Below are 144,179 nucleotides of genomic sequence, written 5' to 3'. Positions count from 1 at the left end.
TGCATTATTTTTATTTCTGGATTGTTCTCATATCTCCAACTACCAGTCTTGTCCTATTATTTCTATTCACTTAAAATCAACAAGAATCCACTGAACAACTATTATGTATCCAGAAGATGCTTAATACAAGAAGCGTAATTCATGGTCCCTACCCCCAAGAAGTTGACTTTTCAAAAGTTGTTTCCTTTCTTTGCAGCATTCTGAAATGCAATTTATGTATGTTTGAAGGATCAATATAACAGAGAAGGTAATGGAGAGAGGTGAACCAATAATTTTTTGTCAGTATGACTATCATGTAGGTGAGGATTGAAATTTGGGATTGGTGAATGATTCATTGATGAATGATTCACTACTTTTAGATCACATGAAAGAAGCAGCGCTTTCATGTAAACTTTGTCTATAAACTCATGATCTAAAATCGTAACAGATTTCACTTAATTTTGAGTTACTGTTTAATAGGAGTCTGCATACTGTGTAAGTCTTTGGGAACACTGAGATGAATTATATGTAAGGGAAAATCAGAAACTACCTGCATCAGAAAGCACCAGCAACAATAATTGGTAAAAGCCACAGGAGAGTCTAAAAACCATACAAATTACAATCCAAGGAAAACATGAAAAGTCTACTGGGTAAGAGATTCACAAAAAAAAGCAAACAATATAAGGTAAATCTGCTTCCAACACTTGTTAGGTATGAGGTATAAAACAACTATGCAGCTCTTATTGAGTATGGGTATTCGAGATTTTCACCTCTACAAGTAAGAGAATTTGAAATAAAGAATAATATCTCTTTCCATATCTGAAGTACTTTAAAAAAAAGCTTCTCATGACATTTTCCATGACATCTTTACAAGAATTTTAACAGGAAGTCTTATGTCCTAATGTCCATCTTATAAAATATAAAAAGAAAAATGAAATAGAAAATGATTTGAAGGAAAATAGAAACAAACTTCTCTAACCTCACAGTTGTAAACAGAGGTTGCCTATTTGTAACATATTTATAGGGAGGTCTTTGGTAGGAGTCGGCTAAGAAGCAAGTGAAATGCTAGTATAGATCACAGGACACTTTGAACTAGGTGAACTTATGCATGGACCTTATAAACTCTTAGACATAATGAATGCCTAATATTTACTTAACTAGTTTAATATAAACTCCCCTAATTTACAGAGTGCTTTTATGCACAGATATATTTGATCCTCTCAATAGGTCTGCAGGGAAGGTAATACTTGCTACTTTTTAAGGGAGAACAGAATCTTAGAAAGGCTGGGAACCTTGTCTGAATCCACCTGATACTGAGGAGTAGGTAGTAGAAGGAGGAAAATCTGGGAACCTGGATTTTAAAGTCAAATGTTTTGCTACTTTGCCAGGGACTGGTAAGAAACATCTTCTGTGTTTATGGCCCTGTGAACATGGCCCTGTGAACATGTAATTTATTGAATTGTTTCTTAAGTCAAATAGTCGTGAGATTAATTTTCTTAGTGTCACAGTAATGGAATTAGTTAAGCCTATATTTTGAACTCTTTTTCTAGTGATTAAACTGTTTTGTTATTTAAGCAACAATGCAAGCAGCAAAGCTAAATATCTTTTGAATTGACTATAAATGTCCACTTAATTTGCTAATGATTCTCTTTCACTTTGGGTTCTCTTCATTATTTGATTATATTTTGTCTTTGCATGTTTTAAAATATAGCCTTACAGTTCTCTTCTAGATAATTTAGCAATTTTTTGCTCCAAAATAGAATAATGAGGGAACTATGTAAATAATCTCTGTCTTGGTCTGTCATCTCCTTTGTAAACCTTCACTAAGCTAAGTAACCCTCATTCCTCCTTACCAGAACCACTCAGTAGTCATTCGAAACACCTGTTTGGCTTTTGGTTTTAATCCCCTTCCTCCTTTTCTTGATAGCCAGTGAGAAAACCTTAGCTTTTAGTCCCAGCTGTACTATTAACTAGATGTCTGACCTTGAACAGAAGATTTTACTTTTACATTCATTATCTGATGAGGGAAATGAGGGAAACGAACTGAAAGATTTGTCAAGGACTCTTTTTAGATCTAATATTATATTATTACACTAGAACATAATCTCCACAAATACAAGGACTTTGTTGATTTTGTTCATTGCTGTATTCTCAGTGCTGAGAAGAGCATTTGCTAAAAGATACTTAACAAATGAATAAATAAATAGCAACTCACTTCAGGTTTAGAGAGGGCGCATTTAGTAAGCAAAAGAAATCAGATGGTTTATTACTAAAGAAAGGCCTCTCCAAGGGGTAGTGAACTCCGAGAAAGAACCCACCACTTTGAAAGTTCAGAAACTTGACTTAATCCATTCCTTTAAGGTGAGATACCACCTCACATCCATTAGCGAGAATGTGGAGGGAACCCTCATACAGTGATGGTGGAAATGTAAATTGGTACAGCCACTATAAAAAAAACAGTATGAATGTTTCTAAAAAATTAAGAATAGAATTATCATATGACTCAGCAATCCCTCTTCTGGGTAGCTACCCAAAAAATTTGAAAACACTTATTTATATATGTTTATTATAGCATTATTTACAATAGCCTAGACATGAAAACAACCCAGGTCTCTTTCAACTGGATGACTGAATAAAGATGCAGTACATATATATAATGTAATACTACTCAGCCATAATAAAAACATAAAATGTTGCCATTTGCAAAAACATGGATGGACCTTGGATTTCTTATGCTAAGTAAAATAAGCCAGACAGAAAAGGACAAGAACTGTATTGTTTCACTCATGTGGTATAGAACATAAAGGACAATGACAAAACAAACAAAAAGCTGATAAATATAAACAACAACATAGTGGTTACCAGAGGGGAAGAGTTATGGGGAAAATAAAGAGGGTAAAGGGGGTCAAACACATGGCAACGGAAGAAGACTAGATGTAGGATGGTGAGCGCACAATAGAGGATGCGTATGTCTTATTATAAAGTTGTACACTTGAATTTTAAACAATGTTATTAACCAATGTTATCCCAATAATTTAATGAAAAATAAATAAATGAAAATAAAGGTGATCAGGATTAGAAGAACAAACCAAATTTCACAAGTGACTGTTTGATAAACTATCATTATAAATTTGTAACTTCCTATAAAGGACTTTAACTATGTGTGCATCGGAATTTCTGTTCTTTCTGATAAATGAATCCCAAGAATAAGTCTTGATCAATGCAATTACCTCAAAAATTGCAATGACTAACCTGCTTAGGCTAGATAAGGAATTAAGTATTTGGGGGTATTTTTCAAAGTCAGTCTTTTACAGTTTAAGAATCTATCTCCAGTATTGCTCATTCAGTTATTCAATTAGTTCAAGTACATCAGCCAAATTTGTCATTAAAAAGAAAACTTTACTCTTACTCGAGAATGCTCACAGACAACTATTTCTTTTATTCGAAAGTGTGGATTGTTTCTTTTTAAATTTTTCTTTTTTATTATTTATTTATTATAGTGAAATTGATTAATGAAATTCTATTATATATATAGAAATTATATATATAATTGAATATATACATATTCAATTGCATTTCCCTAATAGCTAGTAAAGGTGAGCATATTTTCATATATCTGTTGGCCATTTGTATGTCTTTTTGTGAGAAGTATCTCTTCATCTTCTCCGCCTATTTTTTAACTAGAGTATTTGTTTTTTGGTGGTCATTGAGTTGTATGAGTTCTTTATATATTTTGGATATTAGGCCCTTATCAGGGGCATGATTTGCAAATATCTTCTCCCATTCAGATAGTTGTCTCTTGCTTGTTGACAGTTTCTTTTGCTGTGCAGAAGCTTTTCATTTATTTTTGCTTTTACTTCCCTTGCTTTGAGGTCAAATTCATAAAATCCTCTTTAAGTTCAAGGTCCATGAGTTCTTCCTATGTTTTCTTCTACACAATTTATTGTTTTAGTTCTTACATTTCAGGTCCTTAATCTATTTTGAGTTAATTTTGAGGTGTGGTGATAGACAACAGTCTAGTTTCATTCTTTTGCAGGTGGCTTTCAGTTTTCACAGCACTATTTATTGAAGAGGTTTTCCTCTCTCCACTGTATGTTTTTGGCAACTTTATCAAAAATTATTTGCTCATATAAATGGGGCTTTACTCTGGACTCTCGATTCTGTTCCACTGGTCTGTTTTTCTGTCGATATCATGCCATTTTGATTATTGTCGCTTTGTAGTATAATTTGCAGTTGGGCAGAGGGATGCCTCCAGCCTCATTCTTTTTTCTCAGAATGGCTTTGGCAGTTTGGGGTCTTTTGTGCTTCTATATAAAACTGACGATTTTTTGTTCTATTTCTTTCAAAAATGCCGGAGGGATTTTGATGGTGATTGCATTAAATCTGTATAAAGATTTGGGTAATATGGTCATTTTACCTATGTCAATTCTTCCAACCCAAGAACATGGAATATCTTTCCATTTCTTTGTATCTTCTTTGATTTCTTTTAATAGGGTCTTATAGTTTTCATTGTATAGGTTCTTCACATGTTTCATTAGGTTTACTCTTAGGTATTCTTTTTGTTGCAACTGCAAAAGAGATTGTTTTTTCATTGTTTTTTTCTGACAACTCATTATTAGAGCATAGGAACACTATGGATTATCGAACATTGATTTTATATCCCGAAACCTTACTGTTTTATTATTTCTAGTGGTGTTGCTGTGGAGTCCTTAGGGTTTTATATAGAGAGAATCATGTCATTTGTAAACAGTGACAGTTTGCTGTTTTTATTCCTATTTGAATGCCTTTTATGTCTTTCAGTTGCCTGATTGCATTTGCTAGGACCTCCAAAGTTATACTGAATAACAGAGGTGATAGTGGACAGCCTTGTCTTGTTCCCAATATTAGAGGAAAGGTTTTAGATTTTCACCATTATGCATGTTAGCTGAGGGTTTGTCATATATGGCCTGTATTATGTCGAGGTACTTTCCTTGCATACCCACTTTATTAAGTGTTTTGATCATAAGTGGATGCTGTATCTTGTCAAAGACTTCTTGTTTTGCATCTATTGATACGATCATATGATTCTTATTCTTTATTTTGTTCATGTGATGTATCACATTAATCGATCTGCATATGTTAAACCATCCTTGTACCCCTTGGATCAAGCCCACTTGATGATGGTGTATAATCTTTTTAATGTGTTGCTGTATTCGATTTGGTAGTGTCTTATTTAGGATTTTTGCATCTGTGTTCATGAGAAAGATCGGTCTGTCATTTTATTTTTGTGTGTTATCTTTACCAGGTTTTGGGATCAGGGTAACATTGGGCTCAGAAAATGAGTTAGGAAGTATTGCCTCCTCTTTGAATATTTTGGAAGAGTTTGAGGAGAACAGGTATTAAATCTTATTTGAATGTTTGGTAGAATTCACTGGTGAAGCCATCGGGTTCTGGAACTTCTACTTTTTGGTAGGTTTTTGATGATTGTTTCGATTTCCATACTGCTGATCGATATATTTAGCATTTCCATTTCTTCTTAATTCGGTCTAGGAAGGTTGTATATTTCTGAGAACTTGTCCATTTCTTCTAGGTTATTAAATTTGGTGTCATATAATTTTCGTAGTATTCTTGTACTATCCTTTGTATTTATGCAGTACTTGTCATAACTTCACCTTTCATCCCTGATATTGTTTGTGTCCTTTGTCTTTTTTCTTTAGTGAGTCTAGCTCTTTGTTGCATTTATTTTTTCTATTGTCTTTTATTCTTAATTTCATTTAATTCTGTTCTAATTTTGAGTATTTCCTTCCTTCTGCTTACTTTGGGTTTCATTTGTTCTTCTTTTTATAGCTTTTTAAAGATGAAGTGTTAGGTTGTTTATTTGGGCTTTTTAAAAATTTTTTAAGTTAAGCCCATAACGATACAAACTTTCCTCTTATTACCACTTTTGTAGGTGTCCCAAAAGTTTGACATGTTGTATTATCACTGCCATTCGTTTCTATGGGTCCCTTGATCTCTGTTTTTACTTCTTCTCTGACCCAGTCATTCTTCAGTAGCATGGTGTTTAATCTCCATGTATTTGTGGTTCTTCTCACTTTCTTTTTACAGTAGTTCTCCAGCTTAAATGCATTATGATAAGAGAATATGCTTGGTATGACTTAAATACTCTTATATTTGTTGATTTTAGTTTTGTATTCTAGTACGTGGTCAATCCTTGAAAAGGATTTTTGGTGGGTAAGTGAATACCATAACACGTGAACTCAAACATTTGAGTGACTGCGGTCCTGAAGAAAGCCTTTACACTCTATTTTGAACTTATTCCTACAGATACTTAGTCCAATTTAGAAGTAACCATTGGTTCAGTGATTACAGCAAGCACAATCAATGTGTATGAGCTATCTCCTAATGGATTAAATTATTAAGCGGTTAAAGAGATGATAATATTTCTAACAAGTGGGTCACTAAGGTACATAATTCCAATAATAAATGTATAATAAATAATACATTTATAAATAATAAATAAAAGATATTTATACATATTTTAAAAATGCTCTTCATAGTAGTGTTACAAGTTATTTAGGCCATTGTTAAAATCTTTTAAAATAATTTTTTTATTTTTCGATTACAGTTGACATACAATATTATACCAGTTTCAGGTGTACAATATAATGATTAGATATTTATACCACTTACAAATAAGTGAACACCCCAATAATTCCAGCATCCATCTGACATAATACCTAGTTATTACAATATTATTGACTATATTCCTTATGCAATACTCGATATCTGAATGATGATATTGTAACTAGTAATTTGTACATCTTAATCCCTTCCCTTTTTTCACTCACCCCCAACTTCCCTCCCATCTGGTAACCATCAAAATGTTCTCTTTACCTATGACTTCAATCCTCTTTTGTTTGTTTATTTTGCACTTTAAATTCCACACATAAGTAAAATCATATGATACTTGTTTGTGTCTGATTTATTTCAATTAGCATAATATACTCTAAGTCCATCAATTCGTATTGTTGCAGATGGCAAGAGTACGTTCCAATATATATACATACATACATATTTATATATATATGTATATATGTGTGTGTGTGTGTGTGTGTGTGTGTGTACCAATACTTCATCTCTTCATTTAGTAATGACCACTTAGGTTGCTTCCATATCTTGGCTCTTGAAAACAATGCTGCAGTGAACATATGGATTCATATATCTTTTCGAATTAGTGTTTTGGGTTTCATCGGATAAATATCCAGAAGTAGGATTACTGGGTCTTTCTTTGTTTCTTGTTACAGTCTTTTCTTTTTTTAAGCCTATTTTGTCTGGTATAAGTATTCCTATCCAATCTTCCCCCCTCATTTTTATTAAATATCTTTTTTTATCCCTTTACTTTCAGTCTCTGTGTGTCTTTCAATTTGAAGTGAGTACTTATAGAAAGTATATGTGTAACAATCTTATTTTCTTATCTATTTAGCCTCCTTAAGTCTGTTGATTGGAGCATTTAACCCATTTACATTTGAAGTCATTGTGGATAAAGATATAGTTCTTGTTATTCTATTATTCATATTTTTAACTTTTTTTCTTCTTAAATAAGTCTTTTCAACATTTTTTGTAATACTGATTTGGTGGTAATGAACTCCTTCAGCTTTTTTTGTCTGTGAAATTCATTATCTGTCCTTCAATTCTAAATGATAGCTTTACTGGGTAGTCTTACTTATAGGTCTTTGCTTTTCATCACGTCAAGTATTTTGTGCAATCTCTTCTGGACTAAAAAGTTTCTGTTGAGAAATCAGCTGCCAGTCTTATGGAAGCTTCCTTGTAGGTAACTAACTGCTTTTCTCTTGCTGCTGTTAAGATTCTCTTTTTGTCTTTAACCCTTGGCATTTTAATTATGATGTGTCTTGGTGTGGGCATTTTGGGGGTTCATCTTGTTTGGTTGGGACTCTCTGCACTTCTTAGGGTTTTATGTCTATTTTCTTCTCCAGGTTAGGAAAATTTCCTGTCATTATTTCTTCAAATAGGTTTTCAATTCTTTGCTCTCCCTCTTCTCCTTCTGCTATCCCTATGATGCAAATGTAGGTATGCTTGAGGTTGGCCCAGAGGTTCCTTAAACTATCCTCATTTTTTTGAATTCCTATTCCTTTTCCTTTTTACTGTTCCAACTGGGTGTTTTCTGCTACATTATCTTCCAAATGACTATTCAGCCCTTTACTTCTCTAATCTGTTGATTTCCTCTAATGTATTCTCCATTTTAGTTATTATGTTCTTCATTTCCAACTGGATCTTTTTTGTCTTTTCTATCTCCATTTTTATGTTTCCTATCTCGTACTGTTGAAGTTCTCACTGAGATCATTAAGCATCCTTATAACCAGTGTTTTGAACTCTGTATCTGGTAGATTGCTTGCTTCCATTTTTGTTTAGTTGTTTTTCTGGACCTTTATTCTGTTCTTTCATTTGGGAGATGTTTCTTTGTCTCCTCATTTTTGCTACCTCCCTGTGTTTGTTTCTACTGATTGGTAGGGCTGCTATGTTTCCTGGTCTTGGTCGAGTAACTTCACATTGTAGCTGTCTTGTGGGGCCCAGTGGCATATCAGTCTCCCTGGTCATCTGAGCTGGGTGCTCCAGGTGTGTCCCTTGTGTGAGTTGTGTGTGCCTTCCTATTACAGTTGAGCCTTGATTGCTGTTAGCACATTAATGAGAAGGGCTGACCCTCAGGCTTATTGGTTATGAGGACTACGGTGGGGGACCAATTATGCAAGGTTGACCCTATAGAGCAGGATTCACTTTAGCAGGGCTCTGGTGCCTACCGAGTCTGCCCTTTGGGTGTGTTGTTGTGGAAGTGGCCAGTAGTGCTCTGGTGCAGACTGGAACTGGCCACTGTTTGTGTTGGTTCAGAAACTTCTTGGGAGGGTCTCTTGTGCAGATCAAGCTCAGCTACTTCCTGTGGCCTGCCTGGGCCACATGGTATGAGCTACAAAGCAATCTGCAGATGGTTGCCAGTTGTGCTGGACTTGAAGGTGCCTATGAGAGGCTAAGCTGAGAATCAAGGTTGGCTGTCACTAGTGCCAGGCTTAGGGCTGCTCAGAAAGATTTATGGATCATGCCAAGGCCAGATGCTGCTTGTTTGTGGTTTGTGAATCTTTAAGAGGCTTTAGGAAAATCCACAGCATGCTCCAAGATGGACCATTTGTATGGAAAAGCCACTGGCAGCAGTTTTGATGGGCCTGCAATTGGGGTGGTGTGAGGTCTCAAGGGATCATCAGGGCAGAGTGAACGGTCTTAGCTAGGTTCAGGGAGACTCAGATATGGTAGCCGCCTGCACCTGATGCTGGGTGAAGAAAGAAATAATAATAATTAAAAAAAAAAAAAGGCTTCTGTCAGTACTTTTTGTCTGGGAGAAAGCTGCCCCTCTAGCCCTCATCATGAAGCCAGACAATTTAGTTCTTCCCTGTATGTCCCTCATGCTTTTTGAGTTGCTGCCCCAGTGCTACAGCTTAAGGTAAGTGAGTCATCAGCAAGTAGGTATGTGAGCCTTTTAAGAGGATTGCCTGGGACTCCATTCAACCATAATCTCTGCTGGTTTTAATAGCCAGAAGTTATGGAGACTTCTCTCTCTGGCACTGGAGTCCTGAGTTGAGAGCCTGATGTGGAGCTGAGACTTCTTGCTCTACAGCAGGGACCTCCACAGCTGAGATATCCCTCCTGATTTTTAATCACCACATGTGAATGTGGGACCAGGCCATTCAACATCTCTACTCCTCCTTTCGGTCTCAAGGTGTCTTCTGTATATCCTTAGTTATAGGACTTCTGTTCGACTAGACTTCAGGCGATTCTCAATTATGGTTGTTCTGTAGTTTAGCTGTAATTTTGATGTAGTGGTGGCAGGAAGCCAGCACAGTTTTTGCCTACTCTGCCATCTTGACAGGAACTCTCTGCTGAAGTTTTATTATAAGTCTGCTCTATCAGATAAGGAAGATCAAAGGATTTCTCAGACTGATTATTGTTTAGAAGATGAGATTATTTATTTACTATTTCCTTCTGCGCTAGACTCCAGTTATTGAATAATATACTTGAATCCCCAATAAATTTAATGTTTCAAGTCGAACAATATTTTCCCTCTTATAATTAAACTCTAATTTCTTGGAAAGTATTTGATGAGCCATTAATTTTGCCAGATAAGGAAAAGTATTTGCAACTAGGATCGAGAAGAAATATTCCTCTTTAATCAGTATTTGAAATGATACGCAATTAAGAATTTTAAATGTTTCAATAATATCTAGTAGCAATGCTAAACACTATGGTGTTAAAAAATGATTTAAATTGCAGTAGTGTATTTCAACCTAAGCAAATAAAAAATAAGATTTTACATGCCCCCCTGCTCCCAACCATTAGGTAAGATCAATTTAAGGTATAAACATATTTTTTAATGGTTTGATTTTCAAAAAGTAATTTTTGTTACTAGGAACTGAATTTGAATTAAAAGTCTGTCTATTTTTAAATATCCAAAAATAGCTAGATGACATCGTACAGAATACGACAGTGAGAGCCAAGCGGGACCAAAGGAAAAGTTCTTAATCTATTCATACATATTCACATTCAGACTTTTCAGTGTTGAAAATGCTTTTCTCTATGAGGCCTGGTCCATAATTAAGAATCAATAATCTAAAGAATTTAGCAAAAGACAGAAAAAGCAAGACTGCTTTTCTTTTTGGCCCCAAACCCCAGGCCGAAAGGGCCCTGGCTTCCCTCGGCTCTCTAGTAGACCACGCTTGGGCGCCTATGCATATTCTGACTTCTACTACCTATAATATCTGATGAACTATAGTGACCAATGACATATTTAATTATAGTCACAGTTTCTCATGGTGACAATGTCAAATATATTAAATTTACTCCTTTAGCACAAACATTCAGAAAGATAGGGAACATAAAGGCAAAACAGTTCCATGATAAATAAGAGAAAAAGTTCATAAGAATGCAAGAGAGGAAGTGTTATTGTGCATTCATTAGTTCATTTAAGCAATAAATTATTCTAATGTGCTTTTTAGAAACACTTAAAAGTGTATTGTTTTTATTCTGACCTAGACCCAAATGACTTTAAAAAGTGATTATGTTTAATAAAAAATAAAATTAAAATTACTTTTTACCCAGTAATGAGAAATGACTTCATATCCTAACACTATAATGGTCCGTGGGATTATTTCATTTCAGCCTCACCTTCCTTAGGTTTATTTCCCTTTCTGTCACATTCAAGACTTATTTTTTCACAATATACTTTGTAACTCTTTTAATAGAAAGCAAAAGTTTTAAAATATTTTAATTTGGATTATTTTATGTATTGTGTTCTCTTGTTTTGTTGATATTTAATTTTAAAATCATCAAAATTTTGAAAGTAATGCTCATGGAATATATTTTTCTCAGTTAGTTAACATTGCAAAATTAAAGATGCATAACAATGATCAAAAAGAAGAACCGCAGCTTCTTTAAACTCTTAACCATAAGAGCTACTGGAGGTTCCAGCCCACTACATCTTCCTGTAAATACGGCTATTTATAAATGTAGTAATCAGAGGGCTATGATAAATTCTCCCCTAGGAAGGGATTAGTAAAATGGGTTTACTTCAATCACAAAATTTCTAAGATAGAAAGCTAGAAAGGAGAAAAAAATATTAAGAAGCCAATTTATTTTATCAACTACATTACCTTTTTCATCTGCCAAAGGCAATTCAGAGTTTAAAGAAAAAAATTCAATAAATGTCAATTTAACTCCTACTCTATGCCAGGATCCTTTCTGGGAAACATGGTATTTAGTTTGCTGATATTAAAATGCAAATTGCAGGCACTGTAAAGTTAGAAGTATGAATTAAAACATTATGATAGTGATGCGGGAAAAGACAGATGGATTACTGTAACAAAAAAGGGTCCAGAAATTAACCCATGTATGGATAAATATTCAATAATTGATAATGGAACAGCAGTAAAACAACTCAATGAGGAAAGGATAAATATGTACTAAATTTTTTTCCTAGTAATTGGTAGAAAAAAATTAAGTTGAACCTCTATTTTATGTAATTTGCAAAAAATAAGTTCCACATCGATTAAAGCTATAAAGGTGAAAAACAAACACACTATAGAAAATAGGAAACTATGCTTATAACTTTGAAATAGGAGAAGATTTTAAAACATTATATAGAATGATGTCAGAAGCATGGCAGAGTGAGGCATCTCCCTGGATCTCTCCTCTTGAAATAATAATAACCTGAAAATCTAAAACTCAACAAATAATACACAACCAATATACAAACATGTCTGAGAGATCTGTGCATCAGAATTTTAAAAGGTCAGAATCACATGACTCTGGTGCATAGACTGGGAGAAACAAAGGAGCTGCCTTTCACAGCTGAAGCTCCCTGAAGAAGGAGGGGAGGGGAGAATTTGTGGCCACTCCCCAAATAGCCCTGCCTGAGGAATCAGCGTTTCCACAAATGGAGCCCAGGGATCAGGGCAGAAAATGGAGCAGGAACAAAGTGTAAAGGGGTAACATCTGTGTCTTAGCAGCCACCAACCCAGAGTATGCTCACCCCCCACCCCATATCCTCTCAGACCTAGCACCGCGGAGCTTCAGGGAAATTTGCACAACCAGTACTGAAACCTAAACCACAGCCAGTACCGCAGACAGGTACTGGAACCGAGGGAACTTGGTTGCAGATCAAATAAACAGTACATTGGCGAGAAAAAGCATTTTTAGCCGCAAAACAGAGATTCAAGGGGTTTGAATGCCACCTACTGGAAATCAAAAGAAAAATTCTTTCTTATCAACCGACTAAAAAGAGACTTCTATATAACGAATCTTCTTTTTGACAAAAAAGCACAGTGCAGTCTCAGTAATGCCCAGGCAGAGAAATAGTCCATCAAACACCATGAACAACAAAGGTGACAAGGCATCTCTGAAAGAAAGAGAAAAATCTCCAGAAAATAAGCTTAAAGAAATAGAAATAGACAATTTAAATGTCAGAGAATTCAGCATTGCATTTCTGAGAAAACTCTATGAGATGCAAGAAAAATCTGATTGACAATTCCAAGAACTTAGAATCAAATAGACCAACAAAATGAGTTTTTTTAGCAAGAAGATTGAAAACCTAAAAAATAACCAAATAGAACTTCTGGAGATAAAGAACACATTAAAAGAGATGAAGAATGAAATAGCAAGCTTAGGAAATAGAGCTGACTGGATGGAAGAAAGTGATATCAGAGATACAGAAAACATAAATCTGGAAATGACTCAGAAGGAAGAAGACAGACCTGAGAATTAAACAAAAGGAAAGAACTATACAAGAACTAACTGACACTGTGAGGAAAAGCAGCATTAGAATTATGGGTATACCAGACAGAGAAGAGAAGGAGAAGGGAATAGAGAGCATATTCAAACAAATAGATGACAAGAATTTCCCAAAGCTAAGGAATGAGCTGGATTTGAAAATCCAAGATGCAAACAGAACACTCAATTATCTCAACCCCAAAGCCTTCTCCAAGACACATTATATTAAAATTGTCAAAAATTGATGACACAGAAAGAATTCTTAAGGCAGCTAGGGAAAAGAAGATAGTAACCTATAAAGGAAAACCCATTAGACTATCTTCGGACTTCTCAGCACACCACCTTACCAGCAAAAAAAAGGAGTGAAACTGAATATTCAAACTATTAAATGAAAGGAATTACCAGCCAAGAATAGTATGTTCAGCAAAGCTCTCCTTTATATTTGAAAGAGTAAGAAAGACTTTTACAGACATAAAAAGTCAAGAGAATTCTCTACTACAACCTGTATTACACGTAATACTTAAGGGGAGGGGGGTGTCATTCAACCTGAAACAAAAAAGGTGAAAAATACATAACTATGAATATGACATTGAACAGACAGATAGAATCAGGAAATGCAATTCTTATTAAGAATAGGATATCGTAAGCTAAAACATTAAGAAAATAATTGCTACTGCAAGTTAGAAATGAACATTCAGCATACATAGGGACAACATGAGACAACAAAAAAAAGAAAAGAAGAGGAATCAAAGTCCAAATTCACAAAGGGGCATTGTGGATAAGGACACAGAAGGAAATGGACCAGAGTGTGTGTGTGTGTGTGTGTGTGTGTGTGTGTGCGCGCGCGCGCGCACGCGTGCGCGCACATGTGTGTGTGTGTGTGTAACTATCTTTTACATAAGCTTAATGGTAAGCACACATCAAATATCAAGACCTGAGAAACCTAACATAAAACCATAGGGACAAGAGGAAAAAACTTACCAAAGTAAAATAACAAACAGAAACAAAAGGACAAAGAAACAATGGGAACACTGAACTACCAGAAAACAAAAGATAAAATGGCTATAGGAAAACCCCATATATCAATAATCACCCTAAATGTAAATGGACTGAACTTACCTATAAAATGTCAACAGAGTTGTAGAATGGATCATAAAACAAAACAAAAGTACATGCTGCCTTTAAGAGACACAACTCATTTGCAAGGACAGGTACAGACCCAATGTGAAAATGTGCAAAACAATATTCCAAACAAATGACATGCAGAGAAAAGGGGGTATAGCTGTGCTTATATCTGATGAAACAGACTTCAAGAGAAAAAAGGTAGAGATACTGATGAACACTTAAATAGATAAAGGGAACCATAAATCAAGTAGACAGAACATTTATTAATATCTATGCCCCCAATCAAGGAGCCCCAAAATATATAAAGCAATCACTAACAGAACTAAATGGAGAAACTGACCAAAGCACTATCATAGTAGAAGACCTAAATATCCCACTATTGGATATGAACAGATCATCCAAACAGAAAATTAAAAAGGAATAACATCTTTAAATGATACGTTAGACCAATTGGACATATCGGCATTACAGAATATTTCATCCCAAAAAAGTTGCTTATACATTCTTCTTGAGTGCAATGGAATATTCTCAAGGATTGAATACATCCTGAGGACAAAATTAGCATCGATAAATATAAAAGAACTGAAATCATACCAAGCATATTCTCTGATCATAAAGCGTTTAAGCTGGAGAACTACTGTAAAAAGAAAGTGAGAAGAACCACAAATACATGGAGATTAAACACCATGCTACTGAAGAATGACTGGGTCAGAGAAGAAGTAAAAACAGAGATCAAGGGACACATGGAAATGAATGGCAGTGATAATACAACATGTCAAACTTTTGGGACACCTACAAAAATGGTAATAAGAGGAAAGTTTGTATCGTTACGAGCTTAACTTAAAAAAAAAAAAAAAAAGCCCACATAAACAACCTAACACTTCATCTTTAAAAAGCTATAAAAAGAAGAACAAATGAAGCCCAAAGTAAGCAGAAGGAAGGAAATACTCAAAATTAGAACAGAATTAAATGAAATTAAGAATAAAAGACAATAGAAAAAATAAATGCAACAAAGAGCTAGACTCACTAAAGAAAAAAGACAAAGGACACAAACAATATCAGGGATGAAAGGTGAAGTTATGACAAGTACTGCATAAATACAAAGGATAGTACAAGAATACTACTTATATGACACAATTATATGACACCAAATTTAATAACCTAGAAGAAATGGACAAGTTCTCAGAAATATACAACCTTCCTAGACCGAATTAAGAAGAAATGGAAATGCTAAATATATCGATCAGCAGTATGGAAATCGAAACAATCATCAAAAACCTACCAAAAAGTAGAAGTTCCAGAACCCGATGGCTTCACCAGTGAATTCTACCAAACATTCAAATAAGATTTAATACCTGTTCTCCTCAAACTCTTCCAAAATATTCAAAGAGGAGGCAATACTTCCTAACTCATTTTCTGAGCCCAATGTTACCCTGATCCCAAAACCTGGTAAAGATAACACACAAAAATAAAACGACAGACCGATCTTTCTCATGAACATAGATGCAAAAATCCTAAATAAGACACTACCAAATCGAATACAGCAACACATTAAAAAGATTATACACCATCATCAAGTGGGCTTGATCCAAGGGGCACAAGGATGGTTTAACATATGGAGATCGATTAATGTGATACATCACATGAGCAAAAGAAAGAATAAGAATCATAAGATCGTATCAATAGATGCAAAGCAAGAAGTCTTTGACAAGATACAGCATCCATTTATGATCAAAACACTTAATAAAGTGGGTATACAAAGAAAGTACCTCAACATAATACAGGCCATATATGACAAACCCTCAGCTAACATGCATAATGGTGAAAATCTAAAACCTTTCCTCTAATATTGGGAACAAGACAAGGCTGTCCACTATCACCTCTGTTATTCAGTATAACTTTGGAGGTCCTAGCAAATGCAATCAGGCAACTGAAAGACATAAAAGGCATTCAAATAGGAAATAAAAACAGCAAACTGTCACTATTTATAAATGACATGATTCTCTCTATATAAAACCCTAAGGACTCCACAGCAACACCACTAGAAATAATAAAACAGTAAGGTTTCGGGATATAAAATCAATGTTCGATAATCCATAGTGTTCCTATGCTCTTAAGATTCTTTGTGTTTAACCTTAGGCATTTTAATTATGATGTATCTTGGTGTGGGCCTCTTTGGGTTCATCTTGTTTGGGACTCTCTGAGCTTCCTGGGGTTGTACTACTATTTTCTTTACCAGGTTAGGAAAGTTTCCATCATTATTTTTTCAAATAGGTTTTCAATTCTTTGCTCTCTCTCTTCTCCTTTTTGTACTCCTATGATATGAATGCTGTTACACTTGATGTTGTCCCAGAGGCCCCTTAAATTATCCTACTTTTTTTGGATTCTTTTTTCCTTTTTTTTTGTTCCAATTGGGTGTTTTCTGCTACCTTGTCTACTAAACCACTGATTCAATCTTCTGCTTCATCCAACCTACTGTTATTTCTTCTACTGTATTCTCCATTTCAGTTATTCTATTCTTTATTTCTGACTGGTTCTTTTTTATGGCTTCTATGTCATTTTTATGCTTACTATCTCTTTCAGGAAATTCTCACTGAGCTCATCTATTCTTCCCCTAAGTTCACTGAGCATCTTTATAACCAGTGTTTTGAACTGTGTATCTGGTAGGTTGCTTATCTCCATTTCATTTTATTCTTTTTCTGGAGTTTTCTCCTGTTCTTTCAATTGGGACATGTTTCTCCCCCCACCCCCTCTCATTTTGGCTGCCTATTTGTGTTCATTTCTATGTATTAGGTAGATCTGCTACGTCTCCCAGTCTTAGCTGAGTGGCCTTCTGTAATAGGCGTCCTGTGTGACCCACTAGCACAATTTCCCTGATCACTCGTGCTGGATACTCCAGGAGTGACCTTTGTGTGGTTGTATCACACTACCTGATATTAAACTATTCTATAAGGCTATAGTAATCAAATAGCATGGTACTGGCATACAAACAGACACATAGATCAATGGAACAGAATAGAGAGCACAGAAATAAATCCATGCCTATATAGTCATTTCATCTCTGAAAAAGGAGGCAAGAATATACAATGGGGTAAAGATAGTTTATTCAACAAATGGTGTTGGGAAAACTGAACAGGTACATGCAAAATAAATGAAATTATACCACCTTTTTATGCTACATGCAATAATAAACCAATATGGATTAGAGATTTAAATGTAAAACCTGAAACCATAAAAATCCTAGAAAAAAACATAAGCAATAAACTCTCTGACATTGCTCTTAGTAATGTATCTCCTCAGGCAAGAGAAACAAAAGAAAAAGAAAACAAATGGGACTACAGCAATCTAAAAAGTTTTTTCACAGTAAAGGAAACATTAACAAAAGAAAAAGACAACCTAGTGAATGGGAAAATATATTCACCAATAATACATCTAATAAGGGGTTAATACCCAAAATTTATAAAGAACTCATATAATTCAACACCAAAAAGAAAAACAATCCAATTAAAAAATAGCTAGAGGATCGAAATAGGCATTTCTCCAAAGAAGACAATCAGATGGCCAATAGACATACTAAAACATGCTCAAGTTCACTAATTATCAGAGGAATGCAAATTAGAACCACACATTTGTTAGAATGGTTATTATCAATAAATCAAAAAACAAGTGTTGGCAAGGGTGTAGAGAAAAGGGAACCCTCACTCACTGTTGGGATTGGAAATTGCAGCCACTATAGAAAACAGTATGGAGGTTCCTCAAAAAATTAAAAATAAAACTACGTTATGACTCATCAATTCCACCTCTGGGTATGTATCTGAAGAAAGCCCAAACACTAATTCAAAAAGATATATGCACCCCTATGTTCACTGCAGTGCTATTTATAATAGCCAAGGTATGGAGTTGACCTAAGTGCCCAGCAACAGACGACTGGATAAAGAAGGGGGCAGTACGAATGTACAATGGAATATTACATAAAAAAATAAAACCTTACTATTTGCAATGACATGGATGGACCTAGAGGGTATTTATACCAAGTGAAATAAGTCAATGTAGAAAGACAAGTACCATATGATTTCTTATTTGTGGAATCAAAGGAAAAGAAATGAACAAAGAAAACAAAAACACTTAAAGATCCAAAGAACAAAGTGGCGAACATGAAAACAGGGTTTGGGGACTGAGTGAAAAAGTGAAGGAATTAAGAAGTACAAATTGGTAGTTACAAAATAGTCACAGGGATGTAAATTACAGCATCGGCAATATAGTCAATAATATTGTAATAATAAATATGTACAGGGCCAGGTGGGTACTAATCAGGGGATCACTCAAGGATATTATGTAGGCAATTTTATAACAAGAGTGGGGAAAAATTTTTGCAAAAATTTTACTGACAATTCAAAGTATAATAATAATTGAACACAATTTTCTCATAATACAAGTATACTAATAAAAAGGAAGTAATTTGGGGTGGGTAAAATTTTCTTAATTGGTATTCAAGTTAAAATTCTCTGTCATTAACATGGATTGCAAATGTTCCTTTGTTAAGGCTCATCTGAAATGGAATTTTATGTTTCACCTTTGTAAATGTCTTCACAAAAACTGATACTGAAATTACTACCCAATGAATATACATGTATTGAGGCTAAAAGGTTATTTAAAGGACCCACAGATTTTTCTTCTTTTAATATTCAGTCATTATACTGAATAGACAGACCAGAGAAAAGGTCACAGCAAAGAGGATTATTTCTGCACTTATCAGTGCCTCAAGGTGAATCTGTGACAGTACCCACAGTGAGCTGATTACAGCTCCTGTGCACTCAAGATGTTAAACATAAAGCCAAAGAAGTGTTTAGATGTTTCCAAATTTTTTTTCTATACATTTTACAACAATCTAGCCATTGAAGATTTGGGGTAACATATCAGATAGCAAGTTAAAAATGTTAAAGTAAGCATTACACACACTTGTTACTATAAAGAAAAATAAACAATGTTATTTTCAAAGTATTTTCAGTAAAGCATCATAGATAATAAGACCAAAAGAGGCTGTAGAAACTGTCAAAACATCAGGTCCAGAATCAACTGGTTTTAGAAATTTCCTTTTGACGCTGGAAAGTTGAATCAAATAGGACAATTTCTTAATCGAAATATATTAGGAATATTGTCGTAACATGAAGGAAGAATGTTTAAATATATTAATAATGTGTATTATTAGACTAAATTTTATAATTTTATAACTATTATATATGTCCAGTTACTTAATAAAGCAAAGATCAATTAGGAAGCAATCTTCAACATTATATATCATTTACCTAATTGTTGAGAAATGTTAACCCAATCTTCAAAGAAATTTAAATAGCTTATATAGAAAGTATAAATATTTACACAGAGAAATGCACTGAAAACATAACTGACCTAATTCTCTTCAAAAAAGATTATCTCTTAATACCTCAATATCATGCTGGTGTTTAAGGGGGAAAGGCCACTGTTAATAAATAGACAATGCTTGCAAAAAAAATAATGTGCTTCAGTATAATTTGTATAGGAGTACTCATAATTCTATTTTAACACACAGGTTGCAAGTAAAAAAAAATGTTTTTCTTCTACCTCATTAAACATTAGAATCTGGTCTTGAAAGATAATCTTGTAAGAACACAGTGTTTCATGCTTCTGAGCAAATATGTGGTATTTTGCCATAATAAGTATGACAAAATCACTGAGGCCAAAGAGAAAAACACAAAATACCTGGGCGGTTCTTAGCAATTTGATGCTATTCATTTCAGAGAGATTATTTCACACTTAGAGATATAGAGTGAGAGTCATTTTGATGAGAACTTTATTGAAGTAATAATATAGAAGTAGCAGTGTGTCACAATCTATAGGCATTAAAATAGATAAAATGTAAAATTCGCACTAGAGTCATAAACATAGCTACGTTTTTCTACACTAAGGGCTTTTCCAATAGTAAAATATTATCTTAGATCCTTATTTATGAGTGACAAAAGGACCACGATGAAAGAATAAGCTAGCAGGGAAGATGACTAGAAAAGATAGTTATTAATCATAATAGTCACAACTAATAAGCATACTGTGTATCCTCTATCTACCAGTATTTGATGGGCAGTAGTTTTCTTCCTATAATAATCCAGTGAAGTAGGTACTATTTTAGCCCCCTCCCCATAATAGAGAAGGGGAAACAAGAGAAAAGTAACTTGCTCAAGGTCATTCAGCTATAAGCTCTGATACCTGTATTTGATTCCAGGCCTTCTGCCACACTACCTTTCCACTACACTAGCTATTAGATCAGAAACTGCGCATACCAAAACAAAATAAAAGCCCCTGGACAATACTTTAAAAGTCAATCAGTTTTCACCTATTACACATTGGAAGATAATAATAATAATGTTAATAATAGCTAATACTTGCATCGTATTTTCTACATATTTGGCACTATTCTAATCATTATTAAAATATACAGGTATAATTATTTTACACATGAGGAAACTGTAGCATGGGAAGGTTAAGTAACTGGCCCAAGATCATTCGGTGAGTAACCAACAGAACAATGATATGAACTCTGAAATGCAATCAAGTCTAAATAATGATAACGGAAAAAGCTTTCACTTCAACTCCTGTATCAACTAAACCCGAGTATCCTTCCACTGACTTCCTATCTCTTCTCTATGTAGCAGATAAAGTGATATTTGTAAAATATAAGTCTGAAAATATGATCCTTTTGGTTACACTCTCCCAATGGCTTCCCATAGCTCCGCATGTAAATACAACAGAATACGAGAAAGTCCTGCAAAATCTGATTCCTACCTACCTTCCCAATCTTATTTCTCACTGGGCTCCCATCATTCTTTACTTCAGACATTCTGGCCTTTCTTTAGTCTCTCTACATCCCATGTTCCTTCCTGCCACAGGCACTTTGCATGTTATTTTTTTGTGCAAATCCTTTTTTGATCCCTCTTCAGCTGATTTCACTTCTCAGATCAAACATTTCTTCCTCAGTAGACTTTTCCTGACTCCAGTACACATGCATACATACATACATACACACACAAACTCTATCTCTATCTCTCAAATCACCTTAATGTGACTTCTTTGTAGTACTGTCACAACTGCAATTTTATAATTGTTACATAATTATTTGACTAAGTCCTCCTCTACTAGACTGTAAGTAGTAGGTCAGAATGCTGACTCATTTTGCCATTTGTCTTAGGTAGTGTTTCTTGAGGCAAAGATTTTTATGCAAGCAATTTACTAAAGCAATGATTACAAGAAACACTAATAAGGGAGTAAGGGAGTAAGACAGAGAGGGGAACAAAGCGAATATAGGTACATTCATGAACAGTTTACTATTGTAAGGAATTGGGGCTCACTATTTTAAGGTCTTCTGGGAGACTGTGTAGAACACCTCTCAGAGTTGTCCTACTGATGGGTGAGGAAACTGTAGCGTTTATCTGACAACTGCCATTTCTAATTGGTTGAGGGTTACTCCCAGGTGTGTTAAATCCCAGTCATTTGCTGCCTGTCCCACACACAAGCCAAGCACATTCCTATAACCAGTGAAAATACTAAGGCAGAGAGCTGTCAGATGTTTGCAATAAGAAGCCATCAATGTGATAGGTAGGTAGTGCCAGAGAAAGGTGAGTGGTCAACTGACATCTTTGGCTGCAGTCCACCTCTTGTAACACTCATGATCCACATTAAATGCAATCGATCTCTTCCTCCTTCACCCCATGAATAAATGATTTGCATCTCCATATGTCCAAAGCCAAACTGCAGCAATGGACAAGTTTTATGTTCTTTCTCAGCAGTCTGAGAGATTCTATGCAAAAAACAGGTTGTAACCAGGCCTGGGACATTTTTAGACTGTTCAAGTAGAATGACTATATAGAATGCAAAAAAAGATTTAAGATGGGCTGATGATGTACTGTTGCTTAAGCACATAAAATCCCATGCAAGTCTTGGCTTCAGTCATTGCCACACACATATTTTCTCATTTAACCGTCATAACAACACTATGGGATGAATGGTGTCATCCCTGTTTAGGAATGAGGAAGCTAAGACACCTTAGCTTGTCTAAAACAACACACCTTGTAATGGTAAGAGACGAATTTACAGTTAGGATGGTGGCGTGGGAGATGGGATGTACCATCCATCTGGGGTCAGTATCACCAAAATTACCAACTAGAAAAGTATCCAAAGAATTGACTGAGACATTTCGCAAATTTATGAATATAATATGGCTTTATTTTCTTCAGCACTGACTTAATGTCTTTAAGGTAAATGTATTCTTTTTTTCAGTATATTCTTAAGCATCCAGAATAAACATCAACATAATCTTAAGCATATCCCTATATAGAGAGGTATCCGAAGAAGTTTTTACTTTTCCCATGAGCCAGAAGATGATCATCTTTTATTCATGCTGAAGACTGTGCACATTTACGACATCTATGCTAGAAGCTGGGGAAAACCCCAGATAAAATTACCTTTTAAATATTGAAATTAATTCCAACTTCAGCCTATCAAGACATATGCCCAACTAAAGACCCAAATGTTTTCATCATTGGCATCTTTAAATAGCATTTTAATTACTACATGCCAAACTCACAAGAACCTTGAGTTTAAGACCCTAATCTAAAACCAATGTCAGTAGATCGTTGTAGTGGCATACATTAGACTACTATTGAGTTCAGAGGCCTATTAACACTTATTGCCAGAGATTTCCCACACGAAAGATAAAAATAAAATCATTTGATTGTCACCTACTTCAAAGACCCACATGCAATGATGGATGAAGCTGTTCTGACTCTCTAAAGAAAATAAAAATATTTCATCCTTTTTGTACTTGAAATGTTTAACACACTTTTGGGAAATAAACAAAATGTTCTTTTATTCTCTACTTAAAAGAAATTTTCATTTGCAGAATCAAAGCTAACATATAAATACAACTCTCTGAGTCTTTTTCAGTATGAGGCATGGAATTCGGGAGACTTTTCCTTGGCTTGTGTAAGTCTGAGATCAAAGGGACATTGTTCATTTCTTTTAATCAAATCATATGTTTCAGTCTGTTTCTGAGCTGTCCTCCTGCTAACCTGCATTTGACAAGGACAAATCCAGTATTCACTTTGTGTTTGTGACAAAAGAGTAAGTTTGTTTCCATATCGTTTTTTTTTTATCTGTGCTTTACTTTTACTCAAACAAGCATGCCGCTTAACATATATCTACACGTCAGCCTTACTAATTCCAATCAACCATCTCCTGCCCTGTCCCTCTCTTTCTAATCTCTTCCTCCATTTCTGCCAGACTATGAGCAAAAAACCTTTGGCTTTATCTCATGCTCACTAATGATAACCCCTTTTCAGTGCTGGGTCTGGGACCGGGGACAGTCCTTCACCTTACCACAGCACTCCTATTGTTTTGTTATTTCTCGATTCATTCTTCAGCAACATGATACTTTCTCTTCTCAATATTGGCTGTGTTCATGATTCTGCCACTGGGTTGGAAAATGATTCTCTTTAAGCAAAGAATGCTAGGTTGTGAAAGACTACATTCTCTAAATACATGCCTAACTAGCACAAACTGCTATTCACCTTCACCTGATGTGCACGTGGCATCCTCTCCTGTGACTCAAAGAAGGCGAAAGATATTGAAATAAAGAAAATCTTTTAAATGTCACTAGATTGGTGTCAAGTTCAGCAACTTCTCAAGTTGGCATCTCAAATGAAATATCCTGGGGCTTTTGAAGGGAAGCAACTATCGGCACTGCACAGAGCGCTGGCCTAGGCTCTACTTCCTTCTGAATACTAAACCTACCACAGTTAAGCATAGCCTCTTGGCATCAAATAAAGACAAAAATAAAGGAAAGAGTGCTCATTTTAAACTTTAAATATTTTGCTGCTTTTTTTTATGACAATTTTCTTCAGGATGCTGACCCCGAAGCCATAAAACCTTGGCACCTATTGTTTTGCAGTGAGAAGTGCTTTGCTTTTCTCTTATGTATTACAGTAATTCATGATCTTAAAATAGATTTAGTGAAAAGGCAGTAGCTTTCTATTATTTTTCTCATTTGTTCCAACAAGGTCAAAGGAAAATATCGAGAATAAACTGTATTGATGTTGTTATCAATTTGGTTTGCCTTACGTTACATATAAGAGGACTTTCAGACACATAAATTGCTTCTTTCTTAATCTTTTCTTAGTAATTAATTGAGATCGACAAGCACAGGTATCAGCTCAAGCTTTTTAAAGGGCACTTAGACCAAAAGCTACTCATTTTTTTCTGGGCTTCCCTTGTTCTTTCTCATTCCAAACAATTTACTAAGAGTATAATGTAGTGAGACGTAGCAAGATGGTGTCTTTCCCCAGAGACTTGGCATTTAACTAGATTAGGATTCCAAGGCAAATTAAATGCCTCATGGCTTGCGAGCTAAATTCAGCTCTTGATAATTAACTAGTCGATGGATTGATTACAAGTTCAGTTTCACCAAGATAACAAGAAAATATAGACTGTTTTTCATATTTTGTCATATGTGCACTTTATAAAAATGATGAACTACTGAAGCCAATCTGAATGCTAACCTACTAAAATTTCTACATTTCTGAATAATGAATACCAAGGTTAGGACAGATGCTGAACTTCGGTGGGTTAAGTATGTCATATGATTTGAGGGAGAGCACAAGTTCTCTCGCCAGTTTACAAATCTCTTCCACCAGCCCTCTCTGATCTTGTTACAGTTACATTTATATTATAGCATCTACATGCCTGACACTTTCTCTAGAATAATCCCTTGAAACTCTAACCAAGCATTGCCTTCTATGTGTGCCCAGAGAACTTTTTTTACCACGCCTTTCCTATGGAATATATCTTATTGTTGCAATTATTAATTTACAGACCTCAGATTGCCTGGGTCCGGCTCGAGGGTCAATCAGCAGTCACATCCTCTCAATGACCTTCTCTAATACCTTCCTCTAAGAAACAGATAAACACAACTCATTATTCCCAAAGAAGAGATTTTATGAATAACTTAAAAAAACCAAAATAATCTGAAATCAAGTAACCACTACACTGAAGGCTAATTACTTTTTCTTTCTGCTCCTTTATAAGGCATTAACCTGGGTGTCCCATGGTGATGGATTGGCATAGTTGCCTTTTCTTCCAGCCTTTTTTCCAGCTCCCACTCAATTAAAGTTCAGTTTTAAAGCACATTCCCCATTGGTATGAAACATGCAGAAGGGAAAAGAATCTAACTGGTTGGTTTCTCAAGTTACACAGATTACCTGAGAGGGAGGTACAGGAGCAAAAATAATGAAGACCTTTTATTTACCACATATTAGAAAGAATTATAATTAGATATATGTTAAATTCATAACCCATAAAATAATCTCATGAGGTAGATACAATAAAACCCACTTGACAGATGATATAGCTGCTGCTCAGAAAAATGAAGTCCTTTACTCAAAATTACACATGTAATACAAAGCAAAGCTAGAATTCAAAGCCAAATGTGTCTGGTTCTAAATCTCAAGTTTATGTCACATTGGCTCCCTTTCATGAATCCATTGTGCCCAATAATTAATGCTTCTGAGAAATATCTTTCAATTCTGAGAAAGTGAAAATGTACAATAATTAGAGGTAGACAAAAACATATTTCAAGCCTTACATGTCTTGACATAACCAAACAATTCAAATGTGTAAGGTCTGCTGAGTGGTTTTTAAGAATGCAAGTACATTGACACACCCATATATGATCAGTAACGCTAAAGATATATTTAGTGCACTTATGTTAAACACTGCTTGTCTTTCTCTGAAAATTTATTATTATTCAAAAAGTGATTATCTCCAATGTCAGTACATGTTAATACTACCATTATCACTCAGTAAGTATTGACAATAGAGGACATGCAGAGTTTGAACTAAACTCAGAGATGCATTAGTGAGCAAAACCAGATGTGGTGTAGTCCCTGTTCCCAAAGAGCTTAGAGACCAATAAAAGAGACAGCATAATAATTAAACAAACCTAAAATTATAATTATGTTTGTGTCATAAAAGAGTGTTGCATGGACCTATAAGAGTAGATAAGAGGTCATGATCACGGGTGGCTAAGCTGATATTTCAAGGAAAAAATAAAAGTTTATTGACTGACAAAAAGACAGAAGCATTTTTTCAGACCAGAGAAGAGTAAGTGCAAAGGTCCCATGTGGGAGGTAGAGAGCTTGGTCAGCGTGAGGGACTGAAAGAAAGCTAATGACACTCCGGAGTGAGAGTGGGTTGAGGGCATGGTGGAGAGAGAAATGGGCCTGACCACTCAGAGCACGGAAAGTTATGTTCGATAATTTATTTTTAAACCTTAAAATAATTAAAAACCACTGGGGGTGGTTAAGGAGGAAAATGGTATAATCCAGGTGACATTGCAGAAAGGCAGGTCTGCTGGAGTATACACAAGAAATTGTAGAGGGTTCCAAGATTAAGTAGGCAATCAGTAAGAAGGCCTTTTCACTGAGTACTCTCTGTTAGACAATGAGCCACGGTAGCTGTTACCCAGGTGGCTGTGGGCTTAGAAGGAGGAAATATTTAAGAGGTGTTTAGCAGGCCTTTAGGAGGTGCCAGATTGGATATAGAGGTACGAAAGCAGGAAGTATCAATGTTAACTCCTGAGGTTTTGGCCTAAATGCTGAGTGGATGACATCCCGTCTAAGACAGAGTTATTGGAAGAGGATCATTCAAGGAGTTAAATTATTAGTTTTTGGCGCTGAGACCAAGACACAGAAGAGAGGTCAAGTGGGCAAATTGGACATATTTCATCTCAAAGTAGATGAATAAGTAACCCAAGATTTCTCGGAAAAAGGATGCAAAACTGGACAACTGATATTTATACATGTTTTTTTTGGAAACAAGGCATTCATGTCAAGGAACATTCATTCATGTATCTAATGTAAAATAAATTTTATTATTTTCAAGTTGGTTTCACTGATGAGCCTTTGGGGACACATTTGGTTCAGGTCCTATGTCTTTCTGTTCAGTCGCCTCCATCGCCTTAAGATAAAACTCTCTCCTTAATGTCCATGTTATGTTCAAATTATAAACAGTTTAACTGGCTTTGTTCTAAAAAGTTGTTGATAAATGAAGAAGCACTAATAAGACATGAAATATTTTCTTTGAATTAGAGAGGAATTATTCAAATTATGATTAAGGGAAACTTTCAAATTTTGGTAGCGATTATCAAACATCATGTTTCTCTCATTTCATGAATGTTGGGGTAATTTAAGTCTTAACATATAATTATCATCCAATATAAAATATTTCTTCATTTAAAAATGAGTGGCTATATAACACTCTTTTCTACCAGTAACCTTTTGAATATCTATTATGCAGCTTTCCAATCTCTTTTCATAAATATATATGAATATGTATGTATATGATATATATCACATTGATAGGAAATGCATTTATTACAATTAATTGAAATCAATTTTTAATTAATTTGGAATTTTTATCTCTCCCTTATATTAAAGTTTTACATTACCCCTTACCATTGTGTTTATTAATCAAATGGAGAATTTGAATTAAAAAAAGTAGAAATTATTCTCTTAGACACTTTCTAAAAGGGGGGAAAAAGGCAAATCTTTGAATAATTTTGGCTTATATGGAGTTTTTACTATTCCTTAAAAGGCTCAAAAAGAAATAGCAGTTTCAGTCATTTAAGCTATCTTAAGAAAATGATTTTTTTTTAAATCCTAAGAATTATCTATATAATAGGATAGCTATTCCACAAAGCTTTAGTGGAATTTTCTCTATTAATTATGCATTTTAAGGTTTCGTCCCATACTCACTTTCTTTGCTACCATAAAGTATTCTTTACACACTCGTAGGCAGACAACGCCAGAGATATTCCATGAATTCAAATATACAAGAATTGTCGATAAACAAAGGAAGCTCTATTAAAGGCTACTAGCTACTTGACATTTTAAGGAAGTTCCAGCCATTTTCGTTAACCCTTATCAGATGCGATAGATGGCGGTTAGATATGGTGCCCCTCCGACTCCTCCACCCACACCTTCTATGAAGGTTTCACAACTCTAATCATTCATTTAATATTTAATAATTCATTTACAATTTAATTATTTCACTTAATATTTTTAGCTAATGGTTTCTTTGTACATATGATGGAATGGCCATACAAGAGATTCGATACTAAACTTGTGAAAAAGACGTAGTCGTTGAACTCAAGCATCAAATGAAAGAGAAACAGATAATGGACAAAGAACTTCCAATGTTTTGTGTAGCTAGCACTGCGACGCATGCGCAGGGTCCGGCTGGACCAGAAAGTGGTCAGCTCCTCCTGGGAGTGAAGCATGCTGTTGAAGGTTGAGTTACTGTGTGCCAATTTTCAGGAGGGGATATGATGAGATTTTCATTTACAACAGATCAGTTTGTCACCAATGTGGAAGATGACAGGAGCAGAGAAAAACAGGAGGAAGTCCCCTACCCCCAGGAGAAAACCCCTTGAAATCACAACTAACATAAAGACAAAGGAAATGCTAACTTTAGCTGGAAACATCTTCACAGAATAGGCTGTTTAATATGTTAATCTAGTCAACTGAAAAAGCCAGATCTGTATCTTAATGTCTTGGCAGATGCTGGCATTCATCTCCCCTAACGAAGTACTACTTTGTGGAGGCTCATGGCAGGATCATAGAAGAAAAAAAGAAAACAGGCATGCTCAAGTGACAAGGCATTTGTGCCTCACATCTTTTCAACCACAGGGCCATAACCTGGATGAATGAGCTTACTCGGCCTGGCCAACGCTCACCAAGGCAGGCAACACAGAATGCTCATCAGACCCGCACTTGGAAGGTGTCATCAAAATCTAAAACACCTGTGGCATCAAAACCAAACTGAATTCTAAATCAGTCTTTCGTAAAGATGGAAGTAGCTGTTTGGGATACTTTTGTGTGGATTCATGCTTCAGAAAATGAGCATTTTTTTGCCAGCTCACCCAGACAGCTGTGGGCTACAATAGGGAAATACCAAGGCTTCAAAGCAGATGATCTCTACATTCACATCACAGTAACGGTCTCATAAGGGATGTTGAATAGGACAAGATGATCAAAAAGTTCTTACATGCACATTTCATTTCTCTTTATTTGTTTATCTCCAAATACGATGAGCTATTTCGTAGTGGCAATTGCTGGTTGTAATGTGGGGATCAGTTAGGTAGTTCAGAAAGACTGGGTGGTGTCATGGAAAAAATTCCACTTTAGGGATTCTTGAACCTTGAGTGAATCCCACTGCTGTATCTCATCTGTTTAGGAACTAGAGTAATTTCTGGAGCTTCCATTTCCTCATGTGTAAATTGAGAACGATCCACATCTTAGAGTTGATGTTAGGATTAAATGCGGCAATAGATATAAAGACATACAATAAGAACTCAATAAATGCTGCTTTTCTTCCTGCTACATATTTTAACTGAAACAATATACCTTTATTTTCAAAATTGCAGTTTTCAGATTGCATGTCTTTTTTAGTCTTTTACATTTTGTACTTGTAGAGCCTAGTGTTTGTGCTGACAACTTCTTCCACACTCCCTCGCAGGTGCCTCGTGACACAAACCTACCCACACATACACATACCCACACCTCTGAAAACTGGTGTTCCCATGATATATCTCACACTTCGTCTGTTCTTTTGCTCTCACTGTTCTTTCTGTTCAGAAAGCCCTTTCATCGATCTTCACCAAGTAAATCTTACTCATTATTTAACAAGCAAATCATATTTCACCTTTTCAATGAAACCTCCCACATCAGTCTGAACTCATCACTGCTGCCTCCATACTCCCAAGTCACTTTGTCTAAAAGCCAGCGGTGCACTTTAAACATGATGTTCTTAGTGTTTCTTTCTCTTTTGCAAAACGGTCAGATGTTGAAAGTGAGCCACTGTGTCTTGCTTGCATAGCACAAAATCTAGAACATTGTAATGGCTTTTAAATGAGTGTTACACTGCTTTTAAAAAGTCCATTCTTACATGGAAAGCCACTATATCACACCACATTTATTACTCCTTTATCATAGCTTGGCCATTCAGTTAGAGAACATTAACAATATACTTTTCTATCTACATAATATTTCTTTAATTTCGCTTAAGAACAAATAGGATACAGGTATTAAACTTAGATGCATTCTATAAACTATATACTCATTAGTGCTACAGTATTCTGTTCTTTATAGATTTCCTTTAATATTTTTTTGCTGGATCAGTTATGAAGATAAGATAGCATGTATACATGAATAATTTTTTCATTGTGCCTGTGGGTTTCCTTTTCTAACTTCCAAAAGCTCTATTCCAATTTCTACAGTACTATAGGGAATATGATTTCTTCTATAATCACTTATTGAGTAATAATTACTGTAATTATTATAAATAATAATTATTTAAACAATTAATTATTATAAACTTAGCCAAGTAATCAATATTTATTATCGAAAACAAAACCGACAAGGAAAGGCATCCATAATTTCTACCAAAAATAACTAGTCTGAATATTTTGTTATATATCTTTCCAGATATTTTCAATGCGAAATAATATAAATACAAATTGTCAGAAATGGGATTCTGATATACATGCTAGTCTATAACCAATTTTTGTCACTTAATGATAAATCATGAATACATACATTACATGTATATACAACATACAGTATAGGGATTTACCAAAATGCATTTCGTCAATCCCCTATTATTGAAATTCTAGGTTATTTTCTACTTAAAAATATTTTCAATTACAATGGACATACAATGTTATATTAGTTTTAGGTATGAAACATTATGGTTAGATATTTATACAACTTATGAAGAGATCACCCCAATAAATCCAGTACCATTCTGACATCGTACATAGTTATTATATTATTGACTATATTTCTTGTGCTGTAATTTTCATCCTCTTGACTATTTTGTAACTACCAATTTGTCCTTCTTAATCGCTTCTCCTTTTTCATCCCTCTCCCATCTGGCAACCATCAAAATGTTCTCTGTATCTATGCGTTTGCTTCTATTTTGTTTGTTTATTTTGTTCTTCAAATGCTACAATAAGTCAAAGCATACAGCATTTTCTGTCTAATTTACCCTATTCATAATACCCTCTGGGTCTATCCATGTCGTTGCAGATGGCAAGATTTCATTTTTTTATGGCTGATTAATATTCCATTGTATATTTGTGCCACCTCTTATTTATTCATTTATCCATTGATAGATACTCAAGTTGCCTCCATATCTTGTCTATTGTAAATAATACTGTGATGAACACATGGATTCACATGTCCCTTCAAAGTCGTATTTTGGTTTCTTCAGATAAATATCCAGAAGTGAGATTACTGGGTCCTTTTTTGTCTCTTGTTATAGCTTTTGTTTTAAGGCCTATTTTGACTGGTATAAACATTTGCTACCTCAGCTTTTTTTTTAGTTTCCATTTTCATAAAATTTTTTTTCATTTTTTTTACTTTTTGTATGTATCTGTCAATCTGAAGTGAGTCTCTTATCCATTCAAACACCCTATGTCTTTTTATTGGAGTATTTAATCCATTTACATTTAAAGTCATTGTTGATATATAGTTATTATCATTTTATTATTCACATTTTTATTTCTTCTCCCCCTCCTCCTTCTTCTTCTTCTTCAAAAAGTCCCTTTAATATTTCTTGCAATACTGATTTGGTATTAATAAATTCCTTTAGCTTTTTCTTATCTGGGAAGCTCTTTATCTGTTCTTTGAATCTAAATATCTTTGGTTGTAGGTCCTTGCTTTTCATCACTTTGAATATTTCATGCCAATCCCTTCTGGCCTGCAAAGCTTCTATTGAGAAAGCTTCTATTGACAATCTTAGGAGAGCTCCCTTGTAGGTAACTAATTGCTTAACTCACTGCTTTTCTCTTGATGCTGTTAAGAGTCTGTTTTTAAACTTTAGCATTTGATTATGATGTGTATTGGTGTGGGACTCCTTGGGTTCACCTTGTTTGTGACTCTCTGCACTTCGTGAGTTTGTATGTCTATTTCACCAGGTTAGGGAAGTTGTCCATCATTATTTCTTCAAATGGGTTTACAATTCCTTGCTCTCTCTCTTCTTCTGGTACCTCAATGATGCAAATGTTGGTATATTTGATGTCCCAGAGGCCACTTAAACTATCCTCATTTTTCTTTTGGATTCTTTTTTCTTGTTACTGTTCTGATTGAGTGTTTTCTGCTGCCTTATCTTCCAAATTACTGATTCATCTAATCTGTTGATTTCCTCTAATGTATTCTTTTTCAGTTATTGCATTCTTCATTTTCGACTGGTTCTTTTTTATGCTTTCTATTTCCATTTTTGTGTATTCTATCTCTTAGTTAAAGTTCTCACTGAGTTCATCTATTCTTCCCCTAAGTTCATTAAGCATCCTTATATCCAGTGTTTTGAACTCTGCACCTGGTAGATTGCTTGCCTTCATTTTGTTTAGTTCTTTTTCTGGAGCTTTGTTCTGTTCTTTCATTTGGGACATGCTTCTTTTGTCTCTCCATTTTAGCTGCCTCCCTGTGTTTGTTTCTATGTATCAGGTAGGGTTGCTCTGTCTCTCAGTTTTAGTAGAGTGGCCTTATGTAGTAGGTGTTTTGTGGGGCCCAGTGGTGCAGTCTCCCTGATCACCTGTGCTGGATGGCCCAGGTATATCTCTTGTATGGGTTGTGTAGCCAACCTACCGTAGTTGAGCCTTCGTTGCTGTTTGCACATCATAGGAGGGATTGCCCCTCAGGCTCACCAGCTGTGAGGACTGGTCATGACTATGGTGGGGGAGTTCTATTTTTTTTCTGTCATAAAAAAAAATGTTGCAAGGAATATCCTTATAAACATAGCTATGCAATACTTGTTTTATTTTATTTGATCTATACTAGCATTTCATTTTCATTGAGATTTTCATAATAACACAATTTTTAAATTAGTTAGGGTGACATTGATTAACAAAATTATATAGGTTTCAAGTGTACAATTCAGTAATACATCAGATATACATTGCATTGTGTGTTTATTACCCAAAATCAGATTTCCTTCTGTTACCATATATTTAACCCCTTTTATTCTTACCTATTACCCTCCTTCAATTTTTAATACATGAACTGCTATTAATTATAAGAACCTTAGCCCTGTTATTAGCATCACAAGTGAGATTTTAAAAAATATATGTTAAGCATGTGGCATCAGCTCTTAGTCCTTTGTTTTCTTGTAATTAAAAACTATTGGCATAATTAACATCAACAATGCATTTTTAAAACTAATTTCAATCATCTTTATCATCACAATGGGTTATGAAAATTATTTAGGTAATGGTAACCTAGAAGATCATTAATTTTTATCATAAAATGCACAATATTTACTCAAAATACTTTATCTATTTTTTGTTTGTTGATTAACTTTTATATTATAAATACAAATTATTTGTAGTTTTTAAATATTCATATCATTGAAATCCCTATAGATGAAATACTCTTGTAATTTTGAATCTGAAACTGTTTGTGTTCTAACTTCTGTCTCTACAAGCAATTGTTTTTACTCTGTGATTCTTAATAATGTAAGGTTTCTTGAGAATATAACAATTGTGTTATAACAGCACTGACTTTTTTCCTAGACATGAATTTGCTGAGTAAAGGCTATTCTCATTTTAATACTTTTAATACATAATAATGATTGATCTTTAAAGTTGTTCTGAGAACCCAGAAATACATGTTAGGCAGCTAAGCAGGGTGTAGCATCTTAAGTCAGCAAACAAACTATGGCAGAAAGGAAGCACAAAAGTGGGAAACCAATCACTTCCAATTGTGGGAGGGAAAAATATAATTCTCAGGGGAAAATTGCAAAGAGTTTAAATGTCCAAATCATTTCTAATTGTTTTCTCTAGGATAATAAGTATCTAATCATTTACTATATTTTAGTTTTGTCAAATGTTAAGTCATCCCAATATATTATAACATTGTTTTAGTTACACAATTTTCACAGAAGTTATTTTCAAGAAAATCTGAAATGTACCATAAATGAAGACAATTAGAACGGTGAAAGTAGTATATATTAGGTTACATTAAAAAAAAAGAAGAAGAAGGAAAAATGAATGGTTGGTTGCACAAAGTTTCTAATTTGCATTTACTTAGCATTCTACTTTAACAAAACTCTATCTGAGCTGTCAAGTCAAGTAGTATATAAATCCCAAACTGACATTCATTTGCAAAATATGACAGAGATGAGTGCAATAATAGAAGGTATAGAAATTTCTGGCCCCTCCTTTTTATACCTGGAATCAGCTGGCATATTTTTAAAATCAAAACAAAAAGGTAAAATAAAATTTCTAGCATTGGTATAAAATTTTATGATGATACTGACTTCTTCAGTATCATTCTGAGAATAAATGAAATAACATGTCTAAAGAGCCTAGCACAGGGCCTGGTAAAATGTAGTCACAACTGTATTTCTGTAGTTAACTCTCCTCTTCTATGTTGCAAAATGAAAACAGGTAAAAGCATCAGCATATCTAGACAGACGTCCTGGGGTTCTTAGGAAGTCAATGACTATCAACAGTGTTTCTATCCTCCACCTGAGTTCTGAACCATTTGAGAAACAGACATTCCTGTCAAACAGTTGGAGGTGAAATGTCAGCTGTATTACTGATAATGTTGTTTTGAAAAGTGGCTTAGATCAGCATGCAAGACTTCCTTGGTCAATTGGGCAGCTGTGGATAACCACAAGACAACTATAGTTCTCCAGAGGCAAAGTCTGCTGGCAAAGATTCTGTGCTTAACCAAATGAGTCAGGTTCCTGGGAGCGATTTTCTCAACTAGGTCTCGACCATGGCCCCTATCCTTGCTAGGCCTCCATAGCCCTATTTTACCAACATTCTATTAACTCGGTTTAGAGATGCAATGATGAGGGCCAGATTGAAATTCAATGTTTTAAAAATGCAGTGTCAACTTTAATTAGAATATCTATAACTGTCAGTGGTAGTTAATTGCAAGTGATAAAAAAAAAAACTTCAGTAAATATAGGCAATAAGAATGCATGTAGCCACTTGGTTCTAAATTTTAATATTGACTAATATATTTTTATTATATTTATTAGCGTGACATTGGTTAATAAAATTATATAGGTTTCAAATGTATAATTCAGTAATATGTCATCTGTATATTGCGGTGTGTGTTCACCACCCAAAGTCAGATCTCCTTCCCTCATCATATATTTGACCCCCTTACTTTATCTGCCTTCCCCCTCCCCCCTTTCTCTCCGGTCTATGAGTTTTTGTTCATTTGTCTTGTTCATTTGTTGCTTTAAGTTTTATATATCACATGTGAGTGAAAGCATATGGTTATCATGCCTTCCATCTGACTTACTTCACTTCATTACTTGACTTACTTCACTTACTTCATTTATCTCAAGATCAGTCTATGTTGTCACAAATGGAAGTATTTTTTCTTTTCTTAGAGCTGAGTAATATTCCATTGTATACATGTACCACATCTCTATCCAATCATCTATTGAAGGACATGTCATTGTTTCCATGTCTTGGTCACTGTGAATAATATCACGATGAACAATGGGGTACATATATCTTTTCGGATAAATGTTTTCAATTTTGGGGAACAGATGCCCAGAACATGTACAGAGTGTCAAAGTACTTACCCACAGGATACATATTAATTACAAAGGACAAAATAGTAACTCTACAGGGAAATAAATTGCCAGGTACCACGTTAACCAAATGGTCAAAGTTATTATCTCCAATAAGACTAATTGATAGTATGTGCCTCCTGATATAATACGCTAAGAATTCAGCATCACAACTATGGTATTTCCATCAAAAATGCATAAACTGAATCTAATCCTGAGGAAATATCAAACAAACCTGAATTGAGAAATACTCTACTAAATAACTGGCCTAATTCTTCAATAATATCAATATCACGAAAGACAAAGACTCAGTTTCAAATTAAATAAGATTTAAGACATGTGATCACTAAATATAACATATAGCCTCAGTTTCTCTTTGGCTAGATGGGACATCACTTATATAAAGTCTGAATAAAGGCTGTATAAAGACAAATCTTTGAAGTTTATAGATCATATAATGTATAATATAATCACATTTTATTGCATAATGTATATACCTATTAGTGTTAATTTCTTGATTTTGATCATTGCACTGTGGTTATGGAGGAGAAATATTTCTCTTTTTTTAGGAAATACACACTAAAATATTTACAGATAAAGAGGAAACATCTCCGCCATTTACTCAAATTGTTCTGGAAAAAACAATAAAGCAGCAATTACACCATGTTTGATCATTGAAAGGACCCCTAGTACTTCACAGGATGGGGCGCAATAGGAGAGACAAAGCATAGGTGGGCATCAGAGGCCTGAAACTTCTGGTTGTAGCTCCCAGGGTTTTTTCAGTCTCGTAGAACACACTTCATCTTTGAATCACGAATCACCAAGATTGCGTGAGATGTCTTGGTCTCAGCAGAGCCATAGTCTCATCTTAAGAAGGACTTTAATACCCCTCTGATCACATGACCAAAAGCAGGTTTAAAGACCATTCCCAACTGTAGAAACCAAAGAACGTAACTGAAACCAGGTGCAAACCACCAGTCTACATTTTCTAAAACCAATGTTGATAAACTGCTAAGGCTGCTCTCTGATGTCTTACAATCACTAGTAAACACATTTCAATAGAGTTTGGCCAAGAATCAGCACCATACCCTGTTGTCTCAAAAATGACCACAGGGTTGAAACATAGCAACTGAGATTAGACCTGTACTTACATAGTCCAAGCCCCTAACCCTTGGTTAAGCATTCTGAATAACAAACTACTCATCACTATTCTTTCTGCATCATTCAACATTTATAGAACAAAAGAAGTTGAAAGATACATACCAAAATACTAATTATTTGTATCTTCCAATAAGGAGTAGGTATTGTTTTAAAGAAACATTTCACTTCACCGGGTATTCCAACTTATTCATAATCATATACAAACCTAACAATTCTTTCATCTCTTTCCACCACTAAATATGAACCTTATGAAAAGTATCACTAGGCTGATTTAAGGTAACAGTTAATTAATTATTAACAAAATCTGTTCTTTCTCAGCCAATTGACTTTCATTAGAAGAACAGCTTGTGGGGGTTTTAATTCACTCTCTCAATAAATTTGATCACAGATGTTGTCATAACAGTAAAATCAAATTAACTTTAGCAATTATGCCAGTATAATGCCAAAATAAAGCTACATTATGGGTTAGTCTAAGATCCTTACAAAATAAACCAGTTAGAATTACAGTAGCATTTTCTCAGCCTTCTCAACAAAATGAGTCCTTACACACTTGTCATCATGGATTAGAGTATAAATCACAAATCCAATCTCAGTTAATTCTGAATTCCAAGTCTCTCATGAAAAGAACTATATGCCCTTTTTTATATTATAATGTTGTACTGACATGGAGTCCCAATGAGCTTTACATTTATATAATGCCTATCTTTCCCCACTGGTAAAATCTTAGTCATGTTTAATAGGTTTCCAATCCCAACTAATTGCTCTATTTGGGTAATAAGCCTGGTGTGATGGTTAATTTTATGTGGCAACTCAACTGTGCCATGAGGTACCCAGACATTTGGCAAAATGTTATTCTTGGCGTGTCTCAAGTATTATTCTGGATGAGATCAGCATCTGAATCTACAGACGGAGCAAAGCAGACTGCCCTCCCTAGTGTGTGAGAGGGCCTCGTCTAATCTGCTGAAGGCCTGAATAACATAAAAAAGCTGATCACTCTCTAACTAAGAGGGAACACCTCCTGTTTAAATACCTTCAAGCTGTGACAACTGTTTTTTTCCTGCCTTTGGGCTGAATCGTGAACTCCTCCTGGGTCTCAGCTGCTGACTTTCAGACTGGAACCACACCACTGGCTCTCCAAATTGCCAGCTGCAGATCTTGGGACTTGTCAGTCTCTATAATCATGTGAGCCAATTCCATGTACATAGTCCTTATTCTCTGGAGAACCTTGACTAACTCGTCTCAATTTTGTTTGTGTGGGAAGCCTTGGCAGTTAGGGATACCATAAGTATCCTACAAGTTTTTTCCTTGGTTTCAGATGCCAAGATCCTAGGACATTTTCCTTAAGCTACTTCTGCTTCTGGAGAAACATATGTAATAGCCCCTCTTGGTTAAGTATGCATATTTAACCAAGCAAGTCGTCTGACCTGAAAATTTGTTTTATCCATTTTTCTAAAGCTGTGTTATCTGTGTAAGATCAATTGCCATCATTTTCCTTCCTTCTGAAAGAGCATCACTTCGAAGCACCCGATATGGCAAATAAATTGTTTTCCTCAGTACATCTCTCTTCATTAAAGGTACATGTGACTTGTCCGAGGACATGGACCTGTAACAATTTCTCCCAATTTCTTTTAGAATGTTTTGGCCATTTTTGGGTTTTCTACTAAATATTTCATCGTCATTGAGAACTGAGAGCACAATTTAAGTATGTACATGACTCCAAAATGTTGGATTACCCAGGATAGTGTCACATGATTACTAGCTATCCCCAAATACACTTTGGTTTGAGCATGCCATCAAGCTTCCCATAGGTGTCCTAGGGGAATATCAGGGCTATCATATCATGTATATGAGTCACTTGACTAACTGTTAAACTAACATTGATTACCACTGGTTAAATTTTCTTTACCTTGACCATCTATCCACACTTACCAAAACATGTCTCTAGCCATGGCAGAACACAATAAAACATATTTTTTGTCCACTAATTCCAGGCACCTTTATCACTTAGGTTGACAGTTACACGGTGCCCATAGCTTTATGGTAGAACAAAGTCTTTTGCATCCATTCAGGAGGGAACAATTCAATACATATTACCTTCTGAAGAGAGCCCACTGTAAAATGTTATGCATAACCTGTAAAATAGAAAATGAAAGACAAAGCAACATTAAAATTATTCCAAGTGCTCATCCACAAGGCCTTAATAAATGTCATTGAGATGTGTCACAAAGCTGACTCCATATGAATGCTTCTTAAATATACTAGGACCCATCTAGGACCTTCAGCATAAAATAAAGGAGTGTAGGCAAAGAGCTTAATTCTTATGGGATTCAGCACCAGTTTCGTGAGCTTGTGACCTGTGCAGTAACAGAGGGCCCAGGGCTTAGAAGGAACTCACATTTGGTTTAATGCTTGGCTGACTTGAAATTCCTAATTATTTTTTAACAAGGGGCTCCGCATTTGAATTTGCCTTGGACTCTGTAAATTATGTAATCTGCCTTGTGTACATGTGTAAATACAGCTAAGAGATAATATTCTCTTGCTCTCAGTCTCTCATAAAGTAGCAAGATAATGTTAACCTTCTATTTAAGTTTTCTTCATTTGCTGACTTTTTTTCCATTAGCAACTATTTCTCCCTTTTTTACCGTTTGTCATAAATTTTGACCCAGACCCTTTGTCATGGGGTAGAACCATCAGGTTCAGCAAAAGGAATGACCCATGACCCTGGCAGCAATATAAATCTATCAATGCTTTATCCTTCACTAATTTCCATTCATATGAATAGGGTTGGAAAAGTGGAAGTTTATAGGACTGTTTTATCTACCAGGTAGAGAAGAAGCAGGCACCATTAATCCCAGTTTAGACAGGCAGGTGAAGAGGAAATACTCATTTCACCATTCCTCTATAGATTTGAACAGTTATATTTAGAAATAGTATTTATAGCGTCGTGCTTAGCAATTGATCCTTCCTTTGAAACTCATAAATTCAATACAGGTCTCAGCACTATATAAGAGGAAAAGAAAAGAGTAAAAGTAAAAAGGAGGTTTATTTAAGTTCTTATATCGCCTCTCACCCCCTCTCCCTTATTTCTCCTAAAATACCTCAACAATTTATTCAATGGTGATTACCCTTTACTTTCAGATATATTAAGTTTTAACACACATTCAATTAAACTTGTAAGCCCGCTATTTACTTTTTTATATGCCCCAACAGTAAGCAGATGTTTTGATTGTCCATTTCCATTTTTACTTAGTCCAATAATTTGTAGATGGTCAGGCAGATGATGTCAATATATATGATACTTCTTAGCCCTCTGGTGTATTGCACCTGTAGTAGTAAAATGGCTGCTGTGACTATTAAAACAAGATCATCATAAAACACACAGGGACCTCATGAATACTTAACAAGCTCTAACATTTTAGTATAAACTGCAAGATAAACTAGTTGCAAAACACAGACTTAAATATATGAACATTCAAGAATAATGTTACAGATAAACCACTTAAACTTTATAAATATTATGACTTCTGTTTAGAATAATCAATCTACCTCCTTTGCCAAAAAATGTTTCTGGCCTTCAGAAACCTTGGTGATCAAAATAATTCAAAGTAAGGGTCCCACTGATATCACACACACCAAGTGGTTTCAAATTTAAGTATTAAATAGTGCTATACTGTTGATAAATTAAATATTATTCATCACGATATATTATATAATTTCAACATATATGTATTTTAATGTAATAAATTATAAGCTAATAATCTTGGTTTTAATTACATTTTCTTTTTCCCTGTATCAATACATTAATTGTTTGAATATCACTTTCCTAAAAGAGATTTGAATTGCAGAACACAAAAAAACACAAATTCTAAAATGTTAAAATTACTACAGATTTCAAAATAACACTTTTACTTAAAGTAATTAAAAATATTAATGAAAATGAACATCACTTGACTGACAAAGAAAATTGTTAACTTAATTCCATTTATGCAACATATTTTTCTGTGATCCAATTTGGGGCTAGGTATTGGGACACTAGAATTAATCCTTAGAAGATCAGAAGTTTCTGGGTAAGTCAAATGTGTAAAATAAATAAGCAATTACAATGCAAGGTCTTTTATTCAACTCAAAAACAAAACAGGAATAAGAAAAATAACTGATTTTTACTCTCAGAAATCAATACTTAATCTATCGAAGCAGAGACTTGCAAATTCTATTTAAAGAAATAGACTGGACTCCAGGCCAGTAAAATTTAGACTGTAATCTTACAATAAAATCAGAAATAATGTGCTGCTTAGACAAGGGACAGGTCAGCTATTTAAATATAGAGAGAAAAAGAGATAAATGCTGGTAGTTTTTGTCCAAATACTACTCAGGGGAAAGTTTTATCAGGCTTACAGGCTTATTCATCCACTCTGTCTGAAGATATGTCCCTTTTGCTGAGATTGTCATATCCATTAAGGTAGTCTAATGCAATAAAGTATTGAAATTATACAATGTATATAAATCACCTTTTTTTGGTTCCATGCTTATCAAGCTTCTCCCTGATAATTTGTTTTTTGTTGTAACTTATCAACAGGGAGCAAATGTACTTATACAAATGTGCATGTCAAGTCAGTTGCGCAGATGTTTCTCATTTTAAATTGACAAAACGGCCTCTCTGAGGTCTCTTAGTATGAGTTAGCATCTTTATAGACAAATCATTCTTATTAACTGAAACATAGCGAATGGTAGAGTCTCAGCACACAAAGCTAAGAGTCTAAGCCTGGACTATGGTAAGGTCACCAGGCAAATAAATAAATACTACCCCATGGCAATCTAAGTGACCAATTGGCCTTCCATATAAAAACACCTCTTCATTTTCATTGCATGTACAGGTAGCATACAGACTCTGCCTGGAGTACATAATGGGGCATAAGAGGGTAGAAGCTAATCCTTCAGCTGAGGCTTGACTTTGCCTGGTAGACTACTCCAGAAAGAAGATATTTCGATCACAAAGAGCTGAACCTGTGGAAAAACATGGGAAGAGAAAAGATTGGAATATCTGAATATAAAGGATGCTTTGGAGAGGGATGAGAGATGACATTGGAAAATACAGAACATGACAAAATCAGGAAAGATTTTTGTATATTTTTGCATCATTTACATAATGTATTCAGTGCCTTACAATGTGCTAGGCTCTTTTATAGAACTTTGGGTTAGATACATCATTAAATGGAAAGTTGGACTTAAGAATAAGTTAATGGAGACCCCCAAAAAAAGTTTAACCAGAGAATTAATATGTTTCTTTGAAAAATATTCAGTGTGACTGATAATGTACAAAAGAGAATTTACATAGCAGGACTGAGATTGGGATTCTTAGAAAGGCCTACTTGCAAGGTTGTCCTTCGGCCGGTGTCTAAAAACTTTGATTTCAGAATGGTTCCCAAAATTCCCTAACTTATTAAATGGCTCATTATGCCTAAACTGTTTATATAAACAATGTAGTTTATGTTGAACATAAATCCTTCTTTCCTTCTTGGAATCTAGAATTTTGGAATGTGCTATATGACCAGTCACCAATAAAAACAATATGCACTGAGTTTCTAATGAGCTCGTCTAGCAGATAACATTTTACATATGTTGTTAGAATTCAATGCTGAAGAAATTTAATATGTCCTGTGAGTGTTCAGGAAAAAACTCTGTGAAGCTTTGCCTAGTTTCCTCTTGACTTTACTTCATGTCTATGTCTTTTCCCTTTGCTAATTTTTCTTTCTATCACTTCACTGTAATAAATCTTAGCTGTGAGTACAACTATATGCTAAGTCATGCAAGTCCTCCTAGAAAATCATTGAAGCTGGATATGGTTTGTGGACTTCCAACAAAGATAAATAGGGGGAGGGCAAGACTGGATATGGGCAAAAACAAAGGAAGTAGTTAATGATCAGAAGGAAATTCAAAAGTAATATTTAGAATTTTTTAACAGGATATTGGATGAACTATATTATTATTAAGCAATATATTTTTAAAATTCTGAGAAGCAGAAAATTTGAGTAGAAAATTATTATATTTTAAACCTAGCACAATTAAATTAGCTTCTGGATATCTAAAAAGAATAATGTAATAGGTAATGAGAACATGGGCTTAGAAACTAGGAAAAAGACACCAACTACAGATTTATATGTAGGAATTCAGTCAAGATGGAGGAGTAGGTAAATGCTGTGCTTGCCTCCCCTTACAATCACATCAAATTACAACTAAACTACAGAATAACTACATAATTAGGAATCACCTGAAGTCTGGCTGAACAGAAGTCCTATAACTAAAGATGTACAGAAGAAGCCACCTCAAGACTGGAGAGGAGGAGCTGAAAGGCTGGTCCCACACCCACATGTGGTGGTTTAGAATCCAAAGAAATATCTCTGGCTGCAAAGGACCCCCTGAGAGGTGAGGGTTCCCAGCCCCAAACTAGGTTCTCAAGCCCAGGGCTCCAATGCCAGGGAGAGAAGTCCCCATAACTTCTGGCTGTGAAAACCAGCAGAGATTGTGACTGAGTGAGACAGTGGGCTGCTGGAGTCCCAGGCATTCCTCTTAAAGGGCCCATGCACAGATTTACTCACTCAAGGACTCACCTGTTCTGAGCTCAAGCACTGGTTGAAAGGAAACAGGGACATACAGAGAAGAACTGAATTGCCAGGCTTCAGAGTAAGGGGTTGCTAGCAGAGGGCATTGTTCCTTTGTTGAGCCCACCCCCTACCCACTTCAGACACAGGCAGTTGCCATATAAATCTCCATCAACCAGGCTAACACTGGTCTCTCTGCCCAGGTGATTCCCTGAGACCCTGCCTATTCTAGAGCATCATTTGCCTGCCTTTGGGAATGACACACCTAAAAGGCAGACAGGGCAGACACCAATCCCTGCTAAAGCAAATCTTGTTCTATAGGGTCAGTACCTGCACAACTGCTCCTCCACTGTAGTCATGGGCAGTCCTCATAGCTTGAGGGTCAGTCCCTCCCACTGACATGCAAATAGCAATCAAGGCTCAACTACAACAGGAGGGCTAAACAGCCCAATAAGAGACACACCTGGAGCACCCAGCTAGGTGACCAGGGAGACTATGCTATTGTGTCCCATAAGATGCCTACTAAATAAGGCCACTCTATTAAGACCAGAAGACATAGCAGCCCCACCTAACACATAGACAGAAACACAGGGAGGCAGCCAAAATGGGAACATGAAGAAACATATCCCAAATGAAACAACAGAACAAAGCTCCAGAAAAAGAATTAAACAAAATGAAGATAAGCAATCTCCCAGATGCAGAGTTCAAGACACTTGTTATAAGAATGCTCAATGATCTCAGTGATAATGTCGACGAAGAGATAGAAAACATAAAAATAAAAACCAAAAACATAAAAAAGAACCAGTCAGAAATGAAGAATGCAATAACTGAAAAGAAGAATACATTAGAGGAAATCAACAGATTAGATGAAGCAGAGGATCGAATCAGCAATTTAAAAGATAAGGTAGCAGAAAATACCCAATCAAACAGTAACAAGAAAAAAAGAAAAGAATGAAGATAGTTTAAGAGACCTGTGGGACATCAAGTGTACCAATATTTGCATCATAGAGGTATCAGAAGAAGAGTGAGAACAAAGAATTGGATACCTATTTCAAGAAATAATGACTGAAAACTTCCCACACCAAGACACATCATAATTAAAATACCAAGGGTTAAAGACAAAGAGAGGATCTTAGGAGCAGCAAGAGAAAAGCAGTTAGTTACTCCCATAAGACTGTCAGCTGATTTCTCAACAGTAACTTTTCAGGCCAAAAAAGACTGGCATGAAATATTCAAGGTGATGAAAAGTAAGGATCTATAACCAATGTTACTTTACCCAGCAAAAGTATCATTTAGAATTGAAGGATAGATAAAGAACTTCCCAGACAAGAAAAAGCTAAAGAAATTCTTCAACACCAAATCAATATTACAAAATGTTAAAGGGACTTCTTTAGGAAGGAAAAAGGGGGGAGATCAAAAATATGAATACTAAAATGGCAAAAACTACATATCTATTAATAATTACTTCAAACATAAATGAATTAAATGCTTCAATCAAAAAACACAGGATGGCTGAAATGGTAAGAAAAGACCCTGCCTACAAGAGACCCATTTCAGATTGAAAGACACACACAGACTGAAAGTAAAGGGATGGAAAAAGATATTTCATAAAAATGGAAATGAAAAAAAGTTGGAGTGGCAATACTTATATTAGACAAAGTAGACTTTAAAACAAAAACCATAATAAGAGACAAAGAAGGACCCAATAATCTCACTTTTATCTGAAGAAACCCAAACTGCTATTTCAAAGGGACATGTGTATCCATATGTTCATTGCAGCATTCTTTACAATATCCAAAATATGGAAGCCACTTTGGGTTTCCGTCAATGGATAAATGGATAAACAGGTGGCCATTTGCAACATGTGCTGAGTAGAATAAGTCAGGCAGAGAAAGACAAATACCTTATGGTTTCGCTTATATGCAGAATCTGAAAAACAAAAAATAAACCACCAAATGAAAAAGAACTCATAGATACAGAGAATATTTGGATGGTTGCCAGAAGGGATGAGGGTTGGGAGATTTGTGAAAAAGGGGAGGGGATTAAGAAGTACAAATTGGTAGTTACAAAATAGTCATGAGATGAAGTTCAGCATAAGAAATATATTGTTTTAACTACATTGTAATCTAGGGATGGTGTCAGATGGGTACTGGATTTATTGCAGTGATCATTTTGTAAGCTACATATTTGTCTAATCACTATATTGTATATCAACAGTTATTGAAAACTAAAAAAGATTATTTAAAAAAATATATGTGTATGTGTGTCATTGACATGTAAGAGAATATCTATTATATACCTGAGGAATATTTATAAAATGAGAAGATCAAAGATTTAAGTATAGAGATATCAACATTCAGGAGTTAAATGTAAGAGGAGGATCCTACAAAAAAATATCTAATGGTGAGAAACTTGAAGGAATAGTATCAAATGTTACAGAAAAATCAAGTATGGAGGTAACTGAACAGTGCCCATGGGATTTGCCATACTAGAGGTTTCAAAGGCCTTGTAGGGAACAGCCTTTCTAGAGTATATGTGGAAGAGCTCAACAGAGGGATGAAACAGGTTAATGAGTGAGGAGGCAATAAGGAAATGGAGATCCCCAAAATAATTAAGATAATATCCTGAAACAGAGGACAGGTGAATGGAATACCTGGGAGGTCCTGTGTGTGGCACTTGTTGATGGACTAGACATCCCAGCAAGGTATATACTTATAAGTATAGTAAAAATGAAGGTATGTAGACGTGAGCCATCTCCTATTAGCTCATTCCAAGTTCATATATGAGCAAATCTATCAATGAAATACATACATTTCCTTATTAACTTCCACCCTTCCCAAATCTCTTTGGTCCTAAAATTCCAATTGTGCCCATCTGAGTCAGGTTCTCAATAGCATCTCTATTAATAGATTCACATAAAATAAACATAGGCCTTCAACAAGTGCATTAAAAAATTCCCACAAAAAAAAAAATTCCCACAATAATAGATTCCCTGAAATTAGTCTTTCAATTCTCTTACCTGATTTTCCAACCTGTGTTTTCAGTGGTGGTGAGCTTTATGATCTAATAACTATTTCCTTGGTCACTTTGTAGGAAATAAAGTGTTTTAAACTGTAGCTTATGAAAACTTAATGAGGTTAATGTCATCCATCTAATTCATAAATTCATGAGTATTATGACCACATATACGAGATTTTCAAAACAGAATATAGTTCATATCTTTTTATCTTTTTCTCAAAAATTAAAGTTAAATAAATGTATAATTAAATGTGGTTTTATTATTTCTCTAAGATTATTCATATAAATAAATACATAAATAAAACCATAAAATGTCAGACACTGGGCAGAAAATATAGTCATAATATCTGTAAAATATTCATCATTCTTCATTTCTGTTAGAATGTGGAATGAGGAGAAGGTAGAGGCCAAGAGGCTGAATTCAAATTAAAATGTCCTCAAGCTAAATGGCAAAAAAAAAAAGAGGGCAGGTTAAAAAAAAAAAAAAAGCAAAACAACAACTACAACAACAACAGAAAAAAAAACATAAAACAAAACAAAACAAAACAAAAAACATCTATCCAGCAGCCAGTGTTGGCATGAGCTCTTAGAGAAAGTACCCCAGGCCCTCTGGAAAACTGCTTTCATAGGGAAGAAAAATAAAATGTTAGGCATCCTCTCAGTATCACATGATTTTCTTTTGTCTATGGTAATAACAAATTAATAATAGTTAATTTCATAATTTACTGTATACTAACCACTTTTACAAGGCTTGTCTTATATAATTTATTAAATCAATCTTAAGTATTGATACAGTTAATATCACAGTTCTGCATATGAGATACCTAAGGCGTGAAAGGTTGAGTAACTAACCCAAGACTCCATGATTAGTGAACAAAGAAGTCAGGATGTGAACCCCGCGGTCTAAGTCTTTATCACTATGCCACCTCATGACTATAAGGTGAGATATTTTGAGATCTGCCCTGGCCTGGCAAACATAGGTGGTACTTATAGGAACCTGGCATGGAAGTAAATTATTTCCCTTCTATGAGGCATGCCTATAGAGAAAGCTGGTGAGTTCTGTTTCAGTGATGAGATTGTATAATTATGTGTCTATAGCACTTCATATTGTACTACCCACCCCCACCCCCCACATATTGTCTCATTGTCAGCACTCACAACAATCATGTTGATAAGAACAGGCTGGACTCAGAGTCTTTTGTCTCTAAGACTACGGCATTTTCACTGTAACACTTTACTTAAATAGACCTCTTTGGGTAATTAGAATAGGGTAAGTCAGACATCCACAGTGTACACACAAATTGAGCTCTGAAAGAAAACTTACTGATTAGCCCAAAAGGAAATGTGAGGGTTCAGTGACAATTTTTCAGCTGATATGGAGAAATGCAATATGTACTGATTCTCTGCCCATAACTATTTCGGTTTTTCCTGCAATTCCTTGGATGGAATCCTGATCTTCCCACTCCAGGAAAGTGCTGACTGCAGTTTTTCAAGTGATAAGAAATGCCTAAGGGATGCTGCTCTAGTAAAGAACTCAGAGAAGAAAGAGCTGGCTGGCACGCTTTGGCACAGAAGCTGAGGAGATGGGGGACATGATGATGGTTCACAATTCCTGATACAGCCTTTCCAGGAGTGATGGATAATTAAGAATGGTACCCAGAGACAAAAAGCCAATCTATACAAAGTGGTTATATTCCTGATCTATGATGCTTTATTTGAGTCCAAATTTAAAATATGGCTGTGCAATCGATATCTAGGCTTTCCCCTCGGTGTTTGACTTCCAATCAAATATATGTAAAAACAGATTTTTCCCATGTAGCTCTCAAGTTACATTTAGGAATGAAAGAAAGAAAAAGGAGTGGCAAGAGAAAATCTTTGCAGAAAATTGACCAAAATAATTTTTCACATAGTTATAGATAAAAGATCCATTTTTTAAAAAAATAACTAAAATAAAGGTATGAATTTTAAAAATTTATTTGGATTGTTTCTCTTTTAAATAATGGAAAACAAAAACGCTTTTACTCATTTATGCTAAAATCAGTTGATTTTCTGGTTTGATAAGCAGGACTTCTTGAAAATGGGAAATAAACAGGTGTGAGAAAATTAAAATTCTACATGTAAATGACACATAGATGCCACTATTGCTGTGGCAGAAAACCGTTTCTGGTATGAATGACATCAGCAGCCTCACCCAGGTGTATTCCTGGAGCATCCACTGAATATCCATCGCCATGCTGAGAATTCCTTAGAACGAAAGGCTTTTTCCATCCTCTTACACTGAGCTTACACCTGTGGGTTCAAAATAATGTCAAATGTGGTACAAAAAGTCTACAAAAGATGATAAGACTGAATTTGGGAGCAGAAACAGAACCAGACATTTTAATTGTCAGTAAACAGGGTTTGTAACGTGGGCAACTGCCTAAACACCTAAAAATACAAAAGTCACCACTAAAGGCCCATGAAGGATCTCTAATAGATAGTAGCATCAGAAACTGTATATTGGTTAGGGGATACATTCAGTCATGAATAATAGAAACAATCCCTCATCTCCTCCAAAAATGTAACAGTGGCTTAAACAAATTTAGGCGTGTTTTACATACCTAACAAGAGGTTCCAAGTAGGAAATCTAGGGCTAATTTGACAACTCTTCAGTGCCACTTGGGAGCCAGGCTAATTCCAGCCTCCCAGTTTACCATCCTTCTGTTTGCTTTTTTTTTTTTTTTTTTTTTGTATGGTTACCTCATTATCATAAGATGGCTACTTTACATCCAGCACTGAGCTAATGATCTGGAGAAGGTAAAAGGTGAATACCAAAGGGTAAAAGGTATATACAAGCTGAGTCTCTCCCTCTTTGAAAGACCCTTATTTGAAGTTTTACCCAGTAAATTCTAATTTTATCCCATTGGCCATCTCTGGCTGCCAGGAATGCTAGGAAGTGTAGTACTTCTGTTGAGATGAAGTATGGTAACCTAAACAAAACTGACAACAAGAATGGAAAACAGGAAGATGGATACCATGAAGGCACCTTGCAGTTTTGTCACGGACAGGAAAAGGAACAGGGAATAGCATGGCTGCCACTCAGTGTCAACCTCAAAAGTCAAGAATAGACATCAGACATATAGACATCTTTATTTCTCTTCATTAATCTATTTTAATTATCCATAACTTTATCCACATCCTTTGTATTTTCAGGCTACAACAGAGGTTGCCTCCTGCTCCATAAAATAATAATTCATCTGACTACTCTTTGTTCAGGCTTTGTATTTACCAAGCACTAGTTTTATAATATTAGAAATCTATGGCTAACATTTATTTAATAGTTATTGGGCTTCAGGAACCATACATATTATCTTATATAATCCTTAACACATTTCCATTAATTAAATATTACTATTTCATTTTTGTCTGTTTTGTTGACCCTTGTATTCCAAAGTGCTTACAATAATGTCTAAAAATGTCCCAATTAATATTTGTGGAATAAATGAATCCCCGTTTTCAAACTGGAAATTTGAAGCATAAATAAATAAGCATATTTATATGTTGTATTACATCTAATTTTAGCAAGTGACAGAGCCAGAATATAAACCCCTGTTGTCTGAATCCAGAACCTATGTCCTTACCATTCTGACAGCTGATCTTGAGTAGAAATAAACAATTTTCTGGTGTGAAAGAGTATGCTTTAGTTGTCAATTAGCATTCTCAGTTTCTAATGCAGTCCTGGAATATCTTAGGTGCCAATAAACACTTCCAATGATTAATGATAGGCAGAAGAGCAGACAGTGACTGGTAGACTTACAAATTCCAATGTTATACCAGTTTTGGGACATTGTGATGGGCCTGGCAAAGTCAGACAAATTCTTTCAGATACTGAAGCAACCTAACTTAGAAATCTCCAGGGAGAACATTCTTCAGTCTCTTTATATAAAGCTTTCCTTCGTTATATTTTGAAATCACTTTCAAAATACAAAGTAAAACAAAAAGCATAACTAAATATTTTTTTAAAAAATTAAAGGAGTAAGAAATAGCACTTAAACTAAGTTTTTAAACAAAGTTGTATGATTTTAGGCCTTGACATCTGCTGTTTCTTCTGCCTGCAACTTTCTTCCAGCAGACATATGTATAACTAACTCTCTTCCTCAGATCTCTGTTCAAATCTCATATCCTCAGGGATTCTATCTCTGACCCTTCTATGTAAAATAGTTACACTTTCTATCCACGTATCTTGATTTATTTTTCTTCATAGCACATAATGGTACTAGACAGTACATTGTATATTCATTTTTGTGTTGACATCCTCCCACTAGATAGTAAGAGTCCTAGGAAGAAGGTCTTTGTCTCATTTGGTTACCACCATACCCTCAGAACTTATAATAGTATCTAACACACTGTAGGATGTCACTGACTATTAATTCAGAGAATAAATGAATCAATAAAGTTAATTCAAGAACGCGGAAAATAAAGAAAGCAGATATCAGTACAATGTGCTCTTAAGAAAGTGACTGACTACAGCCAAAACAAAGATAACTAAGATCAGGTCCTGTACTAATATAAACATCAGTTATATCAACTAAAATTAGTATTCTTTTGGCTCTTCTCCTAAAAGAAAATATGTACATTTTCCTCCAGTGAAAGAAGAGGTTGATGTAGTTCTGAATTTTAGTTCATGGATACCATGGGAACAGCTTACGTTCTGTAATCAGTTATCCAATTTAAGAAAATTTCAAATGTTGTTTAAAAAGAAACAACCTCCAGAGACCCTAACTGATATTACTGGTGGTTTTAGATATAGTACTAGAAATTATAAAGTTAAATATCGACAAACACAATAAGGAATGAAAGTAATGATACAATCATTCTGCCTTCAAGAAATAAAATTTTAATGCTGCACCAATCAGTCATTCCCTAACTGTTCAGAAGAGAGTTATAAGTGTTGAATTGAATTGTGTTTGATAAAAAAGATTTATTAGTAGACATAAGCAAGATCCTATTGACTCTAAAAGAAGAATTATCACCACAATGGTTGTTGAATCATCAATTCGAAGAATATTTTAAATGAATTTTATTAATCTCCTTTGTTAGGAAAATCTAAATGTAGGTACATTTTTCTCAGGAAATGAAGCATGTGACCCCTTTAGACACTGTTATGAACTGAATTATATTCCCTCAAAAATTCATGTTTCAGAAGTCCCAGTGGTACTGTGGTATGGCTTTCAAGAGAAAAAGCAGGAGCGACATGACCTCCTGAGGCTTAAGCTCAGATGCAGCAGCGTCATTTCTGCCAAATTTTTTTACCAAAGCAAGTCACAAGGCCAGTCCAGACTCATGGACTAAGGAAACAGACTTACCTCTTGCTGGAAGAATCGGTAAGGTCACGTTGCAGAGGTCATGGATACAGGGAGGCAGCTAATTGCGGCCTTCAGTGCAATCTATTCACTTTAAAGAACCTGAAAAAAGCAATTTACAGAGTGAATATGTGAATGGAAATAGAAGTGAGAGGGGGGCACCATCTGGGGATAAATCAGGACTGACACTTTTTAGGCATAATTATCATAATTTAAGTAACAGTTATACATATAGAAAGGAGTGAGAGTGAAGAGATTATTCTAATTTTTTTAATGAAAGAAAATTCTCTTCTTTAAAGAAAATTTAAAAGAATTTAAATGAAAGGGATCTTAATTAAATAACCTTGACATGGAGATTTTCACTTTCTAAAGTAAATCATATCATGTCATGTCAAAATCTGTGAGTTTAATTTTTCCATTCCTGTTGTATACATATTTCCCTGTAATAACTTTCTTCGTAGAGCACAATAACTACCCAGCTAGTCTGCCAGTTCTCTGAGTGGGAGACTGTCAAGTGGTATATGAGAGTTAGGCAAAAACGCGACCATCTTTCTGCATCATGACACTCACGAATCAGACCAAAAGCTTTCGGTAATGTGAAAACAATATATGAGTTTTATGCCTAAGGATACAGAAATAAAACTGTCATAATCACCATGTTCCCAGATAGAGGAGGCAAAAGTAAAAAAAAAAAAAAAAAAAAAAAAAGTAAGCACCCTTCAGTTTCTTTTAAACCTTCCATATGGTCAAGTTTTGCTTTTGTTGTTTTGTTCTGGTTTGACAATGGTTAAATAAAATGAAAAGGCACATTAATGCTATCTGTAAGGAACTTTTTAAAATTTTTTAATTCATAAGAAAGAATATGTCATTTGAAAAAAGCAAAATTCCTATGCAAAACACAATTATGATAAGTATGTACATCATGTATTCATACACATTCAAGTATGCCAAAAAGTCCTTTATTTTCTATAATTTAACATAAATTTTATTTCGTGTCCTAATTTTTTCAGAGAGGTGAAAACTTAATCTCAGCCAATTCAGTGGTCTCCCATTTTCTGAGTTACATAGACACTCCAGGGAGCTTACATAGTACCAAGGTATTGATAACAGAGGGGTGACACCTAACCTTGTTATCAGCTGTGAACACTGGAATCTACAGAGATGCCACTCTCCCACCTGGGCCTCGGTCATTGTCCCCTACACATCATCAAGCTTTTCCTTGTTCTTGTCAATAAGACCCCATCAGATCCAGCAACTGTCTTCAATACTTCCATGTTCCTGGTCTACATACAGAAACTATTAATTTTTCTTTCCACAGGGTGTGAAAATCCTAGCTAGTCTATTTTAAGGTCCTGTGTGCCAAGATAAGCTATTCAGTCAATTCAGCCTTCTAAGGTTTTATCTTTTCTTAGCGATTTAACTAAGAAAGCAGGCACATGTCTTTTTCCTTTTGGACCCCAAAAAGGCAAACTGGATTTCATCTTCCTGCCTCTCTGGGGCTCAGTTGTGGAAGCAAAATAAAGGACTTTTGACCCTGGACTATTCACAGATACACTCAAAACTTCCCCTCTAACTCTTTTCCCTCTTATGCACATAAGAAATCTTTCCTATATGTGTGTGGGGTAGGAAGGTTGTCCTCTCTCATATTTTCTCTTACATCTTTCATTAATATTATGAGCAACTTTTGTTGCTCTAGGGAGAGGAAGCGGATATGATACATTTAGTTTAGGGCTTAGAGTAAAAAACAGTCAATTTCTTTAAAATAAGATCTGAACCTCCTTCTACGTTTAATTCTAATATTTCACTGTCCTCTATTATTTAATAAAAATTAGAAACATCACTTTATTTATAAACAGAAATAAACATACTCCTCTAAGGAGTAGAAGTCAGAAACAGACTCTTTTTTGTTTTATTTTTTTCTATTTGTTGCTCTATATTTTCCCCCATGAAACAGCCTAACTCTAAAAGGAGAAAAGGTCAAAAAGGAAAAGAAAATATAAAGACACAATAGTCATTAGTAATTCAAAAATAGTAGCCTTCCACACAAACCGCAGTAGTCATGTTTGCTTTATGCGGAATTATTTTTCTCTTGGAAATATTGTTTTCTCGGACAGCACAGAGTTATGTATCAGCAATCTCATCCCAAATGTAGGTCAAAATCAATTCCATTTCATGAAATACTTGATAATGGATTCTAAAGTAAGATAGTTAGAGAAGACAGTGGACTACTTTGCACTTAGTAGAAAAAGAAGCTGACTTCTTGAAAGATTGATATGGACCTTTCCTTCATTTAATTCTAGTATAAATATGTTTAATGGCACATTAATAAAAATTAGAAATATTTTATTTATAAACAGATTTATAAAAACAGTCCACCTATTGACTATCCATCTATTCACCTAATTTAAAAATTTATCCGAGGCTAACAATCTTCTTTCTTACCACTACCCACTGGGATCAGACAACTAATAAGAAGAATGATCTGGAAATACTTCACACAGACTGGATGAGTATGTATGTTTGGGTTTGTGTTTATATGTACGTGTTATATATGTTAGCTGAATTTCAAGACCAAATAGAAATTCTTTATTGTTCTGGTACAATGTAATTCAAAGTTTATCAAACTAAAATCCTAACTTTCCTGGGAGTTCAGAGTCATATTTGAGGGGAGGGGGCAATGAGTCCTCATAATTGACAACTATTTATGTCTTTTCCCCTTTTTGTTGATTTAGGAAATTAAACATTTACTATGCTATCTTATCCCTGAGTCCACTGAAAGCACAGTCTCAGTAATGCCATCTTGGTTTCAGATAGTTTATTTGGGACAAGATCAGAGGAAATATAAATAATGGAGCAGGAAGAGTGACATTAGAAAAGGTGGAAAGTTAATAAAGTATGTTTATTTAGCTGGTTACAACATAAGACAACCGGGATCAAATCCTCCTGGGGAACCCATGAGGGGCCATGTAGAAAATGCCTCAGCTTAAACTCACTGAAGAACAAGCGAATAGGGCATTTATATACCTACTCACATCCTCATTTCTGGGGAGATGCCCCCAAGATTGTCAACTCCTCTCTCACTTCCAGCCTGCTCCTATTCACAGGGGCTGAGTCTACTGTGGTTTTGGAAACACACAGTGAAGCCCGTTGTGTGCAACTGAGGAAGGTGATAGCAATGTGTATACCCATCTACATTTAATTTATTGAACTCTCTAAAGCTTTTTCTCTTTGAACAAATTATGATAATACTTGCTTTGCCTTTCTTTCAGGATGTAGTACTTTCTAGGATTTTTACAGGCGTATCAGTTCAATTAGTCCTTGCCACCCAATGTGTGATGACAGGCAGGTAAATATTGACCCTATTTACAGGTGAGAAATCAGAGGTTCAGACAGGAAAATTAACTTTGTGGACCTTCAAACCTCTTCACTGATATTCTTTTCAATATACTAAACTGCTTCTGTTGAACTAACAGATCTAAAATTTAGAAAGAACTTTGAAGTGCACAAAGACTCTTGGATTAAGCCACAGTGATTCAAACTATAAATTCCACCCTGTAACTTTCAGTCATCAGGATAAAGAGAAAGAGAGAGAGAGAGACAGAGAGAGACAGAGAGAGAGAGAGAGAGAGAGACAGAGAATGCCTTACTCAGAACTCTTTTGGCTTTGACTGGCAGAAACCCAGCTTAGGCAAAGAAGGAATTTATTGACTCAGGTAACCAAAAACTGGACAGGGAGTCCTCTAGGTGACTTTGTTTCTGTTTATTGGTTCCCTTTGCGTCTACTATAAACCATCTTTTTCTCCAGGCTCGAGTGCATGTCTAGTCTATTCAGAATTTAAGACACTCCTACAGAATTGAGAAAAGGGAAACCGGAGCGGGATCTCTCTAAACTAAAGTTTAAAAATCCCAGAAAAGAGCTCTGGTTGGCCCAGCTGCTGTCAGGCATGCACCTGTTAATAGATAATTGGTACCAGAGAAGCAGGATTGGCTTGAACTTTCACATCTCCAAACTCTGAGGGAACTTAGAGTAGAAGCATTTGTTGGAAAAGTTAGAAAGTAAATTTTGGGGCAAATATATCAATTGCTATCTGTCTATTCCAGAGAAGAAAATAATGTCACATCTACTTTCTTAATATTGATTTCATTATACATAAAAGCTTAAATTATTTTTATTTCTTTCTGGCTTTTCATGTTTTTCTTAAGTATACTTGACCAAGTTGGCCAAACTGCTCTGATGTTTTGACCCTACTTAGGCATAATCATTATCTTAACTGAGGGAAGAAATCCCTTCAGAATTGAGATGCAAAATTATTTTTCTGTTAAGTATTAGTAATTGTCTGTTAAGATCTGGGCTATACCTATCTATGAATGTTCCTTTGGTGAAAGAAATGGAAACTTATACCAAGAGAAGATTAAAGTGGAAAAAGATGATAGCCAGATCACTGTCTTTAAAAAGACAGTAGAGTGCAGGGATTTAAAACACAAACATTGAAATCCTTATTCATATTCAGAACCCAGCTCTACCACTTACCTAGCTGTGTGACCTTGAGCTAGTTACATCACCTTTCTGATCTTTAGCTTTCTCATTTGTAAACTAAGAATAATAATAGTACTCACCTCACGGAGTTGTTGTAAGCACTGTTATGAGTTAATACATCTGGCACAGATAAAGTTACCTATTATTTTTATTATATTGAATGCCTCCAATATAATGGGCTAGATATTTTGAGAATTAAGAGAAGAGATGCCCAAACAGAAATATAAGCATTTATGTTCAGGAGCTCTTTTTAGGGAATGGAATAAAAAGGTTAAGGATTACCTTGACAAAACAAAAAGTGAAAAGTTAGTTCTTGTATAATGCATTAAATAAAGTCAGAGTGTGATGGAAAGAGATACCTGGAGATGGGGAAGAAGACCCACACAGACAAGAGTTGAAGGTGACTGAAAGATGGTGTGAGTAATCACAGAAGGAAAGCTACAAGGATAAATTAGAAAGAGCTTAAAGTTGGAAGGAGAAAGTTAGGAAGGCTTCAAAAGACCAGAAATACATTTCATATTGCAGAGAGTGTGCACCAGTGAAGAATGAATATCAAGACCTTTATAAAAGAGACAAAACAGCTGACAGGAAGAAAACAGTCCCTGTGTTGGGAGAATAATTTAGAACAGCAGTTGGCTTATTCTGCTCTTGCAGCTACAACTGTCAGCACTCTGGTAAGATCATGTGATTGGGGAAGGTGATTAATTAACAAAGAGAAGAGGTAGAGAATTGTGAAAGTAGTAGGCAAAAACATGTCCTTATAATTAAGAAATCAGTTGGAACCAAATAAAACTGTAAATATTAAAGCTCCAAGCACATCCAGTCAATGAATATAATCTTTCTCATTTGTTTAATGATTCCCATTGATGTGCATTTCAATGGGGACAATATGTTCAAGGTTGACAGAGCAGCTTTGAATGTGCATAGAAAATGTAGAGTTGATTTATGTAGACCATAGAACTGTATCAAGGTCTGAATCTATCGTGATCAAATGACAAATTTGGCCCTCTAACGCTCTCTAAATGGACCATAGAAAAGAGTCTTTGGATTGGCAGCAGAGCTCCAACACTGTGTGCAACCTTGGACTTTTCTTAACTTCTTCAAGCCTCAATTCTTATATCTATAAAATTAGAATAACAATGTAAAGTGCCAGGCACAAAGTAAATAAGACATGTATAAGTGTCCACTAGTATAATCTTTGTAGGGGATACCATCTCCCTTTTCAAATTCACTGACTAGATCCATTCTATTAACTCTTAGTTTTGACATATATTTAAAAGTAAAAGGTTTAAATTATTTCAAAATATTTTTTCTTAATAACTATTTATTTTATTTATTTATAAAAATTAATAAAAATGAGGGGAAAGGAGGCAAAGTCCTAAGCCAGCACACCTGTTCCCAGCAGTGGCTGGGTATGGTCATCACTCTTGTCATCAAATAAAAAACATCAACACTTACATTCACACTGGCCATATTCCCCACATTGATTATAAAGATTAAATCTCTTCACATAAAAGTCTTAGATTTGTGTTGGTCCTACGAGGGCAAACACACATTATCTGCATCTAGGAATTTTATTTCTAATTTGAATGAAATGGTTTTCTGGAAAAGAGAGGCTTGAAAAGCTGTGCTTTTGTACTTTCCATGGAAGTTTTGACCAATAAACTAAGGTGTCATATCAGAACACCCAACCTCTAATGCAAAAGAGACTCCAGATGCATTTTTTCAAAATAAAAGGGAATGCATTAGCAGAATAGCCTCTCCAAAGTGAGAAAGATAGAGGTCCCTGAAATGGCTGCTCACTTTGGAGAAGCCTCCAGCCACACCTCTCCTGACAAATGCACGCCTAAGGGACACAACCCTGTGCTATTTGCAGCTGAGTAGAGGTCATGCTAAAGACAAGATATTTCAGTAAAAGAACTTTTCCATCAACAAATACTCTCCAAACTCTAGTGGCCACAAGGCACTACCTTACCTTTGAACAAGTTAGAAATCCTTATTCCAAGAATGGAAAATATTCAAGCAACATTTCCCCTGGTCATTTATAATATCAAAAAGTAAAAACTTGAAATATTGCTTTTTATGGCCTAAGGCAATCTCAGTGTTCTTTCTTCAACATGGCAATTATCATCATAGAATATTTCTTTCTGTTAGTTGCATTTAGTAGCTTTAGAGGAAAAACTCGTCTAAATAGATATTCTTTAAGGACTCAAAATCAATAGAGATAAAGGCCAGTCACAGAATTCGATCTAGATGAGACAGATATCAAGAGTATTGGCTGGTTACAAAGAGAGCATCTGAAATTTTAAAATCGTTGGGGAGACTTTGCTGTTTCCCCACAGCATGGCTATGTCAATAGATCTGCCTATTACATCAAGTCGGTGATCATTTCATTATTCCCTAACTAAATTTTTTTAACTTATCTAATTTTTTAATTTATTTTTTAAATTTATTTTTCAGTTATAGTTGACATACAATATTATATTACTTTCAGGTTACAACATAAGTAGTAGACATTTATAGAATAAAGTTATTGCCCTAATAAGTATCATACCTACCTGATACCATACATAGTTATTAAATGTTATTGCCTATATTCCCTATGCTGTACTTCATGTCCCGTGACTATTTTTATCACTTGCAATTTGTACTTCTTAATCCTTTTCACCTTTTCACTGCTCTTTAACTAAATTAAATAAGTCTTCTGAGTCTGAGCCACCATAGGATAAGAGCTCACCACGGTCCACAACTACTCCCAGTCGCCCCCAATCAGCAGGTCCACCAGTCCTATTCCACTGCTTCCCTGACACCTGGCTTCCATTTTGCTTCCATATATTGATCTAATTCTCCATGAAGCCCCCTGGAATGGTGCCACAGTTCCTGACCTTCAGCAAACTTCCAGGACACCACTTCCTGTTTCTGTGCTCTAGCTTGCCACATCAGTGTGTCCAGCCAAGTGCTACGTGCCCAGGTTCAGCCTGACACTGGCCTGACATCCTTCTGACCAGGAGAGTAAAGGGGAGTTTCAAATGATGCTGGAATTTCAGCAGGCCAGATTCAATATAGTGCCTGAGCAACAGACCCATTTCCAATCAGATTTTAATCAAATTACCCATGATCATCAGGGTTCCAGGAGAGGTTAACTCTCAATCTGCAGTTCACAAGTGTCAGTCTTTGTGCAGAGACTCCTAAGCAATTTGGTGTGTGTCAGGGGCAAGACTTCAGTCCCTTTGGAGAAGGAGATGCCTAGCAAAAACACTGTTCCTCAGTCTTAGGTTGGAGGAGAGTCAGAGATAAGTTCATCCCCTCTTGAGACCACATCAAAATTGTAAAGGAGACATGGAACAAACAACAAGCAGAGTCGCCTGGAATCTAGATGAACAGAAGTCCAACTAGGGAGAGAAATAAGAAATCACTCTCCAACAGTTGGAAGGGGCAAAGATGCGAGGCTGCCCAGTCCTGAGCGGATGAGTGAGACAGAAGCTATGGCGGCGGCGGCAGCTGGCAACTGCAGACGCCTCTTAAAGGGACCATATCCATGAGCTGACTTTGGTGTCAACAGACCTGCTCACTCTGAGCACCAGTGCTGGGTCAGCTGCTCGGGAGGCACCACGGACCTACAGGAGGACAATGAGTTGTCAGAGCAAGGGCCAGAGGCAAGTCGTTCTCCCGGGCAGAAGTGCTGGTGGTATCCACTGTTCCTCTGTTGAGCCCTACCTGGTCCCAATGTGTGGATGCTGCACCACCATAGCTGAGACGTCATCGAACTAGACAACAGAGGTTGCTCTGCCCAGGGGATTCTCTGAAACTCAGCCTCCCCCAACTCATGGCCCCACCCAAGCCACAATCAGTTGTGTCCTTAGCAAGTCCTGTGCCACTTGATGAGCAGCACCAAGACTCACATTGGAACCAGCTGGCCTCGGTTTCTGGCATGGAGGGAACTATAAGCACAGCATCTGTGGATTGCTTGCTAAATCTTAACAGGTAGCCCCGGAGGGGCAGAGGCTTGGGCTAAGTTTGGCCTGCAGCTGAACCCCTCTCAGGATTGTGCCACTGGACACCTACTCACAAAGCCGCACTAATAAGACTGAGAGACTCAGGAGCTTTGCTTAATACATAGAAACTGACACAGAGAGGCAGCTGAAATGGGAAGATAAAGAAGCAAAACAATATGAGAGCAAAGAACAGAGATCCAGAAATAATGGAGTTAAGCAATCTAAAAGATGCAGAGTTCAAAACACTGGTTATAAAGATACTCAATGAAATTAAAGGAAGTGTAGATGAACTCACTGAGAACTTTAACAAAGTGATAAAAATCATAAAAATGGAAATGGAAATTATAAAAGGGAACCAGTCAGAAATGAATACATCATTTGAGATGAAGAGCATATTAGAGGGAATCAACAGGGTGGATGAGGAAGAGGATTGAACCACATTTTTATATAGAGGATGAGGAAGCCAAGGGCACTCAATCAGCACGGCAAGAAAAAAGTACCAAAAAATAATAATAATTTAAGGAGTCAATGGGACAAAATTAAGGGTAACAACGTCCATATCGTAGGGGAACCTGACAAGGGAGAACAAGAAGTTAAATATATATTTGAAGAAATAATGATGGCAATCTTCCCTAACCAGGTGAAGGAAATAGACACACAACCCCAGGAAGTTCAAAGAGTCTCAAAAAACAAGAACCCAAAGAGGCCCACGCCAAGACACACCATAATTAAAATGACAAAGGTTAAATACAAAGAGAGAATCTTAAAAGCAACAAGTGAAAAGCAGTTAGTTACCTACAAGAGAGTAGCATAAATGTAGCATAATAGTCAAGAATGTTGTAAAAAATATGTAAGAGGGAAGAGAGGTACTAGATTTAGTGGGTTAATCACTTCGTGAGTTATATAGATCTCATAACTATGCTGTATGATTAAAACTAATATATTATTGTAAGCCAACTATAATTTAAAAAAATAACTCATTGAATTGCACAATGTAAATATGAGCATCTAATTGTCTATTATACTTCAATAAAGCTGGGGAAATAAAGAAAGAGCAATGTGGCTGCAGTAGAGGTGACAGTAGAGACAGGACGAGCTGTTCCCAAGACTGGCTACACCAAGATGTTTTCCCTCCAGCCCCATCCTGTTTCCTCCCACTCCTGATTCTGATGGTAGCATCTAAAGTTTTACTCAGAACTGCCGTCAATCTCCCACCCAAGCGTAGGTTGCCAGTAGGCAGAAAGGCTTGGCACTTATGCAGTTCCCATGAAAAGAGAAGCTTATGCCTGTTTTATTGTTTGGTTTAGTCAGACAGATAGAAATCTCAGATGATGCTGATATGAGTAATGAAGTAATTTATAAAGTGTTTGCCAGCAAATTGATCTTCCTATAATCTGACACATTACATACACAGGCATGCTCTAAGAAATCAGCACACAGATAATAAGTGCAAAGGGGAAAATTCTTCATCGTATCCTTTTTACTTAATTTTAAATGAGGATTTTAAATTCTCCAAATTGTGACACTCCCTTGCCTGCCTGGGGACTTCATGATTTGAACACTGAAAGGTGCCCCATCCCTGGAGCATCCTAAGTTCTGTGCAAACTCGAATGGTTGATCACCTTAATAGAACTTCAAAAACCTGATTAGAGCTTTCTGTATCACAGGTTAAATGTGAGGTATGGGGCACATCAGTTGACATATCTTATCCTCAGATATCATCTAAGGCAAGTTTAAGACCTACATAAAGCATTCCATTGATCTTTTTATTACATCTATCAAAGATTCTCAACCAAGGAACAGGCATCAACAGAAAGCAAAACAAATCTTGAGTAGTGTCAAAATGTTCCATCTCCCTTCTGCCCTTTGTTCAGAACCATAGAGAGAAGGTTGAGGAACAGATGAGTAGGTTCAAATATTTCAGTATTTATTAGGGAATTTACTTTTAGTATGAATTTAATATGTATTAAAAAATAATTATTTTTTATTTAAAAATATATTTGTCCAGCTGGTGCAAAGCATTTTCCAACTTCAGCCCCCTTTAGCCTTTCCGTATTACTTACAGCAGGTAAAAAGCTAATAAACATTTATTAAGGACATAGTCCAGGAACTCAGGCCCACTAAAAGACTGAGGTTTAATCATAAAATACTAGAAGATACAACTTATACACCACAATGGGCACTTGCCTATAGCCGCAGTCTTTCTTAGGCAACTCTCAGGGGTCTGTGGGCCCAAGATGAGTGGTGGCTAGCCTTGACGTGCTCTGAGCCTTTTGCTGAGTGGCCCCAGGTTCAGCACTGGCACTAAACCTAAATCTGAATTAACCTGGTGAACACCACTTGCCCCATCCTGCTTACCTGAGATACCGCCTCAACCAATTCCCATACTACCTGAGGCTCTTTCAGCAACTCAGCTATAAGAGCAAGCAGTAGATAGCAGCAGGCCTTGGGATGCTCTAGGCCTTTTGCTGAGCTGCCCCAGGCCGGGAATTGGTGGCAGCTGCCTTCAGTTCACAGTGTGGCCTCTTCCCTATGGCTCTAGGTTCAGCACAGGTAGTGACTAACCATAGATCACCTTGTAGTTCCTACTAGGTAACCCCAGGTCAGTCAGAAGCAGCAGCTGACCTTGGCCTACATGGGAGTCCCTCCCAAAGATCCCCAAACCCATACAGTCAGAGGCCAGCTTCAGACAACAACAGAGCACAACCTAATTAGCTCCACAAGTGGAACATACATAAGCCAGCTGGGATGAATGCCATTCGGTGAGACCAACCCTCACAAAGCAGCTCATGTGCCATGGACATGGCGAATTCTCACAGTTAGCCTGAAGGTCAACCCCTCCCACTGACATATCAACAGCAATCAAAGGTCAACTACAACAGAAGGGCACACACGACCCACACATGAGACTCTTCTGGAGCACCTGGTGTGGGTAATCAAAGAGACTGTGTCCCTGGATTCCACAGAGCACCTACTACAGGGGCCACATGGCCAAGACTGGAAGAAATAGCAGATCTACCTAATAAATAGAAACAAACACAGAGAGGCAGCCAAAATGAGGAAACAAAGAAACATGTCCCAAATAAGAACAGACAACTCCAGAAAAATGAATGAATGAATGAATGAATGAATGAATAAAATGGAGGCAAACAACCTAGCAGATACAGAGTTCAAAACACTAGTTATAAGGATACTCTAAGAACTTAATGAGAATTTCAAAAAGATAGTAAGCATGAAAAGACATAGAAATCATAAAAAAAACAGTCATAATTAAAGAATATAATAACTGAAATGAAGAAGACACAGAAGGAATCAAGAGAATGTAAGATGAAGCAAATAATCAAATCAGTGATTTAGAAGACAAGGTAGCAGAAAATACCCATTAGAACAGCAAAAAGAAAAAAAAAAGAATCAAGGGAAAAAATGAGGATAGTTTAAGGGACCTCAGGGACAACAGCGAGCATAACAACATTTGCATCATAGGGGTGCCAGAAGAGGAAGAGAGAAAGCGAGGAACTGAAAAACTATTTCAAGAAATAATGACTGAAAACTCCTCTAACCTGGCAAAGGAAATACACATACAAGCCCAGGAAGCTCACAGAATCCAAACAGGATGAATCCAAAGAGGCCCATACCAAAGCACATGATAATTAAAATGCCAAAGTATAAAGACAAAGAGACAATCCTAAAAGCAGCAAGAAAAAGGCAAGAGTACCCCCTAAGAATGTCAGCTGATTTCTCAACAGATACTTTGCAGGCCAGAAGTGATTAGCATGAAATATTCAAAGTGATGAAAAGCAAGGACCTACAACTAAGATTACTCTGTTCAGCAAGGCTATAATTTAAAATCTAAAGAGAAGCAAAAAGTTTCCCAGACAAGAAAAGCTAAAGGAGTTCGTCAACATCAAACCAGTATTACAAAAATGTTAAAGGGACTTCCTTAATGGGAAGAAGGAAAAAAGGATCAAAAATATAAATAATAAAATGGCAATAACTGTATCTATCAATAATCACTTTAAATATAAATGGATTAAATGCTCCCATCAAAAGACAGGGTAGCTAAATGGATAAGAAAACAAACCCCATATGGAGACACACTTCAACTTGAAAGACGTACACAGACAGAAAGTAAAGGTATGGGAAATAGTATTTCATGCAAATGGAAACCAAAAAAAGCTGGAGTAGTAATACTTATATCAGACAAAATACAGTTTAAAACAAAGGCTATAGTAAGAGACAAAAATAACATTACATAAAGGTAAAGAGGTAAATCCAACAGAAGGATATAATCCTTGTAAACATTTATGTACCCAATATGAGAGCATCTAAATATATAAAGCATATATTAACCAACATAAAGAGAAAGATCAATAGTAATACAGGAATAGTAGAGGACTTTAACATCCCATTGACACCAATGGATGGATCTTCCAGACAGAAAATCAACAAGAAAACAGCTGCCTTAAATGACACACAAGACCAGGTTAATTTAATTGATATTTTTAGACCATTTTACCCTAAAGCAGCAGAATATACATTCTGTCAAGTGCACAGGAACATTTTCCAAGATAAACCACATGTTAGGCCACAAAACAAGTCTTAATAAATTTTAGAAGATTGAAATCATATCAAGCATCTTCTCTGACCACAATAAAATTACAAGAAAAAAAAAAAACTGAAAAACACACAAAAACATGGAGGCTAAATAACATGCTACTGAACAATAAATGACTTAACAATGAGATCAAAGGAGAAATCAAAAAATACCTTGAGACAAATGAAAATGAAAACACAACCCAAAATCTATGAGACACAATGAAAGCAATCATAAGAGGAAAATTCATGGCAATACACACCTACCTCAAGAAACAAGGAAAATATCAAATAAACAATTCAATCTCACAGCTAAAAGTACTAGAAAAAGAACAGCAAACAAAGCCCAAAGTGAGTAGAAGGAAGAAAATAATTAAGATCCAAACAGAAATAAATAAAAGAGCCCCCTAAAATAATATAAAAGATCAATGAAACCAAGAGCTGGTTCTTTAAAAGATAAACAAAATTGATTAACCTTTATCCAGACTCATAAAAAAAAAGAAAGAGAGAGAGAGAAAACCCAATGAAAAAAGAGAACTCAATAAAATCAGAGATGAAGGAGAAGTAACAACTGGCTCCAAAGAAAAACAAAAGATTATAAGGAAAGACTACAAGCAATTGTATACCAAAAAATTTGACAGTCTGGAAGAACTAGATAAATCCTAGGAAACATACAATCTTCCGAGACTGAGTCAAGAAAAAGACTAAAAATCTGAACCAACCAATTACTACTAATGCAAATTAAAACCACAATGAGATATCACCTCACACTTGTCAGAATGGCTATCATCAATAAATCAAAGGGCAAGTATTGGCAAGGACGGGAACTTTCATACACTGTGGGTGGCACTGTACAGTCACTATGGAAAACAGCATGGAGGTTCCTCAAAAAATTTTAAATAGAACTACGTTATGGCCCAGCGATTCCACGTCTGGATATTTATCTGAAGAAATCCAAAAGGCTATTTCAAAAAGATATATGCACCCTTATATTTATTGCAACATTATTTACAATAGCCAAGATATGGAAGCAACCTAAGTGCCCATCAATAAACAACTGGATAAAGAAGAGGTGGTATGCCTATACAATGGAATATTATTCAGCCATAAAAGAATGAAATCTTACCAGTTGCAACAACATGGATGGACCTGGAGGATATTATGCTAAGTGAAATAAGTGAAACACAGGAAGACAAATATCATACGTTCTCATTTATATGTGGAATCTAAAGAACAAAATAAATGAACAAATAAAACAGAAACAGACTCATAGATATGGAAAACAAACTGATGGGTGCCAAATGGGAGAGGGGTTGGGGGAATCTGGATAAAAACTGTAAGTAGATTAAGAAGCACAAATTTATAATAGTCACAGGGATTTGAAGTACAGCATGGGGAATACAGTCAATAGTGTTGTTATAACTATGTATAGTGCCAAGTGGGTACTAAACTAATTGGGGGGATCACTATGAAAATTACACATTTAACCACTATGCAGTACACATGAAACTAATATAAAACAATATTTAATGTCAACTATAATTTAAAAATAAAAAGCAAAAAAAATAATAAAAATAATTTTTAAAAATAATAGAATACTTTCCCTTTCCCATGCTTTGGTAATGGTTAATTTTATGCTTCAACTTGACTGGACTAAGGGCCCGGATAGCTCATAAACATTATTTCTGGGCATCTCTGTGACAGTGTCTCTGGAAGAGGTTAGCATTTGAATCAGTAGATTGAGTAAAGATTGCCCTCACCAATGTGGGTGGGTATTGAGGGCCTAAATAGTACAAAAAAGTGGAGGAAGGGTGAATTTACTATCTCTTCTTGAGCTGAAACATCCATGTTCTCCCGTCCTGGAATACTGGCTCTCCTGGTTCTCAGGCCTTTGGACTCAGATAGGGACTTACACCATCTCCCCTTCACAGTTAATTACAACTGCACGGACCCTATTTCCCAAACTCTATTTCTAGTATTGCATTCACAAGCACGAGTTAGGGCTTGAACTTGTCTTTTAGAGGGCCACACTACAACCCACAACAGATACTATAAGAAAAAAATCTAGCCACAAACTGAGAACTGATATTGTCAACAAAAGTTTAATATTAGATTACACAAAGCCTCTTTTTTCTTTCATTCATTTCTGGCACTAATAGCAGAGTTCCCTTTAATTCGAAAATGTATGTTCCAAGAATAAATGGTGGTTATTGAGAATGACAAAGTTTCAGGGACCTATAGATCTGAATCAGGTAGCTCTAAAAACTAGCTTCATGGCTGAAAATATGTTTTCCACTAAAATATTTTTCGGAGTTTCTGTAGTTCTGAGTTAGTACTAAAGCAAACTTTCTTTTTTACTATCCCATTTACATTATTTTTAAATATAATGTAATATATTATTTGAAATATTTTTTCTACCCTAAGGGCTGTGTTTAAAAACACAAGTGGAGACATCTTTGCTATATTGTTCCCCATTTGGATGTGACGCACAAACAAAAACTAGAGAAAAATGAAACCCACCAAATCTGATAAAAACCAAAACAAGTAAAGACTGTTAGAGAAAAAAAAAAAAACTGCCTCAAAAAAAGAAAAGTGTGTATGTGTTATTATGACAGAGTAATTTAAGGAGGAAAAAATTATTTATTTAGACTTTGGGTCATGTCTTTCTTTTTTTTTTTTTTCTGTAAACAATCTTCAAATGGTGAAGATTGTTTACAGAAAGGAGAAAGTGTCAACTGCTTCTACATGTACAAATTTATTTTGACCTGTCTAATATGAAAAGTGTATAAATTACTGTATAATGTAAAATAATGAAGGACTGTGTATTTTATCATTAATATAATTATTCATATTATAATTAATAACCAATAAAATGTGTTATGTGTTTATACACTGATAGAAATCATTTAAGGCTAAAATTAGTCTTCGAGTTAAATAGGTAAATAGTTCAGTGCAAATAGCTTAAAAGTTCTTGACATTTCATGATCTGACTATAAAAATTTTTTGGCTTATTTGATTAAAAATCCAGGATATGCTGGGTTTAGCTTTGGGCATGCTGAGTTCAGGAACTCAAATAAAGTCATTAAGACTCTTACCTTGGCCCTGCTTTCCTCTGTGGACTTCATAGCCAGTTACCTCTAAAAAATCATGTCCTTCTACTTGTCTTGTTGTACGCTCTATTTCAGTCACACTGGCCTCCTTGTTACTCCTCTAAAAGTCATGTTTCTGCCTCAGGACCTTTGCATTTTCTATTTCTGCTGCCTGGAATGCTCTTCTTCCAGATACTCACATAGTGAGCTAAGACACTTTGTTTTCAACTGCATTTAGTGTCTTTCAAAAGCAATAAATAATGATCTATTTTTAGCTTCCCATGGTCATGTCAGGTAGCAGCAGTTTTATGACTTCATCTTAACAAGTGGGCTCAAGGTCACACAGTTTTGAAGAGGCTAAACCAGACTCATAACTCCAGGAGTCACAAGGGATTTTTCACTCCCCCCCAGGCTCTCTAAGGATATTAAATAATAGAGGATGTCTTCCATGTTGTCTTCTATCCTTCAAACACTCACTACTTATCTCACAAAAATAAATTTACCTACACAACTCCACATTACTACTTTGGCTTATAAGACCCCTGGGATAATAAATTCCATTAATTTGTTGTGCACTTTGCACAGCGATGTGCCCTCTTACCTCTACCTATACCTTCCCAGCTACGAGGGCCGCCTCCAGTGTAGACTGTTAGGATTGTTCAACGAGTCCGTGTTTGAATTATACAGTCATCATGTCCTATTTACTCTATCATGTCTGTTAACCATTTTTCCTTTGCAGACAGCTTTTATCCTAATTTTCTTTGGCTTTTCTCTTAAGGAAGTCATCTTCCTAGGTTCCAAAATGTGCACTTCTTTCTGTAGGTGCCAAACTCAGACAGCCACAGTGCCCCCTGCTGGTGGAGAAGCATAATTATTTTGTACGTGCTTCAGATGATGTCCTCTGTGTTGTTTCTTCACGATACAAGACCCTTTTGGGGTTTCTTACAACTCTAGTACAAGGAACTTTTAAAGTAATAACCTAAACTATTTTGCCCTAAATGCAATAAAGAAACATCTGAAGAAAAATATTTTGCAAGTAAAAAAATAATCTTACCCCAAATTTAAATTTTACTCCCCATTCCTCCCTCCCCCAGCTGATCTACCTTCTGAAAGTGTTAATCTAAACTCTTTCATCTAACAGTGTCAGAAATAAACTCAAACTTTTAAAAGCAAATATTAATAATTTCTTGGTCTATTTGATGAAAAATCCAGCACGTACTGGGTTTAGCTTTGGGCATGCTGAGTTCTAGAGCTCAAATAACATCATTGAGACCCATACCTTGGCTGTACTTTCCTCTGTGGACTTCATGGTCCAGATCCTCAAAGATGAGAGCCTTTTAAGCCCACACCATCCCAGCTGATTGCAGCCTTGACTGAAAGACAAAATTGGGTCCCATGAACCACACCCTGGCCAGAAAAACTATATATATGCTATTCTTGGGCCTGGATCTACCACCCATGATAACTAGTAAGTGCAGATTAATTCCTCAAGGAAAATAAAAATAACAGAAACTGTAAAATATAACAGTACAAAGTTCTATTACTTATGAAAAGAGAAGCGAGGAAAACAGAGGTCAACTCCCTCTGGGCACCTAATCTAAAGATCTCTTTATACTATGACAGTATCTTTTTCTGTAAAGAATGGTCTGTTTAGCTAACTGACCAGAAAGGGTGATGAGAGTTAGCATTGCTGAGCATCTTTCATTTTTACATTTCTGTGTTAGCTGATGCTGTCTTGTTCTACAGATGATAAAGCTGAGGTATGGAGATGGTCGACAACCTCATAACTAACGAGAGACAAAACCAGCCCTGGGACCAGAGCTTTAAGCTCTGGAGTCAATGTTATTTTTCTTTACCATGAGACCCAGCACTCCTGCCACTGAAAGAAGGTAACCGAATGAGGATAACATTGGATGCAGTCAAGACAGGAAAGGTGGAAAGGTGTTTGTAAGAAGGGAGCAGCTGTACTGTCCTTGATGTTTGTCACACTATAAACCATGCCTGCACCCAGGAGGCTGTTCAAAAAAAAAAAAAAAAAATCCTCTTACATTGAATTGAAGGGAAGTCCTGTTTATAATCCAGGGAGTTTATAGAAAATGGTATTATGTTAGTACAATTTCCCCTTAATGTCTGAAAAACAAAGTATTTCTGTCCATAGCAACACATCATGTAAAGAATACAAAATAAGGCAATGACTTAAAATTTAAAGAATAACCACGTTGTCTTCTGTCCTCCCTGAAAGCCTTTTTAAGAAACACAAATGCAGATGTGCATGTAACACCAAATGTTTTCCATTCAAAGATGCAGACTTTCTTCCCCGCGTAGGTGATCCAAAAATAGTCTCTCTGGGTACTCTGAACTCCCCCTTGGCATTAAATAATTTCCATGAGAATTGCTAAAGAGAACATCTTAAAGCTCATTAAGTATTATGCCGCTTAAATAAGATTTTTAATTTCCTTTGTTCTCCCTTTTGCTAGATAATAACTACCAACACATATTTCTTAAGGATGTAACTCCTGGACAAGCCTGTAAAACGATATCTGATTAACCCGCAAAGGTTCCTCCTGCTATAGAACTCAGCACTGACGTTTTTAAAAAGATGCTTTGCAGAGTAGATGAAATAAAAAAGAAATCTAAATATTCCCAAAGTATCTCAACCCTTTAGCCACAGAGGAAAACTCCTGTACCGAGATTCTAGAATTGTTCTTTGTCTTGGTAATTTTCCAGCATGTTTTTATTCTTCCAAATGCCACATCAGAGTCACAGATGGCGGCATGATTTGAGCAGGTTGGAGCTTCTCTGTTTTTTAATCCAAAGCTTAAATTAGATGGAAATTGATATTAACCTCTTAGCCTCCCACCCCAGTCTTAACCTTCTTGTTCCTGGGTTGTTTTCATCTGGTCAAACTTTTAATTATTTGACCCTATGTACTTTTTACCAGAACAATTAAAGCACCATTTCCCAGCACCTTTAATCATTTCCTTTCTTGTTTCAGTTTATACTCTCAACTCTACACTAATTGAGGTTATCAGAAGAATGCTAAGTGGCTAGCTTTGCCCATTCATAAGATGTAATGTTGATGGTAGGTTTAGGCTTGGGGGTTAAAAATTAAAATATTATATAGGCTGTTTCTACATAACACAAAATATTCATTCAATATCGAAATGTCTGGCTTAGAATTTTTTTTTCCATTTTTCACTTTTTATTTAGATGTTTGTTTTAGATGTGACCGTAAATCTTAAAACTACAAACCGCATATACATTTTCATGTATTGAGATTTAAAGATGTTTAATCCACTAAATTTCAATAACTGTGGAAATATTAATTCACAGAGATGAGAAGATCATACATGATCTTAAACTGTTAAGTTCTTTTGATAATGCCAAAAAATTATTGAATGTTTGCTCCATGAAAAGCATTGCTCTGAGAATTTGAGGGATATAGTAAGTCTGAAGGGATCTGTCCTCAAGTTCATGGTATGTAACACTGTTTAACTGGTTGACCCAAACATATTATTTTAGTACATGTTATTTTGCTATAAAAGATCTCTGCTTACAAATGCCATGGATTCTGCATGTATTCATATATATATTTTACCAGTTTCCGTACATTTGTGGGCTATAACATACGGTCTGGGTTTAGTTTAAAGAATTAATTCATTCAACAAATATATGAGCACCTACTATGTCCTAGGCATTGTACATGGCATGAAGATGAAGAAAAAGTCATCTTCCGACTCATGGGATATGTACTGTATGGTAGATATAACAAAACCCACAAGCATAATGTAGTACACTGAACGAGCCACAGAGGCATGCACACAGTATTCTGGGGTCACTAAATAGAGGCCCTTGTGCTTACATCTTTATGTTCTTCTCTATTTAGGTTCCAAATTTCAAACTTTCTCCTTGCTAACCTACTTCCCTCTTACTCAGGTATCCTAGTATTCTGAAAAACAGACCCTTGGAAGAAGCACATGGTCAGATAGACTTTTAAATCTGGCTCCGCCACAGACAAGCCATGTGTCCTTGGACAAACTGTTTTACCTTCTCTGAGTCTGAATTTCTCCCTCTGTAACATGGAGATATTAATACATCTGTATATATTTAATGTGAGAATGAAGGGAAGATAAATTAAATAAGGCGCCTACAAAGTGCCTGAGCATAAAAAAAATGTGAGCGCACTCCCTCACACAGCCACAGTATAAATTACCTCATATCTTCTGTTTGGTATTGTTAACTAGTCTGACTTATAAAGGTAATACCTAACATTTATTGAATGTATTCAATGAGCCAAGCATCCATGATATATTATCTCATTTCACCTTCCAGACCACCCACTGAGTTGATACAGCCCAGCCAAGCAACCTAACCTTCTGGCTCTAATTGTGACCAGCACACTGTTCTTCCCATATATTCCTATTTCTATATTTGGGATATCTTTTCTAGCCTCTCACTTTCTGGCTTATTCAGGCTATTGCATATTTGTAGTCTGACAGATCCACACGCCTTCTCTGACTGCATCTCACTACTCATTATCCCTGATTTGAGGCCTTTTGCTCGGAGTGTTATATGGGAAGGACAAGTTTCTAGGCACAAGGCCACCAGGGTGACCATATTGCTAAGGACAATAGGCTTCTTTCTCCATAGTCTTTTCCCTGTTTCCTTTTCAAAATGTCCCCCAGCCAAATACTACCCAACTGTTGTAACCAGCCTTGTGATCAAATTCTGCCAAAATGCTGCTGGCTTGGATAAGCACATAGAAACCCCTTAACTCTTTCCTGTCTGCTATTTACCATTTATACTTATTATCTAGGGAGAAGAAAACTTGCCATTCAACTATACTATAAGGTAGAGTAAGATAGATGTCAGTAAGAAAAAGTACTAGGTGCTTTGAGAAAGATTCCTCTTAGAATCTTAAGGTACCTAGGTATGGCTCCTCACAATGTGTTTCATTAACCACTTGACAAGAAGTTTAAGCAATGAGACCTTGATAACCTGCCAATAATCTCTAATTGGTTATCTATCTATTTTGCTTCCTGAAGTATTTATCCTATTTCCATTCTCCTTTCATTTGAGGAAAATCTATTTGAACACACAGTCTATACCACGATCCCCTGCATGAATAAAAGAAAAGACTGGCAGAGAGAGAAAAAAATAGTGTAGATGATAGAGGCTCTGTTCATCCCTCTGGTGACCAAATCAAAGTTGTGACAGAAACAGGAGCAAACAGCAAGGAAAATCACCTGAGATCTAGATGAACAAGCCCCACAACTAGGAAGAGAAATAAAAAACACGCTGCAACGGGAAAAGGTAGGCTAGGGAGACAACATGAGGCTACCGGTCTCCAGCATCTGAGTGGGACAGAGGCAGAGGCAGCTGCAGATACCTCTAAAAGGTGCCATGTCTGCTGCTGGATTTTTGCAGTAACAGACCTGCTTGCTCTGAGCACCAGCACCAAGTTGGTTTCACAGAGGGCACCAGGGACTTACAGGGGGACGCTGAGTTGTGGGAGTATGGGCCAAGGCAAGACGCTTTCTATACAGAAGTGCTGGTGGTATCCATCATTCTTCTGTTAAGCCTCCTCCCTCTCAGTGCATGGACTTGGTGTGCCGCCATACCTGTGACGTCATCAAACTAAATAACAGAGGTCACCCTACCCAGAATATTCTCTGAAACTCCATCTCCCTCAACTCGCGGCCCCACCCAAGCCACACCCAGTTATGTCCTCACTTAGTCAGTTGTCCCTCGCTGAGCAACGCCTAGATTCACACTGCTGGCAGCGGGCATCTGTTTCTGGTGTGGCCTTTTGAGACAACTATAAGCACAGCACCTGTGGATTGCTTGCTTAACAGGTGACCTCGGAGGGACACAGGCTGGGGCTGAACTTAGCCTCTCAAATTATGTCACGGAACACCAACTACATAAATGCACACTAATAAGACCGGGAGACTTAAGAGCTTTGCTTAGTACATAGAAACAAACACAGAAAGGCAGCCAAATTGGAAGACAAAGAAGCAGAAAACATATGAGAGAACAGAACAGAGGTGCTGATAGAATGGAGCCAAGCAATCTAACAGATGCGGAGTTCGAAACACTGTTATAAAGATGCTCAGTGAACTTAGGGGAAGGGTGGATGAATTCAGTGAGAACTTTGACAAAGAGATTAAAAAAACATAAAAATGAAAATGGAAATTATAAAAGGGAGTCAGAAATGAAGAACACATTATCTGAGATGAGAGGTATATTAAATGGAATAAACAGAGTGAATAAAAAAGAGGATCAAATGACCTATATAGAGGATGAGGAAGCCAAGGACTCTCAATCAGAATGGCAAGAAAAAAAAAGCCAAGACTATAATAATAATTTAAGGAGCATATGGGACACCATTATGTGTAAAAATATCTGTGTAATAGGGGTACTGGGGGAAAAAAAAAGACTTTGAAGAATTATTTGAGGAAATAATGATAGAAAATTTCCCAAACCTGGTGAAGGAAATAGACATAAAACCCCAGGAAGTTCAGAGTCTCAAAAACCAGGAATCCAAAGAGGACCATACCAAGACACATCATATTTAAAATGCCAAAGGTTAAATACAAAGAGAGAATCTTAAAAGTAGAAAGAGAAAAGCAGTTAGTTACCTATAAGGGAGCACCCATAAGACTGTCAGCTGATTTCCCAAAAGAAACTATAAGGGCTTGGTATAAAATATTCAAAGTGATGAAAACCCAGAATCTACAACCAAGAATACTTTATCCAGCAAAGCTATCATTTGGAGTAAAAGGACAGATAAAGCACTTTCCAGACAAAAATAAGCTAAGGGAATTTATCACTACCAAGCCAGTATTACATGAAATGTTGGAGGTAATTCTTTAAGAATAAAAAACATATATCAAAAACATGAATGAAGAATGGCAATAACTACATACACTTCTATCAACAAGTACCTCAAATGGAAAAGAATTAAATGCTCCAATCAAAAGACAGAGTCACTAAATGGATAAGAAAACAAGACTCCTACATATGCTGCCTGCAAGAGACTCACTTCAGATTAAAAGACACACAGAGACTAAAAAAAGGAAGATGGAAAAAGATATTGCCTTAATGGACCTAGAGAGTATTGCATTAAATGAAAGACAAATATCACATGATTTCACATTCATGTGGAATCTAAAGAACAAAATTTTTAAAAAAGCAGAAATAAACTCATAGGTACAAAGCATATTTAGAGGGCTACTAGATGGGAGAGGGGTTGGAGAGATGAAAAAGGCAAAGAAATTAAGAAGTACAAATGGATAGTTGCAGAATAGACATGGAAATGTAGAGTGTAGCATGGGGAAGATGGTTAATAATATAATAAATATGTAAGGGGGAAGGAGGATACTAGATTTAGTGGAGTGATTGCTTTGCGAGTTAATCACTATGCTATACAACTGAAGCTGGTATATTATTGTATGCCAAATAGAACAGAAAAAATCTCATTGAATTGTGCAATGTAAATATAAGCAACTAATTGTCTATTATATTTTAATAAAGCTAGAAACGAAGAAAGAAAAGAAGCCAAACAGCTAGTTTTGCAATGACAGTTCTTAGACAGTGAAGGGTAAAGAGGTGACAAGCTATAAACAATCACTATTGTTACAATGAAAAGATGTAAGACCTCTCTGACCAGCAATGACACATTTATCCATTTGGTTCATGGTTCCTGGAGGTGATTCACTTGGAGAAATCAGCACTAGTGGAGGTGTCCAGACAAAGGGCTATCTTCATGGCAGCTTGATGGAATGTCTATTGTTTATATTAATAATTTATGAGCACAATACATCTGAAATTAAAGCAGAACTTAATATCTTATCAATCAAAGTCCTTCAGTTTCAGGGTGTTGGTTAACCAGTTCAAAATGTTTCTTCCACCAGCTTCTTGTTGTCATCTGGAAAGCTGAAGAAATTTTATTTGTGCAATAATCTATCTTTGGCTAGTTTCTGGTCAAGGTTTTTAATTTTGTTAGTAATAGCTCATACCAATTTTAATTCCTCTTTTAAATTTATTTTTAATTTATGTAATGAAATAAAATCATCTACTTTTAATTAATCATTATCACAGTACTCATCACGATCACTTTTTATTCTAATGATAATATATATTATGCTTTTCTGTGCCACACTTGAGACCTAGGAATCTTTACCGGGAGTAGGAACTCCATGGTCTGGGACCAGCTTCCCTAGGTGATCCTAGATGTACTAACCCTCCTGCCACTTCCCTACTCTTTGTGAGCACAGTCAGTAAGAAAAGCATAAAGAGACATTGCTTTCAAAGAGTTTCTACTCTCTGCTCTGCAAAAAAAAACAAAACAAAACAAAACAAAAACAAAAAACAAAAAAAAATAACCTCTTGAAGCAAGAAACAAGTCATCGCCTTAAAATAAGATAAGAAAGAAGAGAATATAGGAAGAAAGGATACCCAAAATAATGTTTTGAGACAATTCACATGGGCAGCTCTTGCCCATAGAATGTGTTCAATACATATTTATTGAAAGAATGAGTGCACTTGAATTAATTCGTAATCTTATCGTGTGTTTTATAAGTATTCTAATGTGTTGATAGACATGCTTATATGTATAGAGAGAGAGAAATGTGAGCTGATTTTTATGAGCAGTGAAAAGGGCAGCCTTTCTGCTCCCTGTACTGCCTATCATGGCACCACACCCAGATCCAGCTCTGCAGGCATCTGTGTACCTCAGACAGCACCACTACAGTCATCTTGATAAAATAAGAGCAAAATGAATACTCTCTCTCTAAACATGAACCCTAAGATGTGTTTTCCATGGGCTAATAATAGTCTGTCTTCTCCTTCAAAGTGAACAGGGAGTGTGAATGATTGGGAGATAGAATGGGCTGTAGGAGACCTTTGACCACATATGAAGTAGAATTGAGTGTTTTGGGTATAATCAGTTTAAATCAAGCAGGCTCTAACAAATCACATAATATGACACTTAGATAATCTTCCTCTCCAATGGATGAAACACTCCCACTTCCCTCTCCCAAAGCTAAGATAAGCTTTGGAAAGGAAATTTATTACCCTTCTTCATAAAGGGAGAGAGGGAGGGACAGGGAAGGAGGGTAAGAATATGATTTTGACTGACATAGTTCTCCAGCTGGATTTCTTCTTATTTTTCCAGAAGACATCCAGAAACTGGGCTATATTTGAAAAAGTTCATTCAACTCTCTAAAGCTAATATAAGAATATCTAATAAAGAACAATTATTTCCTGGGAATTGAGCCCTTCCTCATCTATAAACATTTGAATTTTACAAAATGTGTTTGTTCCTCCAGTACTGAAGGCGATCTGGGTCTTGGCAAGGCACCTGTCCTACAGGACTGGTTCTCATAAGAACAAGCCCCCAGCTCCAGGAAGCACATTTGCTTAAATGTAAGTAGGCGGCAATTCAAGTAACTTGATCCCTAACAACCTGTAGCTATTATGTTTCCATTTCTGTGTTTCTTCTCTAGCTCTCTTCCTGCTTTGACCCTAACGATTGGTGAGCCATTTCATGTGTACTTTCAAAAATCCAGTTTCCTTTTTGTGTCCCATTTCAAGCTTGTATGCTGTCTCCTAGCCCACTATTTTTATAAATTATAATCTTATAAAGAATTCCCCCTCTTGCAGCAAACTCACATTTGGCTCTCAAAAATATACCTGACCATTCATAGCCCCACTCCATGAGCTCTAGCCTCTATCCTAAATAGGCTAGGTCAGATTTGAATCTTTATCAAAGAATTTGAATCTTTATCAAAGAATTCTAATACTGGATTTCTAGTTTTAAAAGAATCCCAGGATAGTAAGATACAGGACTAGCCTAATATCTAATCCATTTCAATCATCGGGAAAGTCAAGTTCTTAAACAAGATATTCAGTTTTCTTTAAGCAGACTCCTTGATTCACTTTTTAAGTTAGTGCGGAATAATTCTTTTGTAACACTCACTCTGAATACCAGCCAGGAAAAATGCTGTTATCCCTTTATTCTAAAAATACAGGATACATTTTTCAGAAAGTGATTTAGGTGCTAATAAAACATATGAACCCAGAGGCATTAGATCTAGTGACACAGTCAACAGATAGAGGCACGTATGTCTCGCCCCCGCATCATAAGGAAGCACACTTTCTAATGTCACAGAAGCTTTTTCTCAACACACTTATGACAGGGAAATGCTCCAACTCACACTTACTAGGTGAATGCCACATCACATAAGCCATATGATGAATGAGGAAAAAAAAAATCAGGTCACAGAGCATTATTGGAGAGAAAAATAACATCAAAGTATCCAACCATAAAATTACAGCTGAGGATGCTATCCTAAATCAGCACCCCTAATGGAAATAGCAAGTCTAACAATTTTCGCTCATGTACCTGATGGGCAGTATTCTATGAGATGATGTTGATCCAGAAATGCTGTCAGCGCCTGCCCAGTTTCCGGCCTCACCGTCCCTCTTCTATCCAACCCAGACCATCGGACCCACTCTTAGCTTCAGCCCTGTTAACTTCATCAGAAACTGATCTTAGCCTTTGCAATTAAGGTTTTAAGAAATTCTAGACCAATATTTGGATGTGACACTCATTCTTGCCCTGACCTAGTCTCATAGAACATAGGCATTCACAATTGCACCTGAATAGTTTTCTTCTGCTCACTCATATTTTATAAATGGCTTTTGAAACCAGATGGGCATAAGTGTTAATCCTGTTTCCACAGGGCAAGTTTTAATATTTGACTTCTTGCCTGTGAAATAAAAAGAAAACATTTACTTTCTAAGCATTCACTGAATGATAAACCTGAAATTGCCTAGCGAAGAATCTAGCACATGGTAAGTGCTTAATTTGTTGCTTTTTAAAAGTTACATATTATAATTCTTGAGTTTTCATCTAGGTTTAATTTGATATCTTGCTTGCTGAAATATCTAATATCTCATCTCAAAAATGTTAGCACTCTAATTATTCTTCTAGGTCTGCACTGTCCAATATAGTAACATTAGTCAATGTGGCTATTTAAATATAAAATTTAATTACTTATTTTAAATAAAATCAAATATTCAGTTCTTTGGTTACACTAGCCACATTTCAAGTACTCAGTAGCCACATATACTGAATGGTTACTGTATTGGATAGCACAAATAGAGAACAGTTCTATTATGGCAAATAGTGCTAGTGGGCAACACTGGGATAGACAATAGCTAAGGAACTTACTAATTTATTCTGTTATTTAGCTCTGAATATTTCATAACCTTTTCCTTAACGTGACAATAAATGACAGACGGTCCAGAGGCCACCTCCTTCAATACACAAGTTATTAAACTTGTGGCCACATAAATAAGATTTTCAGTTTTGAGCTGTCTCTTTTTAGCTTAGATACCAGTGTCTAAAAGGAATTAACCTACAACTTAACTATCCTTTAGAAATAGAAATCGCATTAAATATCCTTGAACTATTTTTAAATATTTTCCTCAAAAATGAGTTGAACTAAATATTCCGAAAATTGGGTCTCAGAGGAGTATCAATACCTAATATTTTACGTCCAGTTTAATAGTTGGCATAAAATACAGTATTTCCCATTATTCACTATCCACTCATTCAATCAGCAAATATTATTGAGTACCTGACATGGGTCAGACCCTTGGTAAAATGCTGAAGATACAGTAATGAAAAAAATAAAAATGCCCTTTCTTTTATTGTGCTTATAGATGAATATTTTAATTCAGCCTGATTTAGGTTAATAAAATTATAAGAATTTTTAGTTGTTTTATTTTCTCATCTCAAACTAAACGTTTATTCTCTTATTACCATGTGTATGGAAGAAAGAACATTCTATTCCACTAACATCTTTATATTCAAGTCAGAATTACATTTTCCAAAGCCAACCACATCCTGGTCTTACTTAACTAGCCACCAATTTGGGCTAAGTTAGCAAGACAGCAAATATGTTTCACCTCATAAACCAAATATAATTAATTGTATTTGAACCAAGAAGCTGTACAGAGAAGAGCACTGAGGTTGGATTTAGGGGAGGGGGACTGATATTTTGATCTATTAGTAATATCTTTCATGGGCTCAAGACAGTAGAGCGTAACAGGTTATGTGTAATTACTTGCACTTCCTGGGGAAAAAATAAGGGGGAAGTTGGAGGGAGGTGTTATTTCAGAGTTGGAAAGCAAACAGGGCAGTCACAGAGACAGGGAAAAGCATCAAGTTCAAAGGACTTGTCTGCAAACTGCCATGTGATGGTCTTAGGTGGTTCCCAATCTGAATCAAGGTCTCATTCTTTCTGCTATTAGTTTTTCTAAAAAAAAAAAAAAAAAATTCTCTTTCTCTTCTAAATTTCCTCCTAACCACGGCATCTGTTCACATACAAATCATTTTATTATCATTATCATTAAATTTAACATTCTTAAAATTCAACTATAAATTTTATAGACTCTTTATTTACAAGGAATTAAATTTCAGAATAACCAATAAAACAACGTAGGCCATGTAGTTAAATCACTAACATAAAATCCTACCCAAACTGCTTAGACAAACTATTGCAAGCTAGCCACATCAATTTCAGGATGTGTTTTTCTTAGTCAAACTGAAGAAGGTAAATATGTAGTTAGTACACAAAAGATAGAACAATAAAGCAAACTATATTGTGAATTCCTATTTCAAAAAAAAATGTTAATTTTCTCATTTCTATGTCATAAGTGCCTCAATAGTTCCTAAATGATTATTTTTTAAAAATCATAAAATCTCCTTTTTTCCCTACCAATATATGTATGCATTTGTGTGTGCAGGATAAAGATAAAACAGAAGAATGAAAACTAGCTATAAAATTACCAATGAACAGATTACTGCAATGCCTGGATATCATTCTTATAACTTTGTAAAATTACTTAATATATTGAAGAGGCAAGTTCTTTCACACCTATAATTTGTGTAGTTGGAGGTCTGTTCACCTTTTAAAAGACATACACTGTATAAAAAGGATAAAAGTACTTATACATTTTTTAATGGATGGCAAATGATTTTTAAAAACTCATACAAAAAATAATGGTCCAAATGTATTCTGTCAAAGAATAATATTCTTGTGATACAAAACTGAGACCAAAAAAAAAAAAAAACTGAATAATTGTGTATCCCTGCCCCCTTGTGGTAATATGTGCCTCTCAGGTAGAGTAGGCAAGTTTTATAAGAGGAAAACAAGCACTTCAGGTTTGAAAACAGACAAGAAAGAAATGAAAATAGAAAGGAATTATTACATTTAATATATAATAAAATGTTTATTTCCATCAACATGTGTATACTTAGTGTAACATCTGTGGTTAATTTTTAAGAGCTAATATAAGAATAGTTATAAATGCAAAATCTAAATCAGTCTGAGCCAAAACAAATAGCAGAATTATGGTTCATCTTTATTTTAGGTTTTCAAAGTCCCATAATAGTAATTATATAGAGCTGTGTTTAACCCAGAGACTATATAGGATAAAATGATACATGTCATTCAATCGCAATGATGAACGCTATTGAAGACCTACTTACTATATGCCAGGCACTGGATTAGATCTTGGGAAGCAAAGGATAAACAATAATTAACACAGTCTTTGCCCTCATGGAGTTTATATCTTATGAAGAAAAATGACAAGCAATAAATAATCACACTAAAATATTACAATCTCACTGTGATGTTTGATGAAGAAAACAGGATTCTATGAAAGCCAATAATAAATCTAGCAGAGGGGAGGCTGAAAGGAGAAGGAGGGTGGGAAGCTGTGTGTGGGGATGGGCAGGACTATATAGGAACTCTCTGCACTTTTTCTGCTCAAATCTTCTGTGACCCTGAAACTGCTCTAAAAAAAACTGTCTATTAAAAAGAGAGAAGGAGAAAAAACATTTCATAACAAAGGGCAAAAAGGTAAATAGGAGGAAGCATGGACAAGAAAGTACATGAACAAAGGCTCTGGACTGGACAGTGGCGTGGCATATTCCAGGATCTGAAAAGGTCATTACCCAGAAAAGCAGAGGAGTCTCCAAGGAACATGGGAAAGCTTTCAGAAGCCAAAATTTGCATCATCCTGGGGGCCATGTTATTAATTTAGGTCTTTAAGAGTAATAGGAAGCTATCGAAAGGTTTTCAACAAGAGGGTGATATAATCTGATTTGTATTTTTAAAATATATGAAATATTTAAAAATAAATCTTAAGAAGAAATAAAGGTGACAAAATAATATATGACTTCTATTAAATTGTCGTACTAGATGCCAGATGGCGATAAACTTTTACGTGTAAAAATTTAATCCTCAAGAACCAGTCAAGACAGCATAGAAGGTAAATCCTGTGCATGCCTCCTCTCATGACCACACCAAAGTTATTACAACTCCACAGAGCAACCATCATGCAAAACTACCCGCGGCATGGCTGAAGAGAAGCCCTACAACTAGGGACAAGAATAAGAAGTCACATCAAACCAGAAGGAGGGGCAGAGACACAAAATGGCCCAGTACCACAATTGCATGTGGTGACTGAGAATCGATCAAGAATCGAGAGGGTTATCTTGGCTTCAGAGCCCTCTCCCCCGCCTGAGGAGTAAGGGGTCCGAGCTGCACCCCAGGCTCCCCAGCCCAGGGTTGCAGTGCCAGGAAGAAGAGTCCCCACATCTGGCTATGAAAACCAGCAAGAATTGTGGCTGAGTGAAATGGAGGGCTGCAGAAATTACAGGAGTTTCTCTTAAAAGGGCCCATGTGCAGAGTTACTCATTGACAGACTCACTCACTCTGAGCTCCAGCATTCGGACAGCTGCTTGAGGACCAGCAGGGACATATGGGCAGACACTGAATTGTGCGGCTTCAGGGCGAGAGCTGAAGGGGCCGCTTTCTCCCACAGTATCTATTGTCCCTCTGTTGATCCCTCCCCAAGTCCAGCATGCGAACACAGGCACTGCCATACCTGAGTCTCCATCAATCGTGGTAACACAGGTCACCCTGCCCAGGTGGTTCCCTGAGACTCCAATTCTCTCAATTTGTGGACCCACCCAAGCCTCTTCCAGGTGTTTATTCCATATAAATAGCTTGGATCGGCTCATGCTGCGGACTTTCCTAAAATCTCTCAAAGGCTCACAAAATCCAAACAAGCAGCATTGGGTCTCTGCATGCTCTGTACCTCTTGGTGAGCGGCTCAAGCCCCACACCAGTGGCAGTCGGCTTCAGTTGCTGACTCAGCCCCTCAAGTCACCCATAAGCCCAGCATGGGTGGCAGCCATATGCAGATTGTTTGGTGACTCTTACCAGGTAGCCCCAAAGGTACTCAGGCTGCAGCTGAACTTGGCCTGCAGCTGGACCATTCCCAGGTCTGTGCCAAGGGGCCCCACAGCAGGCCTACTACATGAAGCCACTCTACTAAGACCAGGAAACTCAAGAGCCCTACATAATACATAGAAACAAAGACAGAGAGGCAGCCAAAATAGAAACACAAAAAAACATGTCCATGTGAAAGAACAGAACAAAGCTCCAGAAAAAAAAATTCACTAAAATGGAGACAAGCAATCTACCAGATGCAGAGTTCAAAACACTGGTTTTAAGGATGCTCAAGTAACTTAGGGGAAGAGTAAATGAACTCAGTGAGAACTTTAACAGAGAGAGAGAAAACATAAAAATGGAGATGGAAAACATAAAAAAGAACCAGTCAGAAATGAAGAATACACTATATAAGATAAGGAGTACATTAGAGGGAATCAACAGAGTGGATGAAGCCGAGAATCGAATCAGTGATTTAAAGGATGGGGTAGTGGAGACACCTAATCAGAACAGCGACGAGAGAAAAGAATCCAAAAAAAAAAAAAAAAAATGAGGATAGTTTAAGAAGCCTCTGGGCCGTCAAGTGTAACCACACTCATATCATTGGGGTACCAGAAAGAGAAGAGAGAGAGCAAGATATTGAAAACTTATTTGAAGAAATAATGACAGAAAACTTCCCTAACCTGGTGAGGGACATAGACATTCAAGCCCAAGAAATTCAGAGTCCCAAACCAGAAGAGGCCCATCATAATTAAAATGCCAAAGGTTAAATACAAAGAATCTTAAAAGCAGCAAGAGAAAAGCAATTAGTTACCTTCAAGGGAGCTCCCCTAAGAATGTCAGCTGGTTTCTCAACAGAAACTTTGCAAGCCAGAGGGGTTTGACACAAAATATTCGAAGTAGTGAAAAGCCAGGACCTGCAACCAATATTACTCTACCCAGAAAAGCTTTCATTTAGAATTGAAAGACAGATAAAGAGCTTCCCAAACAAAAAGAAAAAGCTAAAGGAGTTCATCACCACCAAGCCAATACTACAGGAAATGTTGGAGGGACATCTTTAAGAAGAAAAAAATATGCATTGAAAATATGAATAAAAAATGACAATAACTACATATCTATCAACAAGTATAGCATAAAAAATGTAGCCAATAATATTGGAATAATAATATTGTAATAACTATTATGGGGTCAGGGGGGCACTAGATTTATTTGAGTGATCACTTCTTGAGTTGTACAGATATCTTATCATTATGTTGTACACCTGAAACTAATATAATATTGTATACCAACTATAATTGAAAAATGAAAAATATTATTTTAAAAAACTGAATCTTCACAACCCCATAAGGTAGGTAATAGACTATTATATTAGTTTAAACAAGAGATGATGGTAGCCTAGACTGCAATGGTGTCAATGGGAAGGAAAGGTGAGAATGCAATTGACAAATATATAGAAGAACCAGCGATGGGTTGCATTGGAAGACTGATGACGAGGGGGTGACACCGATGACTTCTTGGTTTCTAGCTTATGCCATTGGAGAGAAAATGGAGTCACATCCTAAGATAGAGAACTCCAAAGAATATCAGATTTCGAGAGTTGGGATGAGGGTGGGGAGAGAAAATTTTACCTTCCTTTGGTCTTGGAAGCATTGCATTTGGAGGGTTTCTAAGATATCTGAGTACACATGTGGGTTATTGTCCACAGAGATCTGGGTTGGGTCTAGAACCACAGACTGGTAAGTTGCCTCCTCAGAGATTATCTTTCCCATGGAAAGACAAAATTGCCAGTGGAAAGAACATAGGAACAAAAAAGAGTATAGAATTAAGCCGCGAGGAGGACAAGAATATATGGTCCAGGTAAAAGAGGATGCGCCTGAAAAAGGAGGAGGAAAAAAACCTCTGACCAGAGAAGCTTAAGGTACCCTTTTGTAAAAGAATCAACAGTGATCACTTAGAAAGGATACCAGAAGATCTCAAGAGTAAGAGAGACTTCAATTAACAAGAAAGTTGTGAAAATTGGAGAAGTGATTCAGAGTGTAGGCGAGTTTGCTATTGGCGAACAAATAGACAAAATTACTAAAAATAAGTTTGCCAAATGGCTGATTCATTGACAACCCCATCAAATATACTGATTTGGCAAAATAGAAACTTAAAAGTTTTAAGAAGAATATGTAATTTGATGACCGAATATGAAATGTTTGTTTTCTTATAGGAATGCTCAATAAATATTATTTTTACTTGTTTTAAAATGTCATTTTATACTGAGCAAACCTTTTAGCATTTATCTGTTAACATTTATAAGATTTTTAATCAATTTATTTTTACCTTTCTTTAACATTTTTAAAATTTAGTCCATTATGATCATTTGCTTTCATTGTTTTTTTGTATTTTGCAAATCACTACCAACCAAGTTAAGATATCCTAATGGTTCCTTGGTAGCAGTTGCATTTTTAGCTTCATGAAGATCTGATGTTTATAACTAATTCTGATTCTTTTGAATGAATTTAAATTTTAATTCAAAATTTAACTTAATTTAAATATTTTACTTAATTAAATTTTAAGTTAATTTAAAATTCTGATTTATTTTAGTATCTGTGAGTTTAAATTTAAAGTTTAATCTTAATTAAATTTTAATTTAATCTTAAACTTTAAATGTTAGCTATATAAAAGAAAATCTGGTATGTCATTTGAGAAAATGGCAAAAGAATTAGAAAAATGGTTTAAGTTTACTAAAATAAAAAATGGCATTCAAAGATAACTGAAACTATTTCAGAGATAGAAACATGGCCCCATTGCATATCAAATGAAAGGGGGAAGTTGGAAACAGCTTTTCCTTGAAAGTTTTTAAAAATTAATACTTATTCAGTTTTGCTAACCTTTAGCATTTATAGATTTTTTTTTTTTTGACAGATTCTCAGGTGCTATATCGACCTTAAAAAGCAAATATCCAGAAAATCACATTTCATTACTGGGAACAAAATATTAACATCCTAATAGCTCTAACTATTAAACTGTATAGAATAAATTGATAAATTTAAATCTTATCACATGGCAAATGGCCCTTCAGTGAACTGGTCCTTTAGTAAATGTATTTCAAATTACAGAGTGTCCAACTCACTGTAGCAAAAACAAGCTTCCTTTTCTTAAGGCTCTCACAATCTAGGAGAGATGAATACTCAAATAGTTATGAACTTTCTGTAAATATTTAGGAAAGAAGCAAGTACAAAGTTCTACAGTAGGGGCATAGGAGGGTGGATAGGTGAGCAGCCAACTCTGTCTCGGGGAAAAACTTCACAAGGTTCATAGGAGTAATGTGAGCATAGCTGATTATTAAAAGATTGTTCCAACCATTAAAGGGAGAAAAAGTCCCTTTGAAAAGTTTTCTGAGAATGGCAATAATGAGGTTCAGCATTCAATGCTCAGGAATCAAGGATAATGGCAAATGGTAGGAAATAATAAGTTAAAAAAGCTGATCTCATTGAAGCATATTTAGGAAATAGAAGTTTTTTGTTAATTAACAAGACTTAGAACTTGATTGAGTATAGGGGATAAATGGAAGAGCAGATCTAAAAATTATGTGCAATTTCCAACTTGGACAAGTAGGCTAATTGCTGAGGCAGGAAAATTTAGAGGGAGAAATGTTAGAAGGAAAGATATTTAGAGGGAGAGGGATTATGAATTCAGTTTTAGAAATGTTAAATTTGAGGTGTTTGTGTGGCATCTAAATTGAGACTGTCAAACAGAAATTGATTAAATGGTTACAAAATTCAAGTGCAATGTGCGGACTAGATTAAAAAAACATAGGAATGAGTGGCATATATATCTTAATTGAAACCAGAGTGAGTTATATTATCAGCAGAATACCAACATTTAAGGAATATCAGAGCTAGAGTCCCCATAGAGTCCCCAGAGTTAGACTGAGAAAGAATGGCTAGAAAACTAGTGTGGAGTGAAAAAGATACTAAAGAAAGAGAGAAGTTTCAGCAAAGAGCAGTCACCAGATCAAATATTTCAGAAAGACTGAGTGATGTAAGAACCAGGCAGTTTCCACTGGATATGTTACCAGAAAACATGAGGCAAATCATTACTGTTGAGGACACAAGCGAGTGCCTAAAGAGTAAGAGATGAGGAAATACAGACAGCAAATGACGATTAAAGAGAAGGGAGCAGTAAGCTTCAGGGACTGATTTTCCTAAAGATTGTAAGAATATGAGCATATCTAAATGAAGATAGAAAGTGAAAATACAGTGAGTTTAAAGATACACTGTGGTTCTACCACACTCGCTTTGTGAGCAAACTGCTTAATTTTTCTGATCTTGATTGTTCTGTCCACAATATAGGGATATAAAATAGTGCCTACTTCATGAGTGCTAAACCTATATGGAGCTTCAGGTATTGCCTGGCACATACCAAGCACTTAATAAAATACTTGCTAAGATTAAATAGCAGACAGAGTAGGATTTGAACAGGAGAAAAGGAGGGAAATGGGGATTTGGACCCATGACTATGTGTAGATTTGGCAATAGAAAATTAACAAAGTTTCAGTCTCATAACCACCATTTTCTCTGCCAAATAGTAGAAAAAAAATGATAATAAAATCCAAGGTTTAAGAAGTGAGAAAAAGGTTTGTATTCTTGGCATCTCAGGGAGGATGGAAGGAAGTAAAGAAACTACAATTTATCAGGTATCTTCTAGGAATAATACACTAAAAATAAATGTTTTGTTTATATTTTTTAGTTCACAAAATAAAGTGGTTATTATTCCCATTTCCTAGATAAGCAAACTGGAGTTTTTATATTAGATATAGAGTATGCTGTGGTAACAATAGTGTCAACCAAAGACTCAGCATGGAATAAGTTTATTTCTCGCTGGCAAAACACTCCAGGAGGGTGACAGAGCTCTTTCCTCACAGTCTTTTAAGAACTTGGGCTGATAAAAAGCTTTGCCACTTTCAATTATACAGCTTCCAAGTCTAGCACAGTCATCATCTCCAGCCAAGTGAAAACTCGGAAGGTGGGTGGAGAGTATATTCAGTTTTCTGTTGTTGTCGCTGCTGAGTTTTGTTTGGTTTGTTGTGGACCAAGAACATGGTATTGGCCAGACTCGGAAGGTGTATTTATAACTTCTGTTCTTATTCCACTGACTAGAGATCAGCCACATGCTATAACCAGCAGTCTCTGCCACTGTTTATTTGTTTGAGAAGGCTTGAGAGAAAGGAAGATCATGAGTTTATTTTGGAAACATTGCATTTTAAATTAGTTTGTATGTTTGAATGGAATTTTACATGTAGAAGTACAGTTTAAGAGAAAATCTCAATGGAGTTTTGAGGAGAAACCTGACATGTAAAGTAAATAAGACCACCAAGTTTTGAAATAAATAAGATTGCTCAAAATTGTGGCCAAAGGATCTTTTTTTGTATGTATGTATGTATGTAATGTATTCATAAAATAGCAGTGAAAGAATCCCTACCTACTAATTAAAAAGTTGGTAAACATAAAATGGGAAAACAGATCCCAAATTGCTAAGCAAACATATAGAATTACTATTTCAGAAACTACAGTAAAGAACTAAATAAGTAAGAATAGGTGATAATTTATAATACTGTGGTTCACTTTTCAACCATTTTTTTCTATCAATAAATATGCAATAAATAACCCTGTAACAAAGGAGACAGTGCTGGTCAATGTAAGTGTGCTATTTAGAAAGCAGATATAGTCATTGATGCTGCCTAGAAACCAGGTGATAATCTATACTTAGTTTTTCTATTGTATTTGATTCATTTTCCTTTTTCCTGATGTATTTTATGCCCTATCTCTTATAACTGTGTAAATCAAAATTTCAAGCAAACAAGAAGACAAACAAACAAAAAACCTTACAATCTTAATGGAAATAACGTTCAACCTAGCAAAATCATACAACTCCTCCAGAATAAACTCCTTCATAACAGCAAGTGTAGTAAAAAAAAGCAATAGACTTAGATTCTTGTACTAGGTCTATAAATATCTACTTGAGTAATTTGAGAAAAGTTACTTTCCTTTGAGGGGGGTCTCAGCTTTTCCATCCATAAAATACTAAAGTTTACGAAATATTTGTTGGATGTTTATTGTCAAATTCTGTGCCAAGAACTATGGCTATAAAGATGATTACAATACAATCCCTGTGCTAAACTGTTCACCCAAAGTTCCCCTTTCTTTCCTGTGCACATGGAAGGCTAAGTTTCCCACTGTCAATAGACAGACAATTAGTTATGGCCGATGAAATGTGAACAGCACAGACCTGGGTAAGGCAGTATGCCCCTCCTAAATTTCTAATTTTTCTTTTCTACCATAGTCAGAGAAAATCCCTTTCATTGAGAAGGTGGAGCAGCAAGTTTGGATCCCTGAGTCACTGAATAAAATGGCAGACAGCTGCCCTTGAGAGTTGCCCATATCTGAATGAAGCAGACTTTCAGAGCAGTGGAATATAAACTTTGCTCTGATAATCTACAGAGTTAACCACAGAGAGCCTATCATTTCCTCATGACAGAGACATAATGTAACATAGAAAGTACTTTACTATGGGATAAAATGCCTTTGGCTGGAAAAGAGGAGAGGAATTCATTGTTTCTAAAGAAGTCAGGGAAGATCTTAAAGTAAAGATGAGTGTGGCAGTCTAAATGAAGCAACTGGAAATAAAACATTAAGATTGTCAAAGATGGGGCTTTAGGGAACACTGATATTTGAGAATTAGATAAAGACAAATTAATAAAGAAAAATGAGAAGAGAAGACGGGGAGAATAAAAAAATAAAATAAAACAGAAGAAAATGGTGAACTAGAAACTCAGAAAGGAGAAAATCCAAGACAAGTCAGAAATTGTCTACAAAGTCACTTGCTGGGAAGTCATGAGTTGTGATCTAAAAGGCCATTGGATTTGAAATTATGAAAGTCTTAAAAAAGAAATCCAGATTATAGAAATTCGAGAGATGAAAAGAAGGTAAGACAGGTTCATAGTAAATACAGAACAGCATTTATTAAAATGTGTCTTGGAAGACAGTTATTGGACAAAATGCTACTCACAACAAAGGAGGGGTTCATATGCTGCATACTCAATACCCGTAAGGAAATTTCTTAAAGATCCACTCATGATTTTCTCACATTGGGAGATGAAAAGAGGGAAAATAAAAAGGCATCATTTACTAACGAATGACAATACTGAAGCAAGAAAGCAAAAGTAACTTTCTCAGACCGGTTCACAAACATTGACCAATAATGTTTAGCTTCTACTATCACTGAAGTGTACATCACTAAGCAAAATAAAACACTTGAATGGGGAAGAATTAGGATACACTTTTTAACTGAGTATGTTTTGAAAATAAAAGAACTGGTAAAATGTGTTCCACTTCTAATATAACAAATTTGTAAAGAAGTCAGATTGCCAGCATGATCACAATTATGAGATGTGCAACTTTGACCAATTTTCATATTTCCCTTGTCACTACTCTATAAAATGAAAATACAAATAATGAGTATATCATGGGGGCGGGGGTTTGAGGAGCCAATGAACTAAAACATAAAAAGCACTTAGACAATTGCCTGGCACATAGAAAATGCTCAATAAATATTAACTATTATTATTACCATTACTATGAAACTTCTTGTATATCTCCTATATCTCCTTCAGCATTAAGCTAGCACACAGTAGAACTCAGATAGTCTCGGCTCCCTGATCAAGTGATGTTATTGACCCTGGCGTGTCAATTTAACATTAAAGCATAAGTCACATACTAATAAGAGTTAATAGGAACTGCTATATTTGGTTACTTAAGTTTCATGTGGAGAAATCTGAACTCTCAATATAGTCTTTACAGGAGAACTGCACATGTGAGATTTGCTTATTTCACCCACCTAATTATATGAATATAGAATAATTTAATGCATATTCCTTTCTGGGGTTCACACCTAAACACACACAGTTGTTCCTAGCTGAGATCATAAGGCGTTTGCACTTTCCTGTCATTATTCTAACTAGTAGATTAAATCATTTTTCATGGAATCTATTTTCTGAACGGAGACTATAGGAAAATGCATAGCCATTTTCATAATTAAAGAGCAATTCGTTAAATCTTAATATGGATTTAAAACTTGAATATAAATCTTATGTTCTGAGGAAAATATGATTATATATGCTGAGGCTGCCAAAGAATTCCCTCCCTGAGAATTTACACCATGTGATCACGTGGGCTGTGAACATGGTGAGTGCTTTCTTCTCAAATCTCCCAGACTGAGGGCTGCCTCCCACACAGTTTTCTTTTTTAAACATGGGATTTAAACTCATTTTTGCTTTTAATGTCAGACTTTTTCTGAAGCAATTTACAGAATTCAGCATTTAGCACCGAAAAAAGTTGTTTAAGTCCCCTCTTCCCATACTGCAATAAAAATAAATAACTGAAATTCTCAGCAACACAAGTCTTCGGTTGTATAGATTTAAAATCCTTGCTCTGAGAGCAGCACTGAATTCCGCTTAAAATGTCTTTAGAGATGGGTATTTCATATCTGCTGTCTGGGTTTTTTACATCTGCCATCCTTAGAAGGCATTTTATGCATTTCCTGGTCTGTCCAGAGGGAGGTTCCATTAGCATATAACAACTGCACTGCTGTGAGGAGAGCAAGCTCACATTCCCCGGGGCTGTCTCCTTCCTCTGCTGATTCCCGTGGACTCTCCCTACCCTCTCTGGCACCTTCAAAACCAAAAGGGTGACTATCCACCTACGCTTCTACAATTCTACCATATATTTCTGCTTTCCAGGGTGAAAAGAAATGTTTCCAAAGAATGACTTATTTCCCTCCAGTTGGCCACACCAGAAATACTCAACTGGGTAAATTTCATTGGTACTTAACTTCAAAATTATAAAACCCTCTTAATACAGAGAATAGAGTAAAATCAGCCATGTTACTCCCATTATTCCCATCACTACCTTCACCTAACCAATTCTCATTTATTCTTCAAGTCTCCTTATGTGTAACTTATGTAGGGGACCTACTCTCAACCCTCTTCCTCTCCCAACACACACCTGTCAACATAAGGTCCTTCCATATACAATGTTCTGATAAACAACATAATTTTTCTTCATGGCACTTAATGGAATTGTAATAACAGGGTAACATGTAATTGAGTTTTAGTGTCCCCCATTAGATGGTTTGCCTCCCAAGGTTACTGCTCAGTGAGTGTTTGATAGCAAAGGATAAAATTATGTTGACAGTTCATTCTCAAGTACAGATTTCTTCACCAGAAGTAAAAATAACCAAACATTACAGATGGATCATCAAGGGTAATATTTTTTATTAAAAAAGCAAGGCCAATGAGATTATGGCCATGCTCATATTTCAGTTATCAAACTGAAGGATAATGAGGGACATCCAAGGTTAGGCTACTGCATTACTTCAGCATTTAGGAAAGCATTCATTCTAACCGTAATTCATTTCAGGAGCCAGGCCCTTTAAATTTTTAGAAACAAACACATCATATCCCTGGGAATCCTCCTTCTCCCACTTGTCTATAACTGACCCAGAACATTAAAATGTGGTGTCTGTTTTTGTAGCCAATCACTTAGGAAACACACACACACACACACACACACACACACACACACACACACACCTGCATTGAGAATAAAACTTTGCTGCCATCTTTTATTTGTTTCCCTGATCAACTGGCTCTAATAGCCCCCCTGAGCCGTCTCCCCATGTTCTCTGCTGGTGACGTCTTTCCTGCTGCCTCTCTCACTCTGCTTGGCATCCTCACTGTACTTTACACATTTCACCGGAGGCATACTGTCCACTGGAGGATTCTCCCGTCTGTGTGGAAGACTCAGAGCACATCGTTAACCCCAGACTGGCCTACTGACAACTCACAGAACTGCCGCCCAGTAGTGCCCCCTTGTCATCGGGTGCGCGCTCAGAAAATCCAAGCAATTAGAATACTGTCCTGAGGGAAATACAATTAGAAAAGCAAATCCTTGGAGGAAAAAGTATCCACTAGATTGTTTTCCGAAGCTAAACATAAATGATTTATTAAAAACTGTCCATATTCATTTATCGGGCTGATTTTCAGAATTTAAAATCCTTATTTAATGCTTCTATTCTTACCTCTGGTGGTATTTAAAAGGTTATTTATTGGAAATGTTGTTCATAATGACAAACTCTCATGGACTCGCTCGCAGCCATCAAAATACCAAGGACAAATATATACAAGGGAAACAGAGCAGCTGTAAATGTTCTTTCTCTAAATAGAGTCTCAAAATTTCTTCTTACTGAATAAAATCAACTATATAAATGGATTCCACTAGAAAATATTAATAAACCTACAAGCAGGTTGATACAATAACTACTTATTAGGTGCCTGATATGTATCTGGCAGTGATAAAATGCAAAAACTAATACATCCATAACTTCTCTTTTCCTCAGCATCTTTATCTGCAAATGGTAATAATAATAGTACTTACCTCAAATATTTGTTGTAAGGATTACATGAGTTAATACATGTGAAGCACCGAGGCTCTGACATCTAGTAAATGCTCAAGAATGATAGCTATAATTATTTTTATTTATAATAATGAAGAGGATTCAGCCTGGTAGGCAAAACTTGAAGATAATCATATAAATATGGACCTCACTGTGCTTGTACGGCTGTTTCTAACATTTTTTAAAACCTCGTTTGCTTTGACGACACTACTATATAAGTAACAAGTCTAGTGTAGATCTGACTCGGCATTGAACACCTCAGAAACTTTAAAATAAACCAACAAAATAAGGTCTCATCTGACCTCTTCCTCCCCTCCACTCATTTCCAGAGAAAACTTGGAAAAGGCCCAAGTCTCCAGCTCAGTCTGATACTAGATCACCTTTTGACAATCCTAATGTGAATCTAAATACAATTGGTTTATTTCTTTTTTTGTTTTTTGTTTTTTTCTTTTTCTTTCATTTTTTACAATCTATGAAATGAAGATAATTATAAGATAACAAACATTTATATAATCCTATGAGCCAGACACTGTTGGAAATACTTTCCATATGTTAACTCATATAATTCTCACAATAACAATTATTAGCCCCAATTTACTCATGAGGAAATTGAGGCACAGAGAAGTTAAGCCCAAGGTCACACAGTTAATAAGTATTTGAAATTAGTCATTACTCTTAACCACAATACTGTGCTGATCCTCATCCCATTCCATGTCTGCTTAGACAATAAATTCTGCCTAAGCCAAAACTTGTGGTGTTTCAAGACCAGGAGCTCCTTAGGGGGGAACACAAATCATTTGTTTTGTCCTGTTCGACAAAGTTAACTGTGCAGTTGCTGTGACTAGAGTCACCATACATCCAGTTTGCTTGGGACAATCCAGGTTTGCACCTGTTGCCCTGGTGACAATTATAAATATCACCTCTTTAACAGTATCCCTCCAGATAATTTATTTGTTTGATCTTTAACTTAATTACGTGTCTGAAAGTGGGAAATGAGTCTGTATGCATTTCCTTGAGATTTTGAGTTCTTTACCTTTACAATATTTTGCTGTTTTTTTCTTAAATTTGTTTTGCACAGATTTCTATCTTTAAAACTAAATTAGACTAATCATCTATCTCAGTAATCCTTTGGTAAAGGCTAAAGGGGATAAGAGAGTAATGGGCTTTTACACCTATGACACTATTAACAATAATTCTAATTAGAACCCCGCTATTCTCCTTTTTTTCTTCTTAATCCATGAATTGTTGTTGAAGTTGTTTTGCAAAAGGCATTCGAATGTATCCTTAACCAAAACACTGTTAGTCACTTGCAATTTGTTCTTTCAATCTCTAGTTGACATATTCATTTGCCTGATTATTAAGTAAGAGAAGAGCATCCTCTTCTGATTCATGAAGTTTACAGGGGTGCCCTCAAAGCTCCAGTGCATTTTTAGGGTATGTATAAAGTAACGGATTATTATTTCCTGCACTGAACTTTCATTTCTTCTTGTTCTGGTTCAGCTGTCCTTGATGCTGCTTTGTTTTATGACTTTAGCTTGTCTTCTCTTCATCCAAAAATAAATAAATAAAACTCACAATTATGCCTCTTTTATATGCCTTCTGGGTATCTTCCTACCACATATCATTATTTTGTAAATGGAGTGACTCTCCTGTTACAGATTATAAGTAGATATCTGACTAGAACGCCCTTCTTGTCTTCTCCCTCTGGTGAAATCTTAACCTATTCTTCCGAAGGCACATCAAGTATCTTCCCTTCTGTGAACCCTCTAGACAGAATTAACTGCTACCCCATCTGTGATACTGAAGCTTTGTTCATCCTGTATTATAATTTTACCCTCATCCATCACCTCCTTCAGTTGTGAGATTAATCAAAGTAAAGATTACATCTTACTCATTTTTATATCCCTCCCTTGGGCCTAGCACAAGGTTTGGAATATATGTACTCAAAGGATGTTTGACAAATGAATAGCACCTTATAGTTTACAAAGTTATTTTAAATATACATGTATATATCTCATCGTAGCAGTATAACAATCTTATAAACTATAAGATTATGAATGTCACCATTTCATAGATGGAAAAATTGAGAAATCCTAGAAGGTCAAAGGTATGGAGAGAGGCTGTAAACCACTCTATTGGTTTCCAACTAACTAGATTTATATACAGATTATATATGACTTAGCTTTCTAGGACAATGAAGACAATTTTGATTTAAGAACTATTTTATTTGACAATTTTGTCTTGTGTCTAGAGAAGCTTTCTGAAAATGTTTCTTTGCTTTTTTTCTTTAATAGTAACAGAGCTATTGAATTAACCGAGCTTCACTGTGGCAGCTTCACCTCACACAAAATGTGCAGGATGTGGTCTACACGTCCAAAATGACACAAGTCGAGAAAGACAGACCTGGAAACTGTACTTCCCAAGAAGGATTTCTACTACTTTTGGAGTGGCTCCAGAGTTGACTGGCTTCCACAGGCCAGACCCTGGCCTGTCCACGATGTCGGTCCATCAGGAAAATATCCATTCAGTACAGACCAAGCTAAGGCAACTTGGAGAAGACTGTTCTCTGACCACAGAAAAACTGTCCAAGCTCCTTTGGAATGGTCCAACCTTTTCCACCTTGCATTACCCATTTATTTTTCTTTCCTTAGAAAGAAAAATATTTTTAAGATACAAGAATACAAAATACATTAACATAAAATGCCATTTATACTTCACCTCTGAATAAGAAGCAATGTGAATTTACTAAATTTACTACATATACATAACATATATTACTTTATATGTTAATGTGTATAAATATATATAATATGTATTTGCTTTCTCCCTATATTACTAAAATCATTTTTATCCCATGAACACAAAATTAACTAAATACATAAGCAAAAGAAACATGATCAGCAAAATGAGGCTACGTTACAGTGTGCCAAAGTAAGAAGAGTTCTGAAATCAGAAAAGCCAGGGGTATTTGTTCTTTCGACTAGTATTTTCTGAGCACCTGTCATACTGGACACTGTGTTACATGTTAGAGATTCAGTACTAGGTGAAACGGACCTGGTCCTTGACTTCACAAAGCTTACACTCTCACAAGAAAACCAAACTCTGAACACATAATTACAATAAAGTATAAATGTTAATATTCAAAGGAGTCAAGGGAGACCTGAAGAAAGGATATTTAAGCTCAGACAATAGATAAATATTTTAGTTCGACAAAGGAGAAGAAGGAAGAGGAAAATGAGGAAGATCCTTTCAAGTAGAAAGAGAAAAGGAGACCAATGAGAGCCTACTGCAGCATGTTTTCTCTGGCTATCTGAGTAACTGAGAGAAATTAAGAATGTAGTAGGAAGAGAGTCGAAGCCTGAAGAGGTAGACAGAATACAAACCCTGAAGCACCTGAGAGGTTGCTTAAGGAGCTAGGACTTTAGAATGTTCAGATAATGGTATGCCAGGGAAGTTTTAAGCAGAATCGTGGCATGATAAACCATTCACCGACTGCTGTACAAAAAGGGTTTGAAGTGAACGAGAATGGTGGTAAAGACACTGAGAAGAGGTCATTACAGAATCCCAGAGGAACAGACTGCAAAAATGGCCATAAAATATTCTTCCTCTACCCACACCCTTTGACAGTGTCTTGCTGCAGTGGCTCAGTGGCTCTGGATGACATTAACAAACAATGAAAACAAAGCCTTGAAAGTACTTGTACATGGAGAATTGGTCTCCCATTGCATTTGGAATCCTGTGACCACCGCGCAGGTGAGCACAAGTGAGCTTGCTGACAAGTGGACACATGGAAAAGAATCTCGGCATCCCAGACAAAAACCATCTAGCCACCAGCTGACAGCCTGCCCACCACTAGATAAGGTGAGTAAGCCCATGAGAACCACCAGCCAACTCACCAGCAGGTCACAGACACAAGACAAAGCCCAGCAGAAATTAGCCGAATTGGTCCAGACACAAAGCACTGGCCCCATAACCCACACAATTGTGAGTTAAGCAAAAAGTTATATCACTAACTGCTATAACTGGCAAGAGATGATGCCGGCCTAAAGTATCAGGTTAGCAGTGAGGACTGACAGAACACAGTATCAGAAGATAATTAGGTGTTCGAATCAAAAGAACTTCATGATTTTTGGCTCGGATCATTTTTGGCTTGAGTTCAAGGGTAACAGAAGATAAAAAGATATGAGGAGGAAGATGATAATTATGATTAAGAATATGTAGAACTTGAGATGGCTGGGAAATATCTAGGTAAAGGTGATGAACAGGCCATTGGAGAGACGGCTGGGGAACACCCATGAGAGGTCCAGGCTGCTGACGCAGATTTGACATTTGTTGCTATAGACATCGTGATAGACGCCAGGATAGATAAACTTCCCTAAGCATAATGGGGAGAGTGAGAAGCCCAAAGGGCCCTGATAATTACCATACATGTCCTTTTGGACAAGTTACTCAACTTCTCTGAGCCTGTTTTAGCCCCTAAAAATGGCATCATGTTAACTGACTTACTGAGCTGTAATAAAGATTAATAAAATTTATTTATTTTGTTTCAAAAATCTGACATATATTAAGGACTAACAAAATGTTAATGATCTTCCCCATCACTTACAACCAAATTACACAATATTTTGGAGTTGGTTTGCTCCCTGGTTTTTATTCTTGAATATTTGTGGACTAGTGATGAGTTTTAATCATGAGCAAAAAGAATACTAAACTCTTCTTTCTCCTTTTGAAATCTTAAATTCCATGCATCAGAATTATCTGTGGTGATTATTTAAACTGCAAATTCCTTAGCTCCACCTTAGACCTTCTCAACCAGAAAGTCTAGAGGGTTTAGAGGACACACACAAAAAAAATTCTGCAATTTTAATAAGCTCCCAAGATGATTCTAAACACACTATCCAAAGGTACATAACTCGAACCCTTCCCTGTGTCTCCTTAATAGTAATATAAAAACAAGCAGAAGTGTTGGAATTTATTTGCTACCCTATGAAATTCACACACAAAGGCTACTTCCTAATCATCTTCCCCTAATCTTTCTAATACTAACTCTGCCCCCCACCCCCACAACATCCTCAAGTAAAACTACAAATCTTCCTCCAGCCTATGAGTTGGACTGGCCTTCCTAGAAATAGAAATCCTTGGCTTCCTCCTGAACTGCCCTGAGAACCATTTTATTATATTTCTAGGTTAGTTGGACCCATTTCGAGATCCCTAAGCATTGCTCTCACAGAACACTTGACCTCCTCCTGTTGAAGTCTGCCTAATCACTCAGGCAGCTGTGTGTACTCTAATACAGTCACATATGTTACATGGCGTTAGACTCATGAAATCAGTTTCTGATTAATAATAAATATTGTCTCACAGCTGTAGAAAGGTTCAAACACTTTAAACTGATTGTGGAAAGAAAATAGGTCCAATCTGTTCTGTTCTGCAAAATATCAATAGAGATTATTAAGCAGGCATGCCTGATACTTTTCTTTCGCACAAATTTCAGGGTATAATAGAAACCAGGACGGCATGAATAGAAATTCACATTTCAGGAGAATAAATGCAGTGGCAAACCACTGACTGAAGCTGCACAGGTAGCTACTTGTCACGGGCTTCTGGAGCTAAGCTAAAATGAAAAGAAAAGGCTTTCTCCTCTCGCTAATGACAGTGACACTGTTCGAGGCACATGTGTTTGCGAACCTGCTTGTTCACAGCACTTGAGATTAAAATGCAGGGTCCACAAATACACTGTATCCATCTTTCTGAGAGCAATTTCCCTATTTCTCAGCAGCTGGAGCAGACGGGCGGAGATAAACTGGGGAGTCACACACATGTTCTAAAATAGCATTAGAGGCCCATGATTAAAATACCTTTAAATCTGTTCAATAACACCACATGCCGGCTCAACTCTCTCTCCATCTCAACCCCCTCCTTCACGGAGCCTGCATATTTGCCAAATCACTGCAATTTGAAACAAAGGAAGGATAATCCTTCTCAGAATAAAATCATTGGGAGAGTGAAATAAAAGCCCAATCTCTATGCTCCTATTATGAAGCTGGATTTTATATTTCTGCTGGTGCGTTGTGAAATATTTATTTTCAAATATGTTACCAGCAGGTTGTTGATTTGTTCCCATTTGAATACTGCAGCCCCCATACAGCACGGTAAAGCATCTTCTGTATCCTTAACAGATTTCAGCCCAAGGAATAATCACAGAGGAGGGTTGTGTTCAGCCCAAGAGCACTGTGTACTACTCCAATTTCTACCCCCATGTGCAGAAAAATCTTTGGTTTTTCTAAAAATAATAATAATAATAATAAATTCTAGAAGAAAACAGTATACATGCATATTTTTCTCAATCAGGAGAAAAGATTGCTCAAAAGGAAAAATTAGCATGTGCTTTCCTATGCCTGTGGCTTGCTTAGACTCTATAAGCGCGAATGTCATTGTCACTAATGGCAAATCCCCCTGTGCACAGTGCTGGGCACTGGGCAACTCAAGGAACCTACTGAGTCACAGTTTCAATCGCAAGAGAACTTTCACAGGTCAGGTGAGGAAAGGGGGATTATTTATGCCACTCTTCTTTTGATAACCCCCTCTCCCTCATGCCTAACTAGATCTAATTGAAATGTAGTTTTCAGGAGTCTCTGATGGCTAAGAATCTCAAAATCTGAGGATTAAAGAAAAAAATTATTCTTTAATCACTGCAAATTAAATTAAATTAAACTCATTCCAGTGTAATGCAATTAACCCCTTTCTGTTCAAGAAACTGCTTGATGAATGATTCAAATACAATATATTTTGCAAGCTTTTTTTTTCCACAAAGGTTTACTATTATTGTTTTACAACAAAGTACAAATTATTAACCCCATTTTAAATATCATAAGAATTTGGAGGCCCAGAAAATTTAAGTAAACTTACATAAGATCAGGAAGCTAGTAATACAGAGTGATTCTGAGCCCACTATTCTCATTACTGCAAATATCTTATATTGTAGGAAAAACTAGTTCTAGGGCAAGCCTTAGTCCATGAGGGCTGCTATAACAAAATACCATAAACTGGGTGACTTATAAACAACAGAAATTTATTTATTACAGTTCTGAAGTTTGGGAAGTTCAAGGCACTAGCAGATTCAGTGTCTGGTGAGAGCCCAATCTGGTTCACTTCTAAAAGGTCCGTAGCACCTTTTAGCTATTAACTCATGTGAGGAGAGGCAAGGGATCTCCCTGGGGTCTCATTTTTAAGGGCACTACTCCCATTTATTTGGACTCTGCTCTCATAACCTATTCACCTTCTACAGTCCTTACCTCCTAATACTATCACTTAGGGAGTTAGGATTTCAATATTAAGCTTTTAAACAACCTCGATCTCTGTTTTGAACTAAAAGTTAAAATCCTACCATTTCCTGACAATCTAAACTTTAATGATTTTAGTACAAAATTATCACTTCTATATTTTACAGCTAGTACAGTAGATAAAGCTGTAAATATAGCTATAAATTTCTACTTCAAATTTGAGCTGTATTGAGGAGATATCTGAGTACATATCATGTCCTCAGCCGCCCTGTGAGGAAAGCCACAGCAGACAATGTCTTCTACTAATGTTGTCATGTTTTTGTCATATAACCTCTCTATACTGGTCATAACTGGTTGAACCAGAATGCCCAGAATAAGAATTCACAGATGCCCTTCCTAGGCGGATGACAAAATAGCCAAATCACAAGAATTGCTGTTGGGTCCCAGAACAGTGTTGAATCTTAGAAAACGTTCTAGTTTTCCACAGAGCTGACTTCATTGTGAAATTTGAAAAACAGTTGTCTATGCCTCCTCATTTCTCTATGATTAATAAGCAACAGTTTGGCAGGGGGCAGGGAGGGGAGTTTGGTCAGGAAACTATGTTACTTTAACATTCTAAAGCAACAATGCTTTATATGTTATTTAAATGCCCCAGACAGGATTAACAAAGTTAAATGTTTTTAAATTACAAATTTAGCTCTTGTAGGAATCTTTTCTCTTGTAGGAGAAAGGAAACAGAAGAGAAATCCCCCCTCCCAAAAGAAGAAAAACACACACTTTTTGAAGAAACCCCAGTGTTACATGCAATGGTAGGCAAGATGTAAAAAAGCCATCCAAATTCACACAGTCCTATACTATTCATCAGGAAAAAAGTATTCTGAAATCAATCTTACATCCAAATACATTTGGGAATCTACACCTATGTTGCATTATTTAATGTTACACACATTTATTACCCATCCCCTTGTTTTTTTAATAATTTCTTATGTAAAACTTTCATTCAAACCCAAAGTAAATACCAACTACCTGAGGGAGACAATTCATCAGAGCCTAACTAGTAATATATATTCATCAATATTACCATAATTTTAACTAGCAGGGAGAATTTTTATTTGCATTTAAAGCCATGGCAAAACAAAAAAACAAAAACAAACAAAAAAATTACTTCTGAAATAGCTTAGCAACTTTATATGGACTGCAAGTCTACCATAAATAATCAATAAAGTAATCTTTTCCATGATATCAGAAAGTCCTCAGAACAAGTGGACCTTCTCTTCTCTTACCGTGTGTCTGAAACAGACCAGATTTTAATTCTGGTTCTGCTCTTTCTAGACATGTTACCTTGGATGAGTTACTTTGCCTGCCTGATCCCAAATGTTCTCACCTGTAAAATGCGTTCTTATCTCATAGGATTATTGTGAGGTGAAAAGAGATAATACCTATAAAGCACTGAAAACAATTCTTAGAACATTGCTAATATTTTTTTCTTTCTTTTTGTCCTTCTTAGTCTCTAGGCCTGGCTACTTAACTACAACTGCCACAATGACAAATGTGTGCTCGGACATTCTCACTGGAGTTTTCATTTTGAAACATATTTTTTAAATTGTCCTCTTTCCCTGAATTCTTTAATCTGCCACTCACCCTCACCCTCCACCCCCCGCACCAGGTCTTCACATTTCTAAAGTGAACTGCAGGACCAGCATATAGGAGGAAATACAAATGTTAAAGGTACAGTCTCAGAAAGTTTCTTCCTGCCTCCCCCAGGTAGGGGCAGGGATTTATTTATCCAGGAGAGAACACAAGAAGCAAGATTGGGATCCGCCCATTTCATCACAGGATCATTCAGGCAGTTTCCGAAATTAGGTCTTCTGGTCTCTACATGCACTCTATTTCCAAATCTACCGCCACGGTTCCTTTTCAACGCGTACAAAATACCATAACAATAAATAAAACCACAGCTGCTCCTGGCTGCCGTTTCCACATAAGGGACATGGTCAGACATAGGTGATAAAACTCTGGCTGACAGGCTGTCAAAGGATCATTTATTCTCATTCTCTGCACATAAAAGAAAGAGCTTATGAATCAATGACACATACCAATGCGTACATTAAAATAACATCTTCCGGACATTAATAGCTTGATCTTCAAAGCAACGTAAAGGTCATATATCAAAATTAGGCAGGTGAAAAGAATCTTAAGACATCAAAAATTAAATGTTAGAAACTTGAAATGATTTGATAAAAGAAAATATCTATATTTTATTTACTAGGTGAAAAATATTTTTGAGTCACCACAGAAAATGTAAGACTTACAAGGCACCTAACAAGTTAAGCCTGAGACTTTAAGAAGCAACTCAAATTACCTTGAGTTATAAGTGATATGAAATGAAAAGTCACAATTCTGTCCTCAGAAGCAAGCAGATGGGGAGAGAATTTAGCCAATTTCTCATGCAGTAGAAATATCTTCTTGGTGACATAGAAGTAAATTGCAGAAGAAGATAAGACCATAGCTTCTAATAATACTGAGAGTAGGAAAAAAAGGGGAAAATAATTTGCTTTTCATACATAGACTTAATTGAGTTTGACATGTTCAAAAAATTGTGACTGACGAATCAACAAATTTGAGAAAAGAAACGGCAGAATCACAAAATTATATACTATATATAAGAAGAGGAATTAGAATTCATTTTTTCCCATCATTCACTGAAGACTTGACACTCCACAGAACTCCCGCTTATATGAGCATCTCACATCATGGGAAACAGTATAAACACAACAGTCCATTCTGTATACAGACAACTGATTGTTATGAGAAAGTTCTCCTATTTATTTTACACTGAAGTCTGCTACCATTGATCCAAGTTTTATTTCTTACGCTTACATAGAGCACGCCTCAGTCCTTTCTCATACAGCAGTCTTTCAAATAACTAGGATTCTGCCATATTACCCCTTACCACACTTTCTCTGTACCTTTAGTTATGATGAACTTTGGTCTGCTCCCAGAACAAGCCTTCTAAAACAACTAAGATAGTAATTCTAATCAATGATGAGACAAAGTCTCACTTATCCTACCCCCATGAGACTGAACACCCAGGTCCGACACCTCTGGAGTCCAAGCAGAAAGAAATCAATCACCTGTCAGAATTCCTCCTGAAAGGAGCCACCTCAGCCTGGAAATGTTTCCTTCTCCCCCAGAGCACCTCTTAGAGTCCCAGAAACTTTGAGATCCCTGTACTTCTGGAGACCGAGCCCCTGATCCAGAATCTGGCCAAGTTTTCCACAAAAGACCTTTAAAGTGTACAGGTGACTTGTTGAATATGAGGATGTGAGGAAAAATATTTTACACTGACTTTCTAATAACCTTTTCAGTTCATTTTAAGTAGCCTACTACTTGATATAGTCCTGGTAAAAAGTTATTTCTCCGTGAGAATGCCAAGATAAACATTGACAGTATTTTACAGAAGCTTGTTAGGATATAAATGCAAGGTCAAGGGTCAAGGTCAAAGACCCAGTATTTTTCATGCAATCCATAATGGAGGTGGACATTACATGCTTAAATTTGAATTAGATTTTACATCAGCAAAGGAGAGATGAAAGTATTCCAGATTGCACAAAAAACGACTAAAAAATAACCTCAATGGAATCTGGAATTAAGAGCTCACACGTGGGGCCTCAGACTAATCTTGGTTCTGAGACATTTGCCCCAATGACTTGCCTCCGCACCCACGATGCAGTAATAGTCCTTAATAGTCCTTCTTTCTTAAATGTTCTATTTAGTCATCATATATTACATTCAATATTTATATTATATCCACTATTCATATTATAGTCTCTATTTAACGTAAGCTATATCTCAGAGGAAATTCAAAATAAAAAATGTCCTTCAGTTATGTTTATTCTGCAAAACAGAATAACTTAAGCTCTAGCACGATTGTGAGCACCAAGTACACAGACGATCTCAAAACCTAAAGCTGGTCTAGATTATGGAAGTACCAGTTCTATGAACAAGCTCTTCCTTTGCATTGGGAGAGAGGGATAATACATTTCACAAGAAGAAAGTGATCCTCTTGAGATCCGGCAGACTGGGAAGGCTTCCCAGAAAATGTAGCCCTTTTCTTGAGCCCATAAAGGAAAAGTGAACTCTAGATAAATGAAAGGGGCATAACAGGGCATCTCAGGTGGTGGGAACTGTGTGATAAAAATGCGGAGGCACCTCCATTGAACAACTAGCCCCATTGGACTGGAAAGAAGGATTCAGTGAGAAGTATATACAGAAGGCAGGCAGGTCAGAGGCCACAGGGTAAAGGGTCTTAAAATGCTTAATTGATCATGAAAACTTCAATTTGTTAGGGACAAAAAAGTTTCCACAAGGAAGAATATTTTATAACTGACATGACTTAGAATTTCTGGTACATAGCAATTAATAATAAGCAGACTAATTTTAGTTGGTATTATTATTGTTTTTACACCTTCTACGACAATGTATCTCCTTTTTGCCAGTACCCAGTCAACTGCTCCTATGTCCCACCATGGTACTCCAGTGGCTTAGAATAAGTTATAGAAACTTTCTTGTGAAATATGATGATCATATTTGACATGATATTCTCTCTGTGTGTCTTTACAACTTTCTTGGCATGGGTTAAACCTTTTACATTCATTATTTCTCTTAATCGCAAAACAATCCTGTAGCTATTATTATCCCCACTTTACAAATGAGGAAACAAGACAGAAAAGTTGATCGGCTTGCCCGCATTCACACTACCAATGAATGAGTCAAGTGCAAGTGTCCATGGTACTAAAGTTCATGTCCTTAAATAGTTTCTTTATTTTAATTGTCATCAATAATAGTAGGTTTGTAGCTATTTGCAACATATTCATATGTTTTTTAACTGTTATTGCTCCTAAGTTTTTCCGACACATTCTCTGCTGCCACCATCTGGCCTGTTGCAAAACTTTCAGGCTTTTCTTAAGTCATTTTCAGCCGCAACCGAGTTTTGCATTCTCTTGAAACTGGGCTGAAATTTTTGTGAATTGGGTTTATATTACTTAAAATTTTCCAATATTATCAATATACTCTTCTTTACTTGTCTGCAATGTGTAAGGGCCATAAAGAGATTAAAAAATGGAAACTGACTAATGAAATTGTACTGGCAAAAGAGAAATTCATAGCAAATCAGCCATTGTGTCAAAATGCTGCTGAGGAAATGGGTCAGTTCTGGATCAAGAGAACAAAGTGAGTTTGACGCATTTCTCCCTTGGTTGGCTGTGGGAGCCCTAAGTTAATAAGTAAGGGAGGTTAGCAAATACCAGCAAATCAATAAGGCCTTACAGAAAATGTTCAAAGGGCAGGAGATGAACCAGCAGAGATTTAGCATTTCGGTCATTGACTTCTAAAAGGCTGATGGCCATCATCCTATGAAAAATGAAATTCACATTAGTAAGAAAGAAAAACCATAAAAACTGTGCCACACATTTACCATTTATCTGGTTTCTTCTGCCAAACTCTACCTACCAAAAGGCACTGACTGTATTAAATGCATTTTTTCCCTCATGTAGGAGGGCGGGCAGAGAAATAAAAGGACAACATGCTAATGTGGAAAGAGCAAGAGACAGGGTGTTTGCAGTCCTCTCTTCCATCTGGCCTCACTGTCCTCAACCTGTTCGTGAGCAGTTTGATAGGTCGATTGACCTCTAGGTGCCTTCCCAGTTCTCACACCCTGAGTCCCTTTGAGCATACACCATACTGGAGTTATAGGAATACCGAAGATGGACGAGAAGGCAACAGATGTTTCGTGCTTACTATTTTCCAGGCACCGTGCAAGGTTCTTCAAATTCGTTGCTCCATTTCATTAATTCTCACAATAACCCTGTAATGTTCATTACCCTTTTCTTACAGTTGAGGGCACTAATGCTTAGGAGCTCAGAGTCAGGTAAGCTGCCCAAAATCATGCAAGCTGGTGACTAAAGGAAACAAGATCCAAATCAAAGTTTGTTTAAATGTATGAATGGGTGAATGAAGTCAAGAAAAGAGTGCTTTCTTTTTAACAAAATAGACATTTTAACTTGCTATGTATTTCACTGCTCATCAATCACCAAGGCTAAAATTTTGTTCCACTTAAAGTCACTTGTCATTTGAATGCAAAAAAAAAACAAAAACAAAAAACAAATACATTTAATATTTAGCACTTACCTAGTACTTACTATGTGTCAGGCACTATTCTAAGTATTCTAACCAATTAATCCTCACGATAATCTGTGAGGTTAGGACTATCACCAAACCCATTTAACAGATGAGAGATCTAAAACCCTAAGAAGTCAAATAACTTGTCTAAGATCACAGTTTGTAAATGTAGAGGAGAAAGTTAGACTCTAGAATCTGTACCCTTAACCAGTACACTATAACACCACTTCACACCCCTTCAATACACACACACACACACACACACACACACACACACACACACACACCCTGAAAATACCTGTACACACGCATGTGCACAAAAGGCTGACATTTCTTACACAAACACATGGAGCACTCAATTTAGTCCTCAGACATTCTGGGACACATTGAACTCTCACAATCCATTGTAACACTCCCTCTCTATTTACCTAACAGGGAGTCGGAGGAAATAGAAAGAGGAGCTAACTCCAACAAAGTTTATAGCCACCAGGGCTGGAATTCATAAAACCTCTGAGAAGATTGAAGGTTGGTCTTGAAATTCCCATAGCTATCAATGTGCTGTATTAGTTTTCTTGGGCTGCCATAACAAAGTACCACAGATTTGTTGGCTTAAAAAGCAGAAATTAATTTTCTCTCAGTTCTAGAGGCTAGAAGTTCAAGATCAAGGGGCCGGCGGGGCTGGTTTCTTCGAGGCCACTCTCTTTGACTTGTAGATGGCTGTCTTCTCCCTGTGTCCTTGCATGGTCTTTCCTCTGTAGGGGTTTGTGTCCTACTCTCTTATAAGGACACCACCAGTTGTGTTGAATCAGGGCCTATCGTAATGACCCCACGTTAATTTAATCATAACTTTAAAGATCCTGTCTCCAAATACAGTCACAGTCTGAGGTACGGGGGTTAGGACTTCAACATATGAACGGAGGGTGACACAATTCAGCCCATAACAAGTACTAAAAAAAGAACGACACTTCATAATTCAGATATTAATTATGCTCAGAGGTGGACACTTAATTCTTAGCGATGTCAACATAAACCGTCTATGCTAAGTGAATACTGCTATCGATCATATTTAAAATTGCCCTTTTATATGAACAAAATAAGTTATAGAAATTTAAATATTAATTTTGAAAATTAAGTATTAATTTTGAGGTTTACTCTGCTACCTCACCAAAAAAAAACTATAATATCTGAAATTTACAGAAATAAAGTTCTGTTTCCTTCTATAATAATTCTTATCATAATTTAAAATCTGGAGCTTAAACTTTCCAATAAAAAACACACTTGGACTCTGGGACTTGTATTTCAATATTAGTCGGGACTATAGAAGACTTACTTCAATAGAAGCTGATTCTAAATATTTTATTTCTCCTGGTAATCATGTCTTTGATTGCTCCCATAGCAAGAACAAGATTTTTAAAGCAAGTAACAGTATCATGTCTAGAATATCCTGGCAGCAAGAAGATTCATGTGTTAACATATTTAATTACTTGAAATAAATTCCTGCTTTTAAAAATAAATAGGAAATCCTCAGTAATCAGTTCTTTAATTAATTAAATATCTATGCATATAATTATCAATTTTATATACGTAGTATAAATGAAAAGGCTCAACATAAGAGAAATTGCCAGTATACAGTAATTATAAGCCTGCTATACTTACATTTTATGTTATCAAAACTAATACTAAAAAGAAGAAAAAGATCCTCGAAAATTAAATTTTTCCCTAAGAATTGAAGTAAAATAACAGAAATGTTTTTGTGTTCTAGAGATGTACACATCCCTGGCTGTGAGTTGTTAGAATCTGTTGGATTTTATTTCTTTACATGAAACCATAAAAACGACAAGCAGCTGCATAAACTATCAGGTGGTTTGCTCACCTCCAGAGTCAAATCCAGTGCCACTGAGCAAAGAAGGTGTGTGCTAAGCACAAACAGTAAGCACCATAAGGGTCTCAGTGGTCTGTAAGCTCATGTCAAGCCTCAGAGTTAACTGAAAAATGATGTTAAGGTTAAAAAAATGTCTATTCAAAAGAATATAAGATCAAAATCATTTACTACTTGCCCACTACGTATGTGGTGGGCACTACGTCAGGCATTACATACTAAACCATTGTTTCCTAAAACAAAAGGTCTTCAGATATCAGTCTAAGAATGACCTGTGTCAAAATCTGGAGAATCTAATTAGGCAACATTTAAATCCACTATGATAAATAACTTAGTCTGCATCTCTAAGACGAAGTAATTATTGGCCTTTAGACTAAACATAGAATAAGTTAAAGGTCTTTGGAATTCAGAACTGAATAAATATTATACAGCTAAATAAAAAGATCAGAAGAATAAATCAATAATTATGCTCTAATTCTTCCATAATGAATGAATGATGAGTTACTATAATATTGTGAAAAAAGTTTTTAAATTCCTTTTTAAAGATTAATAGAGAAAAAAATATTATAATTAAGGGTAGATGAAAAATATCTCTTCAAATAGCAAAACTATGCACTACCACAGATATGTTTGCTAAATCAATGGATTACATAACATGTTATTTTAGCCAAGCCTCAGTTATATAACTTTGTGAAAAAATTATTCACACCCTTTGCTACACCTCTTTGTTTCTAATAACCATTCTTTGAGCAAGTCACAAATCACCATTATCGAAATGGAAGTGTGGAATTATATCAGTTTGCAATTTCTTACTCCCTCTGATAAAATTTTTACCTATACTAGAGATTGAGCCTTGGGCTGCCATAACAAAGTACCACATATAATAGGTACTTAAGGTTTGAGATTGATTATTTGTGTATACCCAACTATCACTAAGGTTAATGCTGGTAATTCATAGTCTCCTCTATTTTAAAGTACTATTTTTAAACATCTATAGACGTCATAAATCTTTGACCTCCACTCAAGGTCCCATATTGAATCATCCAAGATATTTATGTATTTAATTTTAAAGTGTTCCATGTGATAATGCTTTTAAAATACTAAATGAGGATTGTTTTTTTTTTCCAGAGCCACAGAATGAATCATTTCAGATTATCTGTTTTGAAAACAATTGTTCAATTTAAAGATTTTCGCAAAACAAGCAAGCATTTTGATTCTCTTCAAAGTCAACACCAGATCCCCAGCCCCACTTAGATGGCTGTAGAAAGAAATACATACTTTGAAACGTCAGCCAGTGATACTTTTCTAATTTAGGGATTGACATAAGCACTCTTTATTTTTCTGACCCCTGGAGATATTTTCCTTTAGCAACAGCAAGAGAGCATTGAACCTTGCCAGAATTGATCCATTTTTCCTACTTTCTGAGAAAAGCAAAACCAACAAAATTCTGTTTGTTACTCTAGTACCACATGTGTTTTCAGGAACAGCAGTTGCTCTAACACTTCTCTTAGTTCTGCATGACGCAGGGAACTGACTTCCCAACAAGCTGGCCTCTTAATTCCATCTTGCTCTGAAAGTAAAAGAATAACGAGCCCAGTGATGCTGACGCAACACTCCCACGTGCCAAGACCAATGAATTTCCGCCACACAAAAAAAGCATTTGCTCCAATACAGGAGCAAGTCCTGATGTTTAATTTGTGGCAATCTTGCCCAGAAACATAAGGATCAACTTATGAAAGGGTATGTGTATCTTTTTTTAAGTGCTCCATATACAGAGAATAAAAAGACTAAAAAAGGTGAAAGTACCCATCCCATTTCTCTCCACTATATTGACAATTTCCTAAAATGACAAGTCTTAATTTACTTTCCTTTAGTACTTCTTTTCTAATCTGGCTTCTAAGAGTCATCACTTTCTAATTTTCAAATCCAATGGTTTCTTCTTAGTTTGATACTCTAAACCCATTTTTTAAAAATCACTCTTTTCCATGGCTACCATCTCCTTGTTTTTTCCCTTTTCCCTCATTCTTGTTCTAATAAGGGATTAGCATGTGGAATGAAAAAATATTCTATCTTCATATAAAGCAGTATAGAGCATGATGTTTAAGAATCAGGTTCTCAAAGCAGATCCACCTAAACTCGATTCCCAATTGTACCATTTACTATAAGCACATACAATTATGTCTTAATTATTTCTCTGAGCCTCAGTTTCCCATATCTGTAAATGCAGATCATAATAATAGTACCATTTTTTTAGATTTGAGAGAATTCAATTAAATAACAATGAGAAATATCAAATTTATAGCACATAAGCTTTTTAATTATTTATTTTTCAATTATAGTTGGCATATAATATTATAATAGTTTCAGGTGTACAACAGTCATTAAATATTTATACAACTTACAAAGTGATCACTTCAATAAATCTAATACCCATCTGACACCAAACGTAGTTATAACAATATTACTGACTCTATTCCTTATGCTATACTTTGCAACCCCATGACTATTTTGTAACTACCAGTGTGTACTTCTGAATTCCTTCCCCTTTTACACCCTCAACTCCCTTTCCATCTAGCAACCATCAAAATGTTCTCTGTATCTATGAGTTTGTTTCTGTGTTTATTTTGTTCTCTAGATTCCACATGTAAATGAAATCGTATGGTGTTTGTCCTTCTCTTACTCCACTGAGCCAAATACCCTCTATATCCATCAATATTGTTGCATGGCAAGATTTCACTCTCTTTTTATGGCTCAATAATATTCCATTGTATATATGTACCACCTCTTCTTTATCCATACATCCACTGATGGACCCCTAGGTTTCCTATTAGCCATATCTTGGCTATTGTGAATAAAGCTGCAATGAACTTATGAACACACATATCCCTTTGAAGTACCAGTTTGGGTTTCTTCAGATAAATACCCAGAAGTGGGATTACTGGGTCCTTCTCTGTCTCTTATAATAGTCTTTGTTTTAAAGTCTGTTTCATCTAGTGTAAGTATTGCTACCCCAGCTTTTTTTATTTTCATTTTCATGAAATATCTTTTTTTTATTCCTCTACTTTCAGTCTGCCTGTGTCTTTTGATCTAAAATGTTTCTTGTAAGCAGTATATGTAAGGGTCTTGTTTTCTTATCCATTCAGCAACTCCATCTTTTGATTGGAGCATTTAATCCATTTACATTTAAAGTAATATTTGATAGATATGTAGATATTTCCACTTAATTGTGCATATTTTTTAACTTTTTTTCTTCTTCTTCTTCTTAAAGAAGTCCCTTTAACATTTCTTGTAATACTGGTTTGGTGTTATGAACTCCTTTAGTTTTTTCTTATCTGGGAAGCTCTTGATCTGTCCTGCAATTCTAAATAATAGCTTTGCTGGGCAGAGTAATCTTGGTTGTCTGTCTTTGCTTTTCTTCACTTTGTATACAATCCTTTCTGGCCTGCAATGTTTCTGTTAAGAAATCAGCTGACAGTCTTATGGGAGCTTCCTTATAGGTAACTAGCTGCCTTTTTCTTGCTGCTTTTAGGGTTCTCTCTTTGTCTTTAACCTTTAGTATTTGAATTATGATGTGTCTTGGTGTGGGCCTATTCAGGTTCGTCTTGTTTGGGACTCTCTGTGCTTCCTGGGTTTGTATGCCTCTTTCTTTTGCCAGGTTAGAGAAGTTTTTGTTTATCATTTTTTCAAATAAATTTTCAATTCCTTGCTCTCACTCTTCTCTCTCTGGTACACCTGTGATGTGAATGTTTATGTGCTTGATGTCCCAGAGGCCCCTTAAACAATCCACGTTATTTTGGATTATTTTTCTGTTCTGATTAGGCGTTTTCTGTTTAGCACATGAATGTTTCAATAAATATTATTATCATTATTATTTCTAATTTCAGTGGCCTTTGACAGACAAAATTAGAAATGAATCAGCACTAGAGATCTTAACCAGATAGTAAGCAAGTGATTATTGTATTTTAATTTGCTTGAATAGAATTACAAAATTAGGAAGCTAGAAAAGACCATTGAGTCAGAAGTCAGCAAGCTATAGCATGCAGGACAAATACAGACCACATCTGTTCTTATAAATAAAGAGTTATTGGAACAAAGCAATGCTCATTCATTTATGAATTGCCTATGGCTATTTTGGTGCTCTAATAGCAGCACTAATTGTGAAAGAGATTGCATGCCCTGCAATGCCTAAAATATTTTACAGAAATATTTTGCTAACCCCTAAATTAGTCTAATAATTTAAATTACTCCAATAATTTTCCTGATGAGAAAATTAAATACAATTGTATAATTCAAAAATTGCAAAGAAATGTCCCAATGTATCATTTTTATTACTTCACTGGAAACTTATTATGTATACAGACTGTTTACTGATAGAACTAAAACCTGCTTCTTTACCTTGTTTTGTTGTTTCTGTGACACAATTATAGTTTCTGGGACCCCAAAGAATGTGGGATTTTATTCTGAAACTATAGTGCTTGCACTGTGAAAAGGAAAGTAGTTCCCATTAGAATCAGAAAAACCTGAGGTAAAAAAGGCTGCATAAGCTCATGCCAAAAGTTGAATTTTACTTAATATAAAGAAAAAGATGGCAGCTTTCAACTTTGGCACAAAGTAGGAGTATCAAATTGCTGCAGAAACTGCTGTTCTCTGGAGACTGATGACCAGAATGACCTCAGAAGCAATTTTTTATTCTCATGAGATGGCTTGGTTAGATATTTCTGGGAAAGAGCAGTGGGTCTTTAGAAAGGTTAGCACGTTGTTTGTTCCTTGGTAACCACTTGGAGAAGTGGGTAGGAGGCAATGAGACCAAACATGAAGCTGGAATGGGACAGGGGCATGGCAGTTAGTCACTGGCTACAGAGGGTATCAGTGGATTGTCTGGAGAGAGAGAGATTACATGGTTGAAGCCTTGATTTGCTTTTATTCATGTTCAGTCCCTAATGTAGTATGAACGTCACAAATAGAAGCCACTCCTGGAATTCCCAAGAACAAAACCTAGCTTCAACCTGAAATTTTCAAGTATTAGATGCATATCTCTTCTAACAGTGACATCAAGAAGACGGAGAAAAAGAAAGCATCATTTTTCTTTTAGGAAAATCAGCTCTATTTTCTTCCATGCCACAGGGAATGGCATGAACTATAAATTGTGCATGCTATTTAAGGTATGCAGAAATAACCTATAGCTTTTGCTACCAGAAGCCTGCATATGTGATCCCTATGGCGATGTCCCACAATCACCTATTTCAAAATTACCAAAATGTGGTTGTTAAAAATGCAGACTTCTGGCCCCTGTACCAGACATCATGAATCAGCACTTCTGTGCGTCACACCCAGGCATATGCATTTTCAGTAAGCTTCTCACATGATTCTACTGCAAACTAGAGTTTGGGGACCATGGGTTTATTGAAGAGGGAACTAGCACTATATTTTTTAGCTCTGCCACTGTCTAGATTTGTGACTTTGAGCAATTTACTTATGATGAGTATAATATAATCTACTCTGCTAACCAGCAAGATGTATTAATTTTAAGAATTAAGAGGGGTGAGCTCAAGGTGCCATGTCAGTGCAAGGTATAGCAACCTGGAAGAGATCAGTGCACTGAGCTAAAATGGCTAAACTGCTTAAAGGCAGGGGTTTGCAGAAGGTAATACATTGAACAACATGGTTTACTTTTTTAATGTACTCAAGGAAAAGCATTCTAATTGATAAAATGTTAGCTTAGCTTTTCATGTCATGTTGTCTCTTCCCTTTATCCCATAAATTTCATAGCATAGAATGTATAACATGTATTTCTATGAGGATGAAGAAAAATCTCAGAAACAAGCAATTTACCAAAGATTTGTGTAGTCTTGCCTGTTCAAAATGTATTCTGCACAATTAAAATACCTGGGGGCAGAGCCTGAGCTACCCCGGATAAGAAGCCATCTAAACATTTGAATGTTGCTACAGACTAAACTAATGAATATTTTATTCTCTCCAGCTGCTTCATAATCCTTCTCTTGCCCAAAAGCCATGAGATTACAAAACCCAATTTCACCTTCTCTGGGGCTTTGTACCCCTGCATATACAACAGCCAACTCTTTCTGGTATTTTATTGACAAAACAAAAGGCAGCAAAAGCAGCTGTAACTGAAGATACTGCTACTAAATAAATCCTAAACCTGTTCATTTGTTCTTTTCTCCTACTGGGCCTGCCCTGCTGTCCTCTTGATTCCATGATCACTCCTGGAACCAAGGATCCCAGTGGCCACTAAAATTAATGTAGAAATGTGGGGAAGCAACAACTTCTCATACTCAGTTTTAGAAAAAATGCTTCATTAAAAGATACATTTGAGTATATTAATAATAATAGATAATATGTATTATGTGATTGATCCTTTAATACATCATTCCATTTAACCCTCACAACAAGTATGTGAAGTAGATATTATTGTCCCCATCTTACTTTACAGATGAGGAAAGTGAGGAAGAGCTAAAAATTGCAATGAATATCACAGTATGTGTACTGAAAATCATGTTAGATAGTCAGCCCAATTTTAACCATTACAACAAGAGGGACCTGATGATTCTGATATATCTATATCTGCTAGCAAACTAATTTTGATTTGAATTTAATGAGATTTCTCTGTTAGTCATTATTATAATTTTTCTTCAAAATCTAGTAATTATTCCAATTTAAGGGACTGTGCCTTTAAGGCACATAATAAAGTGCTCTAAATAACAAATAAGCAAATATTTGTTAAATGAATGGATACCTCAGTACTTAGAAGACCTGCAAGGAATTTCAAACCCTAAATCCTCTTCCTTATAATGAACATCTATCAGCATTATTCTCATGCCATCTATTCAAATTAACAGTTCTTCACAGGTAACTTGTCGCTATTAGTAATTACAGAAACATCTTTAAATTGTTTACTTATTTTAAAGAGTGTGAAGTTAGGGGGAGTCTACCAGACCACCCACAGTTCTGATACCAATTGCAAGTTCAGGAGTCCCCAAGACAATTTAGATTCAAAGGTTTCCTAGAAAGATTCAGAGAACTCACTGAGAGCTCTACACTCACAATTATGATTTAAGACACAGATTAGGTAAGATTAAAATAGACACAAATTAAAATCAGCCAAGAGAAGATGCATGTAGGGCAGAGTCTAAAAAAGCTTCAAACACAGAGTTTCAAGCTGTCCTCTCCCCATGGAGTCCGGGACTGCTTTATTTTCCCAAAAACAATGTATGATGATACACACAGAGTATTGCCAATCAGGGAAGCTCATCCAAGCTTTGGCATCTAGAATATTTATCGAGCTCCATGGTTGACTTCTCACATGGCTGACATTAGTTTCCAGCAACTCTGGAAATCAAGCTGATACCATGTGATTCAATGTTCCTACCAGAAATGACATTGTCAGACAATCTGGCATGGCCCATAGCCCCAGTCACACAAAGACACTCCTGTCAGGCATGACATTGCAAAAGCTTAGAGATTACCACAGAAGCTGAGCAGAGAGGACAGACTGCTCTTGGGCAAGGTTAAATTCCTCACTACATGAAGAGTTAAAAGGAAATCCAAGGTTTTTTTCAAGAATATATTTTTCTGGTGTAGGATATCTAGAGGCTCAGTTATAGCTAAAATGTGAAAGCCATTTTCTAGGCATGTTGTTACTTCAGAAAACATGATTTAAAAAAGGAAATAGTGCTGATTTAGAAGGCAGCCAAGAACTACAAATATAAGCATAGATTAGCATCAAACTACAATAGAGACCAACATTCAATTACAGCTATTTCATGTGACTGAATTAGAGATTCTAAATATGGAGGCAGATTTTAGTGGCCTCGGTTTAGGATTCAGTCCAATAACGAGACTCTGAATTCAGGCCTCTCCTACATGGCTGCCCCAAAGTCAATCTTCCTCTTAATTCCACCATCTTTTCCTCCAGCCTATTCCAGACTCCCTGCTCTTCATTCTTTTGACTGCCAACGAAAACAGGTGGTTTGTCCATCTGGAACTCCAAGTTTTGCTCCATTCTGATCATTTCCAAATATGCTGAAGTCCCAAAGGCTTAATACATCTTGTTCCAATTATTTCAATTATTAGGTCTTTAAGTTGAAAGCAATAGCAATTTAATTCCTATTAATTTGGACAAAACTTTTGGACATGGACAGGGAGAACGCCACATGATTTCTGTTGCTCAAGACTCAGTGTATGTTACTTTGTTACAGCAGCCCTAGCAAACTAATACACAGGCTAAATATGTACTTCTGGTGATTTGAATGTCATATTTTATAGTTGTTTCATCTGATTGGTCAAAGTCCAGTACAATTTACAAAGAGAATTTCCTCTTTTGCATATGCAATTTCAGTCTCACATATTTCATTATTATCCATCAGTCTAAACCTATTGGTTTCCCTGTTCGCATCACAGATTTTATTGTTTGGCAGGTAAGTAGTTACCATAAGAATCTAGACCAATTAGTCTTATGTAAGGCAAAAAGACCTTAATTTCAAATATTGTACTTTAAACACTTAGATCTCTACTAGATTCCTTTAATAGATTCCAATTTTAAGTAGAAATATTCCATCTTTTCGTTCATTTTGACTCTTTATTTTTTAATATATTAATCATGGTTATTATTAGCTCCTTAATTATATTCCATATTTATATAACCTCTACATCCTTCTTTTTTGTTGTTGTTTTATCTCTTGATTATTAGTCACTTTTTTCTGCTTATTTGCATTTCTAATGCTATTTATTATTTGCTGGACATTATAAATAATATATCATAGATTCTTTGGAGTATATTATCTTCTTCTAAATTGTTTTATCTAGCAGGCAGTTAAATAACTGAAGGATCACCCTGACCCTAACACACCTTGATTTTAGCCTTTGTTTGGGTGGGTCCATTTCACTTTTTTTCTTTCTCCTAGCAACTAACCCTTACTCCTAGCTTATTTCTGGCATTCTCCTAACTTCTAAGATGTGATATTTCAACAACGACAAACTCAAGGTAGTAACTATCTGGATCCAAACTTTAATGTTGCCCCAGAACTGTGAAACTTCTGAAATTCCTAATTATATTTCAGCCTCCTTGCATTTTTTCTCTGCTCCATCTCTTGAAATCACATTCTGTGAATATGTAGTTTTATGATTTGGCCAAAGACTCAATGTAAATTTTTATGTAGATTTTTTGGGGCTCCTCTGCAGCTCTTTCCTGTCTAATACCCTACCCCTCAAATCCCAGTTACCATGGTAACTCCAAATACCAATCTCTGTTTCCTCTGACAGCAAAAATGCTGTTTTCTGCTTAGACTCTATTCCCCCATACAATGGTTTGGAAATTGTACTCAGGGAGAAATCAGGGTGACTGTAAGATGTAGCTCATGTGCTTCCCTTAGCTCAGAGAACTCAGCCTTGCATTTCCTGCAAATTTTATATATTTGTCTATATGTATATATGTTTTGGTGGAAGGGGAAATAACTAAAACCTAGTTAATCATGGTCAAAATTTAAAGTCTTAAATACAGAGTTTAAGCCTCATGATCTATTTCTTTGCATTTTCATATCCCCTTTTCACCTCTTTCCATACCTTACGAACTATAACATTATAAAAGCATATTTCTAGTAGATAATTTCACAAATAACTATAATCCTACTATAGGAAGAATCAACATGCTATCATCCTAGAGAGAAAATCTATAATTCTAATCAGTGAACAAATTGGTATCTAGACTTCTTACCTTCTGTGAGGCTCTATTGAAGAAATACATATTCTAAACAGCTTTCATAATTGCTTGATTACTTAAATGCAATCTATGGAAAGACCGAACTAGGAAAGGGGTAAAGACAAATACTACAAACAACACTTACTGGAATTTCTTAGGTTAAGTTTCAAGAATGGGGCTAGAAGAATTCATTTATTTTCCCAAATTTTCATATCCCATGAAGAGGCACACTTTGGCCAGGCACAGTCAGACATACTTCAGTTCATTCCAGGAAAATGACTGTGCTTATTGATGCCTTGCGATTGTAGAAATGATGTATAATTGTATAAATGCTTATTTAGGCCTTCTCACCTTTGCTTATGCCTTTGCTCCACCAGCAAGATCTTCTACCTTTACTCTTCGGCCTTTATTCTGCTTTGTCTCTCCCGCTCCTTCATTCCCCACGCCTACCACGGAGATACAACCCATTGTTCAAGCTCTAGTTTAATTAATAGCAGCAGCCACTGTTCAACATTTACAACATCCCAGAAACTAAGCTGAATGCTTTACATAAGTCATTTTACCTAGTTCTTCCGACATCTACCAATTAAGTTGTACTCAGACAGTTTAACAGAAGACAATCAAAGCTCAGAGAAGTGAAACAACTTGCTCAGATCAAAAAGCCAGAAATCAAACCCGGGCCCCTCTTACTCTAAAATTGATGTTATTACTCATGGCATTGCACTGCTACCATTACCAACTCTCCATGAAATGTTTCTTGACTCCAGTACATCAATTCCTCCCAATCTAAACCAAGGTCCCCTTTTGGACATGTTTTACATTGTCTTGATTACTGTTTATTTTATAGTGCTATTTAATTTTAGGTGAATATGTTTTGTTTCTTTCCCTAAGTGTGTTATAAGCCTATTAAAGCTACAGAACTCCTCAAAAATGTGCCTGCATTCCACAGGCACACACAAATACTGGTCTTATACTTTATAGTCATGTATATATTTTCCTGTTAACCTTTCAATGCCTAGCATAATTTTACGTACAGTAATCTAATCCAGCCAATAAATTGTTCCCATTTGTCAAGAGTTTAAATACAGGAGGTTAAATGACAAAGCATGAAGTTGAGAGGGCCAGCAAAGGTGTATGTAATTAGAGATGAACATACCTATATCTAGAATATTAGGTTATGATTTTAAAGTTGATAAGAGTTATTAGAACATAATAAAGTATTTATTTTTGTAATGTATAGAATCTTTGCCAAAAAACACTAATATCAGATAGTATTCTATAAATGAATGAATCATGACATTTCTAAATCAGCTATTAATAGTTATTAATGTCTTCTTTGTACAGAATATTTTTAATATGCCATAACAGAAAAGTAGAATCGAGCATAAAATAAGTTAATATAGTATTTTACATTTCAAGAATAATGAACACTAGGTTTATTTATGCAAAGCAATATATTAGATTAAGAAAAATATTTCAAAAATTCAGAAGGAAAGTGCTCTAGCCAGACGAACTTAGAAAATAGAGGAAAAACTTTTGGAGCTTGAAAGAAGTCAATAATTCTTTAAAAGGGAAGAGAAAATTATATAAATGAGTATTTATTAATGAAATGAAATAAAACCTGATACTGAGAAATAAGATTAATTGGACCTAAGAGATACTGACCCTACAGGGACTTCCACATCCAAGTGCAATATAGTTTTGTTTTGTTTTTTTTTCCAAATGTAAGAGGAGTAAAGGCTACATGTGGATTCCTGATGAGTATGAAATGACTCCAATGCTCATTTTTCTAATTCCAAAATTCTTGATGAAGAATGCACAAGCTCTTACTTGGGACCACAAAACTGAATAGGAAAAAAAAAAAGTTAAAGTAGAGAGGTGGGTATCTCGTGAGTATTATATTTGCTTATTTGCTTACTGCAAACGAGCCTAAGTACTCCCTCAGTAACCACTTTTCTTGGGGCATAGGAATGGAGCCACTTCATGACAAAGAAGTGAGGAATATGGTAGTATTTATCTGTCTTGTCCACTGCTTCAATGTGTGTGAGTGTAAAGAGTATTCTTCTCTTATGATGAGTTTTTTTCCCTTTGTATAGACTGAGATAATACCCACTTATATTCCTTCGAAAGTCTTAGAGATGACTGATGAAAAAGCCTCTTCAATTTAACCAGTGCACTAAGATGTTTTGAATAATAAATAATTTCTATTAAGCCTGCAGAAACTTTTCTCTGCACATAACTGCTATCTAGAATCACAATGACTTTTATTTCTTATTAATTAATGCCTGTGAAACTTCCAGGAATTATAACTGTAGGTTCCCACCACTTTCTGGCCTTTCCATAGCTATAGATTTTCTAGCCATGTGATCTTACAGCCAATTTAGTTTAGTGAAACTAGCTCCAGATATGGCATCAAATAACCTATGTTCAAATTTCAGCCTTTTCGTTAGCCTTGTGACTTTGATTAAAACAAGCATTTCTCTGAACCTCAGCACATATATCTATAAAAAAGGAAAATAATATCTGCCCACACTTATCCACAGGATTGTGGTGAAGCTCAAAAGAATGCAAAAATGCTGTGTAAATCACAGTTCTATTAGGGCTGTTTATGCTGTTTCAAGAGTTTCTCATAGCCCCTTCTTCCCAATCAGCCAGCAATAACTACCGTTAATATCTTCCTTTATTTTCTTCTAGTCTTTGTCTAGAGTATGTGTACATTTGTTTGTGTATATATATATAGATTTACTTTGTACATGTATATTTTATTATGGTACAATTATGTATTACAGTACTTGCTTATATTATGACATATGTGTATATGTATGTATCCCTAGGTTAACAAATGTTCTTTCAAAACATGGTTAATGACAGCTTAATATGATAAGTCCATCATATATAATATATGTAATGAAGTATGATGTATCAATGTACGCATTTTCATGTTACTAAAACTTATTTCCAAATATGGTAATAATGGCTTGGCTATATTAAAAATATGGTGATTCCTGTTAGAATAGCTATAATCAACAGGACAAGTAATAACAAATGTTGGAGAGGATGCGTAGGAAAAGGAACCCTTATACACTGCTGGTGGGACTGCAAATTGGTACAGCCTCTATGGAAAACAGTATGGAGGTTCCTCAAAAAACTAAGAATTGATCTACCATATGATCCAGCAATCCCTCTACTGGGTATTTATCCCAAAGACTTGAAAACCCATATCCGAAAAGATATTTGCACACCAATGTTCATAGCAGCATTATTCACAGTGGCCAGGACGTGGAAGCGACTGAAGTGCCATACAACAGATGACTAGATAAAAAAGATATGGTACATATATACAATGAAATATTACTCAGCCATAAGAAGAGATGAAATACTGCCACTTGCAATAACATGGATAGACCTTGAGATAATCATGCTAAGCGAAATAAGCCAAACAAAAAAGTTGAAAATCACATGATATCACTTATATGTGAGATATAAACCTAAAAGCAACAAATGAGCAGGACAAACAAAGTCTCATGGACACGGACTATAGGTTAGTGGTTATCAGAGGATTATAAACTAGTGGTTACTAGTGGGGTTGGGGGAGAAGGGGGGAGGTAGATGGGAAAAAGGGGGTTAAATATAGGGTTTGGGGGAGGGCGAAGTGGGTAAAGGGGATCAAATATATGGTAGCTGAAGGAAACTGGACTTTGGGTGGTAAACGCACAATAGAATATACAAATGTCAAATGATAATGCGTACCTGAAAATTATATAATTGTATTAACCAATGTTACCCCAATAAACTTAATTAAAAATTTAAAAAATAATAAAAAATAAAATAAAATAAATATGATTAACAACTCTACCACATGAGTGAACTATTATTTATTTGACCATTCCCTATTTTTAACTCATTAAAAATACTCATTTCCATTTTTTTTGTTTTTTATTTTGTTGTTTTTAGGTGTTGATCTTACTGAGTTTATTTGCTATCATAAATGTTACTGTAGTAACTATTTTTGCACAAAACTCTCTTTATGAATCTCTAATTCCATAAAGTAGATTTGTAGAGCTAAAATCACTGGATCAAAGGTATGGATTTTCCTAAGGCGCTTGCTAACATATTGTCAGATTCTATTCCTGAAGTACTCTACTATTTAGACAATGCAAGAGAAGGTCAATCTTTATGGTGGCCTTGTCATGATTACCTATTTTAATTATTAGCAATTTCATAGGCAAAAAAAGAGTATCTCTTTATTTGTTTCACTAGTAAAGTTGAAAATTTGTCATGTTTATTGATTTTAATTATATCTACCATGAATTATTTCTTCTCATTCTTCCTCCATTTTCAGTATATTCTTTATTGATTTGTAAGCATTCTTTACACTTTATGAAATCAATTTCTCAGTTGTCGTAACTCATAACATTTTCCGAATTTGTCATCTACATTTTAATATTGCTTATGATTTTTTGACACTTTTTTTTAAGTTTTTTACAAATCAAATTTACTAGCCAGTTTCTTTCCTGCTTTCTTCTTTTATACTTTGGGAACTAAGTAGGGCAAATCCCACTTGTATTCATATAGAAATTCATTCTTTTAATAAAAACTAGCCCTTATTCGAAGACTTAGCAATCTAAAATAAAGTTAAGATGTGATAATACTGATTATTGGTGTTCTGCTAAATCATCAGCAAGGAGATTATTAAGTATTTCTGGAGCATGAGAAATTGGTGCCAACACAGACACAGCTCTATTTATAGGTTACCACTCAGATAACTCCTGTGCTGTGGCATTTAGCCAGTGGTGAGGACCCAGAAATTCTGACACTTGGAGAGCAGAAGGTCTATACTGGTTCTATACATCAAAAAGAGTCAGGCTCAGGGCAACCAGTGAGAGGATGGGACAACGCCAGAATCAGTTCTGCTAGGGAAGAGTGGTCTGCAAATGTCTGAGATGCAGAGACTATAATTAAAAAGGTAACTGTAAAAGGAGTTCAATTCACCTCCCAATTCTAAGGTTCTCTGTTTCATTGATCTCTCACTATATTTGATTCTGTGCTGAGTAAATTAAATTCTATATTTCATCTTTGGAAAGACCCTTGAGTAGGTAAACTGGCCTCCTCAGCAGCATGAATATTAATCATGGCTAATAAAATTAGTAATAGTTAATATTGATTAAGCTCTTTTTGTGCTCCAGACCCTGTTCATGAAACCTTCAAACACTTTGAACTGATAAGAACTATAATTCTATTTTATAGTTGAAGAAACTGAGGCATAAAGCTAATGAACTTGTCCACAGTCACACAGACAACAAGAAAATGAACCAGGCTGGGGTTTGACACAAGACAGCCTGATTCCAGAATTGGCAGCCTTATGATATTCTATAACATACTGTATTTATCAATACAAATTTGAGAATATTTATTTTAATGTATATATTTAATAAGATGTATACATATATTTATACATGTGGAAAGATATATAAATATTACTTCCTTGGATATCTTTTTATTTATTATGGTCAATGGAAGAGGAGGGTTAGGAATTAATTGAAGAATTCTTAGATTATTTAGACCTTTGGCTTTCACACCTTCCTTTTGTTTTCAGAAAACAAAGAATAGAACAAAAGAAAAAGACAAGTTTAACAATTTTTCTATAGTTTGATATTAGTTCTGCTGGGGATTGGTTTAAAAAGGAAAGCAGACTGAATGTAATGATCAAAGTACCATCAAGTTTACGTACCCATCTATTATATTCCTATTATCACTAGTGCTTCCCTGGGTACCAGCTTAGAGCAGGACAGTGGATGGTGTAGAGTGTGCATGGGTAAAGTTTCAATAACACAATTTTAGCTGTCTCTGAATGAGCCTTGCCGGCATAATTGATGCACTATTGTCCCTACCATTCCTTTCTCTTCCCACCTTAGTATCCCACAGACTCTCATGGCTGTAGTTTTAGGACTATTAGTGGTCAAGTCATTGCTTGAGGCCTCACACAGTGACTAGGAGAGGCTGCCCTCAGCCATCAATTTTGCCTCTTATCTCGTTCCCTCCACTCCATCCTCCAAAGCACTGCTAGACTAACATTTTTAATATGCAAATCTGGTCACATCCCTCCCTTTAAAATCCTTCTAGTCTACGACCATGTTACCCTGAACACTACCAATCCCATCTGATCTCTGAAGCTAACTGGGTCGGGCCTGGTTAGTACTTACATGGGAGACCACCTAGGAAGACCAAGTACTATAGGTGTAAAAAAAAAAAAAAAAAATTCCTTCTAGAGATTCCCACCTCCTGTGGGATGAAATCTAACCTCCCTAACCATGGTGTAAAAGGCCCTTGACGATATAGTTCCACCTACCTGTTTGCTCCTCTATTAACCTCACCTACTTGAAAGTCCTGGGACAGTCTTCAGTCTCACACAGATCCACATCTTTGTATATCTTGTTTCCTCTCTTGTAATATCCCCCATCAATCCCCACTCACATCACCATACACTTACATGATTAACATCTTTGCATCTCATTTTAAAGGCTGCCTCTTATCTAAAACCTCCCTGACTGCTTCGGGCCACCATAAGTGATTAATAAAAATTGTGTCCCAACCTGCCTCCTATGTATATTCACATATCGTGTGGCAATTGTTCATTTGTGTGTCTGTCTCCCACGTAGACTATATGCTCCTTATAGGAAGAAGGCTCTACTTTTCACCTTTGTGAATGGCATTTAATAAATAATTAATGGATGAATAGATGGGTAGATGAATGGATGGTTGAATGAAAGAACAGATCAATGGTATCTTTCACAGTGATAATTTCTTTTATTTACATTTAAAATTACCAAAGAACCCCAATATATATTATCTCATTTAGACATGACAACGAATTTTCTGAGATGGATATTAGTGACAATTTACACATGAGGAAATAGGTTCGGTAAAGAGACCTGCCAAGCATCACACAGGTTTAGTCATACTAAAACTTGTGACCTTCCTAATATATCACAGCTCTTTCTCATAATACATTAGTGTTTTAAATGTAGTCATTTAATGGTCCATAGATTTATAGAGTTTTATAGCTGGGAGACTCCCCCAGTCAATCCCTCTTATTGGAAACATAAGTAATGAAATTGCTCAAATTTCCACCATCTTTAGTGGCAGACCGAGGGCTGGAAAATGGCTTCATGGGCCCTAATTCCAACCTTGTAGATTCTTAGACCCAGGCTCTGCCACTCACTGGCTGTAAGACTCTGCTGCAAGTTGCTTAACTTCGCTGTGCTTCAGTGCTCTATACTAATAAATTACAGCAATAATAATAATAATAATAATAATAATAACCTACCTCATAGGTTTGTTGTGGGGATTTAAATGACCTAACCATTGGAAACTCTTACAAGATTGTCTCATACAGTAGGTGTTTTACAAATATTAGCTATTAACCATCCTCATTTCACTTGAGTGTGTTCTTCCTCTTTCACAAATCAATAACATTAAAGAAGTGTAGTGTAGCGACAGATGTCACATCAAATGAAAAGAGGTAAAAGGCAAAAAGCGATATGATGCATGTTTGAGTGGAAATAATAAGTTATTTGACTGGAAGATATTATAAGTGAATGACAGGAAAATCTATCCTTGAGGTCACAGGCAAACAAATTGGGTTAGGTTTTTCCTTCCCTGAAACTACTCATTTTCTGAGGAGAGATAAATTAACATGAATTATATTGCAAGTTTGAAAAATGGTAAAGTGATAGCAACCATTTTTTATTACTTATTCTCTCCGTGGAATAATTAGTTTTATTCCTCTTTCTGCTAACTGAAATAAGTAAATGCGCAAATATATACATAAAATACAACCAGCAGTGAGCACACCATCTTAACTACTGAAGGACTATTAGATTATACTCATTGTCTCTCCTACTAAGCTCCAGCAGCTGTTTTCCTCTGGAGGGAAAATTCGGTCACTGTTCTCATTAATCAGCCCTATCAGAACTGCATTTACGTATTTAAGTCTTGTCATCCTGGCTTTCGGGAGCAGTCAGATTAGGCGAGGCTATACTGAAACAACAAAATTGCATCAGCTTACAAGGGCAGAGATTCATTTGTCATTCATGCCTCATGTCATGGTGGAGCGGCTGCAGCTCTGCACTATTTCTCATTCTGAGACTAACCTAAAGGAGGAGCCTCTGGAACATTGTGGGCATCACAGGGAGAAACAAAGAGTGTGGCAAAGCATGAGCCAGTTCTCAGGGCTTCTGTATGAGTGTGACACACATTACTTCCACCACTTTCATTGGCCAAATCAAGTCACACAGCCACGCCTGTCTTCAATAGGGTGACGTGGATATCACTGGACAGTAATATAATCTATTACACATACCTATTGCTATCATTACTGATTTTTTTACCTACTGAGTTTCAGTAGATTCTGTTTTTCCAAGGTTAGTGTAAATTGTCTTTCATGCTTTCTGTTTATTTCTGTGTGACTATTGATTAGTTTTGTGAAGTTTGGTAGTGAAGAGAATATTACTGTCCCAAAGAAGTCATACATTGTAAAAAAAGCTAAGGGTTTTGTTTTGTTTTGTTTCGTCCAATGTTAGATTATCACATCACTATAGTAATGCATTTTAATGCAAATTCTCATGACTTTCTATATTGTTTTTTCAACTCTCTATTAGACCAGTGAATGTATATACTTCCAAATCTGTTGCCCCAGGTGGGGCTGGCATTTATAATAATTACAATTTTGTTTTCATAAATACTTTGTAACAAAATGATTCAAAGAAATTGAGAGCATCTTCTAGAATAAAAATAATAGTCTTTAATCCTAGCTCTACCACCAAACTGTTCTGTGATTTTAAAATGGGAACGTCTATGTCTCTGGGTTTAGAAAGTGATGATGTCACCCTTAATGGAACTGGTGAGATTGGATAGTGTTCATTATTTAGTGACTGTAATGGGCCCTGAAAGCATTCTGCAATCCATGTGCCTTACAATGCCAACTCACCAAAATCAAGGAGAAGGAAAAAAAATTATTTTGAAAGTCATTCTCCCCATGAGTCAGGGAAAAACTAACTTTTGCATAATTTACCACACATATAGTTTCCAAAATTTCATTAACCAATTTGAGTTTGTATTTTGACCCAAATTATCCAGACTCAAATTACCCTAGCTCCATGAAATGGACCACAACACAAATTAGGAAAGGCAAGTTGCTTTCTTCAAAGGATTACATAAAATTCATTGTTTTGCCAAAATCCATCTGTAGCAGCATTTCTCAATCCTTTTTTCATTGTCATCCCTTTAAGGAGCCTTTTAAGATATTTTTTTACTCATCATCCACACACAAGTTTAATACCACAGATATACTGTATATCTGATTATTATATGTATAACTGTGCTTTATACATTAAAAGTTAGAACCATTTCTTACTCCATTGGGAGTAATTCTGCCCTATTGAGAACACACTATCTTTAGAAAAGATGCCTTCCTCTCTCATGAACGTCTGTTTTATACTTAGGTCATCACTTTCTGCTCTTCTTCTTCAGACATGCTCTTTTCCATTTTCTCAAATCTGGATCTTTGTTCATGCTATGCCATCTTGCTGGAATAACCTCTCCATTTCTGCTGAGTACAACCATTTTTAAAGGACCAGATAAAGCTGTACTTCCTCCAAGTACAATTTTTTTTCCAGATAGTAAATAAACCTCCTTCTCCCTAGAACATTTACCTTTAAGAGAGGACATTTTTTTACCATAATAAAAAACTCCAGTCTACTTCGGAATATGGTTATTTAAGAGATTGTAATCTGTTAGATGGCAAGAACTGCTAATCTATGTATCTCCCACAAGAGAGTGCACAATGAATATTTGTTGTATTGAGTTTATTAATTTATGGCTCAATCTATTCTTGCAAATACTTCATATTAAAAATAGGCACCAGATGACAAAGAAGTGTCGTCATTTATATGAGCACATGCACATAGACACACACATACACATGTGCTACCGCACAGCTAGGGAGGAGAAATGGGCTTTTCCTTCAACCCTTCCTCTTCTGCACATCAGAACTGGGATCCCTCCTTGGAAAGTTCCCTGATATAGTCTAAATCTGTGCCATTTCCTCATATGGTCAACTCTTCCATCCACAGTATATGTCTTTCCACATCACCAGTCATAACCATCTTTCCAATCATTTTTACTCAGGATTATCTTCCTGAAACACAGTCCATGATCTTATTCTGCTGTTCAGCTGCTTCAGAACTGCAGACACTGGAATAAATCAAATCAACTCAACATGACTGCTATGGACTGAACTATGTCTCCTCCAAAATGCATATGTTGAAACTCTAACCCCCAATGTAATGTTATTTGGAGATGGGTCTTTCGGGAGGTAATAACGTTTAAATGAAGTCATAAAAATAGGACCCTCATGATGGGATAAGTGCCCTTATAAGAAAAGATACTAGAGAGCTTGTTCTCCCTCTTTCTCTGCCACATGAGGACACAATAAGAAGGCATCATCTGAAAGCCGAGACAAGAGCTCTGACCAGAAACCAACCAAGCTAGCACCTGGATCTTGAACTTTCAGCCTCCAGAACTTTGATAAAATAAATTTCTGTTGTTTAAGAACACAGTTGATGGTATTCATTATAGCAGCCTGAACAGACTAATCTAATAGCCTTCAGATCCTGCTTCAAATAGCCTTACCTAATCAACTCCAGCAGCTAAGGCTCCCCACAAAGAATAGTCAGATCTAGTTAGACCTATACCCTTTATAAAATGTATAGATTGCATGGTTTGCACTAATACTGAGATGAGCAGTTGTATCCAAATTCAAAATACCTTACCTTCTTATACTAAAAGTAATATTAAGAGGGAGAAATTTGATCAAAAATATTCATGCACTTATCAAATATTGTTGTTCATCTATTATAAGCCAACCCTTAATCTAGATGTTATTAATCCAAAAGTCAAGATGAACAGTTTCTACCTTCCTGGAACCTGCAGTTTAGTCTGATGGAGGAGCACAGAACTTTACTATAAGCAAATTGGAAAAGTACTTTCTTTTTCTTAAGACTAAATCTCCATGTAGCTTCATATTTGGGCCATAGATAAGCAGTTAAGTAGCTTACACATTATGCATCTCTTATTTCAACTAAAAATGAGGCACTCTCTGACTTTCTGTCTCTGTCTCTGTTTCTCTCTCTCTCTCTCTCTCTCTCTCTCTCTCTCTCTCTCCCTTGATATCTTTTTCTTATGTGTAGATAAATAGAATAAAAGTTCTCCCCTACAATTTTTTTCTTATTCGACTACAGAAAAGAAGATTGAAGAGACAACTCCCACTGTGCTTTACCAAAAATTCTTAAGGGTCAACAGGCTTTCTGGGAAAATCCTAGCAGAAAGCTATGACATGAGACAAAGGATGTTTACATTTCTGAGGATTTATTCTCTATCGACTTTTTGAAATAAACAGGCTAAATCGAATAATAGTAGGGATCTAAGAAATTGTGCTTTGTCCCTATGTTTTGGAGGATAATTTTTTTTCTCTTTCTAAAGTTAAAATCTGTGCCCTACAAAGATTCAAATTTAGAGAAAATAGTTTTAAACTAAGATCTATGAGTTTTCTTTTTGAAGTTAATGTAACCCCAAACAGATATAATTATGCTTTATTTCCTTTTGTGAGAATGCTTTTGCATATATTATGTGTCCTCCAGTGTCACACAGCAGCTATTCATGTTGATGACATAATCTTCTACTTAGCCAATTCTTATCCAAAGATTAAGTGCTAAACTATGAGAGGATTGTGGACAGCCAAGCACAATTCCAAATAGATGCTCAGTCCCTAAAACGGGCTTTTATTCACAGCTGAAGTAGGGTCACATCTCTCACTCCTTTCCTATCTTTTAGCAGCTTAAGGTTCACCCATGTGAATTCCTCTCTCACATCTGGTGCATGTCTTGACATTTTTGTGGAAGTCATCATCATTCATCGATGTGCCTGAGGTCTCCCATGTGGGAGAGGCTTTACTATGCAGCAGCACTATCATTTTAAAAACACAAATTAAATAGACAGTACATGGATTTCACAGGTCTTCTGTACTATAGGATTAAGGGTAACAAAACCTTTCTGGAAAAGAAACTCGGATGCTAAAAACTTGCTATGCACCACAGCAAACAAACAAACAAAAAAAAATGGAGAGACAAGAGATCTTCGTAAAGATCAAATTCTTAGGCAAGCTTAATCAAGTCTTTGACAGTTTTTTGCATCATTTTTCTTTTTAAAATAGAAATAATAAAAGTCTCTCAATCCTAAATGTCCTAATAAGAGCAAAGCCTCGGAGTTTTGGAAGAGAGATCAAGCTACTTGAGTATTTTTAATATACTGTACCTCAAAATATGTATTTATTTCAAAAAATAGTTAAAATTTTCTGAATGATTGTCAAATGTCATATACTTTGTCGAACTGTTTCACCTCTCTACAACACTATGAGTGAATACTATTATTATTCTTACTTTACAGGTTTGAAACTTATGTTATAAAGAAGATGCACAGCTGGTAAATATTGAAGCCCTGATTTTAACTAATACTACTTATCACTACGCAATATTGCATCTCCATAATTTTCATTAGGAGCTTTACTCTTATCACCACCCCCACACCAGCCTCATCGCCAGCCCACTAGCTCTACCCTAGCAGGAGACAGTTATTTAATACATCATACAAAACTAAGTAGATGAAGTTGTGTACCATTTGGTTTAGAGTTAGACTGCGAGCTCTGCCTTACTTCCATGGGAGCATATGCAATTTATTTAACCTTCTTGTGTTTTTGTTTTCTCATCTGTAACAATATCTACTTGCAGAGTTATTGTAAGCATTAAGTAAGATAATCCCATTTAACACTTAATATCTATTACTTAATCAGTTCTTTGTGTTAACACATGAAGACTGTCTTTTTAAGCTTTGTATTCTCCGTGCTTACTTAATGCTTGGTTTAAAGCAGGTTCTCAATAAGTCATAAATTGATAAATCAGTGAATATAAGGTAGGCTGGGGTTCATTATCAAAGGAGGGTAAGCCTACACCAAAACCAGGTTCTGTAGCAAATGAGAAGTCAGAGAGATGACCAAGGTAGGATCCTCAGTCACTAAAAGAAGAAATATCAGATGCACGCAGGGTAAACACGACCACTGGGGCTAAGAGTAAATCAAGGTCAATGTTGGCTGAAGCTTAAAGAAGAGAAGCAGGCAGAGTATTAATACGGGTGCATGCTCCAGATTATAAAAGGTAACTCGTCTGTCATTTTTCTGCTCTTCCTTCTGTGAATAAACATTTCTGGGTACTTTTTATGTATCCAGAACTGTACTAGACTCTAAGATTACAATAAATAAAATCATTAGAATTACTTAATTTGCCAAAAAAGTTTTATACTGTATATTTATGATTTGTGTGAGACTTTTTCTGTATGTAAATCTTTTATAAAAATTAATAAAAATAAACATTGTATCAGTCTTTGTAAAAAAAGATTACTTAATTTGCTTATTTCCTTATCAAGTTTATTATCTTATTACTCTTATTTGAATTGCAAAGAAGGTTCTTACTAAAGTAGTTACAGGGGAATTTTTTCTGCCTTACTTTCCACTGAGGCATCAGTATGAACTATATCAGATGCCAGATTGGGTGTGAGATAGATGGCCATATGCAGAATTTGTTCCCCACAAAAAGTTAGAGAAGTGGCTTCCTAGGTCATGAATCCACCTCACTCACTTTGAAAATAGAAAAAGGGGAAAGGGAGATAGAGAATGAAAATGGAAGAGAGTGTGAGAAGAGATTTCTTTAGAGAGAGCTGTGCTCTGAGTTGCATCCCACTTGCCCAGGGCAGGGGTGTGTTCTGCTATTACCTCATTTCCCTCCAGCACAGTGAATGGACTTTTTAGGCACGCACTGTCTGAAGAATTAGGTTTTCCTTAGCAGTTGCCGCACACAGAAAACTGAAGCCTGACTCAAGTCTGTGCTAGCCACAGTGACCTGTGGCAAGGTCCCCAATGGGGTGGCCCTGTTGGGATTAAGCCACCCTCCCAAAGTGGTTTTGGGACAAAGGAGTTTGAACATTTCTGGTGAATGAGTGTGATTCCCCGGCAAAACAAGCTGACATGATGTCAATGTGGATACTGTGAGACAGAGCAACCTAGAGGAACAAGGGAATCCCAGGACCAAAAAGCTAGAAGACTGGGAGGAGGATTCAAGATGGCATAGAAGGTAAAGGCTGTACACGCTTCCTCTAGCGACCACGCTGAAATTATAACTACAGAGCAACCAGTATATAGAGTCACCAGAGGTCTGGCTGAACAGAAGTCACACAACTAGGTCACCTCAAATAACGAGTCACCACAAAACAGTAGGCAGGGCAGAAACACAAAAGAGCCTGGTCCCACAACCATGAGTGGTGATCGAGAATCAGAACAATCTTGGCTGCAGAGTCCCCACCCCCACCACACCCGCGCCTGAGAAGCAAGGGGTCCCACCCACACACAGGGCTCCCCAGCTCAGGGTTTCAGTGCCGGGAATTGAAGTCCCCCTAATTTCTGGCTATGAAAACTAGCAGAGGTTGCAGCTAAGACAGTGAGCTGCGGAAAGCAGAGACCTTCCTCTTAAAGGGGCCATGCCTGGCCTTACTCACTGATTGGCTCACTCGCTCAAAACTCCCGTGTGGTGGCAGCTGCTTGAGGGGCACCAGGGACAGAGGTGGAGACGTTGAGTTGTCGGGCTTCAGGGTGAGGGCTGGAGAGGCAGTTTGTACAGGCAGAGTTGTTGTTCCTTTGTTGAGCCCTCCCTCTTCCATCCTGCAAACGCAGGCAACATCAACTTAGATGACACAGGTTGCTCCACCCAGGGAATCTGCTTCTCCCAACTTGTAGGCCCACCCAAGCTGCTTCCAGTGATTTATTCCATCCAAATAGGCTGTCTTGGCTCCTGCTGCAAACTTTCCTAAAATCTCTAGAAGTCTCACAAACCCAAAGAAGCAACATCTGGCCTCTTGCACTGTATCTCTTGCTAAGCAGCCCAAACTGTGCACTAGTGGCAGCCAGCCTCAGTTTCAGACTTGACCCCTCAATGCACCTATAAGCCCAGCACAAGTGGCAGCCATATGCGGATTGCTTGGTGACTATTACCAAGTGGCCCTGAAGTTACACAGGATGCGACTGAAATGGACCTGCAATTGGACCCCTTTCAGGTCTGTGCCAAGAGGCCCTACAGGACACCTACTACATAAAGTCACTCTACTAAGACCGGGTGACTTAGGAGCCCTACCTAATACATAGAAACAAACACAGGGAGGCAGCCAAAATGGGGAGACAAAGAAATATGTCCCACATGAAAGAACAGAACAAAACTTCAGAAAAAGTGTTCACCAAAATGGAGACAAGCAACCTACCAGATGCAGAGTTCAAAACACTGGTTATAAGGATGCTCAAGAAACTTAGGGGAAGAGTAGATGATCTCAGTGAGAACTTTAACAAAGACATAAAAAACATAAAAATGGAGACGGAAATAAAAGAGAACCAGTCAGAAAGGAAGAATACAATATCTGAGATAAAGAATATATTAGAGGGAATCAATAGAATGAAGGAAGCAGAGATTCGAATCACCAATATAGAGGATGGAGTAGCAGAAGACACCCAATCAGAACAGCAACAAGAAGAAAGAATAATGAAGATAATATAAGGAGCCTATGGGATAACATCAAATGTCACTACATTCACCTGATAGGGATAATCAGTAGGAGAAGAGAGAGAGCCAGAAATTGAAAGCCTATCTAAAGAAATAATGTTGGAAAACATTCTTAACCTGGTGAAGGAAATAGACATACAACCCTAGGAAGCTCTGAGAGTCTCTAAAAAAAATGAACCTAAAGAGGCCCACACCAAGACACATCATAATTAAAATGCCAAAGGTTAAAGACAAAAAGAGAATCTTAAAAGCAACAAGAGAAAAGTAATTAGTTACCTTCAAGGGAGCTCCCATAAAATTGGCAGCTGAATTCTCAAAAGAAACTTCAGGACAGAAAGGCTTGGCACAAAATATTCAAAGTGATGAAAACCCAGTACCTACAACCAAGATTTCTCTATCCAGCAAAGCTAGCATTTAGAGCTAAGGACAGAAAGAGAGCTTCCCAGACAAGAAAAAGCTAAAGGAATTCATCACCACCAAGCCAGCATTACAGAAAATGTTTAAGGAACTTCTTTAGAAAAAAGAAAAAAATATGTAACAAAAACATGAATAAAGAATGGCAATAACTACATATCTATTAACAAGTACTTCAAATGAAAAAGAATTAAGTGCTCAGTGCTCAATAGAGAGAGTGGCTTAATGGATAAGAAAACAAGGCCCTTATATATGCTTCCTTCAAGAAACCAATTTTAAATTAAAAGACACACACAGACTAAAAATAAAGGGATGGGAAAAGACATTACATGATAGACCAAGAGGATATTCTCAGAAGAATACACAAAAATGCCCACCAGAGAGAGAATAACCTTAGAAATGTCCCCAGCCCTGACAAGGCAAGTTATGACCTTTTCTATCCCCTTAATCCTGTCCTTCCCAACCTCATCAGAGACAGGAGCAAGCTCAAAAACTGTAAGAACATTGTTAAGGAGGAGGAAAGTACAAAGCATAGAAAGACAGAAGCCAACCATGTAACTCCCATTATGTCTATCAACTAGAAGGCCTAAGTTGGAAAAAGGAAAAACATCTGATAAGCAGAGAGTTATGGAGCCTGCCCAAGTTCTGATTCCGCAGCAAGAGATAACTGCACCCATTGAATGTCTAAAATAGGGCTGAAAAAGGCAATGACAAAGTCGTGTTTTTATTACATGTCATGAGGCATGTTTTACCACAAAGATCTGAATCTCACAACTCATCTTTCTCAATCTCTTTGTTCTCTGTTGTCTCTGCCTCTCTCTCTTTCCCTCACCTCTCCCTGCTTCCTTCTTCTCTCTCCCTTCCTTCTGCCTATGTGTCTATCTGTCTCTTTATCATTTAAAGGAAGTAAAAAGAATTGATATTATAACATACCAAGATAGGTAAATAACATTCCCAACATACCAAATTTGAACCCTTTATTAGTCAGCATTCTATTGCAGAGAACAGAACTCACACATAAAGCACTTAGTCTAAATAGAGTCTTGTGAATATTAAGTGCTCAATGAATAAAAGCTGTTATTACTTTAAATATCACCTCTTGGGCATTGCTGAGGGACAAGTCATCTTGAGAATCATTCCCTTTTTCTTTTCAGATGTTGTTCTGCCCACAAAGAAATGTATTGTGCATTCTCTTTCAATTCATACTTTTTGTTTGCAAATACCAAGCCTCTTTCCAATCATTAGAAATAATAAATCACACTTGTACATTCCAAACTCTGAAGAAAGTTAAATATTTACAAAGTTCTGCATGGCAAATAAAGAACAATTCATTGAGACAGGCCCTATAGGAATGATTCTCTACACATTTTTGGAAAACTCTACCAGGAATTTGGCCTCAACATTATATCAATAATTCATCTGACAGTTAATGTTATCACTGCTTTTAACTTCCTCAGATCCATACAAAAATAAAATACAGCAAGCTCAACAAGAGCTGCTGGTTAAACTAGTATTCTTCTGTAAGCTAAACTTTGGGTAATGTTAATTGCAATCACTTGGAAGACATAATAAAGCAGAAATTTTTTCCCTTTTTTTCTGCCCTTCCCTGCTCCAAGTCAAATGGTAATGAGTACTCAACTTTTTAGCCATTCATTGTTAACAAAAAATTTTAAATTTCCTAGATTTTTATGAAAACATGTATCCATAAAATCAAATATCGAAATAATTAACAATTTAATTAATTTTAGTGGTCTACGAAACACTTTCACTATTCATCACTCTTGCAATGCTCCCCTATCTCCTATGAGTTAGGCTTTATCATCCTTAATTTATAGATTAGGAAACTAAAGCACAAGGTCAACCAACTAGTGAATGCTGAGTTATAACTCAACTATTAGACTTCTGAACCCAAAGTCTTTGTATATCTCAGTATATTAGGTTTTCTCTGCCTCTTTAAAGAAAATGCTTTCTGCTCTTCACTGAAAATTAGTCATCTATTAGGTAGTAGAGTGATCCAACAGTTAAGACACACGAGGAGGACAGAGGAACCTTGATTCTCCTTTCACAGTTACTAAATGACCAGGGGATGTGGCAAATACTCTCTTGGGCTTTCATATTTCCACATGTGAAATTGACGTTCTCTCTGTCTTCCAGAGAAGGTAGTAAGAGTGAGAAGGGAGTAGATGAGGGTAAGGAAGAGTATCAAATGGTAGGAAGTAGAGCTAACTTCAGCCTTTCCAAGTGTATGGTTTACCATAGGCCTTGGCAAATGGCATGAGCAAATTCAGAAAGGCAATGGAGAAATGATTAGGAGGATTCCAACAGAATACCCAAAAGCATCTCTTGGTAGCAGCAAATCCAGCATTAGGAAGGGCTGAGCAGCTTCATACACTGAGTTTATTAGTCAACAACTCCAGGAGAACTCCCATTGTGAGCTGAGTAAGTACAGATGCAAGTGGGCTTATCTGGGAGGATAAAGGATGGGAAGAACCAGAGAAAGTGTCCATGAAGTGCTCTGAGCTCTTTAAAGATAAACACTGGTACTCCAAGGTGCCGTCAACAATGTCTGTTTATGGTACTGGAAGGGACACATTAATTTTGTATTATATGTTCATTTTGTTTATACCTATAAGAAGTATGATTGATAAATTTGATTCACTAGGTAGACATAGTTGGTAATCTCACTCTCACTAATACACAAAGGAAAAGGTTTTATCTTAACAGTTTTGTTTGTTCTCTTTCTGTGCCATACCTTAAAGATTATTTACTTTCATCAGCTTCTTGTGAGCTATGGTATTTCTTTTTCCCAAAGGACTGCAAACAAGAATTCTACCTCCAGACATGATCTTACCTTCTTCCCCTAATATCTACCTTCCCACTTTCTTTTAACTATCATTCCCTTTCCATTTACACTCACACCATTAAACAGATATGTCCCAATTTAAGAAAGTTTAAGAAATAAAAAAAAAATCAACTTACTAATATAGTAACCATGAGTGACAGTCTTGTTAATATTTATTTTCCAAAGTACATTTAAAATTTAATGTATTTTAAAAATATATTATCCAGTACTTCTCCATCTGCATAAAATGCGGTTCACTCTTATTATCTTCCTTTAGAGAACCATTAAGTAGCAACAACAACAACAACAAAAAACCAATAGAATCAGAATTAATTCTCAATATTATATTATCACATTTCTATGTCATGCTGGCTTCAGCAATGCCATGAAATGGATACTACTAGATCAGCCAGTGGATTTTGAGAAAGTTGTAGCCATATTATAATTTGGACTTCATTACAGATATTTCAGACCCTAATTACCTTTTTGGCATGGGACAATTTTGTATTTCCTCAGCATATTAATCAGCCTGGTGATCTATAAAATAGAGACATTAGACCATTTGAATACTCCACAGTCGATAAAAAGGCCAGTCAACTCTGGTCATCCTTCAAAATTACAAGTAAATCTTTGTGAAAAATAATACTGGAAGAAAGCTATGAATAGTTATTTCCTCTTTTCAAGGAATAATGTCTTGCTCTTACAATTCTTTCAACATACAAACTAAAAGTCAGTTTTAAGTTTGTCATAATCCCCTCAAGCCATGGAGATAAAATTGCTATTCTCACACTATGAGATTTTAAATTCTGTTCCCAGGAACACCATAGGTTAAGTTCTGTTACAGAAAAGAATTAAGCTTGGCAAATACATGTAAGTTAATTTCTCTGTTACATTAGCAAAATAAAGTTATTCTTACAAAAATTTTTTAAATTGTGCTTAATACGGAGCCAGCTTTATGCTCTAATTTTTCCTTCCCTGAAAGACTTTAAAAGTAATGATCAAGGTGCTTCAAATTAATTAATTAATTAATTAATTAATTGAGTATCTGGCCAAGGTGAAGTCACTGTCTGCTAGAAAGGAGAATCTTTATAGCATTAGCATCAGTGAATCACCTTGTCAGGAAAGTTATAAAGAACATTCTTTCTTTCAGACTCCAGACCTGACAGGCTTGTGGAAAAATAGATGGTTGATAGATAGATGATTATAGTAGATAGATAGATAGATAGATAGATAGATAGATAGATAGATAGATGGATGATAGATAATAGATAGATGGATGAAAAAGAAATTCCTCCTAAATTGCTGAAAAGCTAAAAAAGTATGCATATACTCACTAGCTTTTATCTTAAGATAAGAGAGTAAATATCAGGATACACTTTTTTTCATTTCCATCTAGTTCTATGGTGGTCACTCCCAAATTCATTGCTGAGTTGTTGCTGGAAATAAAAACAGGTTCATGAGAAGAGCAGGGGCAGCAAACACTTGGAATTATTTCCTTCCAAGGAATCCTCTGAAAGTAATATACATCAGTCCCTGGTCTCACCACTATCCTGAGAAGCATATAATATTAGTTCTAAAAGGTGTCCTACAGCATTAGAACAGACCTATTCATGGTTTACTCCACAGAATTCTGGAGTTTCCACAGAGGTGACTTAGGGGGCCACCCCAAAGGCAAAAGTGGGGCAAATCTAGCAGGACACCTGCTATAGCTCACAACATGTACACAAACGTGCAAACACACCCCTACATCCAATGTAGCACTACTTTTATTTTTGAATTTTACACTTCTATGTAAGATTTCCTTTAAAAAGGGATTGCACTGTCAAGAAAAATATATTGACTCCAGTTCAATCCCCTTGTTTCATAAATGAGAAAACTAAGATCTAAAGAGATTGAATGACTTTCCCAGGACCACATAAATAATAAGTAACCAAGCAAAGACTTGAATCCATGACCTTTGAATCTATAGCTAACCTCTTTTTAATACTTTGTTATTTTTCTTCATGTCAAACAGTCAAAAGTTTACCAAATGTGTCCAGTACCACTCCTATGACCTACATTAGTTTATCCAAAACAAAGTAAACTTATTATTAATGATGTAGATTGAATAAATTAAAATCAATAAAACTAAACTTCTCTCATGAAATTTTTTAAATCCTCCTAAATCTCTAGGCAGAATCTTCCTTTAAATCTTTAATCTGGTAAATATCAATAAGCTCAAGAAACAGGTCTTGTAAAGGTAATATAGCTCCTGCACATCTGTCAAGGCAAGGTAATGATGTGGTCAAAGAATGACCCAGATCTGGAATAGATTTTTTTTTTTTATGCCTACAGCACCCAGTCTTCCTAGGTGGTCTCCCATCCAAGCACTAATCGGGCTCGACCCTGCTTAGCTTCTGAGATCAGCTGAGATCGGGCATGTTCAGGGTGGCATGGCTATAAACACATTTTAAAGTTTTATCAATAAGTTTCTGAAAAGCAAGCTTTTGAGGAGGTGGGATAGGGAAATGATATGACAAAGGCTTAGAAAACCAAGATTTTATTTTCAGTTCATCAATATTGTCTATAAATACGAACGAATTATGAAAAAGAAAGGAACCCAGTGAAGTAAGCCCTTCATTCAGGGCCATTTCTTTCTAGAGACTTCTGCCTCTTTTAGGAAAGAAGATGAGATTTTGACCAGAGATTCTGTAAGCCTTGAAAGCTAGAGGAAACTTTCTCTGGTTAAATACCCCATATTTTAGGTTATGACCCCAAAGGGCTGAGCCTCAGGAGTAAGGATAAACCAGAAATAGTTCAACCTTTGCAGGGAGTGAAGAACAGCTTCATATCATATTAACCTCTATAATTAGAATGAGATGATCTGGGTTGCTAGTGTTCCTAGACTCTTGCCAAAAGAGAATAGATAATTAATAAGGCCTGGGATAACACTATCATACGCCTCAAATTTAATTTTATAGTGTTTCGTTATCCATTGTTTAGCAAAATCAAGAGCAACCAGACAATGCAATTAAAAACCAAGAGAAATAAGAGAAAAAATATTTAGAGCTTCAGAAGATCCAGATGATGAAGGATTTATATACAGACTGTAAGCCATTATTAATGTCCAAAAAGACAAAAAAAAAAACTTAATTTTAACAAAGAAATAGAAACTGTAAAATAAAAGCAAACATAAATTCTGCACATGAAAAACACAATAACTGATGTTAAAAATTCAATGGATAATTCTAACACTATACATAAATAAGGATAGAATTACTGAACTAGAAGCAAAATTGGAATAAAACCATTAAATGAAATACAGAGAGATAAAAGTAGAGAAAATAAAGAAGAGATATGGGAGATATAGTGAGGAAGTCTAATTACTTGCAATTGAAGTCCCCAAAGGAAAACAGAAAGTGAACGAGACAGAAAGAAGGAATCCCAAAGTTGCTGAGAAGGTCTATAGCTTTAATGAATGGTATCTTCTGCAGCAATCGATACTAAAGGAAAAGAAAATGACAGAATTCTCAGTCATAACCCAAGAATTTTATAACTAATTTACTGACATTTACCTAAATTCAGAAGCAAACTATGGAAGTTATTCTCCTTTGTAAACTGTTAACTAAAAGAAATGAGTATTGAAGTACATGATAGTTATATTAATGTTTTACTTTTTAGTGATAAAAATGGCTTTAATGTATTTTATATTTTTTGCTTTAGTGTTTGTAAATAAGATGCTTATTACCCTACAAACATCCAAAGCAGAAAATATCCTACAATTGCTTTAGGTAAGCTTTTAAACATAACAAGTTTCAAGGAACAAGACATAGCAAATGGTTGATATGCTCCTCAAATATTCCTATCAAACTAAAGACGACAAACAGGTAGCTAAACTCGGGTATTTTTGCCCAGAGACTTTGCAATTAGGAATAAAGTCAGTCTCTGGAGGAATGTTTGGTTGTAAAATATATTCAAATTTTACAATGGTTCTCTCACAAAATCTACTGATAAAAATTTTGCAATTATAGAAAGGTGTCTCATGTGGAAGCCAATTAACCTAAGGCTCACTTGGATTCTACTTCATATCACATAAGATAAGATTGATTGAACTGCTGCTAGCAGGTTGGGCTTTTGAAGTTGAGGGAAATTTGATCATAAATTGCTGAACTCATTTAACAATGAATGTCTCCAGCATACTGCTCGATGCCAAAGTTACCTGAAAGAATTTGTTTACTTCTAAAAGGTGAGTCCATTACTACCCATTACTTCACCAGTCAAATGAGGTCAATATTGGTAAAATTTTTCCAATATTGTCTTAGTAACATTTATTCCCAAACTAACCAAAAGGATAATTGTGCTTTATTTTAACAGGCTTGATGAATTATGCTCAAGAAAATAACACAAAAATAAAATTTCTTTACAATTCCAACACATTGTAAAAGGTCACAGAATTCCACACTACTGGGTTTACCTGATGACCATAACAACAGGTCCTTTTATATCATGTAGTAATGCCACTGTTGTATAAAGAATGAAATTTAATGTTGAAATAATTATAGAGGCAACTCCATAATAACAGTGATTTAGAAAAGTATTCTTTTAGAGAAATTGAAATATTTCTTGAAGGCCTGTCAGAGATCAAAGGGGAAAGAAAGTTTTATTCTGAACAGAGAAAAAATAAGTATAAAACTTAGCCAGAGAGCATAGTTCATGTCAGGACCAGCAGACAAAATGTCAACTAGAACTCAAAACAAGGTTCATAAGTCAGAACAAACATCACACTAAGAAAAGCAAGCATCCATTTCAGATTCTTTTCACCTATAAGCAAGAAACTATTAGATGAACAAGGATACTGGGCAATCTGTCTCCTTTATGAATGGAGAATTGACTGATAGTCTTGGCCTTTGGACTAGGCCAATGTGGGTCAATAGGTTGCTCTGCTACCATCAATCAAGGAACCATAATCTAAACATTGGCAGGACAATGTTTTCAATGTTAGTTCTGTGATTTTAGGTGTAGAAGAATCTTTCTTTTAATTGAAAGCCTTTTAGTTGACAGAAGTAATATAGTCGACTTAAAAAATAGACAAAGCATGCATGCAATCGGAAACACTATTTGTTGGATTTCACTAAATAAACCAACTCACTGCAATGAGTACTTAGTGTATATTCCCTGAACAAAGGCTGGGAGAATAAAGAATCTACTCGTATTTCAGGTAATCATAACACAAGGACATTAGAGAACAGCAAATTCCACCTCTCACCTATGGAAGGAATCTCTCTTACAGCTTTCTTGGTTAATGGGCGTCCACGCTCAACGCAAGCACTACCAGGGAAGATAACTGGCAAATTATTAAGATTGACGATTCTACATTTTTTTTCTTTTTTGTTTTTTAATTTGGATAAGTAATGCATTCATGGTAATAAAATGTTTTAATTATAAAGGTACCTGTAAAAAGCCCCCCTCCAACCTATCTGCCCAGTCCTACAAGCACATGACTAGCACCTCTGTACCTTGCCCTGCAACAAACAATTATCGTCATAAATTTCCTATCTATTCTTTCAAGGACTTTGTGCATAAAAAAGTGAATGCATTCTTACAATCCTGTATTCAATTTCTAGCATGTCTGTGACTTTTCTCCACTTCCACATTTTTGCACTTTCGCACTTATGCGCAATTTTATCACTTGTCTGCACACAGGAGGTAGAAAGCTAGATGTAAAATAAATGTTAAAGCTTGATTTTCATAAACATTTTTAAAAAGTAAATGTAAATATATCTTTTCAGTTCCACTTTTAAAGCATTCCACTTATTAGAAAATACTTGTTTTCTATGATTTTAATTGGTTTCCTTTTATTGAATATAAAAGTTATAGCAATCATATTTAAAAACATTAAATTAAGTGGATTAAATCTGAACATATATGAGTGTTTGCACACT

General features: G+C 35.9%; 1 long non-coding RNA gene and 1 pseudogene across 3 annotated transcripts; both read right to left on the bottom strand.

The window, feature by feature from the left end:
* Positions 1-35,982: 35,982 nt before the first annotated feature.
* Positions 35,983-134,474, bottom strand: LOC107501421. 3 transcript variants are annotated; one of them, XR_004955281.1, is made up of 5 exons: positions 133,951-134,474; positions 52,208-52,306; positions 49,054-49,151; positions 40,436-40,569; positions 35,983-39,377 (listed from the first exon to the last, which is right to left on the bottom strand). It is a non-coding gene; the product is annotated as an uncharacterized LOC107501421 (long non-coding RNA). The 3 variants fall into 3 exon arrangements; XR_004955280.1 differs by having other exon boundaries at positions 35,983-40,569; positions 133,951-134,473; XR_004955282.1 differs by lacking the exon at positions 133,951-134,474 and adding an exon at positions 69,698-69,816 and having other exon boundaries at positions 35,983-40,569.
* Positions 134,475-140,583: 6,109 nt separating this feature from the next.
* On the bottom strand, positions 140,584-140,702 carry LOC118613079 (annotated as a pseudogene).
* Between the last annotated feature and the right edge of the window lie 3,477 nt (positions 140,703-144,179).

This window comes from Rousettus aegyptiacus, unplaced genomic scaffold (genome assembly GCF_014176215.1).
Source record: "Rousettus aegyptiacus isolate mRouAeg1 unplaced genomic scaffold, mRouAeg1.p scaffold_m13_p_17, whole genome shotgun sequence".
Taxonomy (NCBI): Eukaryota; Metazoa; Chordata; class Mammalia; order Chiroptera; family Pteropodidae; genus Rousettus; species Rousettus aegyptiacus.
This window is presented reverse-complemented; position numbering and strand designations above follow the sequence as displayed.